This window comes from Lolium perenne, chromosome 7 (genome assembly GCF_019359855.2).
Source record: "Lolium perenne isolate Kyuss_39 chromosome 7, Kyuss_2.0, whole genome shotgun sequence".
Lineage (NCBI taxonomy): Eukaryota > Viridiplantae > Streptophyta > Magnoliopsida > Poales > Poaceae > Lolium > Lolium perenne.
Genome location: NC_067250.2, coordinates 62,612,107 through 62,756,285, shown reverse-complemented (window position 1 = coordinate 62,756,285; position 144,179 = coordinate 62,612,107). Strand labels below are relative to the sequence as shown.

The 144,179-nt window shown below is 45.3% G+C and overlaps 4 protein-coding genes, 3 long non-coding RNA genes and 1 pseudogene across 28 annotated transcripts; 4 read left to right on the top strand and 4 right to left on the bottom strand.

The window, feature by feature from the left end:
• The first annotated feature begins 22,666 nt into the window (after window positions 1-22,666).
• On the top strand, window positions 22,667-26,732 carry LOC127317291 (aluminum-activated malate transporter 9). Its single transcript, XM_051347826.2, has 6 exons — window positions 22,667-23,357; window positions 24,585-24,722; window positions 24,818-25,087; window positions 25,255-25,391; window positions 25,481-25,627; window positions 25,709-26,732. Exons 1-6 carry the CDS (start codon window positions 22,973-22,975, stop codon window positions 26,375-26,377), a joined length of 1,746 nt encoding a protein of 581 aa, XP_051203786.1. The 5' UTR covers window positions 22,667-22,972; the 3' UTR covers window positions 26,378-26,732.
• Window positions 26,733-35,968: 9,236 nt separating this feature from the next.
• LOC127317292 (uncharacterized) lies at window positions 35,969-39,548 on the bottom strand. Of its 2 annotated transcripts, none has more exons than XR_011748090.1 (4): window positions 38,985-39,548; window positions 38,618-38,657; window positions 37,755-38,455; window positions 35,969-36,512 (listed from the first exon to the last, which is right to left on the bottom strand). It is a non-coding gene; the product is annotated as an uncharacterized lncRNA (long non-coding RNA). The 2 variants fall into 2 exon arrangements; XR_011748089.1 differs by lacking the exon at window positions 35,969-36,512 and having other exon boundaries at window positions 37,626-38,206; window positions 38,383-38,455; window positions 38,985-39,544.
• A 1,959-nt stretch (window positions 39,549-41,507) lies between these two features.
• On the top strand, window positions 41,508-51,204 carry LOC127317294 (uncharacterized). Of its 5 annotated transcripts, XR_007861029.1 has the most exons (7): window positions 41,508-41,574; window positions 41,732-41,819; window positions 47,581-47,718; window positions 48,322-48,504; window positions 49,451-49,566; window positions 49,647-49,810; window positions 50,899-51,204. It is a non-coding gene; the product is annotated as an uncharacterized lncRNA (long non-coding RNA). The 5 variants fall into 5 exon arrangements; XR_007861030.1 differs by lacking the exon at window positions 48,322-48,504; XR_007861031.1 differs by having other exon boundaries at window positions 47,581-48,504; window positions 49,647-49,711.
• Window positions 51,205-53,089: 1,885 nt separating this feature from the next.
• Window positions 53,090-58,523, bottom strand: LOC127317293 (uncharacterized). 17 transcript variants are annotated; one of them, XM_071823458.1, is made up of 8 exons: window positions 58,395-58,523; window positions 58,235-58,309; window positions 57,632-58,148; window positions 55,919-57,540; window positions 55,217-55,299; window positions 54,952-55,135; window positions 53,871-53,944; window positions 53,090-53,475 (listed from the first exon to the last, which is right to left on the bottom strand). In XM_071823458.1, the coding sequence occupies exons 2-4, from the start codon at window positions 58,246-58,248 to the stop codon at window positions 57,385-57,387; spliced, it is 687 nt and encodes a 228-aa protein (XP_071679559.1). In that variant the 5' UTR covers window positions 58,249-58,309; window positions 58,395-58,523; the 3' UTR covers window positions 53,090-53,475; window positions 53,871-53,944; window positions 54,952-55,135; window positions 55,217-55,299; window positions 55,919-57,384. The 17 variants fall into 17 exon arrangements, 15 of the variants coding, with proteins under 15 accessions (XP_071679559.1, XP_071679560.1, XP_071679558.1 ...); XM_071823459.1 differs by having other exon boundaries at window positions 53,090-53,429; XM_071823457.1 differs by adding an exon at window positions 55,361-55,421 and having other exon boundaries at window positions 53,090-55,135; window positions 55,217-55,262.
• Window positions 58,524-63,863: 5,340 nt separating this feature from the next.
• On the top strand, window positions 63,864-66,234 carry LOC139833237 (aluminum-activated malate transporter 9-like; annotated as a pseudogene).
• A 465-nt stretch (window positions 66,235-66,699) lies between these two features.
• LOC127317297 (aspartyl protease APCB1) lies at window positions 66,700-70,678 on the bottom strand. Its single transcript, XM_051347829.2, has 9 exons — window positions 70,019-70,678; window positions 69,081-69,198; window positions 68,730-68,953; window positions 68,392-68,628; window positions 67,777-67,930; window positions 67,608-67,690; window positions 67,399-67,513; window positions 67,240-67,312; window positions 66,700-67,154 (listed from the first exon to the last, which is right to left on the bottom strand). Exons 1-9 carry the CDS (start codon window positions 70,366-70,368, stop codon window positions 67,012-67,014), a joined length of 1,497 nt encoding a protein of 498 aa, XP_051203789.1. The 5' UTR covers window positions 70,369-70,678; the 3' UTR covers window positions 66,700-67,011.
• Window positions 70,679-83,141: 12,463 nt separating this feature from the next.
• LOC139833602 (uncharacterized) lies at window positions 83,142-87,702 on the top strand. Its single transcript, XM_071823919.1, has 5 exons — window positions 83,142-83,262; window positions 86,195-86,759; window positions 86,853-87,060; window positions 87,154-87,218; window positions 87,696-87,702. The coding sequence occupies exons 2-5, from the start codon at window positions 86,206-86,208 to the stop codon at window positions 87,700-87,702; spliced, it is 834 nt and encodes a 277-aa protein (XP_071680020.1). The 5' UTR covers window positions 83,142-83,262; window positions 86,195-86,205.
• Window positions 87,703-132,948: 45,246 nt separating this feature from the next.
• On the bottom strand, window positions 132,949-134,309 carry LOC127313140 (uncharacterized). Its single transcript, XR_007858807.1, has 3 exons — window positions 134,033-134,309; window positions 133,664-133,698; window positions 132,949-133,299 (listed from the first exon to the last, which is right to left on the bottom strand). It is a non-coding gene; the product is annotated as an uncharacterized lncRNA (long non-coding RNA).
• Window positions 134,310-144,179: the final 9,870 nt, after the last annotated feature.

Sequence of the window (144,179 nt, the reverse complement as noted above, 5' to 3'; positions counted from 1 at the left end):
CGAGTGTCGAAACAAATTTCCCCTGGAGCTACATAGCTATCCTAGAGCAGTTGCCACGTTAGCCATTGGAGTCGGTGCTTTCATGCCATGTGTACACGGATGGGCTAATGTTGCCAAGGTTCATAACAAGGATTGGGATCAAAGCTAGGTATCCTTCGATGGAGCCAAGCGGTGTGACACTGGAGAAGATGGGTGGCACCGGTGTGATTTAGAAACGGATGGGGGAAGAAGCAGAACGAGATAGGAGACCGGAATACAGGGATACCCGTTATCGTTGTACGATGTCAGTCAGCCTCCTTCGGTGGCGGCGAGGGGATATGTAGAGTGGTGGAGAGACCTTCAGGGTAGCGGTAGCTATGCCTTCAAAGTCGTGTTGCCAAAGGACCCTGCAAACTAGGGCTATAGGATGTTTTTCCGTGAGATCTAGTATGATTGCCCTTCCCTTAACAATAGCAAAGGGTATAAAGCCTTTCACATATGAAAAGGACTTGTACCAAGTCAACGAATGTTTAATTTCTTAAAACTGTTGAAAAAATCTGATAGGAAGTGAACAAAATAAAGTTGTCTAAAGAGTAGGAAAACTGGACGTGAGTTGTATGATTGTAGATTTTATTTTCTTACAAATGTCGGGACAAAGAGCTTTTTTGATATAATTTTTTTTTCCATATAGGCTAGGCTATGACTTCTAGATACTATACATGGTGGAAAGGGGGCAAATGACTATATCCAGCTAGCCGACAGAAGGAGGAGACCTTTGCTCTACGAATCGGAAAAGTAGACAAGAGCTGTTACATTTTTGTAAGGTTGCAGAGGTCATTCTCTTAACAATTGTAAGAGACAGGAAGCCTTTTTGCACGTAAATTATATATGTTGTATTGGCTGTGATTTCTTAAATCTTATAATTGGTTGATGATGTGGAGTTGACAATCAAGGGAGGCTTACAAAAGAAAAATAAAAAGTATCAGATTGACACTAGCTTGGAAAAGAAAAGAAAAAAGCACTTCAAAGGCGAGATAGAAAGAGAGAGAGAGAAAGAGAGAGGGAGGGAGAGAGAAGAGAGAAAATATGGTTTATTTACATGATCCTTGCAACAATATTGCAAGATTGACCATTTTGTGCTTTTCACATATATAGGATAATGTCGTGCACATAGCACACTCCTTTTTGACAGAAAATTTCACCAATCATGTCTTACATGGACAAGGACATTCATGTAGGATATTTGTACACCAACTTGTGTCTTCTAGGATAAAAACTCATATGGGATGATAATATCATAATAGATTTAGAGGTAAATGAAACTTTGTACAATACCTGATTTGATGTCTCATAAAAATGCAGAATATTTTTCAGTGTGAGACGACATTTCCGTCGATAGCGAGGCATATGTTGTGACTTCGTTAATCTCAAGACCCGCCGGAACTCAATCTCTCGGAGGTGCTCATATGGGTAGTGCATGTGCATGTGTTTATAGAGGAGAGTATATGTACCTATTTATGTGTGTTTGCGTTTGTAGTGTGTTTTGCAAAACAAAACAAAAATTAAAGAGGTTTTTTTTTGTTTTCACCGTGGGCGAGCACGAAGGCTCTCACCTGAATGGCTTTGTATTCATTTCATCCGAGGATCGGGTGAATTCCCCGAGTTTGTGTGTTTGTACAGCAGCAGGTACATGGGAAAGAGGGAGACAACACCCAACGCGACGGAGGTGAGCTCAGGAGCAGACTAGAGGGGTCAGAGGCGCCTAGGGAGGAAGTAAGTAAGCCAATGATCGACATCGCAGCGACGCTCCATCAGCAGGCGAGCGCGCCAGAGCACAGCATCATCGCGGCACCACTTGCAAATCAGCTCGAGCGAGGGGGCGAGACCATTGAACACCACGTCGTTCTGGTGTTTCTAGAGCTGCCAGACGCAGAGAAGACGAAGGGTAGAAGCTGAGCCCGGAGGTGCAGATGAGGGGAGAGCGCACTCCGACTGATGAGGGATCACCTCGGCAATGCCTACGTATTGTAGACTAGGGTTTCGGGAGAGAGCGACGATGGAGATTCCGGGAGCGAGATTAGGCACACGACGTACCCAGCTTCGGGTCCCCTCGGTGGAGGATCCCTACGTGCTGCTAGCAATCCACTATATGATCACAATATGTTTACATGGTGTCGCCGTAGCGGAGCTATGTTGTCTATCTTTCTGTCTATCTTTCCTCCCTCTATTTCGGGTGCCCTGGCTAGCTTTATATATGCAACCAGCCTAGGGTTTTACAAGAGTCCTAGTCGACTACTTCTTCGGGTTGCCTTGTTGGGCCTTCTCTCCATATTGGGTCTTCTCCATATTGGGCCGAGCCAGGTATACTAATAATGGGTACCCGAAGGGTATGCCCATGTCAGTAGCCCCCGAGTTTATAGGGAAGTCGAAGACTTGCGTAGAAACTCCAAGCATAACCATCTCCGAAGTCGAAGAAAATACAAGGCGAGGTCCATGTCGTAGATCATGTGTAGCATAGATGATGCTGACGATTCTTGAAATTATCGGGTGCGCGGCAGCGCTCCCGATGGGAGTAGCCCCCGAGTCTATGGGAAAGTGCTTGCACTTAGGCATAGACTCAAGTTGTACTACTCGATGAAGAACTTAACTATATTTCCGGAGAACTTGATGAAATCCATGTGCTCCCGATGGGAGTAGGCTCCACTCGAGTCGTAGAATCGAGTTGAGTCTACAAACCTTGATTGTCGTAGATGTTGTCGAAGTTATTTTTCTATCGGGCGCGCGACCAGCGCTCCCGATGGGAGTAGCCCCCGAGGCTACAACCAAGTGTTTGCACTTGGGTGTAGGCTCAACTTGCTTCTAATCGACTCCACAATTTTTCCTCTTTCTTATCGGAAGGGTGAACAATACTCTTCGATAAGAGTAGCCCCCGAGCCTATGAGCAGGTGCTTGCACCTAGGCATAGGCTCAAGTTGTACTACTCGATAAACAACTTGGCGCAGCCCCTCTTTTTATCGACTCCAGGCCGTTGCTATTTTTATTTGACATCCATATCTATATTGTACAGGGATAATGGTAATTGGGGCTAGTTCATCTGACGGATCAGGTACTAGTTAACTGCTCTAGTGGCAATCCGCAAAAACCTACTTCAAGATCACGTCCCTGGACATGATCTCGGGATACTGGTGTTAACTCGACAGGTGCCGCTTAAGGTCTTACCATTCTGTCGAGTCCCAGTCATATTTTATCGGGTACCTAACGCGTCCGTTAGGATTTTTCTTCGTATCTGTTGATACGGATAAAAGTAGCAGAGCGCAGTCTTTGGCGATGTCACGCCACACAGAACGGATCTGGGGTCTTACCTTCGCAGAGTTTTGCGGCATTCAGAGATTGTTCGCGACTTTGGCGCTCTGAGAATATTTTGTCAAGTGCCTTGTTCGGCTGATGCAATGACCCATTTTGCGGGTTCTTCTATTTTTCTCTCGGACTTGATAAGACAGCCGAATATATTGGTTATTCTATATTGTCGGGTACATCACCGATGCTCTTGCTCGGAACAATATGACGAGTCAATGGACCCGAAGATTTGTCCACCTTTTTTTTTTGGTTCCTCCTTGATGAAAATTTCATCGAGTTCCTCCTTCAGGAAAATTTCTTCGGGTCCTCCTTGAGGACAATTCTTCGGGTCCTCCCTAAGGACAATTCTTCGGGTCCTCCCTGAGGATAATTCTTCGGGACCTTTTTGAAGATAATTCTTCGTGAACTTTTGGAAGATAATTCTTCGGGACCTCCTTGAAGATAATTTTTCGGGACCTTGTTGAAGATAATTCTTCGTGAACTTTTGGAAGATAATTTTTCGGGTCCTCCTTGAAGATAATTCTTCGGGTTCTCTTTTGAAGACAATTTCGTCGAGTTCTCTCGAGATTTCGTCGGGTTCCTCCCTGAAACAGATTTCGTTGGGTTCTCTTTTGATTTCGTCGGGTTCCTCCCTGAAGAAGATTTAGTCGGGTTCTCTTTTATATACTTTGAATTTTGCTTTCTCCTGCACAAATAAGCAAACTTTTTCTATCTTTTCCTTGACTCTCTTTTTTGCATGCGGTGTCAGATGCTCGGATTTGATGATATGTAAAGTAAATTTATGCCGCACAGCCCCCGAGCGTCGGGTGTGGCGAAAGTAAATGATAATCAACTTTATGTAAACTAAAAGGAAACACTTAGCTTATTAGATACGACAAAGTCGATGCGCGATGAAGTCTTCGAGTGCAAAGAAAAAGATGAGCCGAAGTAGAAACCACCGAATTAACGAAAGTGGATACCACCAAATTGTTGATGAAGAGAAGCCGAGCCCCCGAGCACTGCTGGGGTGATGTCATGATTGTTGCTTAGACGTCGTGTAACAGTTTTTACTCGGGACGAAGTTGTTGTCGAGTCCCCGAGTATTATCCGTGTCGCCGAAAGAAGTCCATTAAGGATGAAATACTGAAGATGAAGTCCGAGATGAAGTATTTGAGATGAATCCATATTAAAGATTACAACATCATATATTGAAGATGAATCCGCCGATATCATAGAGGATGAATCCATTGTCCCGAAGAATCCAGTAATAACCATAAAAGATGAATCCGCTGATATCATAGAGGATGAATCCATTGACCCGAAGAATCCAGTAATAACCATAAAAGATGAATCCGCTGATATCATAGAGGATGAATCCATTGACCCGAAGAAAATAGTTCCAGGAATAACCATAGAAGATGAATCCGTTGATATTATAGAAGATGAATCCATTGACCCGAAGAAAATAGTTCCGGAAGTGCACCAGGTAGTATTATATACCATAGATGATAAATACACGAAACCGAAGAAGATAGATCCACTGACCCGAAGAAATTAAATTCACTGACCCGCAGAATATAACTCCAGCACTAACCATAGAAAATGAAACCACCGACCCGGAAGTGCATCGGGTCAGTATTATATAACCATAGAAGATAAAATCCACCAAAAGTATATCACGTGAGGTATCAGATGATCAAAGTCGAAAATATATATGGAGGCGTAAACTCCGTCACCTTGATAATTTACTTTGCAGTCCTCGAGTAATCGGGTGTATTTTATAATGATGCAAGAGCGCAGCTCCCGAGTATTGAGTATGGTGAAAGTAAATAAAATTGAATCTCGGAAGAAGAACACTTAGTTTTTTTATCGGATGCGACAGGGTCATCGCTGAAGCAGGTCGTGCGACGGACGTAGTAGATGAAGTCGCGTGGTGCCTGATCGCGATGTAGTCGCGCGACGTCCAGCCAGAAGTAGTTGATGTGGCAGGCGCAGTCAATGAAGAGGGCGTAATTGATGTAGTGGATCCGCGGCGGGTTATCACCCGAGTGTGTTGAGTCCACGATGTCAAGTCCGCGACAAGCAAGCCCCCGAGCATGGCAGGTGCATGATGTCGAGTGCGCAACGGTGGGCGCGTGATGGCAAACGGGGTTGACAAAGTAAAGTAATCGAAGCTTATTCCCGATCTGCAGTAATATGGCGGGGCAAGAAACTGCACGCAAATAGCACGAGCCGAAAAAAAATATTTGGCGAAATAAATTTTGCATAATTAGAAATATAGCACCTGGTCCTTATATCGAAAAAATACGCAGGTCCTCCAATGTAACGGATGCACGGCCGGTGAATCTGGTATTTTTTCTTCAGAACTTTTTTCGTCCGCGAACTTCTATTCTTGTTCTTGACTCGTGATTTCATGATTGTTAGTTGAACATGCGTACAAAATAAGTGCATTTATACATAGGAATTAGAACCAATCAAATCAATTAGTAAAATAATCAAAGAGAAATTAAAATAGGAAGAAATCCCAATCAGGGCCGGATCACGTGGGGTTGGTCGATGTAGTTTGCTGTTCTGGCCGGACAGATTTTTTTCTTGAACTTGAAGCCACCCTGTAATTGATCTGTGAGATGAGCTGCCATACATGACTCTTTCCGTGCGCCTTTCATCGGCTGAGTAAAATCCGCCGTGCAGGTCCACCATGAAAGGCCGATCTTTCAACGACGACTCCGCAGATCTCACATACGATGCCACCCACCGGGCGACTGGCATACCCGCGAATACAACTGTACGCGATCCTGGCTCGAGGTTCATCCGCTCGATTGCTGCGCCGCTGCGTCCGTATATGCGATCCGACTCGCAAGATTGAACCTTGGTTTTTCCGATCTTCGATTCTTGTTCATGATGTTGACGATGAACTCGACGGATCCCGCCCGGATGACAAAATCCAGTCGCCGCAATCCCCACGGTCGGCGCCAATTGATGAGGGATCACCTCGGCAATGCCTACGTATTGTAGACTAGGGTTTCGGGAGAGAGCGACGATGGAGATTCCGGGAACGAGATTAGGCACACGACGTACCCAGCTTCGGGTCCCCTCGGTGGAGGATCCCTACGTGCTGCTAGCAATCCACTATATGATCACAATATGTTTACATGGTGTCGCCGTAGCGGAGCTATGTTGTCTATCTTTCTGTCTATCTTTCCTCCCTCTATTTCGGGTGCCCTGGCTAGCTTTATATATGCAACCAGCCTAGGGTTTTACAAGAGTCCTAGTCGACTACTTCTTCGGGTTGCCTTGTTGGGCCTTCTCTCCATATTGGGTCTTCTCCATATTGGGCCGAGCCAGGTATACTAATAATGGGTACCCGAAGGGTATGCCCATGTCACCGACGCTGCAGACGTAGGGAGGTCCCCATCATTTGCCACCCCGAGAGAGGCCCAGAAACGTTGAGCGGATGAGAAGCAGAACTGGACGTGGCTCATTGTCTCAAGGGACGCCGAACAGATGAGGCACCCGTTGTCGGCCTCGACGAGGATTCCCTTGCGGAGTAGATTGCTCCGGCACTAGATGCGGCACCTGACAGAGAGCCAACCGAAAATTTTGACTTTTGACGGGGCGTAGCTGGTCCAAACGAACTCATGGTGCACGTCCAGGACGCCTCCATAGGTGCAGAGTTTGTATAGGGTGGAGGTGCTGAGCTTGCCGCCCGCCTTTCCGCAGAGCAGGAGGGAGCGCATGTCGATGGCGCTGTCGAGGTGTATCGGAGACAGAATCTGCAGGAGCTCGTCGTGCTACCTAGCACCCACGGCAGACAGGCGCGGGGAAAGGATGGTGTCGAGCCCGTGGGTCACCACCTGTCGCACGGAGGCACACTGCAGCGAGCAGTGGGAGAAGAGCTACGGCATGCTGGTGGAGATGGGCCTAGAGGGCAACCACTAGTCGAGCCAGAACGCGGTGCGCGCCCATCACCCAGCTTGATGTGGGAGATGTACTGGTAGAGAGGGAGGAGGCGCCGCAGTGAAGACCAATGGGCGCCACAGAGCTCTGTAGGCAAGCCGTCGTGATCAAGCGGCATCCCAGCCTGGGATTCCCAGACCCAACGCAGCCAGGATTCGCCGGGGCACAATGAAGCATGTGGAGGAGCTTGAGCATGAGACAGGAGTTTTGGTCGGTGATGGAGCGCACGCCCAGACCGCCCTCGCTTTTGGGCTGGCAGATGTGATCCCAAGCAACAAGGCACCTTGCACCGCTAACCTTGTCAATGGTGTCCTAGAGGAAAGTGCGGCGGAGTCTATCAAGGGCAGAATCACACCTGGAGGGAGCTCAAGGGCACCCATGGCGGAGGTGGGCAGTGCATCAAGCATAACATTGAGAAGGACCGGGTGCCCTCTGGCGGAGAGGAGGAGAGTGCGCCAGCCCGATAGGTACTTGTCAACCTTGGCGATGAGTGGATTGAAGGCAGCCAAGCGGAGCTTCTCCGCGGTCAGAGGGAGCCCGGTAGAACAGCAGGCTGTATAGACACGCCAAGCTCGATAACCCTCGACAGTTCGAGGACCTTCTCGCACGCACGATCACCCTTGACAGACTCAAGAACTATCACGCCTTTATTGATGTTGGTGACAAGCCGGATGAAGCTACACTTGTTGTTGATGTGGATGTTGCAGCATGTGCTACAGTTCCAGTTTGTATTGATGCCAGTATACAGACTGGTGATGTTTGTGCTGATGGTGTTTCAGTACATATGGTGTAGTTGCGCGTGGGAGGAGTGGGAGACGAGTGCGTCAGTGGAGACAGTGGGCAGCGACACTACCGTGCTAGGAGTACTGCAGTCCAGTTTTCCGCGACACCGCGGATGCATCGAGGCAAGGATGGACGTGTGAGACATTTATGTGGTCCAAGCATACACATCTTGTGCAGGGTCATGTGCAGCGGCACAGGGGTCCATCAAAACCTCGCAAGAAGAAGGTATTGGTGCCAAAGTCCAAGCTCATGTGGAGAAGAAAGGAGGCGCCAAGTGATGTATCAAGTCAAGCAAGCCGCGAGGGAGGATGTGGTGTGGAAGGCAAGCAAGACTTGAGGACGGTGCATACGTGTGATGTTCATATCACGTCACCTTTTCTAGAAGACCCTCACGCGCTGGGGAAAACTCTTCTTGAAGGGGGGAGGATGATACGGGCATGAAGGCCTATGTGGAGCCCAATTTCAGAACTCCACCAGCCTAGTTATCTTATTTTATGTAATGGTCATATGTAGGCCAATTAGGGTTTTTATTGATTTGAGTCAGTTTGGTTTGGGCCTGTTGATACGTCTCCGACGTATCGATAATTTCTTATGTTCCATGCCACATTATTGATGATTTCTACATGTTATATGCACACTTTATGTCATATTCGTGCATTTTCTGGAACTAACCTATTAACAAGATGCCGAAGTGCCAGTTCCTGTTATCTGCTGTTTTTGGTTTCAGAAATCCTAGTAACGAAATATTCTCGGAATCGGACGAAATCAACGCCCAAGTTCCTATTTTCACCGGAAGCATCCAGAACACCCGGGAAGGACCAGAGGGGGGGCACTGGGCCCCCAGACCATAGGCCGGCGCGGCCCAGGCCCTGGCCGCGCCGCCCTATGGTGTCGTAGCCCCTTCGACCCTCCTGCGCCGCCTCTTCGCCTATTTAAAGCCTCCGTCGCGAAAACCCTGATGCGTTCGACGAAACCCACAGAAACCTTCCAGAGCCGCCGCCATCGCGAAGCCAAGATGCAGGGGACAGGAGTCTCTGTTCCGGCACGCTGCCGGAACGGGGAAGTGCCCCCGGAAGGCTTCTCCATCGACACCGCTGCCATCTCCACCGCCATCTTCATCACCGCTGCTGCTCCCATGAGGAGGGAGTAGTTCTCCATCGAGACTCGGGGTTGTACCGGTAGCTATGTGGTTCATCTCTCTCCCATGTACCTCAATACAATAATCTCATGAGCTGCTTTACATGATTGAGATTCATATGAGTTTTGTATCACTATTCATCTATGTGCTACTCTAGCAATGTTATTAAAGTAGTTCTATTCCTCCTGCACGTGTGTAAAGGTGACAGTGTGTGCACCGTGTTAGTACTTGGTTTATGCTATGATCATGATCTCTTGTAGATTGCGAAGTTAACTATTGCTATGATAATATTGATGTGATCTATGCCTCCTACATATGCATGAAGGTGACAGTGTGCATGCTATGTTAGTACTTGGTTTAGTCTTTTGATCTATCTTACACTACAAGGTTACTTAAATATGAACAAATTGTGGAGCTTGTTAACTCCGGCATTGAGGGTTCGTGTAATCCTACACAATGCGTTCATCATCCAACAAAAGTGTAGAGTATGCATTTATCTATTCTGTTATGTGATCAATGTTGAGAGTGTCCACTAGTGAAAGTCTAATCCCTAGGCCTTGTTCCTAAATACTGCTGCGTTACTACTGCTTGTTTCTTTGTTTCAACTTTCGTGTTACTACTCTTGCAATACTACCACCATCAACTACACGCCCGACAAGCTATTTTTGCACCGTTACTCTTGCTCATATATATTCATACCACCTGTATTTCACTATCTCTTCGCCGAACTAGTGCACCTATTTGGTGTGTTGGGGACACAAGAGACTTCTTGCTTTGTGGTTGCAGTGGTTGCATGAGAGGGATATCTTTGACCTCTTCCTCCCCGAGTTCGATAAACCTTGGGTGATCCACTTAAGGGAAAACTTGCTGCTGTTCTACAAACCTCTGCTCTTGGAGGCCCAACACTGTCTACAGGAAAGGAGGGGGAACGTAGACATCAAGCTAATTTTCTGGCGCCGTTGCCGGGGAGGAAAGGTAAAAGGTACTCACACTCCGGATCTCGGCTACTAAGCTATTTCCCGGCGCCGTAAGTACTCAAAGCTATTTCCTTTAGATCCTGCAATTGCAACTTTTTGTTTCTTGTTTACACTAGTAAGGCATAATGGACAACAATGAGCTTTTTACTCTATTTCCTGATTTAAGACATGGATGGTTTGATCCGAAAATTAAAAAACCCATGGAACATATTAATATGAACACTTTGAACACCATTGTTGCTAATGATATGGAAAATTCTAAGCTTGGGGAAGCTGGTTTTGATGAGCATGATCTTTTTAGTCCCCCAAGCATTGAGGAGAAAATTTACTTTGATGATACTTTGCCTCCTATTTATGATGATTATAATGATATTGGTCTTTTGGTTCCACCTACTATGGAGAGTAAATTTTGTTGTGATTATACTATGCCTCCAACACTTGATGAGAATAATAATGATAGCTACTTTGTTGAATTTGCTCCCACTGCAACTAATAAAATTGATTATGCTTATGTGGAGAGTAATAATTTTATGCATGAGACTCATGATAAGAATGCTTTATGTGATAGTTATATTGTTGAGTTTGCTCATGTTGCTCTTTTGAAAGTTATTATGAGAGAGGAAAATATGGTTGTAGAAATTTTCATGTTACTAAAATACCTCTCTATGTGCTGAAATTTTTGAAGCTACACTTGTTTTATCTTCCTATGCTTGTTACTTTGCTTTTCATGAACTTGTTTATTTACAAGATTCCTATGCATAGGAAGCATGTTAGACTTAAATGTGTTTTGAATTTGCCTCTGGATGCTCTCTTTCGCTTCAACTACTATTTCTTATGAGTGCATCATTAAAACTGCTGAGCCCATCTTAATGGCTATAAAGAAAGAACTTCTTGGGAGATAACCCATGTGTTATTTTGCTACAGTACTTTATTTTATATTTGTGTCTTGGAAGTTGTTTACTACTGTAGCAACCTCTCCTTATCTTAGTTTTGTGTTTTGTGGTGCCAAGTAAAGTCTTTGATAGTAAAGTCAATACTAGATTTGGATTACTGCGCAGAAACTGTTTTCTTGCTGTCACGAATCTGGGCCTAATTCTCTGTAGGTAACTCAGAAAATTATGCCAATTTACGTGAGTGATCCTCAGATATGTACGCAACTTTCATTCAATTTGAGCATTTTCATCTGAGCAAGTCTGGTGCCATTTTAAAATTCGTCTTTACGGACTGTTCTGTTTTGACAGATTCTGCCTTTTATTTCGCATTGCTTCTTTCGCTGTGTTGGGTGGATTTCTTTGTTCCATTACCTTCCAGTAGCTTTGGGCAATGTCCAGAAGTGTTAAGAATGATTGTGTCACCTCTGAACATGTGAATTTTTGATTATGCACTAACCCTCTAATGAGTTTGCTTTGAGTTTGGTGTGGAGGAAGTTTTCAAGGGTCAAGAGAGGAGGATGATATACTATGATCAAGAAGAGTTAAAAGTCTAAGCTTGGGGATGCCCCGGTGGTTCACCCCTGAATATATCAAGAAGACTCAAGCGTCTAAGCTTGGGGATGCCCAAGGCATCCCCTTCTTCATCGACAACATTATCAGGTTCCTCCCCTGAAACTATATTTTTATTCCATCACATCTTATGTGCTTTTTCTTGGAGCGTCGGTTTGTTTTTGTTTTTTGTTTTGTTTGAATAAAATGGATCCTAGCATTCACTTTATGGGAGAGAGACACGCTCCGCTGTAGCATATGGACAAGTATGTCCTTAGTTTCTACTCATAGTATTCATGGCGAAGTTTCTTCTTCGTTAAATTGTTATATGGTTGGAATTGGAAAATGATACATGTAGTAATTGCTATAATGTCTTGGGTAATGTGATACTTGGCAATTGTTGTGCTCATGTTTAAGCTCTTGCATCATATGCTTTGCACCCATTAATGAAGAAATACATAGAGCATGCTAAAATTTGGTTTGCATAATTGGTCTCTCTAAGGTCTAGATAATTTCTAGTATTGAGTTTGAACAACAAGGAAGACGGTGTAGAGTCTTATAATGTTTACAATATGTCTTTTATGTGAGTTTTGCTGCACCGGTTCATCCTTGTGTTTGTTTCAAATAAGCCTTGCTAGCCAAACCTTGTATCGAGAGGGAATACTTCTCATGCATCCAAAATACTTGAGCCAACCACTATGCCATTTGTGTCCACCATACCTACCTACTACATGGTATTTCTCCGCCATTCCAAAGTAAATTGCTTGAGTGCTACCTTTAAAGTTCCATCATTCACCTTTGCAATATATAGCTCATGGGACAAATAGCTTAAAAACTATTGTGGTATTGAATATGTAATTATGCACTTTATCTCTTATTAAGTTGCTTGTTGTGCGATAACCATGTTCACTGGGGACGCCATCAACTATTCATTGTTGAATTTCATGTGAGTTGCTATGCATGTCCGTCTTGTCTGAAGTAAGAGAGATCTACCACCTTATGGTTAAGCATGCATATTGTTAGAGAAGAACATTGGGCCGCTAACTAAAGCCATGATCCATGGTGGAAGTTTCAGTTTTGGACATATATCCTCAAATCTCAAATGAGAAAATTATTAATTGTTGTTACATGCTTATGCATAAAAGAGGAGTCCATTATCTGTTGTCTATGTTGTCCCGGTATGGATGTCTAAGTTGAAGAATAATCAATAGCGAGAAATCCAATGTGAGCTTTCTCCTTAGACCTTTGTACAAAGTGACATAGAGGTACCCCTTTGTGACACTTGGTTAAAACAGTGCATTGTGATGATCCGGTAGTCCAAGCTAATTAGGACAAGGTGCGGGCACTATTAGTACACTATGCATGAGGCTTGCAACTTATAAGATATAATTTACATGATGCATATGCTTTATTACTACCGTTGACAAAATTGTTTCATGTTTTCAAAATCAAAGCTCTAGCACAAATATAGCAATCGATGCTTTTCCTCTGCGAAGGGCCATTCTTTTACTTTTATTGTTGAGTCAGTTCACCTATCTCTCTCCACCTTAAGAAGCAAACACTTGTGTGAACTGTGCATTGATTCCTACATACTTGCATATTGCACTTGTTATATTGCTTTGCATTGACAACTATCCATGAGATATACATGTTACAAGTTGAAAGCAACCGCTGAAACTTCATCTTCCTTTGTGTTGCTTCAATGCCTCTACTTTGAATTATTGCTTTATGAGTTAACTCTTATGCAAGACTTATTGATGCTTGTCTTTAAGTACTATTCATGAAAAGTCTTTGCTTTATGATTCAGTTGTTTACTCATGTCATATACATTGTTTTGATCGCTGCATTCACTACATATGCTTTACAAATAGTATGATCAAGGTTATCATGGCATGTCACTCCAGAAATTATACGTATTTATCGTTTTACCTGCTCGGGACGAGCAGAACTAAGCTTGGGGATGCTGATACGTCTCCGACGTATCGATAATTTCTTATGTTCCATGCCACATTATTGATGATTTCTACATGTTATATGCACACTTTATGTCATATTCGTGCATTTTCTGGAACTAACCTATTAACAAGATGCCGAAGTGCCGGTTCACTGTTTCTGCTGTTTTTGGTTTCAGAAATCCTAGTAACGAAATATTCTCGGAATCGGACGAAATAAACGCCCAAGTTCCTATTTTCACCGGAAGCATCCAGGAACACCGGGAAGGACCAGAGGGGGGGCACTGGGCCCCCAGACCATAGGCCGGCGCGGCCCAGGCCCTGGCCGCGCCGCCCTATGGTGTCGTCGCCCCTTCGACCCTCCTGCGCCGCCTCTTCGCCTATTTAAAGCCTCCGTCGCGAAAACCCTGATGCGTTTGACGAAACCCACAGAAACCTTCCAGAGCCGCCGCCATCGCGAAGCCAAGATGCGGGGACAGAGTCTCTGTTCCGGCACGCTGCCGGAACGGGGAAGTGCCCCCGGAAGGCTTCTCCATCGACACGCTGCCATCTCCACCGCCATCTTCATCACCGCTGCTGCTCCCATGAGGAGGGAGTAGTTCTCCATCGAGGCTCGGGGTTGTACCGGTAGCTATGTGGTTCATCTCTCTCCCATGTACCTCAATACAATAATCTCATGAGCTGCTTTACATGATTGAGATTCATATGAGTTTTGTATCACTATTCATCTATGTGCTACTCTAGCAATGTTATTAAAGTAGTTCTATTCCTCCTGCACGTGTGTAAAGGTGACAGTGTGTGCACCGTGTTAGTACTTGGTTTATGCTATGATCATGATCTCTTGTAGATTGCGAAGTTAACTATTGCTATGATAATATTGATGTGATCTATGCCTCCTACATATGCATGAAGGTGACAGTGTGCATGCTATGTTAGTACTTGGTTTAGTCTTTTGATCTATCTTACACTACAAGGTTACTTAAATATGAACAAATTGTGGAGCTTGTTAACTCCGGCATTGAGGGTTCGTGTAATCCTACGCAATGCGTTCATCATCCAACAAAAGTGTAGAGTATGCATTTATCTATTCTGTTATGTGATCAATGTTGAGAGTGTCCACTAGTGAAAGTCTAATCCCTAGGCCTTGTTCCTAAATACTGCTGCGTTACTACTGCTTGTTTCTTGTTTCAACTGTGTTACTACTGCTGCAATACTACCACCATCAACTACACGCCAGCAAGCTATTTTACGGCACCGTTGCTCTTTGCTCATATATATTCATACCACCTGTATTTCACTATCTCTTCGCCGAACTAGTGCACCTATTTGGTGTGTTGGGGACACAAGAGACTTCTTGCTTTGTGGTTGCAGGGTTGCATGAGAGGGATATCTTTGACCTCTTCCTCCCTGAGTTCGATAAACCTTGGGTGATCCACTTAAGGGAAAACTTGCTGCTGTTCTACAAACCTCTGCTCTTGGAGGCCCAACACTGTCTACAGGAAAGGAGGGGGAACGTAGACATCACCTGTCCAAACCAAGTTAGAGAGGCCCACTAGGGGTTGGCCGACCACCCCCTCATATAAGGGTGGGACGGCTAGGGTTTTAGGGTAAGAACTAGTTTGAGTTAAGTCTAGACGCTATCGCGTGTGTGCTTGGTGAAGCATCCCTCCGGGGACGGCGCCGCCGTTTATCTATTATCGTTGCTGCGGAGGTTCTTGTCTTCATCAAGAATTGTCGTGCTTTGGTCTTGAGGCGTGGTGATCTCCATCACGTTGCTTGCTGGATTTATCCCCTACTTCTGGTTGTGTTCCGCGCGTAATTGGGTGTATCTACTATCCCGGGTTCTCGATGTGAAAGATCAGGCAACACCTTAGGAGGATCTGTTGGGATCCCCCTTATCATGTGGTATCAGATTTCTGGGTTGCTCACAGCGAGGTTTTGTTGATCGATCTCATCGGATCGGTTTGCATCGGAGGAGTTTGGCTCTAGGTTGAAGGAGTTTGGTTGGAGGAATATTGGTGTTGTTGTGGTGCAGTTTGCCTATCATCCATGGTTGTTCCAGGTGTCAAAATCGCGAAATTCGGTGTTTGGGATCGTGAAGAAGAAGCAAAATCGCGACACGATCCGGCTCCAGGGTCGGCCGACCGGCTCTAGGACCAGCTGGGCCGGTGCCAGGCCCGGTCAGACCGGGCTCCAGGCCGGCAAGACCGGCCAAAACCGGAGCTCAGACCGGTGCCATCTGGGCCGATGTACTGTGCGCAGGCACAGTCCGCCCGACGCCCAGGCCGGTCAACCGGGCCCATGACCGGATGTTCTGGTTTACGGAGGGACCCAACCGGGCTCCAGGCCGGCCAGAACGGTGTACAGGCCGGTTCGACCGGGCCACAGACCGGCCAGGCCGGTGCCCAGGCCGGCCAAACCGGCCCCCTGATTGGCCAATCTGCTGCTACTGTTGTGTTGCCTTCGGCAGTGTTGTCTGCTACTGCAGTTTTGACCACATATTCGTTTCCAGGCGATGTGTTTAGCATCCGGTGTTCGCGTGGCAAGAAGTCCAGTTATGTTTTCAATGATTATCTTGACATTAGGCTGGGAATACAACGTCATGCATCCGAGCTTGGTTGGTATCTACACCATTTGGCGACAGTTGAGGAGTATGAAGATTGGGAGAAGAACATGGAATTGGGTTTCACTCGATGTCGCATATACAATGGGAAGTTCAGTGGGTATGATGCATATGTTCTTGCTCACCGGGGTGTGGACGACGAGTTAGACAATTGGTGGTGGGATGTAGTTGACAGAGGGGAGTTTGCTTGTACTTGGGAGGACTTCAAAACTTTTCTTCGTGATGGTTTCGTGTTACCGTATATGGAGGAGAGTGAGCAGCCGTCCGGAGTTGTGCATGCAATAAAGGAAGTGGGCAAGTGCATAATTCCTATTCAGGAGGTTTTTCCACTACCGACAGTTACTAAGGGCGAGGTGATATCTTCAGAGGAGAAGGAACCTGGCTCTGATACCATGGGCACTATTGTGACTATGGAGGAGGATGTATGATACGTCTCCGACGTATCGATAATTTCTTATGTTCCATGCCACATTATTGATGATTTCTACATGTTATATGCACACTTTATGTCATATTCGTGCATTTTCTGGAACTAACCTATTAACAAGATGCCGAAGTGCCAGTTCCTGTTTTCTGCTGTTTTTGGTTTCAGAAATCCTAGTAACGAAATATTCTCGGAATCGGACGAAATCAACGCCCAAGTTCCTATTTTCACCGGAAGCATCCAGAACACACGAGAACCGCCAGAGAAGGGGGACAGGGCCACCAAACCACACCCCGGCGCGGCCAGGGGGGGCGCCCCCCTATGGTTTGGGCAGCCCGTGGCCCCTCCGACTCTTCGCCTATTTAAGCCGTCGTGACCTAAAACTTCGACACCAATTGACGAAACCCGCAGAAACCTTCCAGAGCCGGCGCCATCGCGAAGCCAAGATCTGGGGGACAGGAGTCTCTGTTCCGGCACGCCGCCGGAGCGGGGAAGTGCCCCCGGAAGGCTTCTCCATCGACACCGCTGCCATCTTCACCGCCATCTTCATCACCGCTGCTGCTCCCATGAGGAGGGAGTAGTTCTCCATCGAGGCTCGGGACTGTACCGGTAGCTATGTGGTTAATCTCTCTCCCATGTACCTCAATACAATAATCTCATGAGCTGCTTTACATGATTGAGATTCATATGAGTTTTGTATCACAATTCATCTATGTGCTACTCTAGTGATGTTATTAAAGTATTCTATTCCTCCTGCATGGTGTAAAGGTGACTAGTGTGTGCACCATGTGGTTCTTGTCGTAGGCTATGATCATGATCTCTTGTAGATTGTGGAGTTAATTATCATTATGATGGTATTGATGTGATCTATTTGGTTATGTTGATCTATCTTACACTATAAGGTTACTTAAATATGAACAAATTGTGGAGCTTGTTAACTCCGGCATTGAGGGTTCGTGTAATCCTACGCAATGCGTTCATCATCCAACAAGAGTGTAGAGTATGCATTTATCTATTCTGTTATGTGATCAATGTTGAGAGTGTCCACTAGTGAAAGTGTAATCCCTAGGCCTTGTTCCTAAATACTGCTATCGCTGCTTGTTTACTGTTTTACTGCGTTACTACTGCTGCAATACTACCACCATCAACTACACGCCAGCAAGCTATTTTCTGGCACCGTTGCTACTGCTCATACTTATTCATACCACCTGTATTTCACTATCTCTTCGCCGAACTAGTGCACCTATTAGGTGTGTTGGGGACACAAGAGACTTCTTGCTTTGTGGTTGCAGGGTTGCATGAGAGGGATATCTTTGACCTCTTCCTCCCTGAGTTCGATAAACCTTGGGTGATTCACTTAAGGGAAACTTGCTGCTGTTCTACAAACCTCTGCTCTTGGAGGCCAACACTGTCTACAGGAAAAGAAGGGGGCGTAGACATCAAGCTATTTTCTGGCGCCGTTGCCGGGGACTAGAAAGCTACACAACAGGGATTTCCTCCCTCGTCAACCACGCGCCAGTCCTGGACAGCATCAATGTACCATTGAGCGGGCTGAATATGCAACTCAAGAAGGTACATGGTGATGCTTGCAAGACAGTTGACAAGGTTCAACGGTGGAGTTTGTTTCAGACTCATTGCATTATCAAGAGCAAGGCTTGCAAGTTGATGATTGATGGTGGTAGTTGTACTAATGGCATAAGCAAGACGGTGGTGGCAGCATTGGGGTTGACTACATAGCGTCTTTCTGAACCTAAGCATCTTGAGTGGTTGAATAACTGTGGTATGCTGAAGATTACTCACAAGGTGCGTGTGCCATTTACAGTTGATGGGTATGTTGATGAGATAGAGTGCGATGTGTTGCCATTGGAGGTGTGCGGATTGCTACTTGGGCGTCCATGGCAGTATGATCGTAATGTGACACATGCTGGAAGAGCAAATACATATTCTTTTATTCATGGTGGCAAACAGCGGAGTATGAAGCATTTGGGTGATGATCATATCAAGTCCGATGTGGAGCTAGTGGTGCGTAAGGAGAAGTTGCATAAGCCTAAAGTGCAGCTTGATGTGCATGATGTTCCCAACGTCGATATTGGTGATGTTTCAGCCATGCCTGTAGATGACAAGCCAGCGAGAACCCGGGATAGTAGATACTCTCAATTACGCGCGGAACGCAACCTAAAGTAGGGGATAAATCCAGCAAGCAAAGTGATGGAGATCACCACGCCTCAAGACCAAAGCACGACAATCCTTGATGAAGACAAGAACCTCCGCAACAATGATAATAGATAAACGGAGGCGCCGTCCCCGGAGGGATGCTTCACCAAGCACACACGCGATAGCGTCTAGACTTAACTCAAACTAGTTCTTACCCTAAAACCCTAACCGTCCCACCCTTATATGAGGGGGCGGCCGGCCAGCCCCTAGTGGGCCTCTCAACCTTGGTTTGGACAGGCCCAAACAAAACTGACTCAAATCAATAAAAACCCTAATTGGCCCACATATGACCATTACATAAAACAAGATAACTAGGCTGGTGGAGTCCTGAAATTGGGCTCCACATAGGCCTTCATGCCTGTATCAGCTCGACAACGTCGAAGTCCCACTGCACCGCACCCCGCCGCCCAAGCAGGTTGTTGTAGTAGGAGAATAGGGTGGTGGCCTTGGCGTCGTGGGAAGCCACTGCAACGCCACCAATGTCGAGGACACGGATGGTGTTGCGCCGCAGCCATTGGGAGGCTCGTGCGTGGAAGAACTTGGAGATCTCGCCGCCCTGAACGATCGCACGGAATTTCCTGCGCTGTTTCCAGTGAGAGGCGCGAGCCAGGATGAGCCACTCCAGGGTTGACCTGCAATCTGAAGAGAGCGAGCGAGTTTCCTCAAACAAATCAAAAAGGTCAATCAAGAATTTGCTGTTGTTTTCGAAGAGGGGATTGAATTTGTGCGAGTGTTTCCAAACCTTGGCTGCATTGCGGACTGCCGAAGCGACGCAGCGGCGCCAGTCGCTGGCGCGTTTGAGAAGACGCATCGACGGAGGGTCACTGCCTGGCGGGCCTATCGAAATGTCCGCCAAACGCGAGCGGTCACTTTGCGCGTCCGCGCAGCGTCCGGAGAGACGCATCCGAGGCGCATATTTGGGCCAGGTTTGCGTCTCCGCGGACGGCCCGGTCACTTTGCATCGCCCCGCTGGAGGTGGTGCCAGACGCATTTCCGGGTCACGGCGGACGAAAACGGTCGCTAAGCGTCCGTTTCCGTCGCGCCGATGGTCATCTCCAGCGGGGCGACGCATTTCGGACGCCCAAAAGTGGTCGCGAGCGTCCGTTTGCGTCGCCCCGCGGACATATTTTGTTCGCGCGTCCGTTTGCGTCTGGGTGTGCTCCCACCGGGGCGACCTATTTTTTGAATTGCAACATAGTTAAAAACATAGAAAGTAGTACATATAAATGCATAAAAACTATACAAAGTAGATCTATAGGCCTAGACTACTTGCTTCCTGATGGGTCGGCCCCGTCGTTGCGTCGCTCCTCCATCGCCTGCTTCTCCGCCGCCTCCCGTGCGGCTGCTATGGCTCGGTGCGCCGCCGCGTCCTCTTGCAAGCAGTGCTCCAGCCTCGCGTTCGCGGCGTCGTCCTTGAGCATCTCGAAGGACTCGACGACTGCTCCGCCGCCCTCTCCTCCGGCGTAGGCGCATCAGGGTCATCAGAAGACCAAGATATCTCTGAGTCGGAGTCCTCTGTGGCTGCGGCGGCCGCCAGCCTACGCTGTTCCAGCTCGGCGTCGACCGTCGCATGGGCCGCCCGCTCCTCCTCTGCTTCCTTCTCCGCTTCAGCCAGGGCCGCGGCGTCCTGACCGGGTGGAGGAGGTCGATGCTGTCTTCGGAGTCGAACTCCTCGTCGGAGCTCGAGGCCGGGGGAGGTGGAGTGGGAGGTGAAGGTGGAGGCGCGGCAGCCTGGCCGCGTCCGGCGCTGCTCATGGTGGATCTGCTAGGGCTGAGCGGAAGCGGCGCTACGGCAACAGCGACTAGGGTTTAGTGGGGAGGAGATGAGATGCTCGCGCACCTGTTTATATAGGTCGGAGGCAGGGCGACGGCCGCGCCACGCGTGGCATCGCCATTACTACGTGCGCATAGGTAGGCGACGGCCGCGCGCCACGCGAGGCATCGCCATTTACGCGGCCGCAGACTGCCGAAGCGACGCCTCGGCGCCAGTACTGGCGGAGAAGATGCATCGACGCTGGGTCACTGCCAGGCGGGCCAGACAAAACGTCCGCCAGACGCGAGCGCGACCGCGGATCGTCCGTGGAGACGCAAACCTGGCGCATATTTGGACCAGGTTTGCGTCTCCGCGGACGATCCGGTCACTTTGCGTCGCCCCGCTGGAGCAGGGCGCAGACGCATTTCCGGTACCGTTTTGCGTCGAGCCCGCTGGAGATGCCCTCCAACCGCGCGACCCAAACGGACGCGCTGGGCCGTCCGTTTTGGGCCGTTTGGGTCGCCGCCCGGACACGCGGACAGCGCCCCGCGTCCGCGTGTCCGTTTGGGTCGCGCGCTGCGCCCAACGCGCGGACGCATCGCATAACCGGAGAACCACGAAAACAAAAACAAAATGCGAATTTAAACGAAATTTCATTGAACATATGCCCTATTTTGGGCAAATAAAACTAACAAAAGAAGCCCCTATATGGGCTTTTAAATTTAAACTAATATAAAAAACCCTCTATTAGGGTTTGGTCGGCGGCGCGGTGGCCACCGGTGCGCCGCCTAGCCCCTGTGGGTGTCGTCGGCGACGTCGTCGTCGTGGACGACGTCCCCGGGCGGCGAGGCGCTGTTGTGGCTCGACCGCGCCGGGGACTCCGGCCACGGAGACCACGGGGCCTCCTCCCGTGCCGAGTGGGGGTCGGAGCCACCCGAGGCTGCGGCGGCGCACGTAGCGCCGCCTTCTCCCCGAGGCGCCGTCGCCTCTCCTGCCAGCGCGGCGCACAGCCTCTGGCAGCGCCGCTCCTCTGCGCGGCGCTCGGCCTCCTCCTGCCACCGCTCGCTCTCGCGGGCGCTCCTCGTCGGCGCGGCGCTCGGCCTCCTCCCGCCGCGCCGCTTCCTCCTCCTCCCGTCGCGCTGGCGGGCCTGGGCGTAGAGCTCCCGAGAGCTCCGCTTCCTCCTCCGCCGACGCGCCGCCTCCTCCATCTCGGACGTTCGAATGGCCGCCCGGAGGTGCGGCCATTTATCGTCCTCCTCCGCCGCCGAGATGAGCGGCGCGGCGTGGAGGTCCGGTCCTCCTCCGAGGACTCGGGCTTGGGCTCGAGCAGCGGCGGCGGCGGTTGCGGCAATGCCGCGCCGCCGCGGCGGCCTCTCCGATGTGGAGGCCGCACAGGTTTCCGCACGATGGCCGCAGCCGGCGGACGATGCGGCCGCTCGCCTCGTCGTCGTTGGCTCGGCGAAAACTCGCTTCGGGGGCCATGGCGGCGGTTTCGCCGCGGAGTGGAGTGGGGACTGGGTGGAGGGCCGGATCCCTCCGATCCCCATTTAATACCCCCCGGGTCACCGACAGGTGGGCCCAAAGGAGACGAGGCGACGGACGCCCGGATGCGAGCGGACGCCGCGTGCCATCCGCGGCCACCCAAACCTAGCCCAGATTTGGGCCGGGTTTGCGTCGTTCTGGACGCCGCGGCCGTCCGCTTTTGCGGTGCGTCCCCGCGCTGGGCCGCGTTTTTGTCCGGCTCGACCCAAACGGACGCGCGGGCACGGTTTGGGTCGCGCGGTTGGAGATGCCCTTATGTCCACATCCATGTTCCTAGAGCATGTGCAAGCGACCGATCTCTGCGATCCAAAGGGCATCGCAAGAAAACTTCCCATAAACCAGAGCAAAGGGTCATCGCTTGAACCGGTTCTTCCTGCCTCTTGGGCCTTTGGACTTTTGGTATTTCCTGAGGCCGGCCGGTTCCTCTTTCGTATTTAATCGCCAGATTGTTAGCAGCCGATTTATATATATGTACTGTACTGTATTTCGGATCTAAATCAAGCACGCAGCTTTTTTGTTCATGAGTGGAATCTGACGCACGCAGCAACCGGAGGCTTGTCTGGTCTCAAGCACAGACCGCGACCGCCCCGTTTCGTCGCATCTCCGCAGCTTTCCGCGGCGCGCGGCAGCCAACCCAGCACCGCGACGCCGCGACCAGTGGAGTCCAAATCGCCGGGCCGGAGACGGCAGAGCTCGGGAGCGAGCGCGACGGCCAGAAAATTCCAAGAAAACCACACTGCCGCCCACTGCCCCGAGCCCCGCCTCATCCACCACCGCAATCCCTTCTAGCAGACCCTCCCGCCGATCCGCGCCATGGCGGGGGTGCCGCCGGCGCAGCTGGGGTCGCTGTGGTCGACGCTGGAGGACCAGCGGGGCGGCGGGCGGGGCGACGTCCCGCTGCTCTCGTCGACCTGGAGCCTGCCGGGCGGCGAGGGGGGCGGCAAGGAGCAGGAGCACAAGGGGCTGCTCGGGCGCGCCGGCGCCGCGGTGGCCGGGGCCTGGGGCGCGGTCTGCGACGGGGCGGCCGAGATGTGGGCGTTCGCGCGCGCCGACCGCCGGAGGCCCGTCTTCGCCGCCAAGGTCGGGGTCGCGCTCGCCCTCATCTCGCTGCTCGTCTTCCTCCGCGAGCCGCGCGAGATCGTCAGCCACTCCATCTGGGCCGTCCTCACCGTCGTCGTCGTCTTCGAGTTCAGCATCGGTGCGTATGGCCGCTTGCTTCTCTCTCATTCTTCTGCGAGCCACGATTTGTTTGTTTATCTGCTGCACGGTTCTTGCTTGCTTGCTTAGAGCACCCACCCCACGGGGTAAGCTTCTGAACATTCTTCGCGACTTGATCCACTTCTTTATGCTAGTAAATCAGTTTCTTTAGTATGCATCAGTGCGTGGAGCATATTCATGTCCCGTGCAATTCCGATCTAATTTTTCGGATCGGAACCACCCGTTGCACTGACGAGCACGCGAATCTGGAGGGCATGCTTGAGATTCGAGAAGTATCATCAGTCTATGTCAACGTCGTCTCCGCCTCTAAAACAAAAGTCTACCGGCTGACCTTGCATTACTGTTGATTGATGCCTGAAACGTGCACGCTGCTACGGAATTTGGAGATGACCCGGCGATAGATACATTAAGATAGCTGTTTCTTGAATAATTATGTGTGTAATTTATATCGTTCTGGGCCACCGTCTGGGCCAGTTGCTTTTTCTTTGGGAAAAAGTCATTAATAATTTATCGAAGGGTGGTGGAAAGTGCCACTAAATCTATTGTTACAGATGTCACCTGGGACCGCATTGATCTTGGGGCCAGTTGTAGAATTTACTAGTACCTTTATGAAATAGTAGACAACACACAAGTGAATGTTGTTTGGAAGGGAAACTAAGCAAAGGCACCTGTAGTTCTTACACATTGATCTTGGGCCAATTGTACAATTTACTGTGATGTTGTGAACCAGCTACTTAAGAAGTCTAATGTATTATGTGGTGTTGCTTGCTGGTCTTTCATAATATCATTGTGGTGTAGAGTAGAAACCAAACATAATGATATGTCATCTCTAAAGTTTATGTTTTTTTCCTGCAAGTTTTTTTCCTTTAGCCTGCTCAATGGGGGTGTTTAGCTCCATTCTTGAAGTGGCTACTGACCAGCGCATCTTAACTTTTGTTAGCTAGTTTCACTATCCTCAACTTTATTACAGTGAGAATGAGTGTTGGCAACTGGTTAGTAACTGGTGAAGGCTGTTTATTTCTCCTGTAATTTTGCTGGTGCGCGTAACACCACTTTGACACTGAAAGTGTTGGTTATTTATCATGTCTTTGTCTTACCTGGATCTCATTCTGGAGCTCTGTTTATTCTGTACTAAGTTTTACCATGTCTATACCTGCCAAAAAAAATGTGTTATTGCCTTTCGTTAATTTGGTACACTATTATGCAGGTGCAACATTGAGCAAAGGTTTCAACAGGGCATTAGGAACACTTACTGCAGGAGGGCTTGCTCTGGCAGTTGCCGAATTATCCAAAAACTTGGGGGCATTGGAAGAAGTGATCCTTATTATTAGCACCTTTACTGTTGGTAAGCATTTGGGGCATGCCGCAGTTGTTTCCTGGCGCATTTTGTACAAGTCTATCTAATTTGTAGTCTAATCCTGTTATGCTTTTTACTGCTAGGTTTTTGCACAAACTTGATAAAATTACACCCGAAGATGAAGCCTTATGAATATGGATTTCGTGTATTCTTGCTGACATTCGTTTATGTCATGGTCTCTGGGTACAACACGGGGAAGTTCACTGACACGGCTGTAAGTAGATTTGTATTGATTGCTATTGGTGCTGCTGTCAGTCTGGGAATCAATATTGGTATTTACCCAATCTGGGCTGGAGAGGATTTGCACAATTTGATTGCAAAGAATTTTGCTGGTGTTGCCAAATCCTTAGAAGGTATAACTCTCCCATCCCTAAACAGTCATGCTAAGAATCATGTCATATTAATATAAACTTTATATTTCTTGAAAAGGTAGAAAAATATTAGTTGCGGTATTGTTGTAATGGAGTAGAGATACATCTGATTTTTATGTCTTTACTGACGACTTGGCTGTTCACTGTAGGCTGTGTCGATGGATACCTGAAATGCATGGAGTATGAAAGGATTCCTTCAAAAATACTTACATATCAAGCTTCTGATGATCCTCTATATAGTGGGTACAGGGCAGCTGTTGAGGCATCAGCACAAGAGGAAACTCTGGTTCGTTGTTGCTCTAAAGCTAACACTTCTTTAAGATTATCTCGCCTCTTCTGTCAAATTTGACTCGGTTCTTTTCTATTTGCTCCTAGTTAGGTTTTGCTATATGGGAACCACCCCATGGCCCTTACAAAATGATGAGCTATCCTTGGAAGAGCTTCACTAAAGTTGGTGGAGCATTAAGGCATTGTTCCTTTGCAGTTATGGCATTGCATGGTTGCATTCTTTCAGAAATTCAGGTTTGCTATTATTGTTTTCTCGACAACCTGTTGAAGTCCTGCATTTATTTCCTAAACAAATATATATTTGACTTTTTCTAGGCACCGCCAGAATACAGAAGGCTTTTTATTTCAGAATTTCATAGAGTGGGCAGAGAAGGTGCTAAAGTGTTGCGCGAGCTTGGAGACAATGTTAAGACAATGAACAAGTTGAGGTCTTCAGATATACTATTTGAAGTCCACTTGGCAGCTGAGCAGTTGCAAAAAAAGATTGATGAGAAGTCATACCTCCTGATGAATACTGAAAGATGGGACACTAGCAAGCGAGCTGAAGGAATCAAAGATGCCATGAATGGCACTGGTAAAGAAAATAAGAATGAAGTGGCGGAACCTACAATAGCTGAACAAACTTCAGCACACCATTATAAGAGCTTTGCTGCCAGTTCATTTCTTAGCAGATATGATTCACAATCAACTATAGACGGTTACAGGACACTACTAGCTTGGCCTACTCGAAGATCATTCCATCCAAACTTGCCACTTGAAGACGAGGAGTCAAAAACATATGAAAGTGCAAGTGCATTATCATTGGCCACATTTGCCTCGCTTCTAATCGAGTTTGTTGCCCGGCTACAGAATGTTGTTAACGCATTTGAAGAGCTGAGTGAGAAGGCTAACTTCAAAGATCCTGTGGAAGAGCCTGCCGCAGTTAGCAATGGTGATGGTGGGATTCTCGATAAAATATGCAAATCTCTTGGACTGAAGAGTTGACATTGACAATGACCCCGCAAGGTTCCTCCATCTGAAACCTTGCCACTTGACTTTGTCATCCAGTTTTGTACAATAATTTTGGACCAAGACATGTGTATAATACTAAACTTGTGTATATGCAATGAGAAGATCGCTGGCTGTATTGCTAATGGAGCTCATGTTTGCTGCCACTAAAGTGGCCAACCATGGTAAAACTTTTGATCCATGTATTTCTTTAGTGTGTTTAAGCACCCCTTAAATAAGGTGCTACTTCAGGCTAATCAGCTAGTTGGTAGTTGCATGGGAAGCTCATGTAACAGGGATGTTTCTTGATCTAATTCATTGGAAGGTTGCTGTGTTGTAGTTTGCTCATAAATCATCATAGCGCTTTTGTTGTGATCCTGCTTTCAATGCATTGCTGTACTTTGTTGCACTGTGATCAAAGGTGCGGTGTTGATTGCCACGTGTTGGTGTCCATTGTTTGGACATGAGACTTGTGTTGATTGAGTTAATCTTTGTCTACTTTTCTCACGATATTCCACGAACCAAACCTGTGTGTGCCAAGGGCAGTCAGGTGCCGCCGTCGGAGTCGGACTCCGAGCATTTTAGAACTCAGGCAGATTCATGCTTGTGCATTATGCAGTGCTTAACATGGAACGAAGGTACCCTTCTGAAATGCAGTATGAAGGCTGTTTCTTTCTCCTGTAATTTTGTTGGTCTGCATTACACCATTTCGATACAGAAGATATCAGCTATTTATGTCTTTGTCATACCTGGATCTTGTTACGGAGCTCTATTTTTATTCTGTGCTAAGTTTTACGCGGTCCAATGTAAATAGTTGTACAGTGTTGCTCCTTGCCACTCTTTTTAATAGACTAGTAATTTGCCCGTGCGTTGCTACGGGAAAACAAAAATATATTATTGCTTGTATCTGAAAATAAAAAGGATCCAATTCACCAGGAGGCTGCGACCCTTGCAAACTCTGGGAACAGCGTTGTTGGATGACGCCTAATCATGTGGACGTTGCACCTTCCCTTCCCTACGCCACATCACTCTATCGCTGTGACAAAAAAGAAAGGAACATAGGGGGAGGGCAGGTCCTTCGACACGAGCCACGCACTGCCACGGGGACGTCATGCGCCGCCACTACAGTCGACCGTCTGCCCGTTCATGCTCTACCATGCTCCACCTCTGCTGGAGCCATCCATTCTATCGGGGGTGGACAAGATGCAATTCGAGCAGGTGCTTGGAGCTACATACTTTGGGTTGCGGTGCTACGAGTCATTAGCGGCGAAGCTGCGAAGGGAGGATGGCGGTGATACGTTGGTCTTCTCCCTCATCTACCTAACAACCAACACATGCCCAATTGTTATCTTTATAATTTATATTTACACCATGTATTGCACTCTTTTCAAAAAGTGCAGTTGAGTCCAAAAACATATTGCCACCAAACACTGAAATAGCAAGTCATTTGATCAGTAGATAGATTTAAGAGCAAAAGCTGCAAACTCATGTTAGAAGGAATGGATTTATCATCATATGGGATGATACAAATGTCATTGCTAAAGACTTGCACTTTCAAACACACCGTTTCAGTTTAAGGATCTCACATTGTTTACGCCCATGCCAAACACTGAAATAGCAAGTCATTTAATTAACAGATAGATTTAGGAGCAAAAGCTACAAACTCCTGTTAGAAAGAATGGATTTAACATGATCCGGGACGATACAAATCTTGAACCAGCAAAACTTAATGCAGCAGTAGCCGATGGCATGTGTTTGCCCTTGAGGCTGGAAGAGTATGATACTACTACAATCTTAACTATGTTTGGAAGAATTCTACTATTTTTACCTAGATGTTTCCCAAGATCTGCTTAAGCACCCCAACAGGACCACCAAGGTCTCTTTCAATTAATATGTTTGCTTGAAAGATGATAGTTCTAAGACAACACACATATATTAGGATTGAAAAAATAATGGACCAACAATACTTTTTGCAAGACAAGAATGATAAAATTTGGTCATCACATCTCCTTGATTTTTCTTTTCAAAAATAGGTGACCATCCCCATTTAAGTAAAGGAAAAAACTGTAAATGATATGACTTACATCAAAAAGAAGCTGAGCATGTTTCTTTCGTGAAACATACCATGTTGGTAAGGTCTCCTGAATGTCATGCAGTCCTATCACTTGATAAGGACATACATTTTCTGCATTGAGGTACTCAATAGAAGTGCATGTCCGACAACAACATAGAAAAGGGAGAGAACCTGGAGCGTAGGTTAGGAGCGTAGCGCGCGGCCCCGAGCGCCGCCCTTCGCACCCGCCGCCCGCCTCTCCGGCGGCGGTGGTCCACCCCCTCGCCGTGACCCCCGGCCGCGGCGCCTCCCTCCCTTCCCCCTCCCCCGCCCCTGCTTCCCCTACCCCCGCCGCCATGTCTGAAGAGAGGGCCCCGAGGTCCAGGAGGTGGTCGGACATGGTCGACGAAGAGGAGGAGTGGGCGGTTTCGGAGGCCTCCTCGCGCCGCTCCTACTCCGACGTGGTGCGCGACGGCTCCCCAAGCCCGGTGCGGGCTGAGTCGCCGGAGATCCCCCGCGCGGACGGGGCTTCCAGCTCCCGCCCACAACCTGCTCGACACATTGCCTCAGTGGTGCTGCGCCCAGATTCTGCAAGGGCGGCCGGTGGAGAGGACCGCCGTGGTCGTGGTGGTGCACGGCGTGGACCGCAGCCCAAGCGGCAGCGCCATCGGGGTCCCCTCCCGTCGCTCGTGGTGCCGCCGGGGGTGCCGGCCGGCTTCGCAGGACTCTGCTATAACTGCGCCGAGCCAGGGCACGTCGCCGGCATGTGCACTGGCCCGCGCCGCTGCCTCATCTGCAAGAGTGAGCATCACGTGGCTCGCAAGTGCCCCGAGGCGGTGGTTCCGGTGGCTGGAGAGGTGGCAGTGGGGGCTCCGCCGCCGCCTCGTGGCGGCCCTCCTCCCCCGGCGGCTCCGGCGACTGCTCCTGGCCCGGCACCTGACGTGCAAGGCGCGCGTGGTGAGCTCTACCGCGTCCCGGCTCGCCAGCGCTTGGGCCCCAGAGATAACTCGCCCCTGCCTCCCTCGCGCCCTGCCCTTCAAGGTCGTCTTGGCGATCGCGGTGCTGCCCCGTTGGTGGACGAGACCCCGTATGAGACCCCGTATGAGCGCGGCCTTCGGCTCGAGTGGGCGATTTGGGAGGCGCCTCCGCTGCTGCCGGAGGAGAGGGCGCAAGGCGTCTCCTTTCTCGATAGGGAGCGCCGGAGGGAGCAGGAGCTGCGCGACGCCGCGCTCCGTGCGGTGGCCGGGGCCTCTGCCTCGGAACAGGGCCTGGCGCCGGGAGTGGCTGTGGATGTGGAGGCGGCGCGGCCGGCCTCTGAGCGTGGCATCATTTACCGGACGCCGGAGGTGGAGTCTGCGGAGAGAGCCCTCCGGTGGGGTCTGGTGGCGTTCGTCTCCGGCACGAGGCGGACGGTCAGCTGTGCGGCGGCGTCGGCGGCCGTTGTCGAGCGCTTCCCCGAGCTCGAAGGGCGCTTCTCCGTGCACCGGTTCTGGCCAGCAGACCTCTTGCTGGTCTTCGACTCCAGGGCCAACCGCGACGTCCTGCTCACCGCATCCGCCAATCCGTTCGACGGAAGGGACTTCACCCTCCGCTTTGGCGTGTGGAACCGCCAGCTTCAGGCGACGCGCCGCCGCTTCCGCTTCCGCGTGCACCTGGAAGTGGTGGGCGTCCCGCCTATCGCGTGGAACCTCGACACGGCCAGGTGCATCCTGGGCTCCTCCGGTTGGGTGGAGCGCCTGGGCTCGGAGACGGCCAACCGCGCCGACCTGGGGACCTTCTGCATCACGGCGTGGACGGACAACCTCGCCGGGCTCCCTCGTTCCAAGCAGCTCTGGCTCGCGGAGCCCCTGGTCTTTGATGACGACGGTGATGATCTGCTGCTTCCTGTGGAGGCCCTGATACCGGAGGAAGTCGCCTTGCTCGACTACGACGCCACGGTACATATCGTACGCGTGGAGGACACAAGTGGAGAGGCTGGCCGACCATCGGCAGGCGATGGCCATGATACCGACCCAGGTGGCGACAGCGGGGGCCGGGGCTTTGGCGGCGGGCGCGGCCCTCCGGACGATCGCCGTCGGCCACCGGACACCCGCGCAGGTGGTGCGCCGGCAGCTGCCCCCGCCCGGCGTTGGAGAGGTGGTGCTGAGAGGCGCGTCGCACTGGGGCACACTACCTCAGTGCGGCCCTGGCCGCTGCTGATGGATTATGTGGATCACGTAGATGCCCAGGCCGTGCCTCCTGGTGGGATCGCTGTTGAGGATGTCCGGCCCGTGCCTCCTCTGTTTCGCACGTACAGCAACAGGCTGGCTCGCACACAGCCTACAAAGGTCCTGGACGTGGAGAAGCCTTCACAAGACTTGGACGTGGAGAAGCTGGGCAAGGACTGCACCTTTGCTTTCTCTGGGCAAGGTCTGTCTATGCCTTCTTCTAGTGGCCATGATAGCTGCTCGAGCTCTGCTTCGATCCAATCCGGGAACCTGAAGGTGTGGACGGTCCGCGACGAGGCCCTCTCCCCGACCGGCCCGCTTTCGCCAACCTGCTCTGTGGGTTCTTTGGACTCTTGGAAGGCCATCGACGAGCGCTTCCAAGGCTCGCCCCTCTCGATGTTCACAGTGGAGCTCACTCCCGCTCCGTTGGATGCGGCAGCGGTGGAGGTTGAAGAGGGCGAGATTGTGGAGCCGGCGACCTTCACGAGGGGCCCGACAACGACACTACCCGCTGCTCCAGACCAGCCGGGCGACGCGCCAGTGGGTGCGGCTGCCTCTCCGGTCTTGGATGGTTCGCGGGCCGCGGCGTCCATTACCTCGGGGTCGACGGACATCCAGTGTGGATTGGCGGCTTTTCGTGAGAGGTGCAGGGCGAAGAAGGCCGCCCTGCTCCCCCGCCCTCCGCCCAGGAAGACGAGGAAGAAGCGGCCTCCCCCGTCCGTGGTCCGCAGGAGCGCACGTGTGGCAGGCAGGTTCGCGCCAGGGAAGTCGATCAAGGCGCAACAGCATACCCTCATGATTCAGCTGGGTATCGCGCGGGAGGGGGAGATCATCGGCGATGAGGCCTTGCAGGCCTACCTCCGCTACTTCGACGAGCAGCCCATGACGTCAGATCACCTCGCTGCTTGCCTCGCTTTGTTTGGCTGGCACCCGGATGTCCTCCCAGTGGCTGATGATGACGTTGTGGTCTAAGTGGATGGTTGTGTTCTGATCTGTGAACCTCTCGCCTCTTAACATGATGGATATGTGTTTCTCTTTGTTGGTTTGGAATGTGCGTGGTCTCAATTCGCTGGCTCGTTGCGACTCGATTTTTCAAGTGGTTCTCCTCTCAGGAGCGAGTGTGGTTTGCTTCCTCGAGACCAAACTACAAGTGGTCTCGCGGGCTACCGTGGATAGATGCCTTGGGAGGGATTTCGACTGCTTCTTTTTCCTCCCCGCTGATGGTACACGTGGGGGCATTCTCCTCGCATGGAAATCAGCTGTGGTCTCTCTCTCCAACCCGCATTACTCCAACAATGCCATTACCGCTAGAGTGGGGGCGCAGGGCGATGCGGGTTGGTGGCTCACCGGAGTTTACGGTCCACAGTCGGATGCGGACAAGTGCCTATTCCTTCAGGAGATCAAGGATATCCGGGACCTCCACCCGGGACCGTGGGCGATTGCGGGGGACTTCAATCTTATCGTGGATGCGGCCGACAAGAACAACACCAACCTCAATAGGCGCATGATGGGCAAGTTCAGGAGGGTCTTGACTGATCTGGAGTTGATGGAGCTCTACCTCAATGGTCGAAGGTTCACGTGGTCGAATGAGCGGGAGCGGGCCACCCTCGAGCGCCTCGACAGGGTCTTCTCCACGGTGGATTGGGAGGTGCTTTTCCCCTCCTCTTTCCTTTCGGCGATGGGCTCCTCCACCTCCGACCATTGCCCCTTGCTCCTGAGCCTCGCGACAGAGGCAAGGGCCTGTCGCCGCTTCCGGTTCGAGGCCTTTTGGCCTAAGGTTGATGGCTTCCTGGAGACGGTGGAGAATGCTTGGTCGACCGGACCGGTAGTGGCAAACCCGTTCAAGCGTTTGGCGGGGAAGTTGGCGGCGACTGCTAAAGCTCTTTCCAGTTGGAATGATCGCTTCATTGGCAACAACAAGAAGCAGATCCTGTTGGCAAATGAGCTCATCCTCCGTCTCGACGTGGCTATGGAGTCTAGGGCGCTCTCTGTGGAAGAGAGGGGGTTTCGCCGGCTTCTCAAACGCAAGTTGCTGGGGCTAGCGTCACTCGAGCGTACTATTGCGCGGCAGAGATCGAGGATCACGTGGCTTGCAGAGGGGGATGCCTGCACCAAGTTCTTCCATCTCCACGCCAATCACCGTAGGCGGAAGAACTTTATTGCTCACCTCAAAGTGGATGGTGTCCTGGAGGCCGAGCAAGAGAAGAAGGCCGATGCAGTGGATGCCTTCTACTTCAACTTGCTCGGTACGGTGCCGGAACGTGAGTTCTCCCTTGACCTTGACTTTCTGGGGGTTCAGTCCCATGATCTCTCGGAACTGGATCGGCCGTTCTCAGAGGAGGAGGTTTGGGCGGTGGTTCGCTCACAGGAGTTGGACAAAGCCCCGGGGCCGGACGGCTTCTCCGGGAGATTCTATGTGGCGTGTTGGCCCATCATCAAGCACGATGTGATGGAGGCCTTCCGGTTCTTCTGGGAGGGCGACTTCAGGGGGTTACACGTGGTCAACCAGGCCCTGGTATCCCTGCTCCCCAAGCGGGCCGACGCCGTGGAGGTCAAGGATTTTCGCCCTATCAGCTTGATTCATAGCGTGGTGAAACTCATGGCCAAGGTCCTCTCCTCTCGCCTGGCGCCGAGGATGCCTGAGCTAGTTGGCCCACAGCAGAGTGCCTTCATCCGTGGACGTTGTCTCCATGACAACTTTCAGCTGGTTCACTATACGGCTCGGAAGCTCCACGCGCTCAAGCGGGATGCTATCCTCCTCAAGTTGGATATCACGAAAGCCTTCGACACCGTGGATTGGGCCTTCCTCCTCGAGGTTTTGGCCAAGTTGGGCTTTGGCCGGAAGTGGATCTCAATGGTCGGGGGGCTGCTCAGCTCCGCCTCGACCCGCGTGCTGATGAATGGCGTTTCTGGAGAGCTCATATACAACCGTCGGGGTCTGCGACAGGGTGACCCCCTCTCCCCTTTGCTCTTCGACACGGTCATGGATGTTCTCCACCTCATGTTTGAGAGGGCGGCGAATGTGGGCCTGCTCACCGAGCTCTCGGCTAGTGGCTTCCGGCATCGCACGTCGATGTATGCCGATGATGTGGTTACCTTCATCAGACCCACCGAGGTAGACCTGCGCACCTGCACGCAGATTGTGGAGGACTTTGGGGTGGCGTCGGGGCTGCGCACCAATCTGGCCAAGTGCTCGCTCCATCCCATTCGGTGCTCGCAGGAGCAGGTGGCCCTGGCTAGTTCTATCCTTGGTTGCGAGGTTGCCTCTTTCCCGTTCAAGTACTTGGGCCTCCCTCTTGGGCTTAGAAAGGTGACGGCAGCCCAGCTGCAGCCGATCGTGGATAGCGCAGCCAGCAGGCTTCCACCATGGTGCGCCAATCTCCTCAACCGTGGGGGTAGGACCATTCTTGTCCAGAGCACACTTTCGGCGATCCCAGTGCATACCATGATGTCGCTCGACATCCCGCCGAAGGTTGTTGAGGCGCTGCGCAAGATATGTCGGGCCTTCCTTTGGAAAGGACGGCAGGAGGTTAAGGGTGGTCACTGCTTGGTCGCTTGGGACAAGGTGACCTCCCCGATGGACCTCGGCGGGCTAGGTATTCCGAACCTCCGCTTGCTTAATCTCGCTCTCCGCTGCCGGTGGGCCTGGCTACAGAAGGTGGACCCCTCTAAGGCCTGGGCGGAGTTTAACATTCAGCTCCCCAGCCTCTGCACCGCTATCTTTGATGCGGCCACCTGTTATGTTCTGGGCAATGGCGAGCGAGCTCGGTTCTGGTCCGATCGGTGGCTGGACGGTTCGAGTGTTGCGGAGATTGCACCAAATGTGGCCAAGATGGTCTCGCGTAGGAGGATCACCGCTTGCTCGGTGAGAGAGGGCCTGGCCGGCCAGTGGCTGAGGGACTGTGGGCCGGACATGGATGAGGCAGCCCTCCCGGAGTTCTTCATGTTGTGGCAGAGGCTGGCGAACGTCCAGCTTGTCCCGGAGCGGGAGGACGTGTTGCTGTGGAGGTGGTCGACGGATGGCATCTACTCCGCCCAGTCGGCGTACAGAGCATTCTTTGCGGGCCAGGTGAGGGCCCCCATCTCAGAGGAGATCTGGCGGTCTAGGGCGCCGTACAGTTGCAAGTTCTTCGCATGGCTGGCCTCGAAAAACCGTTGTTGGACGGCGGATAGGCTTCGCCGTCGGGGCTTGCCGTGTCCGTCGGCCTGCCCGCTTTGCGATCAGGAGCCGGAGACCTTGCAGCACTTGCTGTTGGGTTGCGTGGTGGCGCGGGAGACTTGGGCTTGGGCTCTTAGGTGTTGGGGCAGGGAGGAGTGGCTCCCGGACCCAGACACCGATCTGCTGGAGTGGTGGACGTCCCGGGCTTGTCCGACAGCTCACAGACGGGACATGTGGACTGCGATCATACTTGTCTTCTGGTGCATTTGGAGGCATAGGAACGATGTGGTCTTCAACGGAGCGGTGGCTTCGCATGGCGCCATCAGGGACAAAGTACGGGAGGAGTTCGAGCGTTGGCGCCTAGCCAAGCTTTTCCGTGGCACTGTCTTTGTTTTTCTTGATCCGACCGTTGTACCGTGGCAGGACGGAGAGTAGGCGTGTGTTTGGGGAGCTGCCCCCCTTGTGGTAGCGTTATCTTTGCCTTCTTGGCACTCTTCTATATGATTGATACGCCTTCCAGGGTGTATTCTCGAAAAAAAAACAACATAGAAAACGACAAAGCAAATTGGACACCGACCTGGTATCTTCTTTCTCAAGTTCAAAAGGTCAGCGCATTGTCCAGACTGTTTCATAATTACCAATCCTCAAACAACAAAAAATAGTGGCAATGAGATAATGATCATTATGGAAATTCCAGATTCAGGTAAATAAACATGAAATCTCAGTCAGGAATGCTTATGTACCCATTGCAAAGAATTATTCACACAAAATTATTGTGTTTCAACGAGTGAAGATATTTCTTGAACATATGCTTTAATTATTCAAAGTTCCCGCAAAATTAAAACTTGCACACTCTTTAATTACATTCTTTCCATTGAACCATTGCACTGTGATCCCATCAAAATTATTAGACGCATCAGACCAAACTAACTTTTAGTTCCAGTGATATGGATAGATTAGCTTCCTGCTAAGCTGGAAGTGTCCTAGTCCATCTGCTTCTACTTACCTCCAGGAATTCCTTGTTCACTTTCCTTAGCAGAGGGATACAGCTGGCCCAATCATGTCACCACTGGAATAACAACATTTGATCAACAAAACAAGCAATCTTGACTCTTGAGGTGACCTCCTTGCAATAATAAAATGTGCGATTGCCGTTAAAGGAGTTTGCGTTGCTACGGTTCATCAAATTTATTTCTTCCAATAAATATAATATCCATGGGAAATCCATGTTCACAGCAAGTTATACAGATAGCCACATGAACATAAAAGAAATCTATTTCGAAATTAGTACATTCACCATTGGTCTGCATATTTCGAACTTCTGCCTCTAGTTCTAAAGCCAGCCTAGGGCTCTGCTACCGCGGCAGCTGCATTATGATTCCCTTCTTTGCGCTGACGACTCACCACACCATGGGACGGCGTCTCCCTGCAGCGCCCCGTCGCTGCCCTTTACTTCTCTGTTGCTCCTGCGCTGCGTCCCTGTTGCCATCGTTGTGGACTCATCGCGGCAGCGCGTCCGCACGGCCATGTGATGCTAACGACGAGGACCTGCATAACGCGCCCGTCCTGGCACGACGGTGTCTTCCACCCGCTGTCATCCATTTCCCACTTCAATTAGCCACTGCCGCCGCTGGGTAGAAACAGCCAGGTACTTGGGTTGTTCCCAAATCTCAATCGACATTCTCTTTAGGTGCATGGTCACTAAATCAAAATCTATGCAACATGAGCATATTCAGTTCTAGTGTGATAAGCATTAGTAAGGGAACAAATAGGCTCTGATTAAAGAACGCACTAAATAATGTATATTGGCCAAGTAACAGTTTCCTTCTCTAGGATTTTTTTAATTTAGTTAGCTAGAAGAATCATGCAAAAAAGAGTGCCCCCTATTCATTAGGTTCAGCTTCTCCATGTCAAAAAAAAATCAGTGTGCACAATTTCAAATATCACTTGGAGCAAAAAAAGGACAAGTAATTAATATTCAGAAAGAAATAGTGGTTGAAAAATTTATGTTACCTATTCCCTCTTATTAAAGACAAGTATTTAATTATACAGAAAGAAACTTATTGGACAATGACATCAATGTAAATCTAACTCTGTAGTCCTAGTATTTGGCACCGACATTGTTTCAAAAAAAATGAGAGAATCATAATCATGCAACAACAACAAGACCTAATGAAAGAAACACTTGCTTAGCATCTTAAAATTGCGCAGCAATGCACAAATCTACGACAAAAAATATGAGAGAAGCAAGTGCAAAAAGAAGTACATTCTCCATCTGGTCCCAAATCCTATTACAGCAAGCAAGCATTCATCTTAGAAAGATGCAAATATGTATGAAAAGGCTACATTATTTTGTAATAATCCTTCCAACTGATGTGTCATAGGCAGTTGAACTAAGTAACCAGACAGAAAATAATTGGACAAATCAAATCACTGATCTCTTCCTTTTGTAATAATAACATTAATAATATAATCTATTGTTACGTTATTTATCCATCTTTCGTAGCGCAGGTCCTACATAAACCAAATTGAGGTCAGTTAAAAGCGACCATAGGGAGATAGCTTAGATTCTCCACGGAACCACACATCCCTGTCCATGATCATGCTCTGCCAAATAACTTCCCAAAGCTGAACTGCAGTACTCCACACACACATATCTAAAACTTGGCACTCAACTGACCATCTGAGTTTGTTATCACAATTACATCAATTCCTTGCAGTTAAATTTTGATTTCACTGGTTCTGAAGCAAACATTCAACTTCAACTTAGAAGGATATCATCATGTCTTCTTGCAGCTCCCAACGGTTAACATGACGCCACAAGAATAATTTCAAATCCTAATTTACCCTATTCTTTCTGTTATTTGTCCATTTTTGCACAAGTACTTTAATTTGAAATTATATGAAAATAGTATCACACAGAGACTGGCAGAAAGAAAACTGGAAGATTCTCACCTTTTTCTGCAAAACTCGAACATAGGACTGAAATACCGTGACACTACTTGAGCATTGCAAACATTGACTCCCCGTTTGCCTTCCGCTTCTCCATATCATCCAGCTCATCCACTCGTTAAGAAGCCTCTCAAAGAAATTTTGAAGAGAAGTTCATATAAGGCGTCGTGCCCAGACATCTTCTGGAAACTACAAAAATATTTAAGAAAATATGTATAGTATATAAATTTAATAAAAATCACAATTGATCAATATAGCAGTTGCGAATATTTATTTGAAATAGACACTTCGGCAATTATTATTATTCTTTACATTTCATGTCACAATGAGAAGAGAAGCTCCCTAAAAATAGAGAAAACAAAAATTGTCACATTAAATAATCTTGAGAGGCTATGACCTTCCAGTCTCGCCAAGATTTTAACTCTTTATAATTCGGGAGTCCTGTTTGTGCCACCCTAGAGAAACAGACACATTAGGCCTCATATAATTAAAACAACGGCAATATAAAAATGTACATTGTCACTTCACTTGAACAGAAACTTTTCAATCATAGTCTGAATGTGGAAATGATGAAATGTAAGAGCATACAAAGATAAAATCAATGTAAAAGGAATGTGTTCCAAAATTTTACCTCTGTTATATACATAACAACAGCCGCGTACTGGTTGTGTAGGACACCCTTTTAGTACCTTTTGTGCATTTATCTGTGTGGATGGTAAAAGAATGTGAGATTTACTGGTTATAGAATACAATGGTTTCAACGAATCAATCTCAATATGCACAACCAAGATATATAAGCTTCATTGAGAGGATCAAGTAAGCTGTAGGTTGAAATAAAATGCAGCAGTACATCAACAATTTTTTACCTTTTCAAGATGCAGATTGTTCCAATGCTCAAGAAAAATTCTGAAAAAGCAGAGCAAACATACTTCTATGAAATCAATTCCATCATGTCCTTGCAGTCACAGTAAGCAAGCATTCAACTTAAAACGACAATTAACCACCGCATGTAGTGCAGCATACATAGTAGCAACACACGGGCAAGTTACAGCTGATAAGCATTCAAAGAAACTGATCTGTGCATCGTGATTCATACACTCACATATTCAAGCAAGTCTCGATCTAACAAGATAATTAACGACAGCATGTAGTGCAGCATGGATCCACTAAATAAAATATTCACTCATGCCTCTAATTAATCTAATCAAACAAAAAAAGAAATTAGACACTTACGTGATGTTGGTCTTCTTCATAGCACGGATGGCAGGGGACCCAAGATCTGTAGCAGCAAGAACTCTGCTTGATGTAGTGGAGGCACGGAGTGGTGCGCGTCCATCCAGAACGCGCCTACGGATTAGGCCGCTCCCTAGATTCGGGAGGGCTACTGAGCCGCCGACGGCCTTGGCTCCGGCCAGGCTCCCTGGATGCTGGAGGTCGAAGACCACTCCCTCAGTGGCGTCTCCTCCAGCCTGGCTCCCTGGATGTTGAACGCCCCATTACCGAGCTCTCCGCGGCCTCTGCTCCGGCTTGTTGCAGCTGGTTGTCGAGGGCGACGGACTGCATCTCGCCGCGTGTCCTCGAGATGGGAAATAGACAACAACGGCGGCAGGTGGAGGCGGGAGGTGGGCACGCGCGGGTGCAGGAGGACCAGATCGCGTGGGGGGAGGCAGATGCGGCTAGGGTTGGACATGATAGACATGGGATGGGGGTCGTGGGTAGAGAAGAGCGAACCGGGGGTGCGACCGCTGGAGGAAGGAGTAGGCTACGTGGGAGGTGGGCCTGGCCCATGTAGGCGGATGCGGTTGAGCGGGACGACGAAAAGGACGACCAAAGTAGGGGAGAAGGGGGAACACGTTCATCCAGGGGTATATATGATGCCCCCCAACGGGGGTCTCACAGTGCTTAGAGCTTCTCGACCGTCGGATCAACCCATCGGTGCATCTCAGCCGTTTATTCTGGACTGTCCCTGCCTTTCCTCCCACTAGAAAACCCCAATCGACAGCCGTTTTTTACCCGCCTCTGGCTGCACGTGGGTCCCACTATTGGTCGGTCCCGCGCGTCGGTCACTGTGGGTGCGATTTCGCTCGGTCGGCCGCGCCGTCGGCCCGTGGAAAGATCTCCACCCGCACCCGTGAGAGAGAAAACCAGCCCCCGGTACTGAAACCCTAGCGCCAATCGCGCTCCCCCGAAGCCCTCGTAGCCGCCGCCGTCCGCCATCGCCTCCGTCCTCCTCGCGCGCTCCCAGCCTCGCCACCACCTAGCAAAATCAATCTGGGCCGCCGGCACGCAGGCAACGGGCGGCGCGGACGTCATGCCTGAGAGACAAAAAGCCAGCGCCCCGGTCAAACCCTACCAATCTCGTACCCAATCTCTGCAGCCTCCGTGTCCCCAATCCCCTCTCTCCAATCGCGGCCACCTCCCCCATCCTCTTCTCCTTCGCGACGTTCGTCCTCGCCGGGAGAAGGAGCATGGGCAAGCCATCGCGGGATGAGCCACAGGTCGCCGCTCGGGCCGCATCCCATCTCCAGGGCAGCAGTTGTCTTGCAGCGCGAGGAGCAGCGGCGCTCGGTTGGGGGCGGCGACGTAGGAGGATGAGGAGAAGCGGGCGGAGCAGCAGCAGAGACCACCGGAGACGCTTTGCTTCCCCCACCGTCCTCCATCTCCGCCTTCTCGTCGCCTCTGTGCGCCGGCCGGCACACAGGAGAAGGAGGCAGCTGGGAGATGGCTCAAGGGCACATGCTCGATGGCGTTGTCCTCAGCGCGGTGGAGCATGGCGCTGACGTCAGCCTCGTTCATCCCAGGCATCTCTCTCCATGAGAAGCCCCAAGGATCGTCTCTCCTTTGTCATCTCTCTTTCTCTCCAGATTCTATTTTATCTATGCTCAGAAGGTGTTTGACATAATTCATGCAGGCCAAGATTAATCCATTTCATATCTTTGCTCTATTGATTGCTCAATAGTTTCGTTCTTCTCTGTAAAAATGGCTCTAATGCATTCCAAGCTTTTGCATAAATATTGTACACTCGGTATAACCATTTTTTAGTTATGACTGTTTGTTGCTTTGGCTAGAATCTATTAATGTGTTAAAGAATGCAATGTGGATGAAGTGAGAGCAAGCAGCCTTTCTGGTCGTAGTTCATAATTTTCCTTTTCATTTGTTAGTTCATACTTTTTCTTTATTAGATCTTTAGAATATAGTGTTGCATAAGTTACTCCATTTATTTCCTGGTCGTCATCCTCCTTTGCAGAACTGGTTGATGCCCTCAGGGATAATTTTTGTTTCAGCATATATACTTCAGTCCTTATATGCGTTATTTACTCCTTGGTGTTTTGACATGGCGCGGGATGGTGGTGAACAGTTTCAAGGTGCAGATGAGCTTCTTCTTTTGTTATTGATCCCACCTGGTGAGATTTGTACAACTCCACTTTGTGGCATAGGTTTGGTCTATATATACGATATATTCATGGCTTGATTTGTAAGGTGGATATAGGATTCCTGTTATTTTACAACTAACAGCGGCAAAACTATTTAGGAAGGTGTATAGGATCCTTGCTAATCTATTCAGGTGGGGGAAGACATTGAAGCAAAACAACAACAAAAAAATGTATATGCTCTCCCTGGTTATTTTGTTATGGGAGGTAGTCAAGTTCCTTTTGGCACTGATATTTGTATACCCTATTGAGATGTATCTTATGCCTAGAGGGAGTGCGCATACCTGAAATTTAATACTTTAAATTGCAGGTTGTATGACAAGGGTGACAATGATGACAATGATGACATGTGGAGCCTTCTGTTCTACAGGAAAACCCATTGTTTATTTCCTGTAAGATTGCTTCTCTTATTTGCACCTATTTTTAATACATGATGACCATTGGTTCTTATTGGATTATAAGGTAGCTGCTTGTGTTGTTCATATTGGATTCTGGTTTGTTATGGATTTGTCCATTGCTAAGTATCAACCCATATTTCTTCTTAAACAGGAGAAGAAGCTTCTGCCTATTGTTGCTGAATATGTAGACAGTGAAGCATTGAGCCCCATAATTTCTAATAAGCTTCGTGCAGGCTATGGTCAGTGCTGAATATCTTTTTTTCCTTATGCCTAATAGTTGACATAATCTGTTTATCTTATTCAAGATGGAAAGTACGTTAGTGAAATCAGAGCTCCTGATTTTGGAGAGAGATTTCTAGCTTATATGATATTGTTGTCCTTATACTGGCTTAAGAAAGTCAATTCCAAATAGATATTACCCCATATCTATATCCTTATATATTTATCAGATAATTGTGTTCACCTCAGTTTTATATTTACACTTGACTGGGATTTGGTCATAACTAAAGAACTTGGAATGTATCTTCAACTTTAAGCCTAATCATATGCTCAGTGCTTTGAGAAAAGGTAAAGCATTTTGTTGGTGCTAAATTGCATTTTCTGTTTCAGGCCTTGCGGAACTAAACTTCTCAGTAACACAACAAATATCAGCTTCCTAAAAAGCATAAATTGTGAAAGCTTGAATATGCATGTCTATTTCTAATAAAAAAAAGGTGGTTTGTGTTGGCTCTTATAATAGTCATTTGTAGGCTTGTAGGGACTAACGTTTCGAGTTGCGCAATGTTGTTCTAAGAATGACACTACTAATTTGATTGCTGGCATGGACCTTTTAGAAAGTTTCTAAAATGACTGAATTGATGCTTATAATCTAATAACTACTATACTAAAGGTGAACAAACATCTTTTTTCACAGATTTTTGATTTACTTTTTGGATTAACTCTGAGCTAACACGTGTGTTTTGGGGTGATTGATTACTGCATGTTTCTTTGCGTGTACCGTTTTGGTGCTGTCCAAGAATTTAAGATAGGTTCAAATTTATTTAATGATGCATTGGACCTTTGGCGGTGAGATGCTCTGGGGTATCAGCAGTGTGGCCATAGCTGCGTTCATCCTAAGATGGTGGTGGGCCATGGAGCAGTCCGCATTTGATGGGTTACACGCTCTGGTTCCAATGCACCGCACCGCTTTGACCATTTATTTTCTAGATAGATGGCCTCCATCTATCTTCTTCTCCACCGGCCCAAGGTCCTTCTCGATCCCCCCACGCCTGTACTGGCCTCCCCCGCCGGAGCTCTCCTTCCTGATCCCCCACTCCTCCATGTCCTCGAACTCCCATGTGAGCTCCTCTCTACCCGCCGCCCCTCAATGACGGCGCATACCAGGAGCAGGTCACGCACGTCCTTCGGTCCACTGCCTCCCTCGGCGGGCTTCGTCCGCTCCCGCTCGCCGGCGGTAAGCTTAGGCGACGCTCGGTCGTCCCTGCTTAGATTCGTGGCCGATCCTGCGTGCATGACGCCGGAGAAGCCCGGCTGCCGCCCAACAGTGCTGCTCGCCTTGGTGGTCGCCGCGCGTGCCTCCACGGCGAAGACGCCGATTGGATCGAGCGAGCAGCCCGTCCCCTCCCCTTCTGGCAGTGCAGCGGGGAGCAGAACCACGTGCTGCCAGGGGAGCGCAGGCGCAGGCGTAGCAGGTGCTTCTTGCACTGGTGGGTCATGGCGGCGTTGCGGCGGCGAGGTGGCGCTGTGGCCTAGGGTCTTGATCGGCGCTAAGTGGTTTCAGTTTGAGGATGCTGGATGCGGGACTCAAGTGTGGATGGGGTGCGCCATGTCGAGCCCATCACTGCCATGCCCTCCCCTGCATCCACACATGGCGACGACGGAGACAACCGCATGGGTCCTGTCCCCACCAGCGGCACCCGCGTTTGCGGCCTGATGGAGAAGGAGAAGGATCTGCTGTTGTCGCCGGAATTGCAGCGCAGGTATGTTTGCCTCCCCTCCCTCCGCTCTCTCTCTCTCTCTCTCCCATCCTCGCTGTCTCTCATCTTCTATTTCTATTTCAGCAGGCGGCAGCGGCGGCGAAGATGCAGAGGGGGCGCACTTCCACCGGAGGGTCCATGAATCCCAGCGAGCGGCGGCCGTGTCATCTGGTCGCGAGTGCGTTCTCCACTCCACGGCGGACGACAACATTAGGTTATGCATCGACGGTTTGCACAATTCTGGGAGCGCACGCGTCCGGCTGCAGCAACAACTCTGCATTTTTTTCTCCTTTTTCTTTGTTTGACCGCCCGTTCATCTTCTTTAGAATCCTTCACCGGCATCGCAGCAACCAGGTGATTCCCCAACTCATCTCGCCTCCTAGAACATCATCTTATCTCCCTAATTTGACATATGAGCGCTCAATTTATTTTTCCTTTTTTCCCCTCTCCCCTTAGTCCCTCCCGTAATCCGATTAATATTCGTTTAGGGAGATTCATGAGTTTCACCTACCAGATGGATGTGTGCACCCTTCACAATCTGCGGGTAAGACAACCAACGAACGATGAAAAGTTGGCATCAATTTGGTTTCCTGAGTGTCCATAGATGAAAGCGTGCGGCTCCCAGGAGATAAAGTGCCATACTATCTCACGATTGATTGTCTAAACGTTTTTGTTTTCTATACCAAGTGCATCTTATTATTAGTTGGTTGGTTTCTTAGGAAATTAGTTAGCGACAAGTGCATATTATTACTACTTCTGGACTTCTGGTCACCTTTTACCATTGTCACTGTCGGTATTGCGATTCTTTTAGTCCTGAAGAGAAGGTAAAAATAGTTGTGGAACATCTCCTTCCTAGGGTATTTGAACAACACTGACTAGATTTGAGCACCAGCAAGCTATTACTACTCCTCCAGAGAGATATCATACTGACGTATTTCAATGCTTTGGTTCCTCTGACCCTCTACTCTTCCAGTTCATCTGCAGCGTCACGCCTCTGGTCAACTCAGCTATTGGATAAGCAAAGTATGCCGACCATGCTTCACCTTTCTCAGGCGATCACAGGTGAGCATCAACGCTTATGGATATATGTTTGAAGGTTGAAATCTTCCAGGATGGTTCTTGATCTAGACAATGCTTCTTGCTTCCAAGTTAAACCAGTTTGGCTTTCATAAGTACATTGAGCTTGGAATGCTCTTCAATCTGTACATGCTCATTCTGTATTTCTCAAGGGAATGTTTTCCCTTCTTTAGGCTAGCTTCCAGCTATTATATGTCAAGTGATGTTCATTGCAATTCTATATTACATAACCTTTAAGATTAAATTCGTGACCAATTCTGCCAATTGTGTCCGGCAATTTATAAATTTGGTGATGTGCTTAGCTCAGCTAATTAAATCGTTACCTGATATTGTTTTGAAAAATGAGTATGAACATTGAATTTTTTGCTATTTCAGGAGATACTTCTATTTTCGGTTGCGGCTCTAATATATATCTCTAGGTTATATTTACCAATTGAAGTACTCATGCCATGATCTATCCTCACACATATGTAAAGATTCTTCTCCAAGTAGTTTATTGAAATAATGTGCCGTTGTGATGATGTAAGATATTTCTTAGTAGAGCTTCAAACAGTTCTTCGTTTTATTTTATGTTTGGTAATACATGATTTATAGCTGACAAGGTACCGTAGCTGAATTGGTAGACTTTGTTGGAGATTCTTACTGCTCCTCACAAGGTCATGCTTATGTTCTAATGCTTCCATTTAGTTTGCTAAAGTTTCCGAGAACTGGTCATTATATAGTAATAGTTAGAAGGTTACATTAACAATACCTTGGATAGGTTCAGTGATATAAATTGTCAACATATATGCTCGGTGTGGATTATGTATTGACCATTGCATCTGAATTTCTGAATGATCGCATGCCATTGTTCGGGTCACATCTTCCTTCGCTACAATGTGAGCTTATTTCAACTCTGGCCTCAAGTTGCTCCCGTCATTGCCTCCTCATAGATTGTTTAATTGATTATTTAAACCTTTTTTTCTTATTCTTGATAGATAAGCTAGCTATAGGAAATATGCTTCTAGATTCTCCATGTTCCAGTAATGGCAAACACATTCGTTTATGGTTATACCTACTGTGCTTTTCTTTTGTTTTCGATGAAAGATGATAGGTAGAACAACTGCTATGTATCTTTGCACTTTGTAGGAAAGAAGGTAAGAAATATCTCTTTTGTGACGAAACACTTTCAAAAATCTCCTTTTTATGATGACATCATTGAATAAGACCTAATGGAGTAAGGTGCATTTGTTTTTTGATGACATGGCAAGGCCAGGAAAAGAGTTATACATTTACATTCGCTTTTAGAAATTCCCATATTGACTAATATGGCTTATCGCGGGTTCTTTCCCACTGACGCTTTACACTTCTTTGTCTCAGAAAATAGTTACATCATGAGGAGACAAGATATTGGCCAATAGAGCCATAATGCGACCCGACCATTCTCCTGGTACTTTACTCCTAATACCAGCTCCTGAGTGGATTTTCTCAAACATTTGATAATTCAGTACTATATTTGAAAGTCACAACTATAATCTCACATTACATGCACTATGATTAGTTACACACATAAAAATATGTCATTAAAGTGTGGTGCATTGGTCTGCACTTCCATGATGTAACAGATTTTGTGTCGTTCCTTTTCTCAATTGAGGTTGTTAAATTCTATGTGATTTGAGGTTCTCGAGCCATAGAACACTGGTATTATCCAATGAGGACACACAAACATGTTCAAGACGGCTGGTCTCATTCCCTACATAGATTCTACATAATTTCAAATTGTGGATTGTTTTTTGATAAGAACTGTGGATCTTTCCATGAATATTTGAGAATTGTGCTTCTATTCAGTGTATTGCCTTTTCTCATGTTCTTTTTCGTAAGTGAGTAATTTCAAGGGTGAAAAGTGTGTTGTCAATGGTTTTCCTTTGCTTAGCCTTTCTCATCATTATTGGATTGTTATGTTTTGTATCCTTTGCTGTATAGAGCTGAAAGGGCAAGTGACATTTATTCATAGTACATAAGCACAGTTATGAGTCATACATGCATGCAAAGAAGGTACGTTAGGAGACATCATATCTTCTAGATAGGATTTTTTTTGTCTTGCTTTGACTTATAATAAGCTATGCTCGGAAATTCTAGCTTTTACACTCATGGGTAGTAATATTTACATTTGAATGCAGCGAGGGATGTCTTGTGGTGACAAGAAGATGGTTTCTGGTAACAATTCCTTTTTTTGGAGTTCAATTCAAAGGGGATGTGAGAATGAATACCTAATCAAGCAACTGGAGACAGAACAAAAAATAGTTCAGGTTTTGCAATAGTGTCTAGGAAAAGTTGTTGTGGTATACAACAAATATGAAGGGTTTTGTGTGTTTCAGAAAACCTCAAGAGAAGATGATTGAGTGTACAGAACCATGATGAGAAGAGTGCTAAACCACAAGTTAGAAGGTAGCTATATCAAGACGAGAATTGTTCTCTTCAGTTTTGGTGCTATTCTGAAGCTTGCTATTATTTCGTACACATGGTTCATTACTTCTATTGGTTAAGTGTAATCTTAAAATTATTACAACCATCGTATTATTACATAGTTGGCGCGGCGTGCCGCCGCGCCCATCCGTGCTAGTTCATCTTAGAGCTAGCTTTCATAAATGCTCAAATATGTTTTGTAGGAAGTTGCATATGTTGTTCAGTGTTCACTCTCCTTGCATCAGCATTTTATGTGGTTAATGGAAATGCATGTAGGTTACAGAATATAAGGATAACACATCTTTGATGTAGTTAGAGATAATAGAGCAATTGGAGAGAGCTGAGCAGGTTACACGCTTGTCTCTGTATATTTTCCTTATAAATAAAGAAAGTAATTAATGTAAATAACATAGGAAAATTGAAATTTCTCCCAGAGATAACATCCAAATATTTTGGTATTTTTGCAATCGATATTCAGTTTGTGCTCTGGATTAATCTGCAGGGAAGGCTCACAATGTTGCTGCTCTGCCTCTTTGTCCTCTCTGGCATTCAACAGGAGGAGCACAGGCTGCCTCCTAACCATATCAGAGGACGATGTCTCTGCCGCCGGAGTAGAGAAGAACGAAGACATCGAGACAGGGTGAGCAACTGACTGCCCGTGCAATTCATTTATCAATCATAAAACATGTTAGAAATTTAAGAATTTTCGTCTACTATTTGTTTCATTACCTATGGGTTTCAGTAAGTACTGGATATTTTTCACCACACCTGAACACTGAACAGCCATATTATCGGCCACCTGTTCTCCATCACCGGTACTCTGATAACAAGGCTTATAAAGCGTGAGCGAGAGCTAGAAACGACGCCTCAGAATAATCGTTGGGCATTTAAAAGGGTAGCCTACAGTTTTTTTGTAAGTATGCTTTAACATAAGGCTCATCATTGTTTTGGTGGAATCATACTTTGGTGGTGGAGGTATTCTTTTGGTTGTACTCCCATTTTATTTTTATTATCACATTGTAGGTTTTACCTGCTCTTCGTATATTATCATTACTAGAATACCACATTCTTTATTTTGAGTTAAATTTGATTTACTTTTCTGAAATGGTACATTGCAAGCACTGTGCACCTTCGCTAGACTGTCGACAAGTGAGAGAAACATCGCTTTCCTATGTTTAGAAGATAATTTAGCACAGTTTCATCATGAATAAAGTGCTCCACCAGTGAGTTTTTCTGTCATCAGGGACCCAGGGAAATGTGCAAAGCCCTCCCTCCCTACCCCGGAACCCTGCCCATAACAGCTGGTACTGATTCTAATGGTGGTGCCACCAGATTGCTTCCGTTGCGAGGTGTAGGCCTGCAGTATTTGAACAAGTTAACTTTGTAAGTGCTAAGCAATTGGCTGGTTTAGCATTGGAAGAAATAGGTATGACCTACACCACGTAGCTAAATTTACTTAACATTCCAGGCTTTCTATGTAAACCACTTAGACAAAAGAATTCAGGATTTTGTAAATGAAAATTTCAACCAAGATTTAGATCATTGCACGCTATTAGACATCACTTATGTGGTGAATCATCTATTTTTTGATGTTCTGAAGAGTGGTTTAAGTGCAAGTCATATAGCCTGTAATTAGGGAGCTTGAGGAGGTGATATTCTTAACTCTCGGCTTCAAGTTCCAATCAAATCAATCAAACTTGAATCTACACAGAGTAGTTGTAAGGTATTCTTGTACTTATATTTGACCCAGAACAGATAAAAAGTTTAAGCTATGCGATGTGTTTAGGTTAGTTAAAAGCTGGAAAGTCAAAAGTTGCTATCTTTGGTTACATTTATTAAATGCTTACCTATATGAAGACACCTACCTAAGTGAACATGGCTCAATACATGGAGGTGGCGTTTTGGCTCATAGGAGCAAATGCTCCCATTATACAACATAATTAAAAAACAATTTTAAAAATGTGAAAAAATTCTGACATAAATTTATCGTTGTATATCGTGACATTCTATGTTAGTGCACAAATTTTCGTGGAGAAACAACATTTTGTGTGCCGTGTACAAAAAAGACAAAAAAAAATGTCGTGTACGTAGTCGTGTTATAGCATCAAAATTTGTCTTTTTTTTAGGAGCTACAGAATTTTTTAGTTCTTTTTGAAAACTTGTGTACAAACATAAAATGTGTAGATGTACATAAAAAATTATTTTAGAATTTTTGGACACTTCGAAATGTAGATTCACGCAACGGGAGCAAATGCTTCTATGAGCCAAGGTGAATATACCTCAATACATGTGCTTCGGTTTGCTCATCAAATTTTCTATATAGGATTGTGTGGTTACGAACTTACTGTGATTGTTCGACGTTGTGTTTTCAGGGTCTAGAGGATTAGTGGAAACTTGCATCCTACCTTGTGAGTGTCCACCGTATGTGCGCAGACACACATTGATTCACGGCCGAGCTACAATGATCTGCTACTTTTCCCAATTTCATGTAAGACTAAGACAGTCGCTGTTCACGTGCAGTTAATTGATTTTATTTTTTGATTCAAGTGTTGTACTACTTGTATTCAGGACACAAGACCTATTATATGATGGAGTTCTATATGTAAGAATAGAGGCATGAAATAAATATACAGGTTTTTTTTATGATCAACGCTGCTATAGCTGTCATGTAATGGAAGAAATATCATGTTTTGTCGCTTTTGACATGCCATGTTACCGCCGCTGTTTGATAGGTTAGACTGAATTTATGCAATTTTGTGCTGATTCCAGTAATCATGTTAACGATATCATCTTTGTTCAGCTTACTATATAATGTTTTATAAAATGTTTATCAATGCAAAAATATGGTGAAAATTGTAGTTTTATTTAAATTATTTCATTATTTCAATTAGCCATATACACTAATTTATCATGTACATACTTTGGATGTCTGCTCAGGACTAACAAGCTCTTGGTTTTTATTAGCCTCAACTAGGGATACAAGCTGTAGTATGATCAGAAGCACAGCAACGCACACCACAACACGCACCCCAGCTATGCCCCTAACTAGACCTACAACCAATACCTAACACGTCCTAAGAGACTTCTGAAGCAGTGCTTCAGGAACGACGGGCACGTCGTCCTCTCCTGTGGCTTGTGGATGGAAAATGAGGCACCTGCGAAATTTTATTAGGGGAGACCCCGGTGAGACACCCAGAAATTCGCTCTGCGGGGAGTCGAACTTGGGCGGGTTGGAAGGCCAGTGCCTTGCCCAACCATTGCGCTGTCGTGCGCGTATGAACAAGCTCTTGGGTTGGGTGGAAAGGCAGCTGAGCGACCAAGCGAGTGCTATTTTATCTACTATCATTGCATTGGTGACTTCCACCCAGCTCCTGGTATTTTTGGAGGTTCACTTTTTTATTTTGTGGGTCAGATCATCTAGAACAACAGTTAGCCAACTGAATTTGGTTGTGGACAGTGAATACACGACATATACCGCACACTTGTGTGATCACCTCCCTCGCCTCATTAAGCCCTGCACTCCATCTTGAGACCCACTCTGACGAGAGTAGTACCAGGTAACACATGACACTTCAGCGCCCCTTTCTTTGCTTTCTTGGATATGCACGTTTGGTATCTGGGTGGTAAGTAGGATGATAATTAAGCTACAAGTATAATTATGAGGATATTCCAGACTATAAATACCTGAAGATATTGTTTGGAGACCTTTTTATTCGAGAATGTTCCTTTCTATTTACATGTTAAAAGATAAATTATTGCATCACAATCTTTTCTAAAAACTACTCTTTGGGACACTTCTGATGGGTTATTATCTATGTAGGATTCCACTTTGATTATGTTTATGGCTGGACTATTCTTAAATATCAGCAGTCACAGGGGATCAATCTTCGACCACGTGGTATTGCCAGTATATGTGGTGCTAAATGTCTGGTAGATGTTCCAGTTCTGGTGTTTTACGTCGCTGCAGCAGGACATCTCGGAAACATGTCTCCAATTGCAAGTTTTTAGGTAGATGTTCCTATTCTGGTGTCGAGAATTAAATGCAAGGATACCATGTAATATTAACTGTATATCATTTCCATGTATTTGATACAAAGAAGTTTTAGAAATGGATTGTTGCTTATTCTTCATTTGCTGTTTGCACATGATTGATTTCTATAGTTGTTCAATATAGCATTTTAAAACGTGCTAATAATCTTGGAATGTGCCGAGGGGTATGTATAAATTGTCAGCTGATCCTGTGGTGGTCTGCTTTATAGACTGTTTTCTCATTGCACCGTATTGTTACGCCTGGGATCTAATCATCATATTATTTTGCACCGAATCTAATATGTTTGGAATTTCAATACGATATCATATGTTGGTAGCTCCTTCATCATCGTTATTAGAGATAACATTGGCATGAGCTCCACGGGGTCGTGCGCCAAGGCGCACATTTAAATCTAGTTCTTTTTAAGTATACTAGCAGAAAACCCGTGCGTTGCTACGGTGTCACATTCGTGTGTCGATATCCCATGTGTTGCAACGGAGGAGAAAAGCTGCATTTATACCTTATTGCTGGCAGAGTGATAGCATGATTGCAACATCGGTGACCCTCAACAGCCAGCGTGAAGCTGGTAAAGTGCGTGAGTATCACCACCATGACCGAAAACTCGTATTGTGCATAGCTACTTTTGCCACCAGCAGCCCCCTCAAAGATAATCTGTCGATTGCCATGGTCGCTCCTGTAGCGGCATAGTAGCAAACATCACCAATGAGACTACAAATCAATTTATCAATTTTTTAATTACATTGTATTAGTTTTTTCTATAATTAATGTAGGAAGATGATATGACAATTTAAGCATTTATATTGGAAAAACTAATCTCTACCTACAGAACACACTTAAAGACAAAGAAAAAAATACAAGAGTTTAGAAAAATGTGCCGTGCAAGCGAATTTCTTTTTTTTTTTGACCGGGGCTACGGCGGGCTTACGCCAGCCTAAACAACTTTATAGAACGAAAAAAACAGGGGATCATTACAACTGTTTTAGAGTGTGGGGGGGGGGGGGGGGGGGGAAGCAGGAGGCATGGGGGAGGTTCAAGGCGGGTCGAAGTGCAAGCGAAAATGACGTACAAAGAATCAAAGATACACACGGCTCTTGTATTGTATGCATGGAGCTAAGATGATAGCACCTCACCTGCAGTGCTTACCTCGTTATTAACGATCGGCAGATTGGAGAATTGTAGCTTGGAGAAAAATCTCGGCCGGGGGGTTAGCAGATTGCGTGTGTCCTACATGCAGCTCGCCAGCATTGCCACCAGCCAGCCTCCGCGCCGCGGCCTTACCTGAGCTATTTTTCTCGGGCTCGAGCGCGTCCGCACTGGCTTGGCCATAGCTAATTTGTCGGTTTTTCCGCTGGCGCGGCCGATCATGCATTCGATTTTGTTGGTCATGGTGAGCCGCCGCGAGCGTGGCCTCCTAAAGCAGTCCGAAGTCATATCACTTGTCGTCGCTATCCGCCTGGACGCCACCGGCGCGCCGATCGTGCGTTCTGGCCATGGCGATCGAGCCGGCCGTGGGCGTGGCCTACTTAAGCAATTTCAATCCCACCTCGTCCTTGTAGTAGTTATGGCACTGATTGTCGCTGGCCTTGGCGAGCCGCCGGCAGCGTAGCTACTCGAGCAGCCCGATGGTGCTGAAACCATGGATCAGATGCCGACGACCTCCAAGGTTCCTACTGAATCTAGATGGCCTTCAACAACGGCGTCCGGGACCTCCGTTGCAGACGGAAATCTGCATGTCGAGCTTCGTGGCGAGCGAATTCCGTCGAGATCGTGCGATCGATTTGGTGGGACTTTTTTTATAGGGTTTATGTGGATCACGGGGAGGCGATCGATCGATTGCTTTTATAGATCACTAGACCATGATGGCGCGCGTTGCTGCGCCCGTCTATTTTCTCAATATAATGTTAGATATTTCTACACATATATGTCACATGAAACAAGGAAATTAAAATACAATAGGGACTGCTTTCAATCGGAGGACTCCTTATTCTAGAGGATAATATGATAAAAAATGTATCAGTGTACATATGTCTACCGCAACTGTTAGGTTACTAGCATAATCTTGAGATTATCATGCATTGGCTAGAAGGCTTAGCTGCACCTTAACCATACTCGAAGGTAAGAAGGTAACTCTATAGACAATGCGTGATAAGTAATGAACAGTTTCCTTGGATGGTGAGAGCATAAACACATACGTCACCTTGTGCAATCTTGATTTGTCCTATGTAATTGTCCCTAGCTGATTGTTATGGAAGCTCGTATTTCCTTGGCCACCACATGTGGAGACTTTGCTCATGATTTTACTGCATCAACATCAGTTTGGCAGTTCATTAGCAGCCTCCTTGGATGCTGAAAGCATAAACACATGTCATCTTTCAAGGTCCTCATTCCTCACTGAGCGACTGGTGACTATCGTGAGAAGTATTGTAGAAAGCCGAGGACAGTGAGGTCATACATAGTGTCCAAGATATATTAGCTGGTTGGAACCGACAAAGGCCTTGTTCATAGGACATATAGTAACAAGACCCCCACCCACACACACGCGCGCACGAGAAATCAAGATTTGAATGTATACCCAAACTTCATGTCCTTTAATTGTCAGATCCTCACATAATGTCCTATTTGAATAGGATTCAGGGCTATAGATTTAAATCTAAAGTAGAATTCCTTAAATCGACAAACATCATGTGCACAAGAACTAATATCTAACTGCTGCAGACGTATAACCAAAAAAAGAAGCAAACCTTGCAGTACACAATCTGCGTCATTTGCATGTCTCGTTACTCCTAGGAAATTATCAGAACTTAGCCATTTACCCCTTTTTGAAAAATAAAAGGCCCATTAACATCTGATCTGTAAAGTGGAATGGAACACACATAATCCAGTAGGGAAGGATTGTTTTCCACTGAAAGGATATGAATTGAATGATTCACAAAAAAAAGGAGATGAATTGAAAGTAATATCGCCAGTATAGTAGATAATCTGTATAGTGACACAAGAATGATTAAAAACTCAGCGCTTTCCTCTGTTACTAAACATGGACAAAAACCTAGCAAATACATAACTATACTACTTAATAACAAATCAGAATTTAAAACTGTGTATTGTGTATGGCTGTGAAACTATCTGTACTAATACTTGAAACTTGGAAAAAATAGACTTCCCTAGTTTGAGTCATGTGTATATGCGTGCATGCTTATTTGTGTACCAATATAATAATAAAGTACATCACGTTAGTGCATGTTAATGCTGGAGTAAAATTGATCACTCGTCTATAAGTAAATAACAACTATTATATCATGTGACTTAGCTTATTTCGAAGGAATGTGCACAACTTTATATATTTGAGAGCATGGAAGTGGTCTTATTGGCGGTAGATGATTAAGTAAAATGCATTCGAATATGTCAAGCATGTATTTGAAGGTTTTGCATTTAATGAATCTGTATTCTTTATCTGTAAATAAGACATTCGAAATTGAATTAACCTCACGCACACATTCCATTTTTTCCCATACTGCATGATAATGATATTGTATTGTTACTTGGTAGTAAATGCGAGTAGTTTCAACTGAAAGCAGGAAACAACCGGTAGCTTAATTTTATAGAGGAGGGATGTATCTAAGAGACATTAACTCACTACAAGGGAATTTTCTAAATTTGGCATGGTCAGCTGAAAATTAACCGAGTGGATTGCAATAATAAAACAGTTTCTTTCAACCTATCTTTTGACATCTAGGAAGAGCTTGTCCAACGGGGAGTATGCCATGCATAGAAAAATTAGTACACAACTAAAAAGCTGAAGTACTTAGATTGATGAATGCAGACCTGGAATGTTCTCTTCGACACATTCAGCTGACCCAGTCTGGAGAATGAACACCGATCTATGCCGGTTCTTGTGCTTGTACATCAGGCCGTAGCCGTAGCTCCTCCCCCTCCTCACTTGAACTCTGTGTTGCACAATGGTTGACGCGCCATCAACCCCCAGCAGGGAGTTCAACCGTTCCTAGCACTGCAGGTGTCGAAGACCAACATGAAGCCAGCATAAGACATTCCAGTGAAAAAAAGGGAACATATAGGATGAAGAACCAACCTAGGCAAGAACGATGGCTGCCAGATGAACCTTTAACTGCTATTGGCTTTGGTTCACAAGACATTGAACTGGTGATGATAGCACTATATATAGTAGAAAACAAAACCAAGAGATATTTAGCCGTAAGTAATACAAAGACCTTACCAAAGCAAACAATCTGTAAATGATGCAGATGGAGGTCATGTAATAAGCTTGAAGGTTGTATCTGCATTGCGAACCTCAAACATTATACAGTGGACAAAGAGATGTTGACCACTTGAATAACCAAAAAAAAAGCTAATCAAAGGCATGTGCATCTAGAAGTGTGAAACTAAGTACTGGTGAATGAACAAACATACAGATTCCATTGCATTCATAGCGATGTACTTAATTAACCTCTGTTGCAAAAATAAAATCTAGATTTCAGATGTGCATGTGGCTGGGATTTAGTAGCTTTTCAAAGTAATAAACCAGGAAAATTACTGGTCTTGGCTCACTTATGGATAGAACAGAATTCTATACCAAGGTGCCCCCTCTACAATCCGATTATGTTGCACACTCGACTATACTGCTCATGCAATCTGCTGCATACAGCAAAAATAATAACTGACAATATCATGGCATGAATGATTCGCATACATACTCTAACCAGTCATACGTACGTACAAATAGATACTAAAGCATGAAAACATAAGGTATGTCACTACCAGCAGACAGTCTAACCTGGCCTGGCCGGCAACCATAAGGAATTGTCACGCAAGAAATTAGAAATCCCCAATTCAATACATCAGCCCAGCCTCCAAGAGTGAACGAGTTGACTGGAAACAGCATGGAGCCATAAACAGTCCCAGCGCAAAATGGATACCGGAGAGACATGATAAATTACACTGAACACCATAGAATCGTTGGGCGGAAGCCCAGCCTTGGCTGACAAAGTTGACCGGAACCAGCATGAACACTCCCTGCACAAAATGGAGACTGGAGAGACATAATTGCAGTGCGGACACAATAGAATCGTTGTGCGGAAGAGGGGAGAATCGATAATAACCCCCCCTGTTGGCATGACTTCTCTGCTGAGCCCCTTTTTTTGGCTGCCTCTGTTTTAACCCTCCGTATCAGCATCTGTTCTATCTAATGTCCCCCTTTGACATGGTTAACAAAGTTGACAGCATATGATAGTCAAATATAAATAAGAATGGACCAAAATACCCATCAGTTTAAAAGACACAGGGATACACAGAAATTTCAAAACTGCTACAGCTGTGCCATGTTTCAAACCAGAAAAACAGTATAATTCCGCTACAGCTGTGCCATATTTCAAACCAAAAAAGTTGTATAATTCCGCTGCATACTTGTCATCCACACAAATAGACATCAAGTAACATAGTTTCATGATAATATGACAGCAAATAAGTTCAACATGACAACATAGAGCATAAGTTCAACTGACACCAAATTCTAGTGAGTTTACCCTCACGTACACATCAAAAGGAAGTGTCTTTGCACCTCACATGCATAGGAAACTAAGGAAACTAAGGTAAGGATACACTTTCTCAGATGCATCAAACACCTTCTGCATGTGATGTTCATATTCTTCCAGCCTATATGCCCTAGCAGCAGGCCACAACCGGCCAAACACATCACCATGAAAATATTTCTGAAAATTGTGCCACATATGCCTAAAGCACTCACGCTGCTCAGCTTGAGGAAAGACCGTTTTAACAGCATTTTCAAGGCCTTTACAAGCATCAGTACAAACAGCCAATAGAGGAGGATCCCCAATTGCCTTCTTCACTTGATTCATGAACCAAGACCAATTATCTCCATTTTCAGACTCAATAAAGCCAAATGCTACCGGAAACATCCAATTGTGACCATCTAAAGCAGTGACTACAGCTAGCTGACCATTCCATTTGCCATTTAAGTGAGTTGAGTCAATGCTAATATACGGCCTACAACCATTAAGGAACCCATCTATGCAAGGCTTGAAAGCAATAAAAAGTTTGCTGAAATGTACTTCACCTTCGGTTGTGGTTGTATCAATCTCCACAATACTCCCTGGAGATCTCAATTCTATCTCGGCCTTGTAGTTGAACAACATTCTGAAGCTTTCTTCCCAACTTCCATATAAGCTTGTTGCTGCCTTTTGTTTCCCTCCACACCGTTTGGTAATCAAGTGTAACATGATGCTAATCTTGCAAATCTTTAAGTATCTTCACAGCGCCAATGGTTGGATCTTTCTTCAACATAGCTGCTGCCTTGTCGGCCACCCAAGATTGACATGTCATGCTAGTTTTTTTCCCACTAGTTGAGCTACAAATGTGCTCAGTTTGATGCCTCACAACCTACAACCAAAATAGTACAGATCAAAAGGTTATTACCATGGCAAAAGATGAAACACGAAATAAATATACAAATCTATAAAAAGGTTATTACCATCACACAATTTCCATCTCTCTTCCAAGTTGCAGTTAAGGACCAATTGCAAGGTTCGCCCTTTATAGATTCACCTTTACAAAAAGCCCGAAACCTTTTTGGCTCATTTTTCTTAGTGCCATATTCAAACTCGCCATTGATAGCGAATTGTTTTATAGCCTTTCTGAATGCATCCATATGAGGATAAGGAGTCCCGATCTCCATTGTTGGGTATCGTTCATCCCATGAAATAAGTGGCTCCTCTGGAGCTTTATCATGTACATCAATAGCTACCTCTTTCGTCTCATGCTCATCATAAGCAGGAGTAGGAACGACAATCGGACCAGGCTTAGTTCCCCTTTCATCCACATCCGTTTTTAAACCCAACAGAGTGAACATCGCATTCTCATCCACCGGTTTTTCATCCGGGATACCCTTATCATCCCCATCATTTTCAGGTTCGATCACAAGACTTGACCAATCAACAATGGTACTAACACTGGATTGATTAGAGTCAAGCACAGACATTGCATCAACCCTATTTAATATAGATAGAAAAAATCAGAAATTGCACACAGCAAAACTCACACATACGACAACTAAAACGAGGGAATATGATGTTACCTTTCTAGATCCATCACACCCCTTCGTCAATCCAGCCCCTCCCACTCAAATCCCCATATCAATCTCTCTCAGCACCTAGGGTTTGTATGATTTAGACAACCAGAAGAACAAACGAGCCGACACATGGGGCAAACTGGAAGGGGAAGAGAGCTTGCCATACCTGGGTGCAGCAATGGAGGGTAGAGGACGGGAGAAGATGGGGCGGCAGGGGCAGAGGCGGCGGGGGAGAGGAGCAACACCCGCGGCGGCTGTGTCTCGTGCGAGCGAACAGAGAGAATAGGAAAAGAACGACCCAGGAACGAAGGGTCCTGCTGGGTTCGTGCCTTTGGGGAAATAAGGTGAGGGCAGTTTGGTCCTTTTCTACACTAATTAGCCTAATTGACTCTATTAACAGTCAAAACAAACTGTAACAATGTAAAAGGGGGTTAAAACAGAGGCAGCCAAAAAAAGGGGCTCAGCAGAGAAGGCGTGCCAACAGGGGGGGTTATTATCGATTCTCCCGCGGAAGAGAGGATTGTAGAGAAAATTTTGCAGAAAAGATGAAGATAGAGAGCTAATAGAGGAAACCTAGCCGAGAACCCTAGCGGCTCGAGGATCTGCAGCCGGTGGGGAATGGTGAGGACAATGCGACAAAACATGTACAAAAGGTTGAACAGAATTAGATATAGGCAGCGGAGAAGTAACATACCTCGAAGTTTCACCCCCCGGCGAGCATCGCTCTTCAGCCACCATTGTTCGAACTTCCTACGCCACCGGATCGGCTTCAATCTGCCGGGACGCAGCAGGCAGTTTCAGGATGTACAAATTGTTTACCCGTGTGGAGGGAGCCCACTCAGCAGCCTGGACGCCATGCAAATTCCGCTGGATCCGGCGCCGTCTCCTTAGAAGAAAGGAACATTTAGGCTACTGTATAAATCTGGCCGAAATCGGACTAAAAAGAACAAACAGATGCGGGACTCTGTAACCTACCTTTGCTGCTTAGTCGGGAGTGTGAGTCGCATCCCATTTTTTCAGGTCTGGCAATGAAGTACTCCTCGGCGGCGCAGGCGGGCGAGGAACGAGGGGAGGAGAAGATAGAACGCCTGTCCAACTTCTCGCACCACGGCGCCGCCAGGCCCCTTTCACCGCACCTCACCAAGGCCCGTTTAAGTGTTTCAGGGCCCAACAAATCTGATGCGGCCTAGGTAGATGCGGGGAGTAGCAGCCCTCTAATGAAACGGGCCTTTTAACGCGACCGATCTAGTTAGCGCTGCTGTAATGCGAGTTCGGAAATAGTCAGTACCTCTGCACCGTTAGATGGCCTGATCGGACGATCTAGGATCTCAAATCGCTCTGGAGGCTCCCAGGTGGTTCCATTATACTGTTAACTAATGTAGGCAATGCAAAGTCCGGGACGGTTACAACCCCTCCAGTTTTGATTAGCTCTTCGATTTTTGTTCGTGTGTGCCTAGGTCTCTCTCCCGTGGTTCGCTAGGTCTTTTTGTTCTGGTCGCCGGATCGTTTGGTGGGTGGAAAAAATAGAAATTGGACGAAAGCGCACTTTAAGTTGGACCAAAACGCATTTGGACGGACCGAACCAAGGAAACGTTAGCTCCTTTATTATTAGGTATAGATAGGACATTTGCCCGTGCTTCGCTACGGGTGGATATTTTGTAGATCATGACAAACTGATGTGCCAAAGTCAACAACCATGTTGATTTTCCACACCGCCACACGCTGAGTTTTTAAGATTTGTGAACTGTTTTTACATGGAAAGACTTCAAGTTATATTCATCTATCATTGTTCAGGCACGTTCTATGTTACCACTTCATGTTTTTTCTTGTCTTAGACGAAAATTATCACTAACGCATTAAGTGAATGAACGCTCAGCCTTCTTATCAGAAGGTGTTTCTGAAGCATTAGTCTCCGATAGCACCATTGTACGCCCGGGACTGCAGCAGCACGAACTTTTCTAAAATTATTGATCTGTCCGGAAAATAAATTTAAATCAAGAGTATAGGTGATATTTCGATGAAACAAATTAACTTTTGCATTTCTCTAAAGACTGAATCAAAACTAACAAAGTAGATCACCTAGCGATGTACAATTAGAAGAACACTACAGAATGCAGGCAGACCTACATGCTAGTTGATTCAAATGGTCACCTACCATTCCCTCTAACGATTAATTACCAATAATTTCTTTGTTAACAAAATAATAATGCTGCTCAAGTTATCATATAGCAGTTTAACTTTTCTCTTTCTAATCCTTTTGCCCAAAATCACAGCAACGTGGCGTCCTAGTGCACACAGTGGTACCAAAATAATAATGTCTGCCGAGACCTATCTACTTCTTCAGAGAGAAACTGTTTCAGGAACAACAAGGGCACATACACATGAAGCTGCCATGCACTGGAGCCTGCTTGTACCACGCTTCAACCCGTGAGCAGGAGTTGAGCTCCAGGATCGCGACGGATAAAAGCCCATACTCAGCGTCCTCCGCGACGAGGGCGAGCTCCATCTTGACTCACAGGACGAGACTGCCCATGCTCAGCTTCCTCCGCGAAGCGGGCGAGCTCCATCTCGACTCACAGGACGAGACTGGAGAAACAATACGAACTGCAAAACGGAAGAGAGCCGATTGAGAAGGGAGAAGGTCTGGCTTCACACATTGAAGCGATTCCATAGTTGGAGGCGACACCGCGTCAATATCCCCGTGTGGCTGTTGAGCCAGCAGCTTCCCGATCCCGTTTCCCCGGATCGAGCTTCGCCATCCGTGTGCCGGCAATTGGTGGGGGTGGCAAGGGGCTATCGAGGAGCTCTTCCTTGGGCTTGATGGGATTTGCGGCCGGCTCCCTAACGCCTCTCCCCTCTGCCCCTTTCGTTGACCTGCTGCCGCCGCTCTGCGGCTCTTTCACCATTCCTCAAATCAAATTCATCTGTGATCCAAGATCTCTTCTGCAATTCCATCATGTTTTTCCTCTTTCCATCAGCCCGAACAATTTTCTTCTCCGGTTGTTATTTTGGGACAGCTCGCTGATAATCTAGAAAATTTGCGAGCATATAAATAAGAAAAAATTGGTATTTGTGAGCGAGGTGGGACTAAATATACTGCTACTGCCCTGCCAAGCCGTCAATGACTTCAGGTGGCTGAGCCTGGTCGCATGCAGCAGAGCGCGTGAGCTGTCCAGGCCCATGGGCCAGTTTCCCATCCACCCCAGTTTTCGCGGGACCATTGACGGACAACCAAATTCACGTGAGTAAAATTGCTGTGCGAACCGTTTCGTAATTTTAAGCGGTGGCATCAGCCTGTAAATTTCTATCAACTCCAGGGGCAGGTTTAAAACGGACGAAAATTTTGGGGAGAAACCTTACTTCCTTTATTAGTAGGTACTAGGAAAGTTGCCCGTGCGTTGCGACGGGAAACACATTCTTTTAAATGCTCTCCGTGAAAACGATAACCCATTCGTTCAAATTCCATCAACCTAGAAAATATTATTTCGCTATCAACTTCATCAAGTTGACGGAGCAACAAAATGTCTCGCGAGGTAAGAAATTTATGTAAATACATTCATATAACCTATTGGTATACCTTAAAGGTAAAATGTATTGTGGAAGGAACATCCATAATCATTTCATGCCTCTAAGAAAAATGTGTTGGCTATTAAATCTGATGTAGCAACTTATTATAGCATGTCTTCCTTTGTTCCATTATCGACTTCAGGTTTAGGATTTACAACAAAAAGCATAAATTGTAAGAACGAATTAACTAAAATGATTTCTTAATTATTTAGAATATCATTTGAAAAAAGGAAGACATTAAATCTGACAAAGTACAAAAGTGAGGAAAAGAGATAACACATATATTCAACCATCAAATTTCGATCCTTGTTATAGCTTCAAACTAAAGCTGGTAAGTTGCCGCTTCTGATTTCCTGAAAACATGTACCTATCATCTCTGCATATAGCGTGATTTTACAAAATTCCATCAGAACAGAGCTAGCTTGTCCTTTAAGATATGCACATATGCAATGCTTTCTCCAGATTTTCTGTTCTTGATTCAGCAGTAGGATTATACTTGACCCGTATACTCACAAACACTAAATTGTGATAATCCAGAAATACATTTTCAAAAAATAATATATAATCTAGTAATACAAACGAAAAGTTTTTAATCCAAAGCTTTGACATAGTGGCAATTGGGCTTTACCTTGTTCAATTCGTTTTTGAATATGCAATGAACCAATTATTTTTATTCTGTTAAAAAAATTCTAGAGCATCTATGTAAACATCTCACAAAAGGTGTCGCAGATGTGCACTCGAGTCTAATACTCTAATTTGGTTACCACTCTCGTATGCACCTGCACATCCAATAGTATGACCTGCATATATTAGATTTTTTTTCTCAAAACATAGTAGCTAGCTCGCTAGACACAAATTATAACTTTTCATCATCAACTTTCGATGCCGCGCGGCTGCCGACTGTAGGCTCGCAGCCGTTTTCTCCGCTTCTGGTTGGTCTGCATTGCAACCAACTGTAGTTTATTAAAACATCATCAGCGTTGATCAAGAACCAAGAGATCCTCCGATCTTCCAAAGCATCTGCCCAGATCGTGCCAAATCGAACTCACGTGGTCGTCAATGCTGGTGGTGTACAGGTGCAGCCGCCGTTGGCCACCGATACCAGATCTCTACTTCCGACGTCGTATTTACATATCTCGAGAGCACAGGTCCGAGTCCAACTAAATCGGGGCTGGGCGCTCGGGGAAGAGGTCGATCCACCACGACGCTGCGAGGTTGGCCGCTGGACATCGCGGGTCCTTGTTGCGGGATTGTACCACGCCGGAGGAGGAGAAGGCGGGGCGTGCAACTCCTGAGCACGACGGGACGGGGTGGCGGTTTACGGCACCGGTCGCGTGCGAACCTGCCAGGCGCATCGGGCAGCGGAGCAGCAATTTTATCTCCTACTACCTCCGTTTCAAGAAATAAGGCGTATGCGTATTTCAAGACGAACTTTGACCATAAAAATTGAGCAAAAAAATCTTGATTATATTATATGCATATAGTATCGTTGGATTCGTATTGAAAAGCACTTTTTAATGATATTAATTTCATACAAACAATTTTTTTCTATTTGAAGTAATTCTTGGTCAAACAAAAAGCTCGTAAAATGAGGACGCCTTATTCCTTGAAACGGAGGTAGTATTTATTACCTTCCGTTTGCCAAGAAGAAGCTAAGCAAGGATTCCATGTGGAATACGACGATATGCGGTGTTAGGAGTTCACGTCCAACCCGATGCGAAGCTTTCTTTTTAAAACCTCCCGATGCTTAGCTCTGCCTCCTTGCGTGCGGCCGAATCGTGATAGACTCCAGCTCTACCCGGACATACGCCCATATAGGAACCAAATCCCACACGTGCGATGGACGAAGGCGTACTTAGCGATGGACCAAAACGCAAAACGAACGGACAAAACCACGGAAACGTTAGCTCCTTTATTATTAGGTATAGATAGATATAGATATAGTAGAGATAGAGATAGAGAAAATCCCCTACGGTAGAATGGTTATAAAAAAAAAGCTTTACGTTGTCTACACCTACCAAAAAAAGTGTTAGTGCCTTTCGTTAATTTGGTGCACTATCATGCAGGTGCAACATTGAGCAAAGGTTTCAACAGAGCATTAGGAACACTTACTGAAGGAGGGCTTGCTCTAGCAGTTGCCGAATTATCCAAACAGTTGGGGGCATTGGAAGAAGTGATTTTTATTATTTGCACCTTTACTGTTGGTAAGCAATTGGGGCATGCCGTGATCGTTTCCTGCGCATTTTGTACAAGTGTATCTAATTTGTAGTCTAACCCTGTTATGTTTTTTACTGCTAGGTTTTTGCACAAACTTGATAAAATTACACCAAAAGATGAATCCTTATGAATACGGATTTCGTGTATTCTTGCTGACATTCGTTTATGTCATGGTCTCTGGGTACAACACGGGGAAGTTTACTGACACGGCTGTAAGTAGATTTGTATTGATTGCTATTGGTGCTGCTGTCAGTCTTGGAATCAATATTGGTATTTACCCAATCTGGGCTGGAGAGGATTTGCACTATTTGATTGCAAAGAATTTTGCTGGTGTTGCCAAATCCATAGAAGGTATAGAATCATAGTACCTGTCATGTTTATTAATTTAAACTTTATATTTCTCGAAAAGTTAGAAAATATTATTTGTGCTATTGTTGTAATGCCATGGAGTATGAAAGGATTCCTTCAAAAATACTTATATATTTCAACTAATACATCTGATGTTTATGTCTTGACTGCTGGCTGTTCACTGTAGGCTGTGTTGATGGATATCTGAAATGCATGGAGCATGAAAGGATTCCTTCCAAAATACTTACATATCAAGCTTCTGATGATCCTCTATATAGTGGGTACAGGGCAGCTGTCGAGGCATCATCACAAGAGGAAACTCTGGTTCGTTGTTGCTCTGAAGCTAACACTTCCTCGGTTCTTTTTTATTTGCTCCTAGTTAGGTTTTGCTGTATGGGAACCACCCCATGGCCCTTACAAAATGATGAGCTATCTTTGGAAGAGCTTCACTAAAGTTCCTTTGCAGTTATGGCATTGCATGATTGCGTTCTTTCTGAAATTCAGGTTTGATGATATTCTTTTCTCGACAACCTGTTGAAGTCCAGAATTTATTTCCTAAACAAATATATATTTGACTTTTTCTAGGCACCGCCAGAATACAGAAGGCTTTTTATTTCAGAATTTCATAGTGGGCAGAGAAGGTGCTAAAGTGTTGCGCGAGCTTGGAGACAATGTTAAGACAATGAACAAGTTGAGGTCTTCAGATATACTATTTGAAGTCCACTTGGCAGCTGAGCAGTTGCAAAAAAAGATTGATGAGAAGTCATACCTCCTGATGAATACTGAAAGATGGGACACTAGCATAGTTTAAAATAGCCGACTATTTTATTTAGCCACGAATTTTTTTAAGGCTATAAAAGGTTATAGCCGGGTTATAGCGGGCTATTTCATTTAGCCTTTTTTAAAAAAAAATTGGAATATTTCAGTCATATCTTACCAAAAGAAGAGGAAAACCATGACTCAAACAGGATTCGGGATACAACTTATTCAACTATTCAAGGAAAACAAGTATTCAATTATTCAACTCAGAAGTTTTATCTAATCATATTGAATGCAAATTCGAAAAACAAGAAATAAAAAAAGAGAAATTTAAAATACCGGAGGTTTAGCAGCTAAGTTGGAGGCTAATTAGGGGCGAAATAGGGCTATAGCCGGCTATTAGCGGTTTTTTCTCATTTAGCCTATAAATAGTATAGCCGCAGCGGCAGGTCTCCAGAAAGGCTATAGCTGGGCTATAGCCAGGCTATAGCCGGCTATTTAAAACTTTGCACTAGGTGGCGAGCTGAAGGAATCAAAGATGCCATGAATGGCACCGGTAAAGAAAATAAGAATGAAGTGGCGGAACCTACAATAGCTGAACAAACTTCAGCACACCATTATAAGAGCTTTGCTGCTAGTTCATTTCTTAGCAGATATGATTCACAATCAACTATAGACGGTTACAGGACACTACTAGCTTGGCCTACTCGAAGATCATTCCATCCAAACTTGCCACTTGAAGACGAGGAGTCAAAAACATATGAAAGTGCAAGTGCATTATCATTGGCCACATTTGCCTCGCTTCTAATCGAGTTTGTTGCCCGGCTACAGAATGTTGTTAACGCATTTGAAGAGCTGAGTGAGAAGGCTAACTTCAAAGATCCCGTGGAAGAGCCTGCCGCAGTTAGCAATGGTGATGGTGGGATTCTCGATAAAATATGCAAATCTCTTGGACTGAAGAGTTGACATTGACAATGACCCCGCAAGGTTCCTCCATCTGAAACCTTGCCACTTGACTTTGTCATCCAGTTTTGTACAATAATTTTGGACCAAGACATGTGTATAATACTAAACTTGTGTATATGCAATGAGAAGATTGCTGGCTGTATTGCTAATGGAGCTCATGTTTGCTGCCACTAAAGTGGCCAACCATGGTAAAACTTTTGATCCATGTATTTCTTTAGTGTGTTTAAGCACCCCTTAAATAAGGTGCTACTTCAGGCTAATCAGCTAGTTGGTAGTTGCATGGGAAGCTCATGTATATTTTGTGTAACACTTTATCGAAAAATATTTTGTGTAACAGGGATGTTTCTTGACCTACTTGATTGGAAGGTAGCCGTGTTGTAGTTTGCTCACAAGTCATCATAGTGCTTTTGTTGTGATGCTTTCAAGCATTGCTGTGGTTTGTTGCGCTGTGCTCAGAGTTGTGGTGTTGCTCTCCATGTGTTGGTGTGGTTTGCTTGGCCATGAGACTTGTGTTGAACTGTTGATTGAGTTAACTTTTATGTCTAGTCTTCTCGCGATATTCCATCAACCAAAAATTCTTGTAGTTTTGTAATAAAATATCAAAAAATAATACATCAGCAATCACATTTCTACTCAATTTTCATTGATATGCTTCACCCCTTAGTCTTACAAGTGGATGAGATATACTCTACAACATACAGGTGTACATAACTCCACTTCTCTGGTATATATACATAAGAGAAAAATTAAAGGTACTAAGCTACAGGCTATATATATTCACCTCTCTTTCCTTTTTGTTTTCCTATCCCCTGTTTAACTATATCCATTATATGATTATGGCAACTTCAGATGCAGAATTGCGAGTCGAGAAGACGAGCACATCTGTGCATGGTCAGACGAATTCGCTTGTGATCTGTCTGTGACATTTAAAGAAGTTGACTGTGCAATGCTCTTGAAAGGAAGGAAGGAACTCTGCTTTCTTTCTGTGGCCTGGTGCAGTCCGACTGAACCCATCCCATCTGATTCTCGTCATTGTCATACACAACCAACTTCCCACGGAGAGAGGCGTCTGCAACAATCAAAGAGAAAGGTAAGCTTGACAGAGATAGTAAGTGAAATGAGGGAAATATGCCAAGCAGATGACCAGTTGATACCTCCAATTATTATTGTTGATCTGTGGCCAATCTCTGTTCCATCAAGCACCCCTAGGCAGACATTTCCTTTCTCCTGTAAAAGTCCCATGAAAACATGATTGATGAACCCGGAAGAGGAAATGGTGTTAAAGATGTTACTTGCTGTGCTTGTGAACTTACACTGATGATCAAATAGTTTTCAGGAGAAATTGTGAATGTTCTTGGGATCACGAACCATCTTTTCCGGAATTGCAGTTCCAAGGGCTTGAACAGTTCCTTCACATCATCTACAGACCTGAGGAATGTGCAATGTGGAGTTGTTACTCTACATTCCAAGCGATTGAGAAACGACTGATGTATTAGGTATTCAACAGATGCCATCACATTACCTCACTGGGAAATTAGGTTTCATGCAGAAAGGTAGTGTTTGATCTGAATCATCATGTACAAATCCTGGCGAGACGTCTTCAAGCTGTCGAGATACAAGATAATAACAAGCAATAAGTAATATGGAACTGAACTCGTTTAATATGATGGAGAGTTTGTACAAAAACTCACCGAAGCAATCAGGTTTCTGTATATTTCACGTGGGAAATAGGTGTACGAGCTCCCGCTATCAAAGATCACCTGAGTCAGTTTCCCTGCCTGCCGCCGCACATTAAGCTCCTGACCCCCATAGTTTACTTTCTGGACTACTGTGCTGTACACGTTCCTGACAGTAACGAAAGGCAAAATTGCAGTCATATATGCATTCCAACTTCAAGGAAGTGAAAGTCCCCCGCAAAAAAAAGGAAGTGAAAGTTCTTATAATGGATCGGAAAAGCACAATGTTTGCATGGTAAAGGGAAATCTGTGTCACGGAGCAGTGCAGTAATTTACTCTGGTTTCATGGAGTGATGCTATATATTGCTATGGCTATTGTAAAAAAAAGGTTTACTTGATTTGTGGCAACAATGCGAATGTTAGAAAGAGTAAAGCAACATTGCAGAGAAGTTTGGGATTTTTTTTTCCATTTGTAGTTTGAGTATTGAGAGCGACTGTAATTTGTTGAGATTCTGAGATCAAAGAGAGCATGTCGTATCTGCTGAAGATGATGCAGCCTATTGGTATCCGAAGGAGAAACGATTGCCAGATATGAAACTACTAATCTTCAAACAAAAGGAAGGGGCTTACTCTGGACCATTCCGGATGGGAACCCATGTCATTCCCCATCTGGGAATGTACTCGTCACCAAGGAACATATAGCCACTACTTGTGGGATTCGCAGGGATACAATGGCCAAAAACATTGGAAATAATCCCTTGGTTGGCCAGCTGGGTAGGAAGGCTTATTGCCCCATTGCTAAGGCCAAGGACTCCATCAGTACCTGCTGTTGAGTCCAAAAGCTTTCCTTGCTGGTCATATGCACACCTAACAGACAAGGTACCAAAACGGCAGTTTGTTACTATACAGACAACACCATCCATGTCTGAACATGCGAGAGGTTCTGTTATCGGAAAGTCGAGCCATACCCGAACACAAAGGGCACATTTTCCCTTTCAGCATCTGCAGTGATCAGTTGCATACTATCTCTTGCAAGCACGCCGGCAGAGGAGCTTCGATCCGCATATGCGATCTCGTATTCACATTGTTTGCAAGTGTCGCAGTAATTCTGGTTGCCTTGCAGTTCCTGGCATAGTGAGTCCTTGGGGTGAACCATGTTCCCTTCCAAAGGCTTATACAAAGGATGAGGCCCCTGTAACAAGATGAGATGTTGCTTACATAATCAGGCTCATGATGAAATACTGGAACTTCGATACCCACAGTAATTGCGCTGCGACGAAGCTGAATTCTGTTAAAGTGTGATTTGAAATGGTGCGCACCTTTGTGCAGTTGGTGCACGGTGTGTCGCACTGGATCCATGTCAGGTCAGTCCCGGTGTCAACGTCGAGAAAGTAGGGTCTCGCAGGATTGCCGATGTTTATCGAAGTGTAGTACCGCCTGCATATCAATAGTGGAAGTGCAAACAATGTGATGTTAGTATGTAGCAGAATTCTCTCTCAAAAAAGTACTATGTAGCAGAATTCAGTGCAGTCTGAATTCTGGTAGGCAGCAACCGCAAATAACATGACTTGCCGAAAGATCAACCATGCAAGACAGAAACTGTAATCTGACCACCAACTGCTGAGCTGACTTTGGGAAGTGGAGAGTATATATAAAAGTCTTGTTATTCGAGTTGTAACTGCCAGCGACATGCCTGTCTAAATACAGACCGTTTCTACAGTTCCGAACCTCAAATTAAATGGTTCCATTTGAATACGTCGACGGTCAAAGGTATACCCAGCCCGACAGCACAAAAGCGCAACACTCCAAAGGAATCCCTATTACGCAAGTTGCTAGTTTAGTAGTTTTCCAAGTCGCTGTAAGGATTCAGCAGATTCCTCGTGTGAAATAGTTGCAGAAATGTCATACAGTACTCTGTTTCAGAAAATGAGATGTTCCTGCAATGAGTTTTCCAAACATGCAGCATGTGTGGAAAGATCAAGCTGCCACCGGAAAATAACCAAATCGAGAGTGAAAAAATCAAGAGGTTTGTGATTAAACTGAGAAAATTGTTGAAGAGCGAATTCAGAGAACAGAGTAGCTCCAAGAAGGAAGCAATGCCCAGTTGCCCACCCGATCATCGAAGGCATCGCCCTTTACCCACGGAACCAGGCAAAGCCAAGAAACCAATTTTGTTTTCTTTGCAGAATCCAAGCAGCCATAAGTAGCAAAACGGTGGTGTTTCGCGAAACGTGAATCGAATTCCTACAGCACGAACCTCTCCGGGACCGCCGGCGTGGAAGCCTTGACGCCGTCGCCGGCGCCGGCCTTCTTGGGGTAGAGCGGCAGCAGGAAGGACGACGACGAGGCGCCCTCCGCGCTCCATCTCCAGCCTCCCCCCCAGAGCCGGGCGGCCACCTCGGGGGAGTAGTAGTGCAGGCGGTAGCAGTGCCCAGCCAGCGCGAGCGCCGCGAGCACCATCACCGCCCTCCACGCAGCGGTCCCCCTGGACGGCGACGGCCCGTCGTGTGCGTGGTCGTGGTGGTCCGGGAGGGCGATCACGAACACATCGCCGTGGCGCAGCTCCGGTTTCTCCTCCGCCGACAGAAGCGGCGACGAGTCTGCCATCTCCGGCGGCGAGCTAGCTGGCGAGACTAATTCTTGTGAGCGAGAAGGATGGGGGTAGGAGGAGGTGGTCGCGCGCCGTCGTGGAGACGAAGGCAGCGCGCGTAAGTTGTAAGTTGGAAGTGGGAGCACGCACGGACGGTATATATGCGATGGCGCGCGTTGGGTGTTGGCTTGGTCTGGGTTTGGTATATTACTGCTCGCTCGCTCGCTCTCGCCGCGGGTTGTTGGATTCCCGCGACTCCGGTAGGGGAGAGAGAGGTCCTTTCCGATGGCCGGCCAGCCCGGAGTTCGCGAACGGCAAAGCAAGGTTGACTTTAACCGTAGCAGCTGATCGAGGGCGGAAGGGGGAAGTGGTAGTGTCCTCGTCCACCAGTGCCCAGTGGGGGAGGGAGGCAGTCCTTATCTTTGGTCGTGGCCGCTTCCGTATGATCCCGACGGCGGCCGCACTCCCGCTGCGCCGTGCCGTGGCGTGTCGACGGTGGTGGACAACCGGAGTGTGTGATACAGGTGTGCGTTCTCCGATTCACCGGTTTTCCTATCAGCTATTTGGAAATTTTGGTTCACTATATCGAAGATTTGGTTCGTTATAATTATATAATTAAGTTCTTAAATGCTTTTTGGGTAAGGTTCGTTATTAGATTCTGAAATGATAAGTGTCTAGTTGACGCTACACTATGTGAACAATATCCAGCTCTATTTTTTCGATATGGGAGCATAACTCCGGCCTCTGCATTAATAGATGCACACAATCATATCCTTTATTAATATCCAGCTCTATACTATATTTTCTGCCGCAAGGACGATAAACACACTAAGGTGTTGGAGTCTTCCACACAAAATGTGACTGTTTAGGAGAATTAACCTAAGGTTGGGTGGTTAGGGGTGGTTGTACCTCAAGTTCAATAGAGTTCAAATCTCAGGTTTCACATCTGTGTATTTCATAAAGAATATTCATTCAGTGAGAGGCGATGTTTCCATCGATAGGAGGCGTCTGTGATGACTTCGTCAATTTAAATATCTAATCTGTCGGCTCAGTATTTCGAAGGTGTTCATAGAGGTAGAGGTGCGTGTGTGCTTTCATAGAGGTGAGTGTGTGAGGGACTGCGTTTGTACTGTGTTTCTAAAAAAAATGTGATTGTTACTTGCATCATGGCATGCTTTGCTACATCATTTGGGTTTGGTCCAATTAATGCAAATGACTTAACATATTTCGGTGGAATCTACATGCAGAGTGTAAATTCTCTATTGACTATATATATAGAGCTCTAATACAACCATAAATGCCAGTTGATAACAACGTCAAAAACTGAAAAAAGGAGATTCCGCAAGAGTCAAATATAATTTTGTGGTATTTTCGTAGAGGACTAATCCTTGCCAAAGACAACTTTGTAAAAATGTAATTCGCACGAATGTCCAATGTGTGTATTCTATCAACACGACGAGTTTATTAAAAACTTATTCTTAAAGTGCAAATTCGCTAGATCTATATGCTCATGATCCAAGTAAGTTCTACCTTACACGCACCATGTAGCGTTCCTAATATATTTTACAACTGGCAAAACAGTTTGGATAATAGGTTTTAATTACTTATTACGGTGTGAGCGTTTGCTATTATTTGATCGTTTTGATTATGTAAAAATGAAAAAAGGTATTTGATGATAAAATTGATCTCTCGTGCAGGTTATCTACTAATGCACAGTGTTGCTCTATTCAAGATTATGTCTACAACGTGATAATCACGATATATTTATAGAGATGTCTATAAGGTTGGAGAACACGGTGATGGATATTTAATCCAAAATGGATGGCAACGTGACCTTTGGATTGGTCCTCCATCACCTTAGTGTCTTTACAATTTTTTAGATGATTATTTTCTCGCATTTTTTCTTTATACTTTTCGGTTCATTTGAATTTGTGAGTCAATATACATCTTAGCTATGCAGAAATTAGATGTAATGTTTATATCTTTCTTAAAGTGCTACATGTACGTTCCTGCACCACTAAAACAGGAGATAGATTTTGCTGCACCTTCGATTTCACTAAAACATTAAATGTGTATTGAGCATGCATGGTATATATGTATTCAATAGGAGGCGTTTTCAAAACATGGGTACACCAGATGGCCAAATTGAAACACAAACTAAAAATAAAAACACTATTTTTTCTGAGTGCTACCAACTAGAATACACTTGCTTTGTTGCATAATTCTTGTCATGATTTTGGTTCGTTAATTTCAGGATCCAATCTGCCGGCTCAGTATTTCGGAGATGCTCATAGGGGTAGGGTGTGTGCGTGTGCATTCATAGGGGTGGGTGTATGCGCGTGTATATGAACGCCTACGTTTGTACTATGTTTCTCAAAAAAAAATCTTGTCATGATTTTGGTTTAAATTTTACAAAAAATCGTGGAACCAGAGAGTACTACAAAAAAAATAAAAATTTATGGCATACATTATGCATGTAGAGAATGTATGCAGATACATGTATGTCAAGTTTTAAACTAAAAATATAAAAGTATGTAACTTGTGAAAAAGAAAAAAAATTGTCCCATGAAGAGCATCGGGCTCATATTTTAGCACTGAAAAAACAAGATTTCCATTTTTTCTTTTTTTGTGTGTACGCCACATACCACCGTATTTTTAATTGAAAAAAATACATGAGTAAGTATCAAGGTATTATATATATATATATTTCAATAGGATTTGAAAATATAAAATACAATCTTTATGATTCTTTTATAAAAGGCCCAACTATACCCATGTCCCCTCTCTGTTTGGATGTTTGTATTAGGCTTGGCATTGCATTGGGTGTAATATCAATATCCTGAGATATTCACATTGAGATCAATACCAATATCTATGTTTGGATGTTTAGATATTTAGTATCTAGAATTGATACCCTAGTTCAATGCCAAAACCTGTTTGGATGGTAAGTGATGTATCGTGGTGCTGGCCCGTCCTGCTCGGTGGTGCTCGAGGCGTGAGGGCGGGTTGATTCGGCAGGGGAAAAGGGAGGTCGAGGCCGAGGAAAAGGGCAGGAACGCCGGTGGACGCCAGGGGACGCAGGGGAAGGGCATGCGGCGGAGGTACATGCAGACGCTGCTTGATTTGTCTGGGAGAATGGCGCTAGGTTGGGGGAGTCGGGTTGGGGAACAGAATGTGTGCGACTTCTCTCGATGCCAAGTGATGTCTAGGTCTGGGGCTCGACTTTCGAGAACGGCCTCTCTCCGCAGCAATCCGGGCAGTCAATATTCAGCCTGATCGAATACCTAGCCCCCATATCTAGTACACCCAAACAACTTAAATTGAGGTATTCGGGCCGTGAATGCCCCAATATCAAATGTCAAGCCTCAATACAAATATCCAAACACAGCCTTAGGTATTTTGCAAGAACCTAATACGTATATCTTTCTATTCTTAATAGGTGATCCCATTTCTCTTAACATGCAAGCTATACACCTCAGCAACCTTCCAATTGGTCCACATCATTTCTCCTTCAGCCATGTCATTAGTAAGCCATGCCATTAATTAGCTTGACAAAATTTTCTATTCCTAATAGGTGATCCCACTATACACCTCAGCAGCCTTCCAATTGGTCCACATCATTTCTTCTACAGCCATGTCATTAGTAAGCCATGCCATTGATTAGCTTGACAAATTTTTCTATTTTTAATAGGTGATAACATTTCTTTTTACATGCAGCCTATCCACCTCATCAAACATCTTTGACCAACCCTAACTTGCCAAGTAATGTGCAAGCCTTACACCATCATTCACCATGTCATCCACGATGCGATCAGATTTTCTCCCACATTAACCTGAGCAAAGTGCTACCTCATATATAAAAAGGAGCTCACGTGACAAGTTAGAACCATGCAGCCATTTTATTAAAGGGGGCTTTAAGTATTTACGTTCACAATATCTCTATTAGCTCTTAACCTCCCCCGCTATCTCTCCATGCACCAAATTGCAAAGAGAAGTAGATATAAATCTTCCCTATAAAGTATTCCCGTGTTAAAGAGAAGTAGATATAAATCTTCCCTATAAAGTATTCCAGTGTTATTCTCTATCCGTTCAACTCCCTATTAGCCATCATGTAGCATAAAGGAATAGTAAGAAACGGAAGAGATTGTAAATAGTGCAGAAGAAACCGATGGAGGTAAATAGTCATTCCTGCCTTCTAAATAGGTTGGTCCTTCTATGAGTGCATGCACCAAAAACCACCGTCCTTCTTGCTCCACATCTGGCTCCTTCCCGCACGGACCTTCTACCATCACCGTGTGAGATCAACTCATATACTAGCTGATGTTTGCTTTGATACCTGGCTAGCACCTCGATTCAGCTGCTCCTACTCGTATACATAGTACCTAGATCCTGTAGTGAATTTTCACCGGAACCTATTTTTTTCTGAGGGAAATTTTTCACGGGCACCTAATCACCCAAGTGTTGTTTCATTCTTAAAATTTGTTCTTTTATGCGAGAACCTAAGCGTACAGTTGACCACGACATGGTTTTTCTTGGACTTATTCAAAGCTATGAACTAAAATGTTGTATCCTATAATTGGGGTATATAATACTACTGTATTATCGGGAGGGGAGCGTTGTTGATTAGCTTGGTCGTTCTCGTACGTGCGTACGATGCTCTCGCCTGTCCGTATCATTGATTTCTTCTCGTGGCGGCTTCTACTTGGCATGTCCATACAGACTTGGGGTCGTGCAACGTAGTTGATGGCACAGCGACAGGGTTTTGGCGATGCTGGTCGCTCAATTTCATCCACATAAAATACACTATACTCCTAGTAGATTTCCCGGGAAATTATGGGTTTGTAGACTTCCACGCCGGAGTCCGTGCATGGATCTCGATTAGTTAGGTGCCAGTTCCAGGGATGAAAAATTCTTGGCAATTTGGCACTTGACCGTATCTCTTGCGATCAATATGCGTCTCTGGCCACGTTTTTCTTTTCTTTTGAAGAAAGTTTCCTGGTCACGTCATGGGGGCGCATATGTAAGCCAACTTCCATGGCTTGATTGCATGATTGGATAGCATGGACTTGGACTTTCCTGCACATATTTGGGTGGATCGAGGAGGAGCCGATCATGTAGTGGTAGATTAATAAATAAGGGGAAGCTTGTAGGTTTGTTGAGGGTACTATAGCTTGTCCAGTTGCTTGAGATTTGCGTCCTAAGCAACGTAGTTAACCCATCATTGTTAGCAGCGACCTTATTTTATTTTGGATGTTAGCTAGGTGCGGTTTGTACTATGCTTACCTTTTTGGGATTTGTTACAAAGGCACGATAAGAAAGGGTAGGATTAATAACATATGCGGCGCGGAGCTAACACACAAAACCTAGATTGCAGACCTACTGGCAAAAAAAAAAGCATAGGGGAGAAGAAACATTTTGGGCTATGTCTCATTTTCTAATTAAAAAAAGAAGGCACATTTTGGGCATCGAATTATTGTTCAATTTTAGATTTGGCGTGTAAACTCAACTCCCTCCGTATGCGAATAAGTGTAATTCTAAGTTTTCTTCTAAGTTAAACTTTTAAAAATTCGACCACTTTATAGGTAAAAGTGGCAATATTTATGAAACTTCATTAATACTGTTAGATTCGTTAAAAAAATGTAGTTTCATAATATACCAATTTGATATCATATATGTTGCTAATCTGTTCTACAAAGTTATCAAATTGGGAAAAACTTAATTTACATAAAAGCCAAATACACACTACAGGAAAAAAGCTCAGTGCCGTGCACGGGTCTTTGCCGTGTGCTTCCATCGCCCTTTGCCGTGCGAAAGTTCTTTGCCGTGCGCCTCGCGCACGGCAATGAATTCTTTGCCGTGTGGCTCCGGGGCGACGCACGGCAAACAAACAGCGCACGGCAAAGAGCCAGCACGGCGCTCGGCAAAGCATCCCCGCACGGCAAAGCACCCAGATGGCGCACGGCAAAGTAACCCCCCACGGCAAAGAGGCCACGAAGGCGCACGGCAAAGACGCATGCACGGCAACGACGGCTTTGCCGTGCAGCCCAACCCTTTGCCGTGCGTTTTTGCACGGCACAGTACGATTTCATTTCTTTCCCTTCTTTTGTAGTATTCATATTTATATTAATACTTATATTTGTTGTAAAATTAGTTTTTACTTTTTGTAGACTATTTGTTAGTGTTACTTAATACAATCTGTATACCGATAAAACAAGTAATCTACATCTTCATCGACCCCTCCCCCCAACATATCAGGGTTTCTGAGCAAATTAACGGGGGTTCGGTGTCTGCTAAGTGTTATCGCCCCCACATATTTGGTGCAATTTCTTGCAGCTTTACACCTTACACAACACTTCCAAACATATTCTAGGTCCACATGAAAGTTTTGGTGGCATTCCGGTGCCCCGTGATCGTTCCCCGATAACGGCGGTCTGCGTGCCTCGGGGTCTACCCCCTAGATTTCACCGCGAGGTTCCACCAACATACTTTTTGATAGGTTTAGTTTTGTTTAGGACATATACACATGGAAAGCTAGGTTTGGCACACTTTGGCACACTATAGCCACCGGTATACCCGCAGCGGGACACTTCAGCCTACAAGTCGAGGAATCTTCCAAGTGTTATCGCCCGAAAGGGAGGAATCTCACACATGGGAGCTATGCCTTGCACCATTTGGTGAATCACACCTTCCAACACACTTTCACACATATCCTAGGTCCACATGCAAGTGTTGGTGGCATTCCGGTGCCCTGGCGGTCGTCCCCCCCCGATAACGGCGGTCTGCGTGCCTCGGGGGGTCTACCCCCCTAGATTTCACCGCGCGAGGTTCCACCAACATACTTTTTGATAGGTTTAGTTTTGTTTAGGACATATACACATGGAAAGCTAGGTTTGGCACACTTTGGCACACTATAGCCACCGGTATACCCGCGGCGGGACACTTAGGGCTACAAGTCGAGGAATCTTCCAAGTGTTATCGCCCGAAAGAGAGGAATCTCACACATGGGAGCTATGCCTTGCACCATTTGGTGAATCACACCTTCCAACACACTTTCACACATATCCTAGGTCCACATGCAAGTGTTGGTGGCATTCCGGTGCCCCGGCGGTCGTTCCCCCCCGATAACGGCGGTCTGCGTGCCTCGGGGGGTCTACCCCCCTAGATTTCACCGCGAGAGGTTCCACCAACATACTTTTTGATAGGTTTAGTTTTGTTTAGGACATATACACGTGGAAAGCTAGGTTTGGCACACTTTGGCACACTATAGCCACCGGTATACCCGCAATGGGACACTTGACCTACAAGTCGAGGAATCTTCCAAGTGTTATCGCCCGAAAGAGAGGAATCTCACACATGGGAGCTATGCCTTGCACCATTTGGTGAATCACACCTTCCAACACACTTTCACACATATCCTAGGTCCACATGCAAGTGTTGGTGGCATTCCGGTGCCCCGGCGGTCGTTCCCCCCCGATAACGGCGGTCTGCGTGCCTCGGGGGGTCTACCCCCCTAGATTTCACCGCGCGAGGTTCCACCAACATACTTTTTGATAGGTTTAGTTTTGTTTAGGACATATACACATGGAAAGCTAGGTTTGGCACACTTTGGCACACTATAGCCACCGGTATACCCGCAGGGACACTTCGACCTACAAGTCGAGGAATCTTCCAAGTGTTATCGCCCGAAAGAGAGGAATCTCACACATGGGAGCTATGCCTTGCACCATTTGGTGAATCACACCTTCCAACACACTTTCACACATATCCTAGGTCCACATGCAAGTGTTGGTGGCATTCCGGTGCCCCGGCGGTCGGACCCCCCCGATAACGGCGGTCTGCGTGCCTCGGGGGGTCTACCCCCCTAGATTTCACCGCGCGAGGTTCCACCAACATACTTTTTGATAGGTTTAGTTTTGTTTAGGACATATACACATGGAAAGCTAGGTTTGGCACACTTTGGCACACTATAGCCACCGGTATACCCGCAGCGGGACACTTCAGCCTACAAGTCGAGGAATCTTCCAAGTGTTATCGCCCGAAAGAGAGGAATCTCACACATGGGAGCTATGCCTTGCACCATTTGGTGAATCACACCTTCCAACACACTTTCACACATATCCTAGGTCCACATGCAAGTGTTGGTGGCATTCCGGTGCCCAGCGGTCGTTCCCCCGATAACGGCGGTCTGCGTGCCTCGGGGTCTACCCCTAGATTTCACCGCGCGGTTCCACCAACATACTTTTTGATAGGTTTAGTTTTGTTTAGGACATATACACATGGAAAGCTAGGTTTGGCACACTTTTGCACACTATCGCCACCGGTATACCCGCAGCGGGACACTTCACCTACAAGTCGAGGAATCTTCCAAGTGCTATCGCCCGAAAGAGAGGAATCTCACACATGGGAGCTATGCCTTGCACCATTTGGTGAATCACACCTTCCAACACACTTTCACACATATCCTAGGTCCACATGCAAGTGTTGGTGGCATTCCGGTGCCCCGGCGGTCGTCCCCCCCCCGATAACGGCGGTCTGCGTGCCTCGGGGTCTACCCCCTAGATTTCACCGCGCGAGGTTCCACCAACATACTTTTTGATAGGTTTAGTTTTGTTTAGGACATATACACATGGAAAGCTAGGTTTGGCACACTTTGGCACACTATAGCCACCGGTATACCCGCTGGGACACTTCACCTACAAGTCGAGGAATCTTCCAAGTGTTATCGCCCGAAAGAGAGGAATCTCACACATGGGAGCTATGCCTTGCACCATTTGGTGAATCACACCTTCCAACACACTTTCACACATATCCTAGGTCCACATGCAAGTGTTGGTGGCATTCCGGTGCCCCGGCGGTCGTTACCCCCCGATAACAGCGGTCTGCGTGCCTCGGGGGTCTACCCCCTAGATTTCACCGCGAGGTTCCACCAACATACTTTTTGATAGGTTTAGTTTTGTTTAGGACATATACACATGGAAAGCTAGGTTTGGCACACTTTGGCACACTGTAGCCACCGGTATACCCGCAGCGGGACACTTCAGCCTACAAGTCGAGGAATCTTCCAAGTGTTATCGCCCGAAAGAGAGGAATCTCACACATGGGAGCTATGCCTTGCACCATTTGGTGAATCACACCTTCCAACACACTTTCACACATATCCTAGGTCCACATGCAAGTGTTGGTGGCATTCCGGTGCCCGGCGGTCGTCCCCCCCCGATAACGGCGGTCTGCGTGCCTCGGGGGGTCTACCCCCCTAGATTTCACCGCGCGAGGTTCCACCAACATACTTTTTGATAGGTTTAGTTTTGTTTAGGACATATACACATGGAAAGCTAGGTTTGGCACACTTTGGCACACTCTAGCCACCGGTATACCCGCTGGGACACTTCAGCCTACAAGTCGAGGAATCTTCCAAGTGTTATCGCCCGAAAGAGAGGAATCTCACACATGGGAGCTATGCCTTGCACCATTTGGTGAATCACACCTTCCAACACACTTTCACACATATCCTAGGTCCACATGCAAGTGTTGGTGGCATTCCGGTGCCCCGGCGGTCGTTCCCCCCCGATAACGGCGGTCTGCGTGCCTCGGGGGGTCTACCCCCCTAGATTTCACCGCGCGAGGTTCCACCAACATACTTTTTGATAGGTTTAGTTTTGTTTAGGACATATACACATGGAAAGCTAGGTTTGGCACACTTTGGCACACTGTAGCCACCGGTATACCCGCAGCGGGACACTTCAGCCTACAAGTCGAGGAATCTTCCAAGTGTTATCGCCCGAAAGAGAGGAATCTCACACATGGGAGCTATGCCTTGCACCATTTGGTGAATCACACCTTCCAACACACTTTCACACATATCCTAGGTCCACATGCAAGTGTTGGTGGCATTCCGGTGCCCCGGCGGTCGTTCCCCCGATAACGGCGGTCTGCGTGCCTCAGGGGTCTACCCCTAGATTTCACCGCGAGGTTCCACCAACATACTTTTTGATAGGTTTAGTTTTGTTTAGGACATATACACATGGAAAGCTAGGTTTGGCACACTTTGGCACACTATAGCCACCGGTATACCCAGCAGCGGGACACTTCACCTACAAGTCGAGGAATCTTCCAAGTGTTATCGCCCGAAAGAGAGGAATCTCACACATGGGAGCTATGCCTTGCACCATTTGGTGAATCACACCTTCCAACACACTTTCACACATATCCTAGGTCCACATGCAAGTGTTGGTGGCATTCCGGTGCCCCGGCGGTCGTTCCCCGATAACGGCGGTCTGCGTGCCTCGGGGTCTACCCCCTAGATTTCACCGCGCGAGGTTCCACCAACATACTTTTTGATAGGTTTAGTTTTGTTTAGGACATATACACATGGAAAGCTAGGTTTGGCACACTTTGGCACACTATAGCCACCGGTATACCCGCAATGGACACTTGACCTACAAGTCGAGGAATCTTCCAAGTGCTATCTCCGAAAGAGAGGAATCTCACACATGGGAGCTATGCCTTGCACCATTTGGTGAATCACACCTTCCAACACACTTTCACACATATCCTAGGTCCACATGCAAGTGTTGGTGGCATTCCGGTGCCCGGCGGTCGTTCCCCGATAACGGCGGTCTGCGTGCCTCGGGGGTCTACCCCCCTAGATTTCACCGCGCGAGGTTCCACCAACATACTTTTTGATAGGTTTAGTTTTGTTTAGGACATATACACATGGAAAGCTAGGTTTGGCACACTTTGGCACACTATAGCCACCGGTATACCAGCAGCGGGACACTTCAGCCTACAAGTCGAGGAATCTTCCAAGTGTTATCGCCCGAAAGAGAGGAATCTCACACATGGGAGCTATGCCTTGCACCATTTGGTGAATCACACCTTCCAACACACTTTCACACATATCCTAGGTCCACATGCAAGTGTTGGTGGCATTCCGGTGCCCCGGCGGTCGTTCCCCCCCGATAACGGCGGTCTGCGTGCCTCGGGGGGTCTACCCCCCTAGATTTCACCGCGCGAGGTTCCACCAACATACTTTTTGATAGGTTTAGTTTTGTTTAGGACATATACACATGGAAAGCTAGGTTTGGCACACTTTGGCACACTATAGCCACCGGTATACCCGCAGCGGGACACTTCAGCCTACAAGTCGAGGAATCTTCCAAGTGCTATCGCCCGAAAGAGAGGAATCTCACACATGGGAGCTATGCCTTGCACCATTTGGTGAATCACACCTTCCAACACACTTTCACACATATCCTAGGTCCACATGCAAGTGTTGGTGGCATTCCGGTGCCCCGGTCGTTCCCCGATAACGGCGGTCTGCGTGCCTCGGGGGGTCTACCCCCCTAGATTTCACCGCGCGAGGTTCCACCAACATACTTTTTGATAGGTTTAGTTTTGTTTAGGACATATACACATGGAAAGCTAGGCCTCGGCGGTCATTCCCCCCTCCCCCCGATAACGGCGGTGTGCGTGCCTCGGATGTTCACCTTATCACAAATGATATCCCAAATACAATTCAGCATGTTCACCTTATCACAAATGATTTCGCAAATACATAAAATTTTGTAGTAAAAAGTATTTGGACACGATGTTTCTACACCAGGATGCATATATACACCCTAAACAAAAAAAATCATTGTTGAATAAAAAAAAAAAAAACTTTGCCGTGCACAATCGCACGGCAAAGATCTCTGCCGTGCAAAGGCACACGGCAAAGAGCTTTGCCGGGCAAAAGCGCACGGCAACGTCCACGTCCGCACGGCAAAGCCGCTTTGCCGCACGGCAAAGAAGCCTTGCACGGCAAAGGCCGTGGATAAGGTATCTGCAGCGCGGACCGCGCGCGACTCCCTCCTCCACACACACACGCACGCGCCCTGGCCTCCTTTTCCCAGCTCGCCGCCGCCGCCAGGGACGCGCCGCCCACGCCCGCCCGCCGCACGCCGCCGCATCGACCTCCCCCGCGCACGCCGCCGCCTCGACCTCCCCGCCGCTGCCGCGCCGCTCTCGCCCGGCCCTCCCCGCTGCCGCCGCGCGCTTCCACGCCGCTGCGCGCGCTCCCTTGCCGGCCCTCCCCGCTGCCGCCGCTTCCCCCGCCGCGGCAGGCAGGCAGCTGCTTCTCCGCCGCTGCCCTCCCCCGCCGTCGCTCGCTCCGCCGCCGCTGCCGCTCCCCCGGCCGCGGCCGCTGCTCCCTCACCCGGCCCTCCCCGCCGCTGCCGCTCCCCGCCGTGGCCGCTGCTGCTCCCCGGCCGCTGCCGCTCACCCCGGCTGCCGGCCCCTCACCCGCACCTGCCGCTGCTGCTCACCCGCCGGCGGCCAGAGCTGTATGTGGAACTTATTTTTTTGCATATTACTTATAGTATGTTGGAACTAATCTTGTTAGTTAGTGTCTGATTTTAGCATGTATTAGATCAGTGTTAGTTAGCTGGTTAAGTATATGAGAAAGAGTGGAAAATGTAATCAGTTTGGTTAAGTATTTAAGCACTGTAATTAGTTTGGTTAAGTATATGAGAAAGAGTGGAAAATGTAGCACTTGTGGTTGGGAGTCTCGCGGCAAAGCTTCTGTGTTCTTCCTTGATACATGTGTGTGTGTGTGTTAGCCTGGGTGTGTTCTTGTGAGAGAGTAGAGAGAGGTTGAAGAAGAAGGGGAGCTGCGTGTGGCAGCTCCTACATAGTATTTAGGGTAGTTAAAACATATTATGCATGCTAATTTGTAATAGTCGGATTTAGAGCAAACAAATGGTCTTTATTACTAATTAGTTTTCTCGATATGCGAGATGATGTTTCGAGGTGGACACAGGGGCCAGCGTTGTCAGGGTGCTTGAGGAGCGTTGCTCAGAGAGACCGTTTTCCTGGAGGGGATTTTGCCGGAGGGTCGTTGGTCTTCTTCGCCGGCTGTCGATCACGCTTCGAGGGTGAGAATCCGTTCGCCTCTCTTGTACCTAGGTTTTTTGGTCTAGATCACCAAGTATGTCGCGATACCTAGGCGTCTCTTCCCGACCGTAAGGGTTACGCGGATAAATATGCATTAGTGGTCTCGCATATTATGAACCGTAACTCTTACGGCATTTATCGGGACAGTCGGCGGATGCGTAGTTGGGTACGTTCTCCCTGCTCTACCCCGATCCGAGTCAGGATTTCGGCAGCGCCTCCCCGTTGTTCTCCGGATGCACACCCCTCTCGGCTTTTTGGCGAGACGTGTATCGGGAGAGCAGCGGGAGGTGCTGCCGAAATCCCGACTGGATCAGGTAGAGCAGGAGAACGACTCAATCTACGGATCCGGCGGCTGCTAGAGCCCACCTAGTAGAGATTCAGGTTGATGCATGCGTAAAAAAAGAAAAATTAAAATGCGGATCATGTTTGATATAAATTCTAAGTTTGTCTGTTTTGGTGCTGGTTAGAGGATGGATAACCGTGACTGGATGTACGATGGCAGAATCGGTCCGTGGAAATATACTGAGGAATGGGGAGAAAAGACCAAGCAGTTCGTGGACAGGGCGTTTGACATCCCTACCAAACCCAGAACAGTTTTTTGCCCTTGTAGTAAGTGCAACAACCAAAAAACACAGGACAAGGAAACTATGAGTCTTCACCTGATCAAGTCTGGGTTCAAACCGTCCTACAAGATTTGGACTTTTCATGGAGAAAAGGCGAAGAAACGTGCTAGGAAGGAGGTGCGGCAGATTCAGCCTACGAGGGAATATGATACTTGGGTTTGATAGGTGCCTAGAGAACTTGGCTAATGGTAATGTGCCTGAAAGCCCTCATGTAGAGGCGGAGACATCTAGGGATGCAGAGACAAGTGAGGAGCCGGAGGAAAACACAAAGAAGTATTACGAGGCTTTGTTTGCTTCGCAGAAACCCCTACACGTAAATACAGATGTTACCCAACTAGATGCCATCGCTCGCCTTTTGGCCTTTAAGTGCCACAGGAATCTGTGCAGAGATGGGTTCGATGAACTTCTGGTCCTCGTTGGCAGCATTCTGCCGAAAGGGCACCTCTTGCCGCAAAACTTCTACTATTCGAAAAAATTGCTCAGTGACCTCAAGATGTCATCTCAGCAGATACACGCTTGTCCAAAGGGATGCATGCTATTCAGAGAGGAGCATGCTAACACAAACTATTGCATCCATTGCAATAGCTCTAGGTACTTTGAGGTTGACACCAATGGTGATGGTCAGAAGAGGCAGACCACGGTTGCCAAGAATATCCTCCGCTATCTTCCCGGTCCTACCGAGGATCCAGCGGCTCTTCATGACCGAGGATACCGCCCAACAGATGAGGTGGGCTGTAGAAGGGATCAGACCAGACAGTGGCAAGATGATACATCCGTCGGATGGTACCGCATGGAAGAACTTTGTCAAGAAATATCCCCGAAAGCCGGTGACCCGAGGAGCGTAGCAATTGCGATATCAACCGATGGGTTCAATCCATATGGTATGTCGGCTGCGGTATACGATTGTTGGCCGGTGTTTGTTATTCCCCGAACCTACCCCCGGCGTCTGCACGAGATCAGTAGTACATGTTTGTGTCGATGATAATCCCAGGACCGAAATACCCGGTAAGAACATGAACGTGTATCTGGAACCACCGATTGATGACTTGCTTCTTGGGTGGGAAGATCGCGGGATCCGAACTTATGACGCGGCAAAGAAGGAACACTTCGATATGTATGTCCTGGTACCACACGTCTCTGCATGACTTGCCGGCACGTGCTTTGTTCTCATGGGTGGTGTACACATGGGAAGTGGCCTTGTCCGAGTGCGGGCAAGCCGTGACTTTCTTCCTGGCTAAACAAGGGTGGCAAGTATTCCTGCTTTGATGAAGCTCGGCAGTTCCTTGAGCAGAATCATGAATACAGGAGTGATGTAAAGAGCTTCAAAAAAGGCCGTGTTGTCCATGCACCGAAGCCAATTCCGAAGACCGGACAGGAAACCAAGGCCGAGTTAGACGCTCTCAGCCTAACCACGATGGGAATGGTTTCTTGGGATATGGGGAGACACACCAATGGACCCACAAGCCGTGCTTCTGGAAGCTTCCTTACTTTGAGTTTCTGGAGCTCCCGCATAACATTGATGTAATGCACACCGAGAAGAATATCAGTGAAGCCATTTGGAGCACCATAGTGGACACTGAGAAGACGAAGGATAACATAAAGGCTCGAATTGACCAAGAAAAGTTGTGCGATAGGCCAGAGTTGAACATGAAGCCACCTCATGGTGCCAAAAAAACTTGGACTAAGCCACACGCTCCGTTCTGCCTCACAAAGGCCCAAAAAAGGGAGGTCTTCCAATGGATGAAGGACTCCTTGTTTTTCCCTGATGGGTTCGCAGCCAACTGGATGAGGGGTCTTAACATTGAAACGTTGCGAGTACAAGGACTGAAGAGTCATGACTACCACGTATGGATTGAGCGGATAATGCCGGTGATGATTCGAGGCTATGTCCCTGAGAAGACTTGGCGAGTGCTAGCGAGGTTGAGTTATTTCTTCCGCCAGATTTGTGCTAGGGAGTTAGACACTAAAGTGATTGAGAAGCTGGATGAACAGGCACCCATGTTGCTTTGCGATCTAGAGAAGATCTTTCCTCCAGCGTTCTTTAATCCGATGCAACATATGATCCTCCACCTCGCGAAGGAATGCTTAAAGGGGGGGCCGAATTGGGGCCGTTGGCAGTTTGGTCCCGAGAGAGAAACACAAAAGCTTCGTCAGATGACTGGCAATAAATGCAAGATCGAAGCATCCATAGCCGAGGCAGTCCTGAACGTGGAGGTGGCAAACTTCACCACTAAGCACTATGATCCCAACATTGCATACTAATAAACCACTCTTTTCATTGTGTTTGCAGGTGATTGAAACATGCCGCCAAGAAAAAGAAAGGGAGGTTTCAAAAAGAAGATCAAGGCCGTGGCTGAGCTTGTGGGACTTTCGAGTGGTTCGTCGTCGCAGACACGTCCTCCTAGCGCTCCTCCTAGCCCTCCACCACGGAGGAAGAATGCCCAGCCACGGCGACTTCGTACCCCTTCTCCTAGTCCTCCCCCAGCCGAGGATGATGACGAGGAGCAGTGGGGTGGGGAGGACGAGGAGGACGGTGAGGAGCACGGTGGGCAGGACGAGGAGGCCGGTGGGGAGGACGGTGGGGAGGACGGTGGGGAGGACAGTGGGGAGGACGGTGGGGAGGACGGTGGGGAGGACGGTGGGGAGGACCTCGAGGAGGATGAGGGGCTGGGGGGTATGCCGCAGGAGCTAGACCCGACCCTAGTTTGGTCTCCGCCGGTGGAGGAGGTGTACGTTGCAGCCGAGGAGAGGCTGGAACCACGGGACAAGAAGCCGTATAGGCGCGGGATTACGAAACTCCCCAAGCTAAAAACTTGGGCCTTCCGCGATGTTGTTCTCGTGCCCGCTGGAAAGAGGTACATGCTGATTTTGGCATTCCATTATTGAAATTTTTATCATTATACATATTTTTATCACATGCATACTGATTTTGGCATTTCGTTGTGCAGCATGTTCAAGTATGGCGACCCGAGGAGGAAGCCGACACGTGAGTACCCGAACATCCTTGGAGGCATAATTAGGAAGCATTTCCCTGGGATTGTCAATCTCCCTACTGGTGGCCGCGACGTGGCTTGGACTTGGAAGCACTACAGCTACGCGGAAGATCCTAGCGGCAAGTACGGAAACATGCAAGAGCGGGTTGTCCGCCACTTCTGGGTACGTGACTTTTGGCTTCTTAGCATTCAAACACTTCTTGGCTACCAATAGTTGCTCTAATTCATCTTATTTTACCTATGTGCATGGTTGCAGAAATACTTCAAGAGGGCTGAGGGCAAGGAAATTGCGTGCGACGTTATCTTACACGAGTTGTGCAGGTGAGGGTGACTGGCATGCACTACGTGGCACGTGTCCAGTAAGGCCCGCGACTGGCACGCCGAGCGCAAAGTTTGGATGAGTAAGGCTGATTGTCGGGATACGCTCATGGCACCATGGCAGTACCTGCAGGTATTAGCATCGATGTGTTATTTATTTCCGCATTTTCATGTAGTTTATGTTCTAATAATGGGTCTATCTTGTGTATGTAGCACCCTCCTCAGTACGTCGGGGAAGACAGGGCGTGCTTTCTTGCGATGGTCATATGGTGGACATCCCGCGAGTACGCCCGGAAGCACGAGGAGGGCAAGCAGAAGCGTTCAGAGATGGGAGGTGGATCACATGTCCTGGGCAGCAAGAACTTGGCCCTTACCTTGCAGGATGAGGTGAGCAAGTGGTTTCTTCATTCTTTCGTTTTATGTTATTGCTAGCCCCGCAAGTGTCTCCCTCTTCACTTAATTGCATGTACTCTTTTGCAGGAAGTGAAGACAGGCGTGGCACCAAACTTGTTTGGCTTTTTCCAAAAGTCGAAGACCAGGAAGGAGCCGCATCCTGAAACGGGGTCCTTGTGGGTCAACGACCTAGCGGAGGGCCAGTGTGGCGCGTACCGCTCGAAGTTGCGGTGCTTGCGGGACAAGGCAAGAAGGGTGGCCGCCTATGGATTGCTGACGGGTTAGTCGACCCAAGTACCATTCCATCTCTACGCCAGATCCGTCGTGGGCGTACGAGCGAGCAGCCTCGGGTAGAGACCCGCCCACGGGCTTCGGACCTAGCTATCGAGAAGTTACGGGTAAGTTCTTCGTCGATCCTCTACGCTTCATTACATGTTTTCCATTGCAATGTTACTGACATCGCGGCAACACAACGTAGGCGGAGATGGAAGAAAGGGAACGGAGGCACCAAGAGGAGCAGATGCAGATGCAAAGAAGAAATTAGGGAGAACATGCAGATGCAGCAGCAGATGTTGCAGCAGATGCAACAACAGCAGCAGATGTTCCAGCAGATGTTCATGAACCAGACCGTGCTGACTTCACCACCGGGGAGTAGTGGTCCTAGCACGTCGTGTCCTCCTATGTTCCCACATTTTGTAAGTGGTTAACTTAATATCTCCGTCTCAATCTTGTTTGTTGTCTAACCGAACTTTGGATATTGCAGATCCCCACGCCCGATCCGGCTGTGATGGCGCTCCTCCAGCAAGCGCCAAGTCGAGCCCGACACTGGCTTGACCGTCAACAATACGGGCATCATCCGGAGCCTGCAGCAGTTTCTAGGTGAGTTCTCCTACACTTCTAATTCTTCCATACCATGTCACTTGTGAATTTTAGCCATTCAACCATGTCAATTTTAGCCAGTATGTTCAATTTTACCTATTCCATGTTAATTTTAGCCATTCCATGTCATCCTTAGCCATTATGTTGAATTTTAGCCATTTCATCCAAATTCTAGCGATTATGTTCAATTTTAGCCATTCCATGTCAATTCTAGTTCTTCCATGTCAATTTTAGCCATTCCATGTCAATTCGAGTTCTTCCATGTCAATTTTAGCCATTCCATGTCAATTCTACTTCTTCCATGTCAATTTTAGCCATTCCATGTCAATTCTACTTCTTCCATGTCAATCCTAGTTCTTACATGTCAATTTTAGCCATTCCATGCCACTTATGCATAGATATCTATGAACTTGTAGGAGGTGGAGAAGGACAAGGAAGTGGAGGTGGACAAGGAAGTGGAGAAGGACAAGGAAGTGGAGATGGACAAGGAAGTGGTTAAGGACAAGGAAGAGGCCAAGGTTGATGTTGCTTGTGTATGAACTTGTTGTGCAACTTGGAACATTCTATGTTGGAGACTTTGATGTTGATGTTGCTTGTATGAACTAATTATGCGACTTGGAACTATTGTATGGACTTTGTTGGATATGAACTATGTTGTTGATGATGCAATACTCTATATATTGTGCTATATGTGTATCTGGACTGTTATTTGTATTTGTGAATTGCATATGCAGGGATTAATGGGGAAGCAGGAAAATTCTGGCAAAATTTGCACAATCTTTGCCGTGCACATGCACACGGCAAAGGCCACAGCACACGGCAAAGGCACTCTTTGCCGTGCACATGCACACGGCAAAGGCTGCCCACGCTGCCCACCTGACGTTGCTGTACCTACCTTTGCCGTGCATGGTGGAAGAGAAGCACACGGCAAAGCCAAATCTTTGCCGTGCGAGTTGGAGATGAAGCGCACGGCAAAGAAACTCGCACGGCAAAGAGGCCAAACGCACGGCAAAGGAATCCGCACGGCAACGAGGCCACAGCTCACGGCAACGCTGCGTCGCTCGGCAAAGCCTTTGCCGTGCGACTTTCGCGCGACACACGGCAAAGACCCCTTTGCCGGGCGGATCTTTGCCGAGCAGTCTTTGCCGTGCACGGCCGCACGGCAAAGGCTTTGCCGAGCCGGTTTGTCCCTTTGCCGTGCGTTTGGGCTGCACGGCAAAGCCCTGTTTTGCCGTAGTGACACTTATTCATGAACATAGGTAGTACTTCATATCCCTTTTTTGTGAAACGAGGGCCAAAAAAGGTTCAATTTATCCAATAATAAGAAGATAAAGAGTTTCCCATATTTTTAACAAAAAGGTATGAAAACCATGAAAATAACACACTTTACTACGAACACAACATGCGCACAAACCCTCAAACTGAGAGCCGTCGTTGTTGAGGTTATCCACCAGTGTTATCTTCGTCACTCCTCCTCGATCTAGGTACTATGACTTCATCGAAGAATGTCCACCTAAGAGGTTCCCACCACATCGGCCTAGTGAAGTCGGCGTTGACCCATGCAAAAGTGTGAGACTAAATTTGTCCAATTCACCATTGCAAGGCGGCTGTAGATGACAACCGCTACCTTCATGTGTTAGCCTGGCTAGCCAACACAAATAAAAATATCGTAAGAGTTACCCAAAAAATGACGAAAAAACATCTTCTGAGTTTAGAATAATTGAAAATAATTAGTTAAATAAGTGAAAAAGAATTTTTATTGACAGGCAAGGAAATAAAAATGGAGAATGTGGTTATCTCTAATTTCATGTTTTATAGAATAACACATCAAATTTTCTTGAATTATCTCTATTTATAAAATTCTCATATTTTTTTAGTAATAATCTCTCTAATTTAGAAATCCAATGCCGTTGCAGACAATGCCGTTGTACGTAAGCACCAGAGATAGTTCACTATATTCGACAAAAAGGGACGGATCACTTTGAGATAGTAGCGGCGTCGATGAATTATTTGGCCTTCTATATACGTAGTACGTACGCACACATAGCGGCTGCAGGGTCAATTTCAGCGAGCCCCTTTGAGTGCCGCGGAATCAACTGGCATGGATCCAAAGAGTGCACACAACAGCATCGATCAGCACAAAGAGCACACGGATTTATTGGTCCTGATTTCCTGAACGCTGACGCTTAACCCTCTCCCTCACCAACTAAAGGCGGCAGCTCGCCGCGCGCACCTAGTGCCTTGCGAGTCAGGGTCAGACCAAAGCTATGTTCTTTTATATATGATGATCTTCAGACAAAGTTCTGCTGGCTTCTTTTCCATACATCTTTTGGTGCCAAATTAAGATTTAGCGCACCAAATTAATTTCCTTTTGGACTGTTTTCTTATGTATATACCTGGCCGGATTCCGTGGGATCATTATTAAAAGTGTAGTAACCTCATATGTAGAAGCATTTCTTTTCGTTGTTGAAGATGCATGCTCCACTTTGCAACTTGCATATACCTCTTCGAGTTTCTGCAAACTTTCCGCGGTGCAGGTTCTGTTTGGTAGCTCAGTATTTATAAAACCAAAGAATCCCTACTGGCCAAGAATTAATACACAGTTTTTCTCATTCAGAATACCTTCTCCAATACTAAAAAACAGTTTTAGAGACACTTTGGTGCTTGAAACTGCAATATTATTGGTTAGAGCCAAATACCTCAAAGTATTGTAAGCTGTAGTATTTTTGGAAACGACGGTCTTATGACAAAAAAATTACTGCGTTGCGAAACGCACCAGCAACCATGTTTGTAAATTTTCCTGTACGATTTAGGAAGTCATGGCATTTCAATGCTGCCCATCCTTTTAGGGATTTGTTGATTCATAAGATTTGTGTAGGAAATTATGTAAGATGTGGATTCTATAAAAAAGAAATCCACATATATAGCTGTTTGATTCATGAAGAAGTAATTCTACTCCCTCCGATCCATATTACTTGATGCTAAAATGGATGTATCTACAACAAAAATGTGTCTAGATACATCTATATTAGTATCAAGTAATATGGATCGATCGGAGGGAGTATAAAAATCTTGTAATGCAAATCCTATAGGAAAAAAAATCTAGGCTCATACCTCATGAAAAATTTCTTTGCTACAACAAAAAACATTTCATATTTCTATAGGATTTAATTTAAGTAGGCATGACATCTTAATCATATGTCTTTCCTATTTCTACCATACGAATCAAAGAAGACCTTAACTCCTACGATTTTGGAACAATACCATTCATGAAACACACAGGCTACATCGACTGTCTGCCCTCTGCCGTCATGAATCTGTTGCCAAGTCGGTTTCAGTGCAGTGTCTACCTTTCCTGCTCCTTTTTCTCTTTGTCCAAGTAGATCGCGCAAACGAATCCGTCGGTGGTTATCGCCGCACAGGACTTACGGATCAGTAGCCTGTACATCGGTGACCAAAGCCGTATGTGGCAGAGAATCGCACATACAGCCAAAGGAGCATCGAGCACAATCTTCACGTACGCGCGCACGTAGCGAGAGCGTATTATGAACATTACATACAGATACAACCTGCCCAAATTCCAGTCATGTACAGGAAGAAGAGCATCCGTCGTCGTCCTCTCGATCATTTGGCAGGTTTCCCAGTTGGGGTCGCGTGGGTACGAGGGCAGCGACAAATGCAGTTGCTGCCTAACAAGACCGGTCGACGACGACGATACATCGGACAGAGAAATTGAGAATCATAGATGCCTACAGTCCAGTCAGCGAGCAGCCAAGCATATACTGCTGCACTGAACAGCAAACGGCCGGCCGGTCCTGGAGCACCAAACAGTCGGTACCTGCTCCTGCTGGTCTGGCTTGGTGCGCGGTCAGTTTCCGGTTGCCTCTTTTTGATCGGTGTGCGGTCAGTTTCGATCTTTCCATCCCTGCTTTCCTCTTTCAGGATCAGTTTGGTGAGGATCTTTAGGGTGCAGTGTTTGGGCTTGAAGTCCTTTATTCTGGCACCAAAATCTTGCGAGCGATTTTGGTGGAGCGTGTAGAATGGTTGATAAGACAATGTTTTTATATAGACACTTCTTTCATTCACTGCATGATTAAACTGTACTATATCCATTACTGAATCTTTCCTTTTCATTTCCTGGGTCATGGATGAGAAATGTGAATCTGGTCCTAGGGACATCCGCCCACAATCTCGTTTGGTACCCGTGCGAGAAATGTAAAAAGCATAAATAGAAAACCAATCTCATTCGATATCAATACACACATTTTCTGTATCTAGTGAACTTCGTAGAAAATACGTTGTGTGCATGGATTGATGCAGAGCCTGGAATGTTTTATCCCTTTTTGAAAAAAAGGCTTTATGTATCCTGGCCAAAAAAAAAGTCTGTAAGTGATCTATAAAATCTTGAAAAAAAAATCCAGCTACATAGATTTTGAGTTGAAAATAAGAAAGTAAGTGTAAGATTCCATAACGTTTGATGATTTCTCTAGGTTTTACAAGTTTATCCCGGTGAGGTTGACAGTTTGGCTTGCGGTGCAACACTCCATCCCCAAAATAATATGAACTTCTCCGCGGCTGAGATTTTGGTATAAGGCGTGAGCGGGTTCTGAAAATGTGGTCTACATCATGGATCGAATTTCATGACATGGTAAACGTCTTGAATTAATCTTTTCAATTTTGCTTTATGTTCTCTTGGGCAGTAGTCTCATGCTCAGGCCATGGGGAAGAAGTACACGCTAATATAATGCGATTTGGTTTACAACCTTCGGCAGGTTGCAATACGCAACATATACAGATATACTAGTTTACTCCTGTGATGTTTGTTCCATCTAAGAATATTCGATTATTGACCACTTTCAGCTCGCTTGTGGTGAAGGCGGAAGCCAGTTAACACCTGCAGTAAGCCGAACGACTCTCTGATTGCATCTTGCCCAGCTACCTGCTGTAGCGAAACTCGCAGCCTTTTTTATGATGAATGAACATCGGTGGTTTAATTAGTAGTCGTACTAATTGGTTATTAATGAGTAAGATACTGCCTGAATGTGAGGTTATCAGTCCCAGACCAGACCTATGTTCTTCTGGGGAAGGCAGTTATGAACTCTTTTCTGTTTTTGAAAATCCACAATGATCACATCAAGGTGACTCCGAGGATAATATTCTGATGTAAATCGAAGTTCATGACTCTTTACTAGCTTGCAACCGCAGAGAAAATGGAGTTAATATTTCAAAAGAGAATACAAGAAATAATAAAATAAAAGAATTAATTTTTCATCTCTAATGAATGCCCTTTTTAAAAAAATCTTTAGCAGGTTTTTCCCCAAGTATCACAATAACTATGCTTTACATTGCTGTAGATTATAATAATCACATTTGGTTAGCTGCTTTTGGAGTAGGAAGAGGTGTAGTTATACTGAGCAGATGCTAGCTCACTACACACACCCATGCATTTTTTTAGTTTGTATTGTTGTATCTCACAAACTACACAATGTATAGATTCAAAAATCTGCAGGTCATTGAAACAGCACAACTAGAATCTAGGAAAATAGTTCTGATTTTTTTAGCAATTGATTTTTTGAATAATTGAAATTAAAAAACAAATTCTTTAAATATATATAATTTGATGTCATATCCTGAATTATATTTCCTACATTCTATATCAAATGTTTCTGTGAACTGCAAAGATTCAAGTCCAAATGTTGTATGTGAGAGAGAAAAAAAAAGTTGTTTGTGAGGGGGAAAAAGCTAGCGTGGATCTTGATGCAGCTATGAACATCTCAATGAGGGGTGTGTGTAGTGAGCACTTGCTCAGAACATCCTCTCTCTAATACTTTGGAATAACTAATCGACGAATAGAACAAAAGAGATATATTCATTCTTGTGGTAATTGATGACGCGTAAAGCACACGCTCGTTGGGAACCCTAAGTGGAAGGTGTGATGCGTACAGCAGCAAGTTTCCCTCAGTAAGAAACCAAGGTTTATCGAACCAGTAGGAGTCAAGAAGCACGTCGAAGGTTGATGGCGGCGGGATGTAGTGCGGCGCAACACCAGGGATTCCGGCGCCAACGTGGAACCTGCACAACACAACCAAAGTACTTTGCCCCAACGAAACAGTGAGGTTGTCAATCTCACCGGCTTGCTGTAACAAAGGATTAGATGTACAGTGTGGATGATGATTGTTTGCAGAAAACAGTAGAACAAGTATTGCAGTAGATTGTATTTAATGTAAAAGAATGGACCGGGGTCCACAGTTCACTAGAGGTGTCTCTCCCATAAGATAAATAGCATGTTGGGTGAACAAATTACAGTCGGGCAATTGACAAATAGAGAGGGCATGACAATGCACATACATGATATGATAAGTATAGTGAAATTTAATTGGGCATTACGACAAAGTACATAGACCGCTATCCAGCATGCATCTATGCCTAAAAAGTCCACCTTCAGGTTATCATCCGAACCCCTTCCAGTATTAAGTTGCAAACAACAGACAATTGCATTAAGTATGGTGCGTAATGTAATCAATAACTACATCCTCGGACATAGCATCAATGTTTTATCCCTAGTGGCAACAGCACATCCACAACCTTAGAACTTTCTGTCACTGTCCCAGATTTAATGGAGGCATGAACCCACTATCGAGCATAAATACTCCCTCTTGGAGTTAAGAGTAAAAACTTGGTCAGAGCCTCTACTAATAACGGAGAGCATGCAAGATCATAAACAACACATAGGTAATAGATTGATAATCAACATAACATAGTATTCTCTATCCATCGGATCCCGACAAACACAACATATAGCATTACAGATAGATGATCTTGATCATGTTAGGCAGCTCACAAGATCCGACAATGAAGCACATAAGGAGAAGACGACCATCTAGCTACTGCTATGGACCCATAGTCCAGGGGTGAACTACTCACTCATCACTGCGGAGGCGACCATGGCGGTGAAGAGTCCTCCGGGAGATGATTCCCCTCTCCGGCAGGGTGCCGGAGGCGATCTCCTGAATCCCCCGAGATGGGATTGGCGGCGGCGACGCCTCAGTAAGGTTTTCCGCATCGTGGCTCTCGGTACTAGGGGTTTCGCGATGGAGGCTTTAAGTAGGCGGAAGGGCAGATCAGGGGGCCACACGAGGGCCCCACACACCAGGGCCGCGCGGCCAAGGCCTGGGCCGCGCCGCCCTGTTGTGGCGGCGCCTCGTGGCCCCACTTCGTCTCTCCCTCGGACTTCTGGAAGCTTCGTGCAAAAATAGGCCCCTGGGCGTTGATTTCGTCCAATTCCGATAATATTTACTTTGTAGGATTTCTGAAACCAAAAACAGCAGAAAACAGCAACTGGCTCTTCGGCATCTTGTTAATAGGTTAGTGCCGGAAAATGCATAAATATGACATAAAGTATGCATAAAACATGTAGATATCATCAATAATGTGGCATGGAACATAAGAAATTATCGATACGTCGGAGACGTATCAGTAATCATATTGTAGTTTTTGGCTGTAAATAGTTTTTGAAACAAAGGCAAAAGCTTTGCCTATTTCATTGACTAAAAAAAATTAATTAAGGTTAAAAATTATCCAAAAAAGGCTAGAAGGCTAGGATACAAAAACCTACTATCGTGCATAATTGCACTGAAATGTTTTGTCCCCGCGCCCGCCCAAAGAGAGGCATTTCGCTTAATGGCCGCAAGGACACTAGCGGGCATCGAAGTGAAATTCTTGAAGCCTAGGCATTCCTATCATTCCAAATCTCCCAAGCCACGAGCAAAAGTAGAGTAGAGAGTCATGTTCTTCTTGTCCCCATCCCCATAAGCGAGCACCACCACTGCATGACTGTTGCAAAATTGCTCCAATGGGAGGTGCCCATATGAAGTAGGTCATGCCACTCCTTGATGCCCATCCAGACTCAGATAGAACACTGACATTTGAACATGATGTGTGCCGTGGTCTCCGGCTCACGCTTGCAAAAGTTGGAAAATGCAAACAATTTGGCTAACATCGACGTGTAAGTCTATCCACCATCCATACGCGATCTTGGAGGATCAACCAAGCAAAAAACATGCATTTTGGAGGTGCCAATTATTCCAAACCGCCGGCCTTATGAAGGAGTCGGTGGGCGCCCCAAAGTGTATCCAATAGACCGAGGCGGCGGAATGTCTTCCATCACTTGTGTTCTTCCAAACAATTGTGTCTATGCACTGCTCCCAAAGATGAATGGTTTGAATCTTGATCCACAGAGCAAAGAACTTGGATATGGGGAGGACTGATGTGTCCTAACTAAGCAAGGTTCCTTATCTACAAGTTATCATTTAGAGCCTTATGAACCGCGAAATTCTTTTTCTTAGATATGGCAAGAAGGGAAGGTGCAATGTCTCTCATCCCATCAAGCAAACGTGTAGGTGCCCCAAGCCCATCCAAGCTCACTCCGGTTCCGCCCATTTATACCAAGGCCATCTTAACCTCAAGGCCCTTGCAAATTTCTCTGGATCCAAAACACTAAGCCTCTCATATTTTTGGGGCACATAAGAGATCCCACTTAACCTCGCATTTGCCGCCGAAAACCTTATACAAGGCCGCCAAGTGGAAAGCACGTTTTAAGCTTGACCATAGCTTTCATGATGTTGAATGGAGGACCTCATGTGGTCAAGGGATAAATTTCTTGGGAGGTTGTCACGGATTTGATGAGGGTCATTCCACCGGTGGTGGTGACATATTTTCGTTGGCCAATAGGAAGCTTGTTTTCCATCTTGTCCACAATAAATTGAAAATCCACACCACGAAGATGGTGGGTCGAGAGTGGTAAGCCAAAATACTGGACCCGGAACCAGGAGCGCATGCGGGGAAGCCATGAATAATGGCATCAAGATCAACCTCTTTGGATCATCGTATAGGGACCTCCATGAATTTTTGCACATTTGTGACAAGCGTAGTGAAGTCTCCAAACCTTTGGAGAATCCGTGGGAGGGCCTAAAAATCCTCTTTAATAGGAGCCATGAAAATGGCCGCATCATCAGCCTAAAGTGAGGTGCAAAGTCTAGTGGCTTGAGCCAGAAGACGGTGAGGGTCCCCATTTCCGTGGCTTGGCGAGAATCCCTTGCAAGGGCCATTTAAGAGCACATGTGATCTTTCCATCCCTGCTTTCCTCTTTCAGGAACAGTTTGGTGAGGATCTTTAGGGTGCAGTGTTTGGACTTGAAGTCCTTTATTCATGCACCAAAATCTTGCGAGCGATTTTGGTGGAGTGTGCAGAATGGTTGATAAGACAATCTTTTTATATAGACACTTCTTTCATTCACCGCATGATTAAATTCGTATATCGATTGCTGGATGTTTCCTTTTCGGTCATGGATGAGAAATGTGAATCTGGTCCTCGGGACATCTACACACAATCTCGTTTGGTACCCGTGCGAGAAACGTAAAAGGCATAAATAGAAAACCACTTTCATTCGGTATCAATACACGCATTTTCTTTATCTACTTAACTTCGTATAAAAATAGGTTGTGTGCATCGATTGAAGCAGAGGCTCTGTAAGTGATCTATAAATCTTGAAAAAAAACCCAGCTACATAGATTTTGAGTTGAAATAAGAAAGTAAGTGTAAGATTCCAAAACATTTGATGATTTCTCTAGGCTTGACAAGTGTATCCCGGTGAGATTTATAGTTTGGCTTGCGTTGCAACACTCCATCCCGAAAATAATATGAACTTTTCCGCGGATGAGACTTTTGATATAAGGGGTGAGCGGGTTATGAAAATGCGGTCTACATCATGGATCCAATTTCGTGACATGGTAAATATTTTGAATTAATTTTTTCAATTTTCCTTTATGTTCTCATGGGTAGTTTTTCTTCCGATAAAGATAATATAATAATATCGAGAGATACCAATTACACCTAGCCTCTGCAACAACGCAATACCGAAATGGTAGTACGGATGCATAAAGCCAAACAAAGAGAAAGAAAACTAAGAAATAAAAAATCCCGCTACAGTATTTCAGCCTTACCAGCAACAATATATCCACCACCAAAACATCACCTAAACTCCAGGCTCTCCAAAAGCGGCGCCTCCAAGAAGGGAACAATGCACAAGCGCCTTCATCACCTGGATGAAAGATCTTAGGTTTTCAACATGAAGATAGTTTTCACTCTCAAAACAATGCCTTCAACAAGGCTATTGCCAGTCACAACCAATTAAGGCTAGACCTTGGATTTTCACCCTGAAGGTAAGACTCTGGATTTCACATGTGTTGCCGCCCCCACTTACATACTGCTGCTGCGAAAACCCAGAACACCAAGCAAGTTCCTCAACAACACACATACTCGAACCTCCATTGCTAGTCCTCCAATCCAGCCTTCATGATAGTCTCTGCCTCGATTTCACCATGGACCAGAATATCATCTGATGGCAACACAGAACAGAGCTTCGCGTCGCTCCCTCTAGAACCAAACGGTCGAAATAAAAGCATGGGTGCGCACGACCGAATACCACTTGATCCAGCAAATTCCAGGCAATATGTGCACTGTTACATCCGCCTGCGGATTCTTTTGGAACTCAACACTCTGGCCAGATCAAGGATGACAAGCCTCGGGCAGTTTTTCATCTTTGCACAAGAGAAACCCTAGGACTGCCGCCTTTGTTCGCGAGACTGGCAGGCCCCCACGCCGCTAGTCATCTCCTTGACGGAACCAAAGAGGAAGGAGGTAGTCCAGCGCTAGGCTACAAGTCAAGGGTGTCCTGATGACATCCATAGACCACACAACACCGGCCCTGGCTGAGCCCATCTGGTCAAGATTGGGCCTCACAACCTAGATCTCGTTCCGACGACATGGATCACCGCCGTGCCCGCTGATGAGCGCAGATTGCACGCCGTTGGGGAATCCCAAGAGGAAGGTATGATGAGCACAGTAGTAAGTTTTCCCTCAGTAACAAACCAAGGTTTAATCGGCCAATAGGAGAAATGCGTGACTTCTGAAGGTGTTGCTAGCTGACTTGTGGCAGGGCGCACTACCGGCGTCAGTAATAACGTGAAACCTGCACACAACACAACCAAAATACTTTGCCCCAACTTACAGTGAGGTTATCAATCTCACCGGTTTTGCTGAAACAAAGGATTAACCGTATAGTGTGGAAAGAGATGTTTGTTTGCAGTGAAAATAAAGAGAACAGTGCTTGCAGTAAGTAAACAGAATAGGATGATTTTATCAGTGTAAAAGAAAGGATCGGGGTCCACAGTTCACTAGAGGTGTCTCTCCATCAAGATAAATAACATGATGGGTGAACAAATTACATCTGGGCAATTGACAGAATAAAGACCATACATGACAAGATGATTACTATGAGATTCGTTTGGGCATTACAACATAATACATAGACCATAATCCAACTGCGTCTATGACTAATAATCCATCTTTCGGTTATCATCCGAACCCCTTCCAGTATTAAGTTGCAAGCAACAGATTATCGCATTAAGCAATGTGTGTAAAGTAAACAATAAAATTACCCTTAGATAAAGCATTGTTGTTTTTTCCCTAGTAGCAACAGCACATCTACAATCTTAGAAGTTATTATCACTCTTCCACATTACTAGAGGCATGAACCCACTATCTAGCATAAATACTCCCTCTTGAAGTTACAAGCATTTACTTGACCAAAGCATCTACTAGCAACGGAGAGCATGCAAGATCACAAATAACAAATGACAAGTATATAATCGATCTCAACCATAGTATTCAATATTCATCGGATCCCACCAAACACAATATGTAGCATTACATAAAGATGATCTTGATCATGATAGGCAGCTCACAAGATCTAAACATGAAGCATAAATTGGAGAAGACAACCATCTAGCTACTGCTATATATGGACTCGTAGTCCAGAGATGAACTACTCACACATCACTTCGGAGACGGGCATGGCGATGTAGAGGCCTCCGATGATGATCTCTCTCTCCGGCAGGGTGCCGGGAAGAGCTTCAGAACCCTCCTGAGCTAGGATTAGTGATGGCGGCCACGACGGAACTTTTCGTGGATGGAGGCTCGGGTGTTTAGGTTTTTCCCAAGATCGTGAATAAATAGGTGGAAGGGCGAAGTCGGTGGGTGCCTGGGGGGCCCACACCACCACATGGCGCGACCAGGGGTGGGCCACGCCCAGGGCCTATGTGGCCGCCTCGTGGCGCCCCTTCGTCTCTCTTCTGGAATCCGTCTTCGTTACAGTAAAATAGGAACTTCGACTTTTATTTTGTCCAATTCTGAGAATATTTTCTGTACAACTTTTCTGAAATACAAAACAACAGAAAACAGGGACTGGCACTATAGCATCTTGTCAATAGGTTAGTGCCGGAAATGTATAAAAGTGCAACGAAATGTAAACAAAACATATAGAAATTGGTGTGAAACAAGCATGGAGCATCAAAAATTATAGATACATTTGCAACGTATCAGCATCCCCAAGCTTAACTCATGCTCGTCCTCGAGTAGGTAAGTGGTAACAAAAATAATTTTTGAGGTGACATGAAGCCAACACAATCTTGATCAAGTTATTGTAAAATCATTGTAAGTTGGGATCAAAGTACTCTAAACATAGGCATGATAGATATAATTCCAACAATAGGACTTAACAACTATGTTACAACATGAAAAGTAACTCAAACAAAAGATCATGAATAATTGTGCACTGGAAGCAACTATTTGTTTTTTAGTATAGAGAAAACATAGCAAAGTGGTACTAAGCTTGTCCTTTATGAAGTAGCAAAACATAAATGCTAGGACACCTTTAAAGTTTAAAGGGTGACTAGATACAAGTAATTTAAGAACAAGCAATGTCATAATCATGAATCAATCAATAATAAATTTTGGGACTATGCACATTATACTCAGAATGACAACTATGCTCTCTTAATTGGTGCATAAAGCAAGAAAATGAAGACTCAACATAAAAGTAAAAGAAGGACCTTGCGCAGAGGGAAGCAAAATTACTCATGTGCTAGAGCTTTTTATTTTAAATGCAATAGGAGTGTTGAAAATATATTTTGAGAGGTATGTATGTCTATGTCAACGAATGACATCAAATGATCTATCATCCTTTCATATAGTGACCTCAAGAGCAGCTCCCATGTAGTTCTCCATTTGCACACCATTATTTAGGATCTCTCCAGTACATAATGTGCGGAGCTTTATTTGTTTATTTGTTTATATTTTATTTTGTTTGGGTTGGGCACCCAGTTGCCTTGCTCTTTTTTAATATTAAGGACTTAGCACATTATTCATGCTAGTCACAAAACACAAAACACTTTTTTTAATATTAAGTCATGAAATGATAATAAACCATTCAATACTTCCTCATGAGCTAAAACAAAACACAAAACATGTAATAATGTTTGAAGGTTAAAAGCACTACAAGAAAAGTTGCCATGGCCGACGAAGTTGAAGTCGCACCGTGGTTGTTGGTGTACCATGGCCGACGATTTTTGGTCTCTCCGTTGTGCATGTCAAAACGTTTTTTTCTCATTTTTGAGGCCACCTAGCCCGACGAAAACGGCCAAAACGTCGCGTATGGTGGCCCGGGACGTGGTGCATCTCAAAATCTCGGGACCCGCATCAAGTTTCTTTTCTTGAATTATTTTTGGATCCTGATATTTGGTCACTTGCCTTTTTCTTTCGATCTCATGCCACGTTTCAAACGCTGCTGGCTCATGGGACCCGTATGTCATCCTCTATGTGCTATAAAAGTTTATTTTCTTGGATTTTTTTTCACCCTCTGATTTTTGGCTATTTCCTTTTTCTTTTGATCCCGTGCCGCCTTGGAAACGTTGAGTAAGCTGCTGACTCATGGGTCCCGCATGTCATCCTCTACGAACAATAAAAGTTTGCTTTCTTGAAGTTATTTTTGACCCCTAATTTCTGGCTATTTGCCTTTTTCTTTTGATCTCCTGCCCCCTCTGAAACGATGAGGACGCTGTTGGCAGGTCGGTTCCACATGTCATCCTCTATGAACAATAAAAGTTTCCTTTGATGGATTTATTTTGAACCCCTAATTAATTTCTGGATATTTCCCCTGCCGCCTTGGAATCGTTGAGGATGCTGCTGCCTCATGGGTCCCGCATGTCATCCTCTCAGAACGGTAAATGTTTCTTTTCTTGGATTTTGTTGACCAAACGATTTTTGGCTTATTTTTTGTTTCGATCACCTGCAGCCTTTAAAACGTTGAGGACGCTGCTGGCTCACGGGTCCCACATGTCAACCTCTATGAACAATAAACGCTGAGGATGATGCTGCCTCATGGGTCCCGCATGTCATCCTCTTAGAACGAAAATGTTTCTTTTCTTGGATTTTTTACCAACAGATTTTTGGTTTATTTTTTCTTTCCATCCCCTGCCGCCTTTAAAACGTTGACGACGCTGCTGGCTCATGGGTCCCCGATGTCAGCCTCCTCGTACAAGAAACATGTGATATCTTGATTATTTTGCAGACAATAAACAGTGTATTTCGCTCTGAGCTATTGCAAACGGATAAATTAAATCTTTATTTTTACATAAACAAACTTATATGTTGAATCTCCTTGTTTTGTGTTTTTGCGAAGCATAGGACTTTCCTGTTTTTTTTAGAAAAATCTGAACTTTCCTGTTTTGGAGTGGGCTGAAATTGTACGAGTCAAAAGGCCCAGCAGGATAGTTCGAAGGCCCAGATGTCCAGATGCAGCCCAATTGAAATCTTTCTTTTCTTGGATTTTTTTCACCCCCTGATTTCTGGCTATTTCATTTTTCTTTTGGTCCTGTGCCACCTTGAAAACGTTGAGATCGCTGCTGCAAAATGGGACCCGCATGTCATCCTCTATGTACAATAAAATTTTGTTTCTTGGATTATTTTTGGCTCATGATATTTGGTCACTTTCCTTTTTCGTTAAATCTCATGCCGACTTTGAAACGTTGAGGAAGCTGCTGGCTCATGGGTCCCGCATGTCATCCTCTGTGAACAATTAAAGTTTCCTTTGTTGGATTTATTTTTTACCCCTAATTTCTGGCTATTTTCCTTTTTCTTTTGATCCCCTGCCCCCTTTGAAACGATGACGACGCAGCTGGCAGGTCGGTCCCACATGTCATCCTCTATGAACAATAAAGGTTTCCTTTGATAGATTTATTTTTGACCCTAATTAATTTCTGGCTATTTCCTTTTTTTATTTTGATCCCCTGCCACCTTGGAATAGTTGAGGATGCTGCTGCCTCATGGGTCCCGCATGTCATCCTCTCAGAAAGGTAAATATTTCATTTCTTGGATTTTGTTTACCAACTGATTTTTGGCTTATTTTTTTTTGTTTCGATCTCCTGCCGCCTTTAAAACGTTGACAACACTGCTGCCTCATGGGTCCCCAATGTCAGCCGCCCCGTACTGCAAATCCTCTTTCTGCAAAGGTTGTATTTCTAGCTAGATAGCTAAGGTGGATTCGAATCTGCCGTGGTTCAGGCAGCTCAGGTAAGCCTTCTTGCACTGATTAATGGAACTAGTGTACAGCAAGGTCAAGACATGTGGCTCGGTGTAATGAATCTATTTGAATCATGTTGTGGATTCAATCTGATAGTTCTCTAACAGGTCAGCCAAAATAGAAATTAAGTTTTTTTCTAAAATGGAAATGCAAATTAAGATGAACACAAACATTAGTTATCACTAGTTGAATGCCCGTGCTCTGCCACGGCTCAGAATATTTATCGAATTGATCGGAAAAAAACCATATGTATGAAACTAAAAGAGTCAATTGTAACAAGTGATACGTCCAATTTGCATCACTATTTTATATCATAATTTGCTGTTATTCATTGATATATTTCATATTGGGATACAATACTTATGTTATTTCATCTATTTTGCATGTTTCATCATTATTGGAGGATCAAGCACCGGAGCCAGGATTCTGCTGGAAAAAGCACCGTCAGAACGCAATATTTCGGAAGATCAACTGTGGAAGGAAATTATACCAAAAATCGTATTTTTCAAGATGACGAAGGAAGCCAGAAGGAGGAGCTGAGAAGGCCCAAGGTGGGGCCAGACCACAGGCCGGCGCGACCCATGGCCTGGCCGCGCCACCATGTGGTGTGGGGGCCCCACAGCCCCTTTCGCCTCCTTTTCTTCGCGAAACCCTTCGTCCCGAAGACCTAAGCCACAGAGGGTACCTCGCGAAGAGTTACAGCCGCCTCTGCGGGGCGGAGAACACCAGAGAGAAAAGAGCTCTCCGGCGGGCTGAGATCCGCCGGGGAAATTCCCTCCCGGAGGGGGAAATCGACGCCATCGTCACTGTCATCGAGCTGGACATCATCTCCATCACCATCATCATCATCTCCACCATCATCACCGCCGTCTCCACCGCTGGACACCGTCACCGCCGTAGCAATTTGGGTTTGATCTTGATTGTTTGATAGGGAAACTCTCCCGGTATCGATTTCTACTTGTTGTTGATGCTATTGAGTGAAACCATTGAACCAAGTTTATGTTCAGATTGTTATTCATCATCATATCACCTCTGATCATGTTCCATATGATATCTCGTGAGTAGTTCGTTTAGTTCTTGAGGACATGGGTGAAGTCTAACTGTTAGTAGTGAACTATGGTTGAGTAATATTCAATGGTATGATATTTAAGTTGTGGTGTTATTCTTCTAGTGGTGTCATGTGAACGTCGACTACATGACACTTCACCTTTTTGGGCCTAGGGGAATGCATCTTGTACTCGTTTGCCAATTGCGGGGTTGCCGGAGTGACAGAAACCTAAACCCCCGTTGGTATATCGATGCAGGAGGGATAGCAGGATCTCAGAGTTTAAGGCTGTGGTTAGATTTATTCTTAATTACTTTCTTGTAGTTGCGGATGCTTGCAAGGGGTATAATCACAAGTATGTATTAGTCCTAGGAAGGGCGGTACATTAGCATAGGTTCACCCACACAACACTTATCATAACAATGAAGATTATTTAGCCGTATGTAGCGAAAGCACTAGACTAAAATCCCGTGTGTCCTCGAGAACGTTTGGTCATTATAAGTAAACAACCCGGCTTGTCCTTTGTGCTAAAAAGGATTGGGCCACTCGCTGCAATTGTTACTCTCGCACTTTACTTACTCGTACTTTATTCAACTGTTACATCAAAACCCCCTGAATACTTGTCTGTGAGCATTTACAGGGAATCCTTCATCGAAACTGCTTGTCAACACCTTCTGCTCCTTGTTGGGATCGACATTCTTACTTATCGAAAATACTACGATACACCCCCTATACTTGTGGGTCATCAAGACTATTTTCTGGCGCCGTTGCCGGGGAGTGAAGCGCTATTGGTAAGTGGAATTGGTAAGGAAAACCTTTACTGTTAGTGCTGATTTTATTTCTGCCTGCTGCTATAAGTCATTATGGAGAGATCTTCTCTTCAATTTCTATTTGGGAAATCTACTACTACTGCAATGGTAGTGGATGAGGCGCCAGGTGAGGAAGTGATACCATATAAAATACCTATGAAAATTATTGAACGTGTTATGGATAACCGCTATGAAGGGGATGGAACTGTCCACCCTGGAGATCATTTATTGTTCTTACATGAATTATGCAGTTTATTCAAGTGTGCAGGTATTGCTATGGATGAAGTGAGGAAGAAACTATTCTCTATATCGCTGTCTGGTAAGGCGGCGCATTGGTATAATTACTGGATAATGGGGATTCTCTTGAATGGAATGATATTGTGCCCCGGTTTTATTCTAAGTTCTATCCTCCAAGTGAAATTCACAAGGATCGGAATCGCATATATAATTTTTGGCCTCATGATGGAGAGAGTATTGCCCAAGCTTGGGGGAGATTGAAGTCTTTAATGCTCAAATGCCCCATTCATGAGCTTCCTGGTAATGTTATTATTGATAATTTCTATGCAAGACTTTCTTTTCAAGACAAGACCTTGCTGGATACTTCTTGTTCTGGATCATTTACACGCAACAAAGAAGAGTTTAAAAGGGACCTTCTTGATCGGATCCAAGAAAATACTGAAGGTTGGGAGAACGACAAGGATAGAGAATCAGGTATAATTTATGATTATAAATGCATTGAAGCTTTTATGGATACTGATAAATTTCGTAATATGAGTGCTACATATGGTCTTGATTCTCAAGTTGCTGCAAATCTTTATAAAGCTTTTGCCTCTCATTATGAATTGCCAAAGAAGAATTTTGATAAGTATCATGAACCGTATAAAGATAAAATTGATTCATCTATTAATAAATGCGTTGTAGTTGAAACTGCTGATCATGTTATTCCTGAAGCTTATATTGAAAAAACTCCTTTCCCTGCTAAAATGAAGGAGTACTCTGTTATAAATAGTGCGGTTCATAAAAGTGAAAAGAAACCTGTAGAACCTGAAGAACAAATAAAAGTTGAACCTGCTGTTGCAATAGTTAAAGATCTTGTGACTGAAAATGTGGAGGATGGTCATATTATTTTCTGTGAAGATGCTTCTAATATTGTTTCACATCCTAATAAACCCAAACAAGTTAGTGTTCCTATGCTATCTGTTAGAATTGGTGATCATTGCTATTATGGTTTATGTGATATTGGTGCAAGTGTTAGTGCTATTCCTTATGAGCTTTACACGGAGATTATGCATGAAATTGATTCTTGTGAACTTGAAGATATTGATGTGGTTATTCAGCTGGCTAATAGAGAAACTATTTCTCCAATTGGTATTGTTCGAGATGTGGAAGTTTTATGCGGTAAGATTAAATATCCTACTGACTTTTTGGTACTTGGTTCTGCTGCTAGTGATTATTGTCCTATCATTTTTGGTAGACCTTTTCTAAATACTTGTGGAGCTATTATAGATTGCAAGAAAGAGAAAATTTTGACTAAATTTGCTGGTGAATCTTATGAGTTTAACTTCTCTAAATTTACCAAAACTCCTTATAAAGCTGATTTGCCTAATAATGATTTTAAAATGGAGCAGTGTGCATCTATTGTTCTTGTTCCTAATAATCCTTTGCAGCAACATTTGGAGGATAGCGAGAGTGAAGTTTTTAGGAAAGAAAGAGATGAGCTTGAGGAAATTTTTCTTTGCCAACCTATTCTCAAGCATGATTTACCGGTGGAAGATTTGGGTACAACGCCGCCACCAAAGGAAGATCCTGTTTTTGATTTAAAGCCTTTACCTGATAATCTTAAATATGCTCATATTGATGATAAGAAAATATATCCTGTTATTATTAGTTCTAAGCTTACAGAGTTTGAAGAAGAAAGGTTATTGGAAATATTGAAGAAACACCGAGGAGCTATTGGCTACACTCTTGATGATTTGAAGGGGATTTCTCCTTCTATTTGCCAACATGCTATTAATATGGAAGATGATGCAAAGCCTGTTGTTGAACATCAGCGTCGTCTAATTCCGAAGATGAAGGAAGTGGTAAGGAATGAGGTATTAAGACTTCTTGAAGCTGGTATTATATATCCTATTGCTGATAGTAGATGGGTTAGTCCTGTGCATTGCGTTCCCAAGAAAGGAGGAATGACTGTTGTGCCCAATGATAATGATGAGCTCATCCCTCAAAGAGTAGTTGTAGGGTATAGAATGTGCATTGATTTTTGAAAAGTTAATAAAGTTACTAAGAAAGATCATTACCCTTTACCATTTATTGATCAAATGCTAGAAAGATTGTCTAAAAATACTCATTTTTGCTTTCTTGATGGTTATTCTGGGTTTTCACAAATTGCTGTTAAAACTAAAGATCAAGAGAAAACCACTTTTACTTGTCCCTATGGAACTTATGCTTATAGACGTATGCCTTTTGGTTTATGTAATGCTCCTGCTACTTTTCAAAGATGCATGTCTGCTATTTTTCATGGTTTTTGCGAGAGTATTGTAGAGGTATTCATGGATGATTTTTCCGTCTATGGGAATTCTTTTGATAGTTGTTTGCGAAACCTTGATAAAGTTTTGCAGAGATGTGAAGAAACTAACCTTGTTCTTAATTGGGAGAAATGCCACTTTATGGTTAATGAAGGAATTGTATTGGGACATAAAATTTCTGAGAGAGGTATTGAAGTTGATAGAGCTAAAGTTGAAGCAATTGAGAAGATGCCCTATCCGAGGGATGTTAAAGGTATTCGTAGTGTTCTTGGTCATGCTGGGTTTTATAGGAGATTTATTAAAGATTTCTCCAAGATTTCAAAGCCTCTTACTAATCTTCTTCAAAAAGATGTACCTTTTGTTTTTGATGATGATTGTAAGGAAGCTTTTGAAACTCTAAAGAAAGCCTTAACAACTGCTCCTGTAGTTGAACCTCCTGATTGGAATTTACCATTTGAAATTATGTGTGATGCTAGTGATTTTGCTGTAGGCGCTGTTCTTGGACAGCGAGTAGATAAAAAACTGAATGTTATTCATTATGCTAGTAAAACTCTTGATGCTGCTCAAAGAAATTATGCTACAACTGAAAAAGAATTATTAGCTGTAGTCTTTGCTTGTGATAAATTTAGATCTTATATTGTTGATTCAAAAGTTACGATTCATACTAATCATGCTGCAATTAGATACCTTATGACAAAGAAAGATGCTAAGCCGAGGCTTATTAGATGGGTAATTCTTTTGCAAGAATTCGATTTACATATTGTAGATAGGAAAGGTGCTGATAATCCAGTTGCTGATAATTTGTCTAGATTGGAAAATATTGCTTATAATCCTGTTCCTGTTAATGATAGTTTTCCAAATGAACAATTGGCTGTAATAAAGGTGAGCTCGCGAGACAGTCCTTGGTATGCTGATTATGCTAACTTTATTGTTTCCAAGTACTTGCCTCCAACCTTTTCAGCTCAGCAAAGGAGGAAATTCTTTTATGACTTGAGGCATTATTTCTGGGATGACCCACACTTATATAAAGAAGGAGTGGATGGTATTATGCGAAGATGTGTTCCCGAATATGAACAACAAGAGATATTGAGTAAATGTCATGGTAGTGCTTATGGAGGACATCACGCCGGAGAAAGAACCGCGCAAAAGGTTCTACAATCAGGTTTTTATTGGCCAACTCTCTTCAAGGATGCGAGAAAGTTTATTTTATCTTGTGATGAATGCCAAAGGGTTGGTAATATCTCCAGACGTAATGAAATGCCTATGAATTATACTCTTGTTATTGAACCGTTTGATTGTTGGGGATTTGACTTCATGGGACCTTTTCCCTCTTCAGAAGGTAACACTCATATACTTGTTGCTATTGATTATGTTACTAAATGGGTGGAAGCCATACCTACAAAAAGTGCTGATGGTGAGACCTCTTTAAGAATGCTTTTAGATATTATTTTTCCTAGATTTGGAGTTCCTAGATATATTATGACCGATGGAGGTTCTCATTTTATTCATGGAGGTTTTAGAAAAACTCTTGCTAGGTATGGTATTAATCATAGAATTGCTTCCGCTTATCATCCTCAAACTAGTGGGCAAGTAGAATTATCAAATAGAGAGATTAAATCTATCTTGCAAAAGACTGTTAATAAAACTAGAAAGAATTGGGCTAGTAAATTGAAGGATGCACTATGGGCTTATAGAACTGCTTATAAAAATCCCATGGGAATGTCACCTTATAAAATGGTTTACGGAAAAGCTTGTCATTTACCTTTAGAACTAGAGCACAAAGCTTATTGGGCAGTTAGAGAATTAAATAAAGATCCTAAACTTGCCGGTAATAAGAGGTTGTTGCAATTGAGTTCTCTAGATGAATGGAGAAGTGAAGCTTATGAAAATGCTAAACTCTTTAAAGAGAAAGTTAAAAAATGGCATGATAGAAGGATTATCAAAAGAGAATTTAATATTGGGGATAAAGTCCTATTGTATCGGTCTCGTCTCAGATTCTTTGCAGGGAAATTACTCTCGAAATGGGAAGGACCATATGTTGTTGAGGAGGTGTATCGTTCAGGAGCAATTAAAATTAGCTCTCTCCAAGGCAATGCTACGCAAGTGGTGAATGGACAAAGACTCAAGCATTATATCCCGGGTGATTCTTATAATGTTGATGTTGATATTATTCAAGTGGAAACACCGGAGGCTTTCATTAAAGGACAAATTGACAGTCCGCCAGAACTCGACTTTGAATAGGTAACAGTACTGGTAATGAAAAGTACGCAATTTACTTTCCGAACAATATTTTTGCTGTTTTTGGAAAATATGAAAAATTACGAGATCGAAACGGAGTGGAAAAGACGCACGAGGGCGTGCCACCATAGGCCGGCGCGGCCTGACCTGGGCCCGCGCCGCCCTATGGTCTGGCCGCCTCGTCGCCCCTTTCCGACTACGGTTCGATCTCGGTACTTTCCTTTTGTCGTGAAAATTTTTGCTATATAATCCCGGACCCTGGAGGTCCGTATATCGTTTTCTCGACGTGTTTTGTTTCGAGCTGTTTCTGCCAGGATCTGTTTTCAGTTTAGAAGCACCATGGTCTCCAAGAACAAGGGCAAGGAGTTTCCGGATGAAGATAATCGAGATCTTGGGTGGAAAGAGGAGGACAAGGACGTCAAGGAAGAGGATGAAGAAGAGGTGGAGGAAGATTCGCGCGCACACCCGCGTGCTACCATCGCAAGCATCAAGGTGGTGGACAACCCTTTTAGTGCAAACAAGAGCGCAAGAATTCGCACTGGAGGAGCGGTTCCACGTCATTACCTAGCTCCGAAAACATCTTTATCAGGCATTCACCATCGCTTCCACAATCTAATTTTCAATAATCAAATTGAAGGGACTCCAAAGGCAGCATTGCCTAGCCATTGGGATATAGATCGCTCTAACACTGCAGGAGGGAGGAAGCCTGAGGGTGAAGAGTGGGGAAATAACTCCAAGAGTTAGGACTCGCCGTCGGACAGACTTCTTAACCGCGTCGAGCACAATTCGGAGATGATTCGCAATCTCACATACAAGATTGATGAGCTTCAGGAGCTTATTGAGAAGCTTGTCAGTAATTCATCACCACCATCGCCGAAGGAGTAATTCATCATCGGTATTGGCATCCTCTTGGTTTGTTCCAAGCTTGGGGGAGTGCCGCGGTATCACATCATCACTACCTTTTACTTTTTTATTGTCAAGTAGTGTCATATCATGAGTAGGGAAGTTATCATATAAGATGGGTTGCAGTTTGGAAGTATCTCTCCTTTAGTTGGTTATCTATGTATCCCTTGGTGTGAGTTATCGTTATGGAATATTAATGAGAAGTCTTATCATTTACATATTGCACATCTTATTTTAGTTTGCAATCTCTATTATATGATTTATCTTGTCATTAGTATTGGTATCACTTTGGGAGCATTGAATAAATTTATTTGGTTTTGGCAAACTTAGCATTGGTCAATAGCAACAATACTTTGAGGTTTAAGTAGAAAAGAGAAATACATGTAGTTGTTTCATTGTCTTTCTTTCTTGTTAGCTCATAGCTTATTATTCTGAAGTTAAAATTGTTTGTGCTTACAAGGAAGATGCATGATTGTTTCTATCACATGTATATTTGTTTGTTTCCTTCAACTCTTATGCTTGCTAATTAACCTTGCTAGCCAAAAACCTGTACTGAGAGGGAATACTTCTCGTGCATCCAAACCTTAGTCCAAACCTATGTCATTTGTGTCCACCATACCTACCTACTACATGGTATTTTCTGCCATTCCAAGTAAATACTTCGTGTGCTACCTTTAAACAATTCAAAACTTATTATCTCTTATTTGTGTTAATGTTTTATAGCTCATGAGGAAGTATGTGGTGTTTTATCTTTCAATCTTGTTGGGCAACTTTCACCAATGGACTAGTGGCTTCATCCACTTATCCAATAATTTTGCAAAAAAAGCTGGCAATGGGATTCCCAGTCCCAAATTAATTAAACTAAATAGACACTCCTCCATGGTATGTGATTGATGGACGGCACCCGAAGGATTCGGTTAGCCATGGCTTTTGTAAGCAAAGGTTGGGGGGAGTGTCATCATCATAATAAAACTAAAATAAAAAGGTACTCCTTCATGGTATGAGATTGTTGGCAGGCACCCGAGGATTCGGTTAGCCATGGTTTGTGAAAGAAAGGTTGGAAGGAGTGCCACACAAAATAAAAATAAGATGGGAGCCGCTCTTTGAAGGTTGTCTGGCATGGGGGTTAGAGTACCCACTACCAGTCGTTGACAACAACAAACACCTCTCAAAATGTTACTTTTATTCTCTTTATATGATTTCAAAACTGAAAAAGCTCTAGCACATGATTTAATCCCTGCTTCCCTCTGCGAAGGGCCTGTCTTTTACTTTATGTTGAGTCAGTAAACCTATTTCCCTCCATCTCAAGCAAGCATTTGAGTAGTTGTGATCAAACCATTATATTGTGATTTGCTTCATCATGTCTTTTATTCTTCTTTGTTTAGTACAAGTTTTATCTGAATGAATATAACTTTGCAAGTTATCAATGATTACGAGGAGACCATTATGATTGAGTATGCAAGTTGTGCCTTATAAACTTTAACATGAGAGCGCTGCTCAATGAGATAAATATAACCTGTTGATTGTTCTTTGACCAAGAACGAAGTTTGCCATCACCAACTATGATTTCTTATGCACCTTTATTTGTGATTACCATATACTTGTTTCAAGTTGAGTTATATGAGGAAGTTGTTTACTATAATGTCTTGTGTGAATGAATATGATGCTTCTTGTCCGTATTTTATTTATCGACTCTTCACTCCATAAACATGTGGTCCTGTTTACTGAGTTCAGTTTCGCTTGGGGACAAGCGAAGTCTAAGCTTGGGGGGAGTTGATACGTCCAATTTGCATCACTATTTTAATCATAATTTGCTGTTATTCATTGATAAATTTCATATTGGGACACAATACTTATGTTATTTCATCTATTTTGCATGTTTCATCATTATTGGAGGATCAAGCACCGGAGCCAGGATTCTGCTGGAAAAAGCACCGTCAGAACGCAATATTTCGGAAGATCAACTGTGGAAGGAAATTATACCAAAAATCGTATTTTTCAAGATGACGAAGGAAGCCAGAAGGAGGAGCTGAGAAGGCCCAAGGTGGGGCCAGACCACAGGCCGGCGCGGCCCATGGCCTGGCCGCGCCACCATGTGGTGTGGGGGCCCCACAGCCCCTTTCGCCTCCTTTACTTCGCGAAACCCTTCGTCCCGAAGACCTAAGCCACAGAGGGTACCTCGCGAAGAGTTACAGCCACCTCTGCGGGGCGGAGAACACCAGAGAGAAAAGAGCTCTCCGGCGGCTGAGATCCGCCGGGGAAATTCCCTCCCGGAGGGGGAAATCGACGCCATCGTCACCGTCATCGAGCTGGACATCATCTCCATCACCATCATCATCATCTCCACCATCATCACCGCCGTCTCCACCGCTGGACACCATCACCGCCGTAGCAATTTGGGTTTGATCTTGATTGTTTGAAAGGGGAAACTCTCCCGGTATCGATTTCTACTTGTTGTTGATGCTATTGAGTGAAACCATTGAACCAAGTTTATGTTCAGATTGTTATTCATCATCATATCACCTCTGATCATGTTCCATATGATGTCTCGTGAGTAGTTCGTTTAGTTCTTGAGGACATGGGTGAAGTCTAACTGTTAGTAGTGAACTATGGTTGAGTAATATTCAATGGTATGATATTTAAGTTGTGGTGTTATTCTTCTAGTGGTGTCATGTGAACGTCGACTACATGACACTTCACCTTTTTGGGCCTAGGGGAATGCATCTTGTACTCGTTTGCCAATTGCGGGGTTGCCGGAGTGACAGAAACCTAAACCCCCGTTGGTATATCGATGCAGGAGGGATAGCAGGATATCAGAGTTTAAGGCTGTGGTTAGATTTATTCTTAATTACTTTCTTGTAGTTGCGGATGCTTGCAAGGGGTATAATCACAAGTATGTATTAGTCCTAGGAAGGGCGGTACATTAGCATAGGTTCACCCACACAACACTTATCATAACAATGAAGATTATTTAGCCGTATGTAGCGAAAGCACTAGACTAAAATCCCGTGTGTCCTCGAGAACGTTTGGTCATTATAAGTAAACAACCCGGCTTGTCCTTTGTGCTAAAAAGGATTGGGCCACTCGCTGCAATTGTTACTCTCGCACTTTACTTACTCGTACTTTATTCAACTGTTACATCAAAACCCCCTGAATACTTGTCTGTGAGCATTTACAGGGAATCCTTCATCGAAACTGCTTGTCAACACCTTCTGCTCCTCGTTGGGATCGACATTCTTACTTATCGAAAATACTACGATACACCCCCTATACTTGTGGGTCATCAACAAGCAAAATTAATGCAATATCAGAAATTCCATAATTATTAGTTAAGCATTAAATATATGAAATTAAAGTTGTAAAATCTAGAGGGAATGAAATTTGGATTTGTGATCGGTAATGCCTACTTTTTTGTGATTTCTACTATTGCCATGGTCTTCATAATTTGACTTATTTTCTTTGGATTTAATTGTGATAGTGCAAGCAGACCAATTTTTCTGGATTTCCGATAGTGTAAGCCGAGCAAGCATATAGTATTTTGTTTTGCCTCCTCATTAATCTTTCATCACTCTTTGGTACGATAACAAGTCAGTAGAAAATAGAATAACCTGAAAATAAAAACAAAACCTTGTCTAGCTATACATAACATGCATATACATAATAGTAGACTTCCTATGCATAACCCTGTATAATATAATGAAATCTCGTTGCAGCTACGAACTGATTTTCTCAGATTGGTAATTTCCAAACCAATTATTCTTGAATCTAATCTTCGCAAGAATAAAACTAATGTCACCTACTACTTTTTCCAATTGCAGCCAGTTCCATGATCCCTATTCAATCATGCGAACAACTATATATATCAAGCAAATGCGAGAGTTTACAGGGAGCTTTACCCAAATACTTGAATTCCTCATCCAGCGTTTGTAGCTTAGGGAAGGGACGGGGAGGAAGTAGCGGGAAGAAGGTGTTCATTCCGCAACGGCCCAACAGTCGGCACTTTGTGCTTTAAGAAATGCGCTAGAACCTCCATAATTGCACCATGGTGAGCAGAGCAAGCTGATACATCCAATTTCATTCCACAGAAACTAACATCACATTAGAGCCCGAGGGGAGAGGGGGATGGGCACCTCACTTGGGAAGCGGTGGATGACGCGGCGATGAAGACCCTTATGCTGCTGCTCCTAGGGCGTTGTGTGGCAGAGCATCGTCTTGAAGGCCATCATTGTGAGGGGCGGAGGGAGTGGGATGTGGAGGTGGCTAGCAAGATAGATTGAGGTGCGGGTGGTGGTGAAGAGGGGAGAGATGGGGGTGGCCGCGGTCTCCCTGCCCAAGTCCAATCGCCGTGAAACGAGCCCCCATGCTTGCATCGACGAGGAATCCTTCCGCTAGATTGAACGAGCCGCCTCGCCTCGCCTCCCTCCCCCCTCCCCGGCCCACAAACCACTCCATCCCAAAAATATGGTATGAACCAACGCATCTTCCCCTTTACCCACCGATACTGGTCTCGCTTCTCCACTTCCTCGCCGAGCATGTATCCGTCCCTGGGAGAAAACCCTCCTTAGAGCCTCGCTATCTACTTCCTCTGTCGTGACTCCTGCTACCGTAGCATCGGGCACCACCGCCAAACCGCCATGGCCAGTCACTGTAGCCACAGGTTCAACTCAACGCGATGATTGTCTTCACCGGCAGAACCACACGTGGTTAGATGATGACGTTGTAAGATATTATAGATTTCATTCGGCTTGGCACCCAAAAATCGACCGCACAACCTACCATCTAATGCCCCTTTCCCGATTTCACACCTAGCCGTTTAATAGGAATCTTAAAGCTTTCTTGTTAATCTACTTTTCCATACAATTTACACGGAAATAAAGCATTAGTACACGTACAAATGTACCAGGTGAATGTACAAACTGTAAGGTCGTAAATTTTGCATCTATGGCGCCGATGCAGCCGTCGGGAAGGAGATGATCTGCAACATTCAAACGTCATCTGTACACCAGCGGCAACCTCCTCTGTTCAGCACATCCGTGTACGCCGCTCGATGTTGTGATGGTGCTCGGCCTCAGCGGGAACATGGTCGGCACCAAGCTGGCGCTCCTAAAGAAGGCCATGGTGTTCATCGCGACAAGGTGGGACCTGATGACAACCGCCTCACACTCTCGTGTCATTCTCCTCCATCGCGTGTCGGCTCACCCGGCTCGCGCGTGGCTGTCCACGCGTTGTCAGAGTGCACCCTGGCCTGGACGCCCTAATCCCTCTTCTCTAGCGGTGGGACCAAGGACAAGAACACTATGACCACCGACATCCTCATCTTCAATGGCAGGATATCTACACGTTGTGCCCAAGGGCAATGGCAGCCACCGACTACAACGTGCTTGTGCCATCTTCCTCAGTTAGCGCCAGCCACACGTTTAGTTTCGCCGTTGACCATAACCCGGCGTCGGCGATGCACAGGTGCACACCATCGCGGAGGGCACCGTCGTCACATTCTCCTTCATCGCGAGCGAGATCATCATGCATGACTCATTGGCGTAGTGCAGGGATCCTCTTAGTCACCGCATAGGAGGCATGCATCTCCGTCGATTGTGTCTGTCGTGGCGACCGCGTCCAGTCCGTAAACTCAAGACGCTACATACAAGGACTGGGTCGACCCCAACGGCCATACAACTACGGTGGACGAGATGAGTTGTACGGCAACAAGGACAATTGCCTTTTGTTGCGTCCATGTCCGGTCAAATCAAGACGCTACATACAAGAGCAAATGAGCATGCAACTACGGTGGACGTCGGCGAGCTATATGCCCACAAGAAGAGTTGCCTTTGGTTGCTCGTGCTCATGCCGACAGTGGCCGGCGCCGGGGAAGATGTTGGTGTCACAACACTGTTAATGGTGAGCCGCGGGGATGCGTGTGAGGAGCATGTCGTGGCGCAAGGATACTCCGCCGACAGGGCACGCCGTTGGGCATGAGCGACGACGCCAGTCCATGGAGCTCGGCAAGGAGGTGGGCGAGCGCGTGGTACCGGATATAATATGATCGTGTGTTTTTTTCACAAACAGTACGGATCCTGAACTTATACTGATACAACATATGAAGGATTCGGTGGCAGTATGGATCAGCTTACGAAGAGTTCTTTTTTCTTTAGAGATGCGAACGGAAACAAATTCTCTCAGGGAGATGTACAAATCGTTCACTTCTACACCGGCGATCACAGAGATGCACAACCATCCTCTCATATACCAGCAACGCATAGGCCTTCACCGCCCTTTCAAATTCGAGTAAGTTGTGTTGGGATTAGGATAAACTTTTGGATGTAAAACGTCGGCACAACCAAATTCTACCCTGAAATCGATCAATCCGGGTAAATCGGGACACATCAAAAAATATGACACAACTATCCTAACGAACGTAATAATAATTTAGCACTTAAAAAGTACACAAATAAAATCGATCATGGTTGGTGACGTAGCCTGGATTCGTCCGGATAAAGACCCCCTGCTAAGTAGGCAGAATCCATTCGTTAGTAAATCTGTATCTGCTTGTTTAGTGAAGTATAGCCGCCCCAGCTATGACATGATCAAATGTAATGTTTCTCATGGCAAGATCCATGTGTTGTAGAGACGCATGGCATTTGCAATGTGCCCGATCAGATTGTCTCCCAAGCAGTAAACAATGTCATTAAATCCCAGCTAAATTAGCTATGGAGGATCGGCAGTTCTGTACTTACATAAACCTGTTTTTTGCGATTTATACTTACATAAACCTCTGGATAACAGAGTAATCTCTTCGTATTGTATGTTTCTTCAAATCAAACTGCACAACGACCGGTGTTTCAGCACAATGTATACCTCTCTATAACATTTACGGTTGTACCCTTCTTCAAACGCTTCTTCAGAGTGAACTAAACCACGAGTAATGTTTAACCTGGAGACGCTGACTGGCATGCCTGCTTCATGTGCAAAGTCGCTTCTCCTCAACGGCAGTTGTATTGCTTGGACATTCTCCCTGGCGTGGCCATCACTTTCCTTCAGTTTCTTCTCCTGGCTGTGTATTTTCCCGACCGAGCTGGGCGAGCTGGCCGTACATCTCCGGGAGGGGATAAACCAGCGCTGGAATGTGTACCATGCCGGTGTACGATGGAGGCCGCCGACAAGGGCATCTCATCCAGCATGGCCTTCCACGGGGTGGTTCATCGGAGAGTAAAATACAACCCGGATTGGATCTGATCGTCTTTCTTGTTCTTTCTCCATCTGTACATATGGAACCAGAACGAGTTCAAATCGAACTCGATTACACGACCGGTGCCGCTGCACACACGGGCGGATCTTGGAGGCGGGGATCGGGAAGAACCGGTCCCGGAAGCACCATTGCCGCTGCACCTCCGGCCTCCGGACGGATCTTGGCGGCGTGACTGCCGGTCGCCGCATCACCCAAGAGGCGCACGAAGGCCCGGTCCTCCTTCCTCTAGACGGAACTGCATGCGGACGGTTTTGTTTGATGTGTTGAAATCTCATAAGGGACCCCGTGCAGCCCAGCCCCAGGGAATTATTTCCCAATCAAGTGGCTAAGCGTGGATGGGTGTGTAACGTGACACGTGCTGGAGTTGTTTTGTTAGTTGCGTTTTTTTTGTTCCGTGCGCAGGTTTTTTTTTTCAAGATTGCATTGAGATAAATCATCTTGGTAGGATAAAGATGTGGGGGGTATTATTGTCCATCCTGAAAATGTGACACCAGGCATTCACCAGTTTGCTCTTAATAGTAGAGATAATAGCTGATCATACATACATACTTGCTAAGAGCAAAAGCTTGCCAGAGTTTTACCACCCATACAATTAATTAGCAGTTCAGATAAGATAACCTTATATAAGTATAACTACAAATGCATTTGCTAAGGGCTCATGGGACAACAGAACTAGACAACCGCAAACTTTATGACCAGCATGTCACAGCGGCATCGAAAGATCTTGACCTTCAACTTTGATCCAATGCGAAGTTTGGCACCGTCAATGAACTTTTTCCACCTGGAAGTAACAGCCAAGCGGCCATCTGTGGGACTGACGGAGTACCTTCCCTCCACGGTCAGACCTTCACTCTCCATGACGAGGGAAATCTTGCCCCTTCGGCCAGCATTGAGATCCTTGGAGATACTTTTAGGCAATTTCTGATTCAAAGCAAGAGATACCACCAAAAATTAGTCAATGGCACCAATGCACTGAAGACTGAACCATGTGAGACTTTGAGTAGAGAAGACATCAAGATAAGAGCAGTTATGCTGTCATATACTCACGAACATAGCCTTCAGATGCGTCCTGGTCACCACACGGGTGGCCACAGCAATGAGCTGAGACCTCGGTGATCTGGCTGGGGCAGGTGCAGGAGCCTGGGCTGGTACACGAGCTGGTGCTGATGCAGGAGACTGCTGGGCAGGTGCAATAAACGGTGCCTCTAGAGGAACCGGTGCTGATGCAGGAGACTGTTGGGCAGGTGCAGTAAACGGTGCAGCTAGAGGAACCAGTGCTGATGCAGGAGCCTGCTGGGTAGATGCAGTAAACGGAGCTGGTACAGGAACCGGTGCTGATGCAGGAGAGTGGGAAGCCGGTGCCGGTGCTGGTGTGGGTGCCCTTTGTGACATCCGCTCCTGTTCCATCAGGGGATCTGTAACTTTGATAATGTTAAACCCAGCAAGCTAGAACAGAGGGAATGGTTTAGAACAACTGCTCAGAATGCAGTAATCAAAGGATATGAGTACAAAAAAGTTACATAATATATATTTCGAAGTGTCTCCAACTCTGTAAGCAGTTACGTATATCTGCCCGTTTGAGTTTCTGATCCTCAGCTCGTCGCCCTTCTTTAGACCGTAGTCAAAAGCAAACTTTCTCCAATCATGTCCATACAAATATGTGATGGCTCATGCCTTGTAGACATACACCTCATAGACCGTGTAGGTGGTCATCAATTTGCCATTGCCATGCATAGTGAAAGACCCTTCATGCGGACACATCTGGTTAATCATTGGACGAAGTTCACAAGGTACAGTCTGCTGGTGAAAATTGATACTAATGTAAGAAGCAGGAAGACTAAAAACAAGACTTTACTATATGCCAATTCATGCTAAACCACTGAGAATTCATACTTGTAACTCTGTGAAGGAGTTATTAGAAAGGTAGATAGAGCCATAGGAGTTGTTATATGCGGGGTATGTACATGGGCCCGCCATATTCCCGCAAGCTCGGCATCGGGATGGTGAAGGAAACATGGGAGGTACTACTGGTGCGTAGCGCTGAATGTAAGTGGAAGAATTAGGTTGTGTAAAGTGCATAGTTCAGAGCAATGCAAATGTTGACAAGCGAGTGCATAACACTATGTTACAAACTGAACAGTCAAAATTTAGTGTATGATGAATATAAGCATGCTAATTTGGCATTTCCGAATTCCAAAAAGCATTAAACAGAGCTGGTGATAATATCAGACATAAATCATGGCATGTATATGTGGCTTAAGAAAATATACCCGAACCCTTGGATGGTTACGGCCCGGCTGGTCCTTGGACTTGAGCTTATATAAGCATCCAGAAGGTGGGGCTGACAGTAACTTGGTGGCAGCCTCTGCAGATGCCTCATCAAGAAGCGGCCGATTTGCAATCCTTTTGACCAATGAAGGCTTAGCAGTTTCGATCGCATATGAAAATTGAAGAGCAACGAGACATCAGCTAGTGATATATAAAATGAATCTATGAGACACTGATGCATATAGTGCTGGATGTAAGTGGAAGAATAGGGTTGTGTATGTTTCTGAACTATTGGTAAGCATTAGACAAAGCCGGCAATAAACAGACAAATCAAATCATGTATGAGGATTAAGAAAATATACCTGCTTACTGAAAAGGATACCACCCAGCTGGCCCGTGGCCTTGTGCTTGAGGAGGTTTTCAGAAGATGGTGGCGGCACCATCGTCTTCACAGCAGCCTCATCAGGATCATTTTTTTCCATTTGAGTAGAGGCACAGAAGCTTTATCCTGCATATGAATAGCAACAGAACTCATCATTGATATTTAATAAATCTATGAGATAGATTGATGCAAATAGTGTAGGATGTAAGTGGAAGAATAGGGTTGTTCGTAGACAACAGTTGACAACAATGAAGATGATTACAAAAGAAGCCAACGGAACTCAACAGTTTATATACTGGATGAGACAGACTGAAAAGTGAAAAATTAGTGCATGATGATTGTAAGCAAACGCAGTGTTTCTGAACTTTTGGTAAGCATTAGGCAAAGCCAACAGTAATTAAACAGATAATAATAAAATCATGTATGTGGATTAAGAAAATATACCAGATTCATTAAAAGGTCACCACCCAGCTGGCCCATGGCCTCGTGCTTGTAGAGGTTTTCGGATGATGGTGCCGGCACCATCGTCCTCACAGCAGCCTCATCAGCCTCATTTTGCATCCACTTGAGTAAAGGCGCAGCAGTTTCAGCCTGCATAAGAATGGGAACAGATCTCAAAGACTGATATTGAATGACTCTGAGACAGACTAATGCATATAGTGCTGGATGTAAGTGGAAGGGTATGGCTGTGTATGGACAACCGTTCACAACAATGCAAGGGTGTGTTCGGTTCTGAAACAGCGTGGAATGGAATGGAATGGTTCCATTTCAGAGGAATGGAATGGTTACATTTTTGTTCGGTTGGGAAAAATGGAGAGCAGAACAGGTCGAGGTTAAACTAATCATTTGTCTCAAAATTGTAATTAGCAATTGTAAATGACATTTTAATCTCAAAGTCGTAATTAACAGCGCATAATGGTGCTCTTTTAATCTAAAAATCGTAATTAACATCGTTTTTTGTTGGGTTAGGGGAACTGGAGAGTAGATGAACATTACTGTATGATGATTGTAAGCAAACGAATTTGGTGTTTCTAAACTTTTGGCTTCGAGATCTTATGGGCTTCAACTCTAGCCTACCCCAACTTGTTTGGGACTGAAAGGCTTGGTTGTTGTTGTTGTTGTAAACTTTTGGCAAGCATTAGAAAAAACCGACAATAAACAGACAAAAATCAAGGCATGTTTTGTGGATTAAGAAAATATACCATATTCATTAAAAGATCACCACCCAGATGGCGCGTGGCCTTGTGCTTGTAGAGGCATTTAGAAGATAGGGGCGGCATCAACATACTGGCAGCCTGATCAGCCGCAGTTTTGATCTTCCTTTTGAGTAAAGGCCATAAAGTTTCAGTCTGCATATGAATAGCAAAACAAAAGGCAGACCTCAGCAGTGATATTGAATTACTGTATGAGATAGACTGATGCATATAGTGGATGCTCTTAGTCTTTTGCACCATGAACACTAACTATATGGACAGACAAAAAAAACTAGTTGACTCAGCTTTGTCTAGATACCTCCATCCCAAAGCTTAAGGCTTATTTATTTTTGAGAAATCAAAACAAGTAAAGTTTGACCAAAATTTTAGAACATTCTATCAACAAATATAATATTGTGTAGATACCGTAGGAAAATATATTTCACAACCTATTTGATGATATTAATTTTGTATTTTGCATGTTAATGATTTTTGGTAAAAGCTTAGTCAAACATGGTATAGTTTGACTTTCTAAAAATAATATAAGCCCTAAGCTTTGGGATGGAGGTAGTAGTATCTAGAGCTAAAACACATCTAGATACATCCGTATCTACAGATAGTTGAGTCAATTAATTTGGATCCGAGGAGTATCAGATTCGGACTACATCATGGTAAGTTGGTTAAAAAAATTACCCCTGGGCGGTCCCCGCCTCGGCGATGGCATTTCGCTTCTTGTCTTGCAGATACGGCCATGCTCCTGCAGCAGGTGGGGCGCTATCGTTCCCCATAGCCTCAGCACGGAACCTGGAGGTACCAACCTGATACATAGAATATAGAGCATGGTGTCACAGAGGCTTTACGCACAAACAGCTGAAGACATGTGCTACTTTAAGCATTTTCCAGAACAGGAACAGATTGAGGATGCAGACAGATAGAGTGGATAAGCAAACGGAGTACCTGCTTTGCGGGGCTGGGGACGCAGCTCAGGCTCAGCCAACTGCCCACATGCGTGGTGGCCTTATTACGCTCCATTGCCCCCCCACCACCACCGAGGTCTTCCCTTTCCTGTACAAGCTGACAAAAGATACATTGAGGATCAGCAGAGACTACAAGGGTTGCAAATGTCGACAAATAAAGGAAGAACACCCCAATCCAAGCAAAGGTAGCCCCCGCCCCCACCCCCATCCCCATCAATCACTCCCAGCGCGAGGGTGATCAGAAAGACACCCCTTCGCCCAGAATAGGAAATAGATGCGCAAGATATCGAGGTGAGGAAAAAGGAACCGATATCGAGAAAGGATAGAACATTACTAGTAGAGTACTACCTAATCCGCTTGGTCTAGATGCAGCTTGCCCCTCCAAGCTGGATGCCTGGACGGTGGAGGCGAAAGGAGGGGATCGAGCTAGCGGCTTGCATCCGTCGGCTGTCGGCACTCGATCGGGAGAGACAAGGGGGCTACATAAAGGGGAGGGGTAACATATTTTATTACACAGGTGAACTTACCGATGTGACTAGTCATTACATGTCTCACCGAAAGCCGGGGCCCATAGTGTGGCACCCCAAATTCACTTGAACCTGCCCGGCGGGACGCATTGGCGCATCAAGAAAACCCCCGAATTGTAGCGGGGAAATGAAACATTTCACAAAAATTCGAAATTCAAGCACACTGCCACGCGCCAAGCACGCGGGCTGTTCCTTCCTCTTCCTCGGTTCCTCCTCCCCTATCCGAAAAAACCCCAAATCCCAAGCTCAAACAACAACAAAAAACCTCAAATCCCCTGGCCGCCATGCATGTCCTCGTTAACCCGCTGGAGATCGTTCCGGGACGAGGCGGACCCCCCGCCCTGAGATCCCGAGTTCGTCCGTTCCGTCCACCTCGAGGCACCGCGTCTTGTCTCGCAGCGGCGGCTTGAGGGCGCTGCATAGGAAGTTCCGCCGGAAAGTGCTCATGGCAACCGTGCAAGCTCACCGGCGTGCTGTATCCCGAGAGGAACTGGTCAAAGCATTGCTATTCGCAAAAAAAAAGTGGGCCAAGATCTGGTCAAAGCTTCGTCGATGGCTTGCCGCGAGAGGCTTGGAGTCCAGAGTCAATAAACTAGCTGCTCGAGGACTTGGGCGGTTTACACCGATTCATATTAACTGACTCAAGTTTGTTAGTCTAGTTAACAAATGCATCTAGATACATCCATATCTAGAAAAAATTGAGTCAATTAATATGAATCAGAGGGGAGTGCCTGAAAGTGTTTCATGCTACCAATTAATGCGCTGGCAGGACTGGCTGTAGAAGTAATTGTGCTACTACTCATACGATGAACTGATTGTGTGGGTGTCAAATTTTGCAACGCGATCATCCATTGAATGCTTAATTATAGTTCTAGCGCCAAAGGCGTACAAATCATAACAAAGATAGTACATACTACAGCACCAGAACATAAGAGTACGAATCATAAAGTAGCTCAACATTTTGCATCAGGGCTGGGTGGTCCTGAGACTACCGGGACGCCCCTGATGATCTCCGGGCGTGCATCCACTTCAACGCAAAACTGTGTACTCGGTCCACGGCCTCCTTCTGTAGGCTGGATAATCTCAGGTGCAGGACCTTCGTCTATGAAAGGCTCGTCATCAGTACCATCCACAGGTGCATCAGGGCTGGGTGGTCTTGAGACTACCCGGACGCCCCTGATGATCTCCGGGGTGTGCATCCACTTCAACGCAAAGCTGTGTACTCGGTCCACGGCCTCCTTACGTAGGCTGGATAATCTCAGGTGCGGGACCTTCGTCTATGAAAGGCTCGTCATCGGTACCATCCACGGGTGCATCAAACTGAGATTCATCTTCAAATCTCCCATCAAACTGAGAGACCTCTTCAACTCTATGCTTCTGCAATTAGTACATCAACAGATTAGACAAACATCTAAGGGATGCAACCTGAACAAATGTCGTTTTACATATTTACCTTCTCATCTGGCACAGCACATGTCCCAGAGCTGAAACTCGTTTCCTGAAGCAAGCGCTTTTTCTCTCCTTCCCGTCCATCCATCTGCAACAAGTTAAATTTGAGTACAGAACCTTGCACAGCAATGCAAACTATTGATCGAAACAGCGGCAGCATCAATATAAATAATTAACTACATATGCCAGCACACATACAGTGTGAGCAAGATCTGCTTCTCCCGCTGAAGGATCATTATATGGTTCACCATGATAAACCCACCTAACATATGTGCGGTCCATCCCAAAAATGTGTAAATGATCTTCCACTACATGGTGAGGCCTCTTCTCACCATTCATACATATGCAGCGCGGGCAATACACGTCCAGGTTGTGACCTTCATGAGCTCTAATAAACCCCATAAAGGGTTGAACACCATTTATATATGAAGGGGAACATAAGTGTCCATGCAGTATCCAAGTTCTGTCCATTTGTTTAATTATGAGATACAATGGTTGGTGATTAATTTTTAAGGCGAAGTAGGAAATGTATATCCATCGAGTACAAAACTATACTACATGATTATGCAATTCAGCAATCATGTCGAGTACAAAACAAAAAATGCCCATCGACATTTTAGCAAACAGATCGTGTACAAAACTCTGCCATGGCATTTCAGCAAATTAACGGATCGAGTGCAGAACTGACTCTATATGCCCATGCAAATGAACAAATTGATCGAGGACAAATCGAGCGGAAAAATATAAAGTGCCAATTAGTTCGAGCATACTCAAGAAAATATAAATCGTTAGGCCGTCTTGCCCGATGCATGATTGAGCTAGAGATAGCAGCCCTACCGTGGATCAACTTGACCGCCGGTGCGTCTCGAGAAGAACGACGGGGAGGGGAAGCTTCTTCTTCGCACGGACGGGACGGGGAGGGGAAGCTCTTCGCACGGACGGGGATAAGTTGTGTAGGGGTGGGTGGGGGGTCATGCGGCCGGGCCGCCCGGTAGGTGGTGTTTAATGGAGTTGCGTGTGTAATTTGCCGTGCACAAGGTTGAGGAATAGGCGGTTCCCTTTGCCGCGCGCACAATTCAAACTATCCCGCCCATGTAGTTTAAATTCGCCCTATTTTCGTTAAATCGACATAAAGTCATGTGAGTGGGTGGAAATTAGCAAAGTTGCTTGAAAAATAGTAAAACGCTGGAATTATCCTTTAAATATGCTCTACTTCGTGTGAAAATCGGGGTGTGGAGGCATGTTGAGCTGTTTTATTTGTACTTTCTCCATTAAAACTCCCATTTTATGCACTTTGGATGGAAAGAAATCATTTATACATAAATTTTGACAACGCCATTTGCAAACATTAATTGTTTTACATGCCAAGATGCACCCATCCACCAAATATGGGGCAAAAGTTTATCACAATCTAGATATATATGTATAATTAGTGAGGGACCCCTTTTGATTTTGTGCAATTTCCACTAATTAGCTAGAGAGAAGGGGTCAATTAATTAGGCCATGTTAGGGGCTATGTGTTTTAGATTAGGGTTTAGGGTGTACTGTTTAGGGTTTAGGGTCTAGGGTTTAGGGTTTAGTGTTTAGGGTGTTTAGGGTGTATGTTTAGGGTATAATTAGGGATTAGGGATTATGGTTTTAGGGTTGAAGGTTTAGGGATCATCGATCGATCGAGTGCACACACCCATTATTAGAGGCACCCGCGCCTTTGCGCATAAAGTGCATGCGTATATAAGTGTGTGTTTTGGCCACCAACGATATATAGATCGAGAGAGAGATTGAAATGTATATATATCCCCAAGAATATGTTCAGATATATATTGAAATATATGCACGAATGATATGTGCAAGGTATGACATGCGCGCATGCACACTAATTGTATATATATATTATGAGGCAACTTAATCAAATGTGTTTTCATTCGAGAGAACTTGTCAAAATTCAAGTTAATTAATTTATCAGCGCTAATTAGTTGGTCGCCTACTTGATGCGCAATGAAGTGTCGTTGGCCTATATATATGTAGGGTTTAATTAGGGTTTAGGGTTTAGGGTTATCTAGCTAGGGTTTTAGGGTTAGGGTTAGGGTTAATTAGGGTTTAGGGTCTAGGGTTTAGGGTTTGGGGTTTATGGTTTAGGGTCTACGGTTAGGGTTTAGGGTTTAGTGTTTAGTGTTTAGGGTTTAGGGTTTAGGGTGTAGTGTTTAGGGTTTAGGGTCTAGGGTTTAGGGTTTAGTGTTTAGGGTGTTTAGGGTGTATGTTTAGGGTATAATTAGGGATTAGGGATTAGGGTTTTAGGGTTTAAGGTTTAGGGATCATCGATCGAGTGCACACACACATTATTAGAGGCACCCGCGCCTTTGCGCATAAAGCGTATATAAGTGTGTTTTTTGGCCACCAACGATATATAGATCGAGAGAGAGATTGAAATATATATATCCCCAAGAATATATATGTTCAGATATATATTGAAATATATGCACGAATGATATGTGCAAGGTAAGACATGCGCGCATGCACACTAATTGTATATATATTATGAGGCAACTTAATCAAATGTGTTTTCATTCGAGAGAACTTGTCAAAATTCAAGTTAATTAATTTATCAGCGCTAATTAGTTGGTCGCCTGCTTGATGCGCAATGAAGTGTCATTGGCCTATATATATGTAGGGTTTAATTAGGGTTTTGGGTTTAGCGTTATCTAGCTAGGGTTTTAGGGTGTTAGGATTAGGGTTAATTAGGGTTTAGGGTCTAGGGTTTAGGGTTTAGGGTTTGGGGTTTAGGGTCTAGGGTTAGGGTTAATTAGGGTTTAGCTAGGGTCTAGGGTTTAGGGTTTAGGGTTTAGGGTGTAGTGTTTAGGGTCTAGGGTTAGGGTTTAATTAGGGTTTAGTGTTGTTTAGGGTTTAGGGTTTAGGGTGTAGTGTTTAGGGTTTAGGGACTAGGGTTTAGGGTTTAGTGTTTAGGGTGTTTAGGGTGTATGTTTAGGGTATAATTAGCGATTAGGGATTAGGGTTTTAGGGTTTAAGGTTTAGGGATCATCGATCAAGTGCACACACACATTATTAGAGGCACCCGCGCCTTTGCGCATAAAGTGCATGCGTATATAAGTGTGTTTTTTTGCCACCAACGATATATAGATCGAGAGAGATTGAAATGTATATATATCCCCAAGAATATGTTCAGATATATATTGAAATATATGCCGAATGATATTTGCAAGGTATGACATGCGCGCATGCACACTAATTGTATATATATATATTATGAGGCAACTAATTAATCAAATGTGTTTTCATTCGAGAGAACTTGTCAAAATTCAAGTTAATTAATTTATCAGCGCTAATTAGTTGGTCGCCTGCTTGATGCGCAATGAAGTGTCGTTGGCCTATATATATGTAGGGTTTAATTAGGGTTTAGGGTTTAGGGTTATGTAGCTAGGGTTTTAGGGTGTTAGGGTTAGGGTTAATTAGGGTTTAGGGTCTAGGGTTTAGGGTTTAGGGTTTAGGGTTTGGGGTTTAGGGTTTAGGGTTTAGGGTCTAGGGTTAGGGTTTAGGGTTTAGTGTTTAGTGTTTAGGGTTTAGGGTTTAGGGTGTAGTGTTTATGGTTTAGTGTTTAGGGTTTAGTGTTTAGGGTGTTTAGGGTGTTTAGGGTGTACATTTAGGGTATAATTAGGGATTAGGGATTAGGGTTTTAGGGTTTAAGGTTTAGGGATCATCGATCGATTGCACACACACATTATTAGAGGCACTCGCGCCTTTGCGCATAAAGTGCATGCGTATATAAGTGTGTTTTTTGGCCACCAACGATATATAGATCGAGAGAGAGATTGAAATATATATATCCCCAAGAATATGTTCAGATATATATATATATTGAAATATATGCACGAATGATATGTGCAAGGTATGACATGCGCGCATGCACACTAATTGTATATATATTATATATGAGGCAACTTAATCAAATGTGTTTTTATTCGAGAGAACTTGTCAAAATTCAAGTTAATTAATTTATCAGCGCTAATTAGTTGGTCGCCTGCTTGATGCGCAATGAAGTGTCGTTGGCCTATATATATGTAGGTTTAATTAGGGTTTAGGGTTATCTAGCTAGGGTTTTAGGGTTTGGGTTAGGGTTAATTAGGGTTTAGGGTTTAGGGTTTAGGGTTTGGGGTTTAGTTTTAGGGTTTAGGGTGTAGGGTTTAGGGTCTAGGGTTTAGGGTTTAGGGTTTAGGGTGTAGTGTTTAGGGCTTAGGGTCTAGGGTTTAGGGTTTAGTGTTTAGGGTGTTTAGGGTGTTTAGGGTTTAGGGTTTAGGGTGTAGTGTTTAGGGTTTAGGGTTTAGGGTGTAGTGTTTAGGGTTTAGGGTCTAGGGTTTAGGGTTTAGTGTTTAGGGTGTTTAGGGTGTACGTTTAGGGTATAATTAGGGATTAGGGACTAGGGTTTTAGGGTTTAAGGTTTAGGGATCATCGATCGAGTGCACACACACATTATTAGAGGCACCCGCGCCTTTGCGCATAAAGTGCATGCGTATATAAGTGTGTGTTTTGGCCACCAACGATATATAGATCGAGAGAGAGATTGAAATGTATATATATCCCCAAGAATATATTCAGATATATATTGAAATATATGCACGAATGATATGTGCAAGGTATGACATGCGCGCATGCACACTAATTGTATATATATTATGAGGCAACTTAATCAAATGTATTTTCATTCGAGAGAACTTGTCAAAATTTAAGTTAATTAATTTATCAGCGCTAATTAGTTGGTCGTCTGCTTGATGCGCAATGAAGTGTCGTTGACCTATATATATATGTAGGGTTTAATTAGGGTTTAGGGTTTAGGGTTTAGGGTGTAGTGGTTTAGGGTTTAGGGTGTACTGTTTAGGGTTTAGGGTCTAGGGTTTAGGGTTTAGTGTTTAGGGTGTTTAGGGTGTACGTTTAGGGTATAATTAGGGATTAGGGATTATGGTTTTAGGGTTGAAGGTTTAGGGATCATCGATCGATCGAGTGCACACACCCATTATTAGAGGCACCCGCGCCTTTGCGCATAAAGTGCATGCGTATATAAGTGTGTGTTTTGGCCACCAACGATATATAGATCGAGAGAGAGATTGAAATGTATATATATCCCCAAGAATATGTTCAGATATATATTGAAATATATGCACGAATGATATGTGCAAGGTATGACATGCGCGCATGCACACTAATTGTATATATATTATGAGGCAACTTAATCAAATGTGTTTTCATTCGAGAGAACTTGTCAAAATTCAAGTTAATTAATTTACCAGCGCTAATTAGTTGGTCGCCTCCTTGATGCGCAATGAAGTGTCGTTGGCCTATATATATGTTGGGTTTAATTAGGGTTTAGGGTTTAGGGTTATCTAGCTAGGGTTTTAGGGTTAGGCCAGCCCACTGGCTTGTTGGGCCAGCCCATTTGATCTATTGTGGACCCCACATACTAAATGGGCCGGCCCTTTAACAGGAAAGTGGGACCCACCTGTGCTTTTGGCCCGGCCCACTATCTTGTTGGGCCGGCCCACTTGCTATATGGTGGACCCCACATACTAAATGGGCCGGCCCGATAACAGGAAAGTGGGTCCCACATGTCTTGTGGGCCGGCCCTTTTGCCTGTTGACCGGTCAAACGAGTGCATTCGGCCCGGCCCACATGCTTAGTGGGCCGGCCCATTAATGTTTTGACCAGTCAACCTTAGAGGTTAGGCCTGGCCCACGTAACTAATGGACCAGCCCAGCTATATAGTTGACCGGTCAAACTAAGTCAGCTGGCCCGGCCCGCAAACTTAATGGGCTGGCCCGCTTAAGACGTGGCAGGCCTCGTGTGGGCCTACCATCTACCACGGGGTTTCAGCCGGTTAACGCCGTTAACTGGTAGTTAACGGCGTCTGCCACGTGTCAGTTTGCATGACGTCAGCAGTCAACGGTCTCCCGGAAACACTTGTGCAACGGTCCGATTTTCCGTGGCGGAAGGGCGCCCAAGCGCGACGGACCGAAAAAATCGTCGTAGGACTTTGCCTGACGCAGTTTCGACAACAGAATCCATATCGTCGGGTTAGGCCCATAGACGACGAAAAATACCCCTTAGCGGACGATTTTGAGACGTTGTCTATCAGAACTTTTCTTGTAGTGAAGGTAGCACACAAGCAATTCACTTTGGAGTGTCAGTGAAATACCACATATAGGTATGTATGGTGGACACAATTGGAAAACTTTGGTTTTTGGTAGTTGGATGCACGAGTAGAGCTCATACTCAGTACAAGCGAAGGTTAGCAAAACACTGGGATCGACCAACTAAGAGAGCAATAATGGTCATAATCATGCATAGCGACAAAACATTATTAATCAAAGCATAAAGTATATTACAAGTCAAAAACTAAATGATCATAGAGGCTTTAGGTGACTGATTTTTAGTCATAACATGATGTAAACACTAGGAAAACTGCCCGTGCGTTGCAACGGGAATATATTTTTAAAATGTTTACGGGTTGAATTTATTTTACGATCTTTTGCCCCAGATTTTTTTTACAACAACCGCATGAAATCAGTCTTTTTTAGGAGACACAACTTTCTTTGACGAGAACGTGGCTAAGGTTAAGGATAGGGATCGCTTTCTTATCGTGTTAGCGTAAAAAATAGAGGATATACATAGCCTAGGACTCTGCCATGGCCATCATCCAAAATTTGTCCCGCATCATCCAAAATTTGTCCCGCACGAAGCCACAACTGTTAGAAGCACCTAGAACACGTATCAGAGATTGTTTTCATACCGAGAAAAACAAATAGTTACGTTAGAACTAAACACAACGAACTTGAAGAGCAGCTACCACGGTTGGAAAGTGCTGACTGAGCCTCACCTGATCAGAGTAAATGATCTATTGGTAGAACCGCTAAGCCAAACCTTGTGTACCGTCAGCCAACATGCAACATATCCATCAGCAGCAGCAGGCATTATATATATAGCACCAGCGTGTTTGCTTCCAAAGTTCATTTGAAGATGTGGAACTAAATTAATTACAGAACTGTGGGGTTGCATCCTAACAGTCCGTGTTAAGCAGAAGCCGAAGTCATAATCTAGGTATGCAGTTTCCATCTTTAGGTTGTCTAGCGACCATGTCGGAGTTGTTTTTCGGATCTGTATTTATTCAGATCGGCAAGCTCACAGTTAAACAGCGTGAGTTCAGATTTGCATCCAGGCAGCTGCTTAGATTGGACAAGACATCGTTTTGGTTGCTGATCGTGGTTTGCCTGCGATGTCCACATTGAGTTTTCTTTGCCTTTCATACTGATGTATTATCCTGAGGTTCTGTTAGACTGTACTAGAAAGCCTTGGCGCGGCGGCACGCCGCGCCCGTGTTCCGGCCATTCTGAATGTAGCAAGACGCATCGGTCTAGCCGCACTTTGACCATAAAAGCTTGATTTTACGAAAGACCCTGATTTACACTGCATCATACAATGGTTTAGTTGTCGTACATTAGAAGATTGTGTTAAAAACCTTGTGATGATCATGGCTAGCAATCCCCCTTCACCAACATCAGTCGAAGCTTCTTCAATTGGCACGGCGTGAAGAACCCAGGCATGATGGCTAGAGTATCTAGTCCTGGCGCGGAAAGTCCATCTCGTTGCTGGATTTCTTCTTACATTTTCTTGGAAGAGAAGCCAACGTATTTTCCTAGAAGAGGATTCAATGTATTGTTGTGTGGCCTGGAGATTGGATAGCAAGATGGCATGTTCAATTAGAATCAGAAGCCCTGCATAGTTGTGAAGAAACAAAAAAAAAGACAAAGTTTAGGTACTAAAATAACAACAAAGTTCCATCTAATTGTCTCCGAAAAAAGAGTCAGGTCTAGCTAATAGTATTTGCCTGAGGAATAATAAGCCCTGTATATACAGTTGAGAAGAAACAAAAAAAGACAACGTTTAGGTACTAAAATAACAACAAAGTACCATCTAACTATCTCTAAAAAAAGAGTCAGCTCTAGCTAATAGTATTTGGTGGAATCTGTAAGGGTAACATTGCCCTATTGTAGATAACTTCCAACACATGGGAATTTTGCAACAATAGTAAAGATTCTAATTCAGTATGTTCTGAAGAAAGTTCACAGATGCACACACCTCAGCTATGTATTTTCACAGGAATGCCTCTGGGCCTATATCCTCGAACCACCAGGGAAAAAGAAGAAGGGGCATAGGTAATTGATCAGCAAACTTCATAGTGATCAGCCAATCAAATTATTTCAGGAAGCAAAGTATGTGATATACGGAGTACAAAATTCCTCTTTACAAAGAAAGTCATGTTCAACAATAGACTGATATTTCCTGATCAACAATAATTACATAAAGCGGTTCTTAAGAACAGTACAGAAATCTCCAGAATGGACTTCCTATCACATAATGCAGTATAAATTATGGTCGACAAAAAATGTTTGACCAAGTTTATATTTAATACAATATACGTGTGAAGAAATGTATGAGAGAGATCACCTGATTCCAATGATACCATTTTGGAAGGAACAACTCAGCTGATTCTGACAGTGAAAACGAATTTTCTGAGACAAAAAATCAAAACTCAGACATTGATCGATTTCTTCCATCCACCTGGTTGCATACATTAGTATGAAACCAATTCTCCAAATATAAAAAAAAAGAATATTGCACTGGCTTCCCAGAATATGACGACCATTCAAAGTGCGTGTCTCTGTCCAATATGTATGTCATCCCCTGTTTTCTTATCTGTTGTATTGTTAACTCCAGATTTTGGAGAAACCTGTGCCAAGTCAGCCCAATAAAGCATCAAAGGAGAATACCACAGTATTATGCTTTTTATGATGGAAACAACACATGATTCTTTCAATGGAACATTATGCACTCTCAGATATTTGAGACAAGTAATGCTACAACAATAACTACTAAGCGTATGATAAGAATAACATCCAACATGACATGCTAAAATCTATGCCACAGTCTAGACAAGCTTCCTTTTGCATCACTATAAGCATGAAACAGTTTACTCGTCTCCAACACCAATCAACTTATCTGAAACATATCTCATAGATAATAATCAATAAAGACCAGAGAGCTAATCATACCTAAATAAAGAAAACTAACGAGCTCAAAACAAAATAAGAATGAAAAACCAAGAGCTAAACGCAATACTAGCAAAAGAGAACACTCACATAACAATAGGAGTGAAAACTAGAGTGTTCTATGCAATTAAAACGGAGTGTATCATTCTCCAAAACAAATATACTGGGATCCAACCATATTCTACAGCAAACAATAAAACTAAAAAAAAGACGCTCCAAGAACAACACATATCATTTGAAGCAATAAAAATATAGCGTCTAGAAAGATGATATTGATGCTTTGTTGATGAAGAGGGGATGCCCAAGGAATCCCCAAGCTTTGACGCTTGTACCTCTTGGATATTTCTTGGGGTGACATGGGAATCCCCCAGCTTGAAGCTTTGTCCATACTTCATCTCATTACATCATTCTTCTCTCCCTACACTTGAAAACTTCCTTCATACAAAACTTCACACAATTCTTATTAGCAGCATTAGTGCAATCAAAATAATAAATTCACTTGGGTTCAGGTCTAACATATATCAAACATCCATTAAAATATTAGCTACTGTAGAAACTTCTTCAAAAAGATCTGACCTCAAAAGGACTAAAAAAGAAAGAGATGTAGAGGCAAATGCAAATAGTGGCAGAAATCTGTCAAAACAGAACAGCAGGTAAAGATCGATTTTTTTTTGAAAATCTTCTGTCGCTCAGATAAAAAAGCGCTGAACTAACGAAAGTTAAATAATAACCTGGGCCATATTATCAAATATTGGTAGCTTAAAATTACGTTATGTCTGGGAATACGAATTTTTATGGTGACAACACAACTGTTTCATGACAGCAACTTCCCCAAATCTTACTTTGTTTTTATTAGAGGCTATTCTTGGCACAAAAACAAAATAAAAATGATAAGGAGAGGTTATTACAGAGGTAATATATTTCAAGACTCAACAAAATAAAAAAATACAGAAATAAACATGGGTTATCTTTCATGAGTTCTTTCTTTAACGCGTTTCAGCTAGGCGCAGCAAAAGAGCTAGCATCAAGTATTTTAAAGTGAAGAAGAATCAACATCATAACTTGTTCTAATAATAGAATCAAGAGGTGACTTCTTCCATTTTCTAGGAAAGTGTTCCATACCTTTTTTGAGTGGGAATTGATATTTAATAATCACATCTCTCATATCAATAGCAGCACCAACAGTTCTAAGAAACGGTCTTTCCAAAATAATTGGACAAGAAGCATTGCATTCAATATCCAAAATAAAAAAAATCAACGGGGACAAAGTTATTTTTAACCATAATAAGAACATTATTAACTCTCTCCAAAGTTTTCTTCTTAGCAATATTAGCAAGATGAACATCCAAATAACATTGTTCCAACGGTGGCAAATCAAGCATATCATGGATTTTTGTAGGCATAAAAAAATACTTGCACCAAGATCACATAAAGCATTGCAATAAAATTCATCTACTTTCATCTTAATGATGGGCTCCCAGCCATCTTCTAACTTTCTAGGAATAGAAGCTTCATGTTTTAATTTCTCTTCTCTAATTTGCATAAGAGCATTTGTAATATGTTTCGTAAAAGCCATATTTATAGCACTAGCATTAGGACTTATAGAAAGATTTTGTAAGAACTTAATTACTTCAGAGATATTGCAATCATCAAAATCAAATTATCAAAGGTGTAAGGACTATTGTCTCCCATACTCCGAAAAATTTCAGCACTTTTATCAGAAACAGTTTCAGTGGTTCTAGGCAATTTTGTAGAAGGAAAGTGGACTTTTCCTGCACCAATTATTTTACCATTAATAGTAGGAGTTTTGCTAGCATTTGAGGCTACAGTATTACTAGTGGTGGTAATGGTACAAATTTTAATAAAATTATTATTTCTAGCAATTTCATCTTCTTTTTTCCCACCTAGCATGCAATTCCGCCAATATCCTAACATTGTCATCAATTCTAACTTGAATGGCATCCAGAGTTTTACTTTCTTTAACATCATGAAGCATAACCTTTAATTTAAGAAATTCAACATCAAGAGCAAGGCTATCAACTTTAGAAGCAAGAGCATCAATTTCGCCAAACTTTTCCTCAATAGATTTATTAAAAGCAGTTTATTTACTAATAAATTCCTTAAGCATGACTTCAAAATCAGAGGATGCACTTCTATTGTTGTTGTAGGAATCACCATAAGAATTGCCATAACCATTACCATTATTAGAAGGATATGGCCTATAATTGTTACTACCAAAATTATTCCTATAAGCATTGTTTTTGAAATTGTTGTTTTTAATGAAGTTCACATCAACATGTTCTTCTTAAGCAGCCAAAGAAGCTAAAGGAATATTATTCGGATCAACATGAGCTTTACCATTAATAAGCATAGGCATAATGGTATCAATCTTATCACTCAAGGAGGATGTTTCTTCAATAGAATTTACCTTCTTACCATGTGGAGCTCTCTCGGTGTGCCATTCAGAATAATTTATCATCATATCATCATGGACATAAAGGTACCTCCTGCTACTGAATCGAGAAGGTTTCTTGAAGAAAAATTCAGTCATGCATAAAAGTTTGAATGATCATCCAAGTAGTCAGTCCATGAGTGGAACAATTCTTTATCAAAGATTTCATTCTTTCCCAAGCTTGAGCAACATGTTCATTATCAAATTGTATAAATTTCATTATATCACTTCTCAAGGATATAATCTTAGCAGGAGGACAATATTTTCCAATAAAAACATCTTTGCATTTAACCGCAGAATCAATACTATTTCTAGGCAAAGATAGCAACCAATTTTTAGCTCTCCCTCCGAAAGAGAAAGGAAACAATTTCAGTTTAAAAATGTCACCATATATATCCTTATACTTTTGCATCTCACAAAGTTCAACAAAATTATTAAGGTCAGAAGCAACATCATCAATACTAACACCAGAATATTGCTCTTTCATAACAAGATTTAATAGAGCAGGTTTAATTTCATAGAAAGCTGCTTCAGGAGCAGGTGGAGCAATAGGTGTACAAATAAAATCATTGTTATTTGTGCTAGTAAAGTCACACAACTTAGTATTTTCGGGAGTACCTATTTTAGCAAAATTAAAATAGAGCAACAGAAATAAAAGCTATAATACAAACTAATTTTTTGTGTGTTTTTGATATAATGATGCAAACAAGACAAAGTAAAATAAACTAAGCAAAAAAATAACAAAGTATAAAGATTGGAAATGAGAGACTCCCCTTGTAAAAATCCTCTTTCTCCCCGGCAACGGTGCCAGAAAAGTAGCTTGATGACCGCAGATTGCATACCGTTGGGGAACCCTAGGAGGAAGGTATGATGAGCACAGTAGCAATGTTTCCCTCAGTAAAAACCAAGGTTTAATCGAAATGTAGGAAAAATGCGTGACTTCTGAAGGTGTTGCTAGCTGACTTGTGGCAGGGCGTACTACCAGCGTTAGCAACAACGTGCAACCTGCACAGAACACAACCAAAATACTTTACACCAACTTAGAGTGAGATTGTCAATCTCACCGGTTTTGCTGAAACAAAGGATTAACCGTATACTGTGCAAAGAGATTTTTGTTTGCAGTGAAAATAAAGAGAACAGTGTTTACAGTAAGTAAACAGAACAAGATGATTTTATAAGTGTAAAAAAAAGAACCGGGATCCACAGTTCACTAGAGGTGTCTCTCCATAAAGATAAATAACATGCTGGATGAACAAATTACAGCTGGGCAAAGAATAAAGACCATACATGACAAGATGATTACTATGAGATTGTCTATGACTAATAATCCTCCTTTCGGTAATCATCCGAACCCCTTCCAGTATTAAGTTGCAAGCAACAGATTATTGCATTAAGCAATGTGTGTAAAGTAAACAATAAAATTACCCTTAGATAAATCATTGTTGTTTTCTCCCTAGTAGCAACAACACATCTACAATTTTAGAAGTTATTGTCACTCTCCCAAATTACTAGAGGCATGAACCCACTATCGAGCACAAATACTCCCTCTTGGAGTTACAAGCATTTACTTGGCCAAAGCATTTACTAGCAATGGAGAGCATGCAAGATCACAAATAACAAATGACAAGTATATAATCGATCTCAATCATAGTGTCGTTGCCTATTCGACGGTACCTCGGAGGAGGGATCCTCACGAGGGGGAGAATATGTAGGGGCCATAGGGCGGAGTGCACTCGGGACGGTGGTACGCGATTTACCCAGCTTCGGAACACCTGCACGATGGCAAGGCCTACTGCTGCTTGTCTGGAATTATCTGGGCGCTTTCGCGTTGTTACAATGAGTTGTGGTTGTGCCTCTAGGGCTCCCGGGATCCGGCTTATAAAGGCGCACGGATCTAGGGTTTACATGGAGAGTCCTAGCCGGATTACAGATTGCCTAACTACGGTACAATATCTTGCCGTGTACGTCAAGGATCCGCCTCCCATCTACGCCGTACTGGATCCGGGTTCCTCATGGGCCTCCCTGGATCCGGCTTCCTCCGAAGGTCGGTTCGGATCCGGCTTACTGATCCTGGGCTGGACTTCATCCTTCATGATCAACAGCAACTGGGCCATCCTTCATGATCAACAGCAACTGGGCCGCCCGATGGGCCACATGCCACATCACCGTCTATGGGCCACTCGGGCTTGCCGGATCTAGGCACTGTCGATGGTACACCCATGAAGTATACCCACAACAGTAGCCCCCAGAGTTCTCCGAGATTCACCTCTTGTTTCCGCCTTGCTAAAACTTTAAAGCTTCCGTCAATCTTGGTAACATGGGGAAACTTGAAGAACTCCAACTTTATATTTTTCTCTTTCTCCAATTCTTAGTCGGAAATCTCCCCTATCCTGCGGGACTTCATCCATCGACAGCATTCAGCATGTCTCCGGGTTACTCCCCTGCTGCGGACAAGAGTTTGTTTATCTTCACGCTGCAACCCGGAACCTTAAAAGATTCAAACGGTTCCGCCAATCTTGGCGCCATTTTCGCGCGATTTGAGCGGTAAACTAGCCTTAGCCGTTTTTACTGCCTAGGGTTTTCGACACGTGTCGCTCATCCAACGGTGCGACGCTTGCGTTCCGACCACAGGATGCGGAGCATGAATCTCCTCCCACGGCCTATAAATAGCCACCGTCTAACCCTAAACACCTCATTCACCCCCCATTCACCTCTCAGCGCAGCGCCGCCTCCGAGCTCTCCCTCCGCCGTACCGGAGTCTGCCGGAATCTCGCCGGAGTCGCTTCGCCACCGCGCGGTGTTCTTCGTGTTCTTAACTTCAGCGAGCCACCGCGCCAAAACCTCGTCGCCGGCGACTCCGACCACCGCGGATACCATTCCGGTAAGCTCTTTAAGCTTCGTCTTCGCACCGTAGTTGGTAGGGACGAGTCTAGGGTTTCAGCTCTGGATCCGACTAAGCTAGTTTTTCCGCCATTGTTTTCTCTTCAGATGTCTTTTTCGACTCCGCCTCCCACATCCGAGCCAGTCATGGCAACACCCCTCTCCTCCGCTCCTCCCCCCTTCGTCCCAGTTCATCTGGAACCTTCCAAGGATTCGGCAAGAACATCGAGGGAACCTCTACTAACCCGGAGAAAGCCTCCGGAGCAGATCAAATGGAGCAGAGGGCGGAAGAAGCGGCCGCCAAAAAATCCAAGGCTCGTCAGCGAGACAGCGAGGCCAAGGGGAAATGGTGGCCCTGCACCACCACCGAAATAGAGCTCAACAACCTTGAAGCGGAGGGATTCCTAAAGCCCGGATCCTGGCGGACAGTTCTGGGTTCTCTGGCTCCAGCTCCCGAAGCCGGAGAAATGGTGGTGACAAAGGCACTCGTGGAGCGCGGCTTCTCATTTCCTCCGAGTGATTTCTTCTCGGAAATCTTGAAGGAGTATGGGCTCCAGCCCCACAACATATCCCCAAACAGCGTTTTGGCGATCAGCAATCATGTCACCCTTTGCGAGGGCCATCTACGGATACCTCCAAAGCTTCCTTTGTTTCAGTACTATTTCTCCGTCAAGAAGGAGAAAATTCCTAAAGCTTCCGAGTTGGCCACCTGCGGGTCAATAACCTTTATGCTCCGCCCTGGCCGCGTCTACCCTCCAACCGACCGCCAGGAATCCGCACGATATTGGTCGGGGGGTTTCTTCTATTTGAAGGACGTTTCCGACCCGGTGAGCGAGAGGGTGCTGCCACCCTTCAAAAATAGCCCCGCCAGCGAGAATCCGGCCTGGACGCAATGTCCTCATCTTTCCGAGTCGCCTCAGCTGACTCGCGCAGTTAGGCGGATCTGCAAACTGACGGAGGAAGGTCTGACGGGGAAGGACCTCACCATGTCCTGGTTCACCAAGCGGATCCAACCACTTCAACGTCGGGATCGCTTGATGTTCCAATACACGGGGCGCGACGATCCTATGCGCGCTTCTAAGGACAACCTCTCCGCCGACGCCATTGACAAACAGATCCGACTCCTCATCAAGATTCAGCGTGATCTTCATATTCACGTGTGTAACAAGGACATCCACACCAACGGCTCCGGGACCGCGGTACGCTACCTTGACCCACCTGTCGATTCCTTTATACTCTGAATTTTGTCTAAGTATCGGCTTGGTAACAAAGCTCGAAGCCCTCGAGGAAGGCGAACCCGGAACTCTCCTCCGGGTCCCTCAATCGGGGAACACTGACCCGGAAGCCGCATCTGAGGCGGAAGCTCCCGAAGCTCCGCGTCTCTCCAAGAGGAAGAGAGCTGCTCCCTCCAGCCCTGCAGCCAAACGTGCCCGCGAGGTGCCTAGCACCGCGGCCACCCGTAAGGCGGAGGCGGAGAAGAAACGTCTCAAGCTTATCGACACTAGCAACCGTGCTCAACCTAACATCCAGCGATTCTTTATACCAACTGGGTAAGCGTCTGGTTTCCTTCAAAAGATCTTGTTGCTGCTATGAATCAACATACACTAACTTGCTATGCCTCTTTTTCTTATATTGCAACAAAAGCTCCGGAAGCCAAGCCCCCAAGATCACCAAGAAGAGGGTCAAGCCATCTCCGACTTCTGTGCCCGTCACACCGGAAGTGGAGGTTCCGCCCAAGGCCTCCGCAACCGCCAAGCCGGATTCCAAGGACGTCATCAACATTGATGATCTTCCGGAGGATCCAACTGTCGAGTCTGACAAGGGCGATTCCGGCAAGGGCGCCTCCTCATCTGCACCTCCGCCTGAGCAGCCCACTGCTACCTCAACTGACACTCCGACTGACCAAGTCGAGAGAAAACTCATCTTGAGCGGAGCCACTGGAACTCCCTAGACTCATCCTCACTTCTTCCCAATTCTGCAAAAGGTCCCCCTTTCACAGCGCCACGCGGAGATCTCCGCCATGATGGAGCAAGTGTGGGGGCCTGCGAACACGGAGGAGCAGGAGCTGACTGAGCTTGAGAGCGGTATCAAGGCTTTTTTCGCCAAGCACAAGAATGTGCGTCAGGTAACACCAGCCCCCAGGCATTGGTTAATGCATTCTTTCTGAGTAACATGTATGAGCCAATGTCTTAAATTGTAGATTGTAGCGGAAAATCAAAATTTTCACATGCTAAAGATTTGAACTTCCGTGCAGCCCCCAAAAGCTTGAATTTCTGTCTAATCCTTAAACTGCTTCAAACCAGGGACGCGGATAGTCAGAAAGCCATCGCGCAGCTGGAGACCCGCCTCAAGGGTTATGAAGGTAATAACTCCGAGTGAGCCCCCAGGGTCGTCAATGTAACTATACTATCTGAACTAACTATGTTGTTGTATTTCCGAGTCGCAGAAGAATTTGCCAAGCGCCCCACCATCGACACCCTTGCCGCCAAGGTCGAAGTTCTTGAGGCGGAAAATGAATCCCTCAAGAAGTTCCTGAAGGAATCCTCCGAGGAGGAAACCAAGAAGAAAAAAGAACTCTTGGAGAAGCATACTCAAGAGCTGTCGGATCTTGCTGAAAAACTCAAGAAGAGCCAGCAAAGGATCCAGACCTAGGCAGCCAAGAACAAGAACTACGAGGCGGAGGCGGAGGCTATTGACAAGATGATCTTCCGTAAGGACCTCTTTTTTCTATCTTTGTGACTCCGACTTCTTCAAACTTGTGCTTCTGCTCGCGGAAAAAACTGATCGTACTTTTCGCAGCGAGCCTTGGCTTTGAGTGGACGAAGGATGCCACCCTCAAGAGGACTGAAGCGTATGAAGGTGAAGAGGACTGCTCTGAAGATTTTATTAAGGAGGGCTCCGGGTCAAGCGCGGATCATGAGGAGGAGGGCTCCGGCGACGACTCTGGCGATGGTTCCGCCTACATTGCTTCCGACGAGGCTCAATCCTCCGAGTAGAACCTGTGAAATAGTCAAACTGATGCATCATTTTGGCCCCGAAGTGGGTTTGTAATATAACTTAAATTTTTAAGTAGCTAGGGACGAAACAATTATGCATGGGCGGAAAATACTTATCCTGCTATCCGTTAATATTATTTGCATGTTTCGTTTATTGAAAGCAAGTGCTGATTTTATATGTTCCGGCTTGCCCATTTGACCTTCCGCGAACCGGAAAACTTTTAGCCGGAAACGCTCGCCAGTGGCGACGAAGCCCAATGGCAATCCGTCAATAATCGCGGAAACAAGCCCCCAGCCTAAGTGTCGGAAGTCGCTGCCAGGAATCCATGAGTTTGCAACAGAAGATATTTCCACCAGAAAACTTAAGCTTACGTCCTAAAGGACGATTTTGAAAATCACAACTTTCATACACGCCTAGGCGGAAATATCCAGCTCTGCGGTTTTAGTCGGAAAACATACATGATCTAATTATGAACAAGTAAAGGAGGTAAAAGACTCAAAGAGTGAACCAAAAGCTTTATTTCATTGATCATGTATAATTGTTACAAAGTATGTAATTCTATGCTAAGTTTGGAAAGGACGTAGCTGTGCAATGTTCCAAGGACGTTCTGTTTCATCGTAAATGTCATCCGGATCCTCCCGTTTGCGTTTCCGGTACCAATTAGCAGGTCTATCCTTTAGCTCTCGGAAATCGACAAGGTAGTACGATCCGTTGTGAAGAACTTTGCTGACGACGAAGGGTCCTTCCCATGGAGATTGCAACTTGTGGTCTTTCACCTGGCGAAGGCGGAGGACCAAGTCTCCAGCCATGAACGAGCGATTCCGAACTCGACGACTATGGTAGCGTCGGAGCTTCTGCTGGTAAATGGTGGAACGTTGGTCTGCTAAGTTCCGAGCTTCTTCGATTAGGTCCACAGATAGCTGTCTGGCCTCATCAGCAGTTTCTTCATTATAGGCGGAGACTCGCGGTGAATCGTGGATGATGTCGGAGGGGAGCACAACTTCGGATCCGTATACCAGGAAGAACGGAGTGAATCCTGTTGACCTGTTGGGGGTAGTTCGTAAACTCCACAGGACGAAGTCTAACTCCTCAGCCCAAGCTCTGGCTGCGCGGCGCAGCGGTTCTTCAAGGCGTGGTTTTATTCCGGATAAGAGGAGTCTGTTGGCTCTTTCGACCTGACCATTGGACTGTGGATGAGCCACTGATGCCAGGTCTA

Coding starts and splice junctions, on each gene's coding strand:
- LOC127317297 (XM_051347829.2), bottom strand. CDS start 70,368: ATGGCAGACTCGTCGCCGCTTCTGTCGGCGGAGGAGAAACCGGAGCTG. Junction 67,691..67,776: donor ACAGAAACCTGATTGCTTCG/GTGAGTTTTTGT, acceptor GTATCTCGACAG/CTTGAAGACGTCTCGCCAGG. Junction 67,313..67,398: donor AAAACTATTTGATCATCAGT/GTAAGTTCACAA, acceptor GGACTTTTACAG/GAGAAAGGAAATGTCTGCCT.
- LOC139833602 (XM_071823919.1), top strand. CDS start 86,206: ATGCCGCCAAGAAAAAGAAAGGGAGGTTTCAAAAAGAAGATCAAGGCC. Junction 86,760..86,852: donor CTCGTGCCCGCTGGAAAGAG/GTACATGCTGAT, acceptor TTCGTTGTGCAG/CATGTTCAAGTATGGCGACC. Junction 87,061..87,153: donor GGGTTGTCCGCCACTTCTGG/GTACGTGACTTT, acceptor GCATGGTTGCAG/AAATACTTCAAGAGGGCTGA.
- LOC127317293 (XM_071823456.1), bottom strand. Junction 57,541..57,631: donor GAGATGGAAATTGTGTGATG/GTAATAACCTTT, acceptor TTTTGGTTGTAG/GTTGTGAGGCATCAAACTGA.
- LOC127317291 (XM_051347826.2), top strand. CDS start 22,973: ATGGCGGGGGTGCCGCCGGCGCAGCTGGGGTCGCTGTGGTCGACGCTG. Junction 23,358..24,584: donor CGTCTTCGAGTTCAGCATCG/GTGCGTATGGCC, acceptor ACTATTATGCAG/GTGCAACATTGAGCAAAGGT. Junction 25,392..25,480: donor CAGCACAAGAGGAAACTCTG/GTTCGTTGTTGC, acceptor ATTTGCTCCTAG/TTAGGTTTTGCTATATGGGA.